Source organism: Manis javanica, chromosome 4 (genome assembly GCF_040802235.1).
Source record: "Manis javanica isolate MJ-LG chromosome 4, MJ_LKY, whole genome shotgun sequence".
NCBI lineage: Eukaryota > Metazoa > Chordata > Mammalia > Pholidota > Manidae > Manis > Manis javanica.
The window spans coordinates 24743255-24886450 of record NC_133159.1 but is presented as its reverse complement, the minus strand read 5'-3'; the positions used below and the strand labels follow the sequence as shown (position 1 = coordinate 24886450).

Here is a 143196-nt window from a genome sequence, read left to right as displayed (position 1 = left end):
GTTTCTGTACCAATATGTGCATGAGTCCAGGAGAATGGCCTAGAGGACCCCAGAGGACGTGTTAGGAACCACCTGGGGGCCCCTGTGTGAGGTCTTGCCAAGAATACTAGAGCAGAAGAGAGCAAACCTGAGATCTACTTTCAGCTCCCCATGGGCGTGAGTTTGCTGCCATTGTTCGGTCCAGTTATAATCACTGCCATATATAATACTTTACTGTTAATAGTATTTGATTAAATAGTACAGCAGATACAGATTAGGGGATGGGGCTGGTGCCACATGGCTCACAATGGTTCTCCTGAAGCTAACTCACTGTATCTGTGTTCCGTATGCCCCCAACCAACACACACCATTTGGAAAACGACTCCTCCTGTTCACATCTGCTCAGACTGCCATAATAGAACACCACAGACTGGGTGGCTTCAACAGCAGAAATTAATTTTCTCATGTTCTGGAGGTGAGAAGTCCAACGTCAAGGTGCCGGAAGGGTTGGTTTCTGTAAAGGACTCTCTCCTGAACTTGCAGACTGCACCTTCACTGTGTCTTCACATGGCCTTTTCTCTGGGCAAGGACATGGACACAGAGAGAAAATTCTGGTGTCTGTCTCTTCCTCTTCTTATAATGACACCAGTCCTATGGGATTAGGGCCCCATCCTTATGACCTTGTCTAATCTTAATTACTTTCTTAAAGGCCTCTCTCAAATACAATGATATTGGAGGTTAGAATTTCAACAGATCAAGTTAAGGGGGACACAATTTAGTTCCATGACACCTCCTTACATTCTGGCTGTATCTATCTATCTATCTATCTATCTATCTATCTATATATATATATATAAAATGACCCTGCCCTTCTGGCTGCATTGATTGGCTGAGGGACAAGCACCTGACCTAAGCTTAGCCAATCATATCCCTCACTCCCCTCAGCTATGAAGATTGGTTCAACCACAGGGCACATGCCTCATGTTGACTTTCCAAGGGAAGTCATTTTTCACTTAGAGTAGAGGTCCCAAACTTTTATTCTTAATAAAGGCTGGACAGTAAATATTTTCACTTTGGAGTGGAAAGGGGGTATGGTCTCCCTCACAAATATCAATTCTGTGCTAAACTCTGCCCTTGCAGTTTAAAGCAGCCAAAGATGATACATAAAGGAATGGTCCTGGCTGGATTTAGCCTGTGGCAGGCAGGATTTTGGTGAGCCTTGATCTACAGCATAGAATAATTGATAAAATGTAGGCTCTTAATGCAGCTCACCATTTAAATCCTGTTCTTATCACCTCTTAACTGTGCAATAAACTGTGTATTATTTAACATATTGGTGTCTCAGTCTCTGTAAAACATAGACAAAAAAGTAGTTTTGTATTAATTGGGCTAGACAATGCTTGCTGCTGTAATAAATCACCCCCCTATCTGAGTGGCTTAGCACAACAGTAAGTTATTTCTTATGGGTCACCATACTCCACTGCTGATGGTCAGAGGCAGGCACAGTTAGTCCCAGTTCTGTTCTGTGAAGCGTTCAGAGACCAACCCTCATTTTACCATATAGTTCCACCATCATTAATGCAGGGCTTCAAGGTTGCCCTGTCCTCAGCCCACTGGCAGGTTAAAAAAAGAGAGAGTGCTGAGAAAGAGTATTTACTCTTGACCACCTTGGACCACAGGTCACGTCTATTCACATTCCATTGGCAAGAACTAGTCATATGGCCCCACTTAGATGCAAGGGGACTGGAAAATGTAGTTCACTTGTTGGTCCAAGAAGAGGAGATGGATCTGATGAGCATCCAGCCAGTTCCTGCCATGAACTATACATTATCATGAGGACTGAGTTAGTGAATACTGTAAAGACTTAGGACATTGTCTGGATCTTCTAAGCCCTCAAAAAATGTTGCTATGATTATAACAGAAGCTGGAGGGGAAAAGGGAGAACGCTCTTTTCCTTTTTGGCAGTAGAGCTATAGTGATGCCCTCCCAGAGCAGCCTGCCACTATGGCTCCTATGAGTGGGGAAGGGTTAGCGTAAAGAAGAGATGCTAACTCACAAAAAGAGGAGAGTAGGGGAGAGACAGGCCAGAGAGAGAATCCTTCCTGATTGTTCTAAAGTACTTGCTGCGATCAAAACTGTCCTCTTTTCTTGGTAGGTCTGCAATTAATAACACCAATAATAGTAACATTTATTGAGGTCCTATTATGTGCCAGATGCTTTGCTGAGCCCTAATAGACATTAACAATTTTTAGACTCGAACCACAACCCTGGCAAGGTCATAAAATCATTTGAAGAAGTCGGTACCAATGTTTTTTAATAAACAAAATGGACTAGACTAAGCCAGAACTAGAACTAGACTAAACTACAACAGAAAATATCAGCATGTGTCACACATAGTAAAGGCAAATATTGCTTTATGGACTTTGTTTTATATTGTGTGTATGCAGGGTCATGATGTAAAGTAGCTTTCTTACTACTATGGGTTGTAGTCCCTGCCCTAATTCAGTGACCCTTCCCAGCAACCCAGTGAAGGAGGCATTATTATAAACTCTGTCCTACAAATGCGGAAATGGTGATCTCACTCGTCATAGGCTGTACAGTTAGGAAGGGACACAGTCAGCATCTGTACCCCCAAAGTTTGACTCCTGCGTCCCACTCTAAAATCTACCCTATTAGCCTCCTAATAAATCAGTAAATTCCCTTGTCACTTGATCTTCTTCAGGTTGGTTTCTGTGCTGTGCAAACCCAAAGTCCTACCCAAAGGGAGCACGGAGGAGAGCGCGGGGGCAGGGCATGGGCTGTGGAGCAAGGGGGTGAGGTCTTAGACGAGGCCCAGACTGGAGTTGCCCAGAGACCTTCAACAGAGCACCTCGCCTCCTGGGAATGAAGATGGCAACAATGTCTCCTTCAGAGACTTTTGCCAGGAAGAAGTGACATGACCTAGGGAAGCACCAATCCTGGGTCTCGCTGTAATGAGGGGTGTGCACAGGCAGACACAGCCCTGAGCAGAGCAGGGAGAGATGAAGCAGCCAGAGCCAGGGGAGCAGAGACCAGGCAGAGCAGGCGCCAAGGGCCTCCAAGGCCAGATGAAGAGTGTGGATGGGATCCATCAGCCAGGCAGAGTCCTGGGAGATTCCACAGGGGCCAAGTGGGAAGTTCCCTAGTGTCCTAAGACAGACACAGGCACTTCCTGTGAATTTAATTTGAAAAATACACAGCATGGTACCTCCATCACAGGTGGCTTAACAGAGGAAAATGGAGTCAAGTATCTCAAACCTGTGACTCAAGACTGGGAGGAAATGAGGAAGCCCAAATGTCTGACCTTGGCTGAGGCCTCCGCCTTTCCCAGGGCTGCACTGCAGGCTCCCTGCAGAGCAGGAAGCCAGGAGCCACTCCAGAGGGCAGGCAGCTGTGAGGCCTCCTCTGGGAAACCACCCTTTGATCTCCCCAGCAGCTGAGGGGTCCACTTCCTGCATCTCATAATGCCGCCCCGGAAGGAACCTCAGAGGTCAGGGAGCCCAACCCCATTGAACAGGCAGGGCCAGTGGAGTCCTGAGAGGTGCAGGCCTTGGTCAGGGTCACACAGGGAGCCAATGGGCAAGTGGGGAGCAGCATCCAGTCCAGCCACAGTGCTCACCCAGTGCTGTAGCAATGCTCTATGCACCTCCCGCTTCCTCTGCCTCTGTGGGAAGCATGCAGGAGGGCCTGCTCTTTCCGATCTCTCTGCTGTAGGGGGTCCATTTCCTGTCAAAGCCGAGTAAGTTCAAAGGCCCCTGGAGTGGTTGGGGAGGAGGGTCTGCACACACAGGGTAGGGAGTGGGTCTTTAAATCACAAAGACTACTTTGTCCTTTGAGATTTTAAGTGGACAGAAGCCAATTTCCTAACATCCTTTCTTCTGATGTGGCCCTTGGCAAAAATTATGACATGGGGCAGGAGTAAGGAAACTTAAGGTATTTGAGCCCCTACTATATGCTGGGCTCTGTGCCAGGCAAATCACTCATAGACATAACAATCTTCCGTGGTAGGGATTGGTTTCCTCATTTTACAGAGAGAACTGCAACTCAGTGAGGTGAAGTAACTTACTCGAGGTCACCCAGCTAGGATTTGAGCCAGAGCGTGTCTGATTCAAGAGCTTTCACAGTGTGTGGCTTCAGGCCACATCGATGCCCACGGGACTGTGTTCTGAGTAATCAGCGTTCCACCTCTGTATTAGTCAAGGTTCTGCAGAGGAACAGAAGTAATTTATTAGAAAGATAGATGATAGATGATAGATAGATAGATAGATAGATAGATAGATAGATAGATAGATAGATAGATAGATAGATAGATAGATAGAGATAGATAGATAGATAAGGTGGGTATTATAAGGAGTTGGCTCATAATGGGATTATGGAGGCTGAGAAGTGCCACAGTTTGCAGGAAAACAGGTGGTATAGTTCGAGTCCCAACCCAAAGGTCTGAAATCCAGGAGAGCCAATGTGTCAGTCCCAGTCTGAGGGCAGGAGACCAAGGTTCCAGTTTGAGCATTCAGATAGACAGCTAATTCACCTGGGGGGAAGGGGGCAACAACCTGCTTTACTCCGTCTGCAATTCAAATGCTCATCTCTTCCAGAACCACCCACACAGATACACCCAGAACAACCAGATATTTGGGCATCCTGTGGCCCAGACACAAAATTAACCATGACAACTGCTCCATTCATTTATTCAGCAAATACTTGCTGAATGTCTGGTAGGTGCCAACTGCTTTGAGTACAGAGATAATAAAAATAGACAAGACTATTGAATATTTGCAATGTGCCAGGCACTATTCTAAGTATTTTTCATGAATGAACACATTTAATCCCCGCAACAATCATGCAAGGTAGATTGTATTAAATATCGCCATCTTATGGGGAATGAAATTGAGGCAGAGAGAGAGGACAGATGTGCCATAGCCCCATAGATTGGCAGTGACGGAGCTGGCACTCAAACTCTGGTGCCAGAGCCCATGCCTTTAATCTTGCACCACATTGCCTTGTTAAACCTCCAGAAACTCACAGTGTCGTGGAAACACAGACATAACTCCAGGCAATTATAATAACCTGTGAGAAGGGTGTGCAGGGGAAGGGCAGACCAAAGCCAGCGTAGGTGATCAGTAAAGGCTTCTGAGAGGATGTGACAGCAGAGAGTGAAGAGTCAGTCAGAAAGGAAATAGCTTGTCCCAGGCAGAGGGTGCCACATGTGCAAAGGGCACAGGGCAACTAAAGGAAGCTCAGTATGACGAGAGCATGGAGTGAGGTGGGAAGCGTGGAATGATTAGATTGGAAGCTGAAGATATGGAAGGTCCCAAGCATCCCAAGGACACTGCATGCCATAGTAATAAGTTTGGGTTTTATTCTGTGGCCAGTGGAGAGCCTAGCCGTTTGGCCCTTGACAAGTCACTTTATCTGATTGCACTTCAATTTTCTTATCAGTAAACTGGGTGTAAAAGAACCTACTTTATATGCCTGTAGTTACTGAATGGAAGAAATGAGATAATTCCTTTGTAGCAGGAACCTCACAAATGTTAGTTTCCAGTCTCTCCTCACCCCCAAATAAGGATCAAAATGCACACATACGGCCGAATTACTAGACAAATACCACAGGACCAGGGGCTCCCTGCGTGCCAGGCTTTGAGCAGCAAGGAACAGAAGCTCCAACTAAATATGGTTTAAGTCATATAGGCATTCATTTTCTTACAGGACATGGGAGAGAGGTTCTAGAGTTTGAAAATTCAATGGCTCACTGATTTGTTCAAAGATATTGGCAGTGTCTTACCTCACAGTCACAAAATGGCTGCAGCAGTGCTTGTCATCATCCCCAGACATGACATGTTCAGTGAAGGAAGCATTTCCTCCTACACATCTTTAAAGGAAGAAATCTTTATTGGAAGCCTCCCCATCAGACTTCCCCTGAGGTCCCATTGTCCAGGATTACATCACATGATTTTTGATTAACCAATACTGGCAAGGAAATACAATCACCGTGATTGGCTTGGGTCTATCATGATTCATACCCAGGATTGAGGATGGGTTTATTCCCTGAGTGCTTGGCCTCAAAGTGGCAGGACTGAATAAAACAGGCCTTTCCAGCAAGTAAAAAGAGGAGATGGGTTTGGCCAAACCATTAACATTATCTGTGACTCCAAGGACCTGGGTCCAAGCTCTAGGCAATAAAGATAATTCCATTCCCTACCTGCTTGGGTCCAGGTGCTGAGATCATTCTGTGACCCCTGAGGTCAGGACTGGCTGAGTCCAGTGCTCTAAGTTTTAAAAACTACCTCAGTGGGGCTGAGGGAGCTGGGGTGTGTATACTGTGCCCCCTGAGTCTGGCTCAGTGCCTCTGGCAAAACCCATCATCCACTCACCAATCCATAAGTATGAACTGGGCACCTACTTTACGGTGGGGATGAACAAGGAGCAAAACTCAGTATGGGCCCTGCCTTTACAGAACTTACTCCTTAGCTAGAGGCATAATCAAATAACCACTCAAGTGTGTGTAAAGTGAGCACCATAATCAGCTGTGGACTGACAGGTACATTATGCTATGAGAAGAAATAATGGGAGGACCTAACCTGGGCAGGAAGTCAAGGGCTCTGGATTCAGCTGGTGTCATTTCACAAGCCCAGGCTCAGCCACCTACTGGCTGTGTGACTTTCAAAGGCAATTTGCTCAACATCTCTATGCCTTGGTCTTCACTGAGAAACAGCAAAAACAGTGGTAACTGTACCCTGGGAAAACTAAGTGACATTATGGGGCTTACTCAACCATCATGCAATAACCAAGAAACATCATATCAAAAGTCCAATGGTATAGCACATTGGTTGAGACTTCTGGCTTGAGCCAGATTGTTGTGTCTGAAGCCCAGCTCTGCCTCCTTCCAGCTCTGTGACATTGAGCAGTTGCCTTGGTTTACCCATCAGTAAAATGGAGCCAATAACAGAGTTGTTGAAAAGATTAACCAGATAACGTATATAAGGCTCTTAGCACAGGGCCTGACACACAGTGAGCTTAACAAATGTTAATGAAGGTTGTATATTATATGTTGTTGTTTTGAAATTATCATAAAAACAAATGGAGAAACATGGTTAGATTAGGGATTTTCAGACTGGGGATAGCAATCGTTTTTCTTGCTGATATTTTAATAATAAAGGTGTTTGTCATAGCAATATGGGTACAGCTATGAATGTTAAACATCCCTGAGCATCCCTGAGTTTGATTACATCTAGATTTTCCTCCAGAGCACTGGACTTCTTAATTCTGTCACCAGCAGGACCAGCAGTAACACATCTTGAGAAGCAACCATTGTTTGGATAAACAAAGCAAGACCCAACCAGCAGCCCAGGGAGCCCAGCTCCCAGCTGCTTGCAGCGTGCAGTGGCGTATAATCCATCGCAAGCTGCAGAATGCAAATTGTGTTCCCTAATTGATCCATCAAGCTCCACACTGTTCAGGTTATGAAAACTGGCACTGTGGGAGGAATGCCTGCGCATGCAAACACTTAGCACTCGGCCCCACAGAGTTTGGGGAAAACCAACTATTGTTTTTAATATCACGTATCCTCCAGATGGTGGGAGCATCGGACTCATGAAAGCTGGAGTGAGCCATCTCCAGCTCTGCTTTCTTTCCCTTTATAAAACCACGAGGACTCAGGTTTTTGTGTTAAGTTATAACCACACCTACTCCATAGGATGGTGGTGAGGATTACATGAATTAGCATATGCAACGTGTTTGGAATGGTGCCTGGTACAACCTAAGTACTCAGAAACCACAAGAGCAGCAACAGTAATAATAGTGAACACATTGAGCATTTACCAGGTTCATTTTCCAGATTTAATCCTTATACCCTACCAATAAGGTAGGTATTGATATCATTTCCATTTTACAGGTGAGGAAACTGAGTAATAGAAAGGCTGAATAACATTCTTGAAATTACACGGTGAATTTAATCATTAGCTGCTTTGCTTATAGGTTTTTTCAAAGTAGAACATTCCTCTGAAGAGTCAGTAGAAGAACAACTGCATGTAGAAAACATAACAGCCTGTGCATAGACAGGAGGACCTGGAGGAAAACGTTTCAAATGTAAACAGTGCTTATCTCTCGATGATAGTAGGAATATGGGGTGGGGTTTTTCTCCTCTTTTTCCATTGATCTGTGTCTTCTAAGTCTTCCATCAGCAATGTGTACTACTTTTATATTAGGGAAATCATAAAAATTAATGTTTTAAATGGCTTTGGTAAGAGCCTAGATGGATGGGGACAGCAGAGCGAGGGACACTGGCTAATAGACAAGGGCAAGAGTCAAGGGGAGAGAAGGTGAGGTCTGAACCCAGGCCTTAACCCAGGGATTGTAAAGGAGGTGATGGGTACAGGTGAGAACAGAAATGACTTTGTGACTCATTGGACAAAGGTGAGGGATCCGATCCTTCATTCCTCAGATAACTACTAAGGTGCCTACTAGTTTCTGGGAGCTGTTCTGGGAACCAGGGCTGCACAAGACAGATAAATTCCTAAGCTCATGGAGCTTCCATTCAACTGGGAGAAGACATAATAAACAAGTTAACACAGGAGGCGTCAGGTGTTGAGTGTTATGGAGAAACACAAAGCCAGGCGTGGGAACAAAGAGTGCCAGGGTGGGGCAGAGGGCAGCAAAGGGAGTCTTCTCTGGAAGGAAATGAGAAGAGGGGCTCTGTGTGCATCTTGAGGAAAACCATTTCTTACACTGGTACAGCACCCACAAAGGCTTTGTGACAAGAGCATCTTGGGTGTCATGGAAGATCAAGGAGGCCAGGGTGGCTGGGAAGAGGCATAGAAGGAAACAGCAGTGGGGGATGAGATGAGAGAGGCAGGGGTCCAGGTGAAGTAAGCCTTTGGACTCTTACTCTGTGCGAGACGGGGAGCCAATAGAGATTCCAAGCACGGGAGTGACAGGCTTCACCTTTGTTTTAAAAGGATTGCTGAGACTGTGTGTGGAAAACTGACCTGGGCAAAGCTGGAAGTTGGGGGTCAGTTAGGTCGACCTTTGCAATAACCCGAAAGAGAGATGGTGGCTTCAGGGTAGTAGAGTCTCACTGGATTCCAAATGTTGTTTGAATAGCGCCAACAGCAAGAGAAGTCAAGAGTAATTCCAAAACCTGTGGCCCATGCAGCTGAAGAAAGGAGTTGATATTTCCTGAGGAGGGGAAGGCTCCCTGAGAACCGATTTGTGAAGACAAACCAGGAGTTGGCGTTGGATATGCTGAGTTTGAGATGCCTTTCAAGTGCCATGTGGAGAAGTCAAGTAGACAGGTGGACATGCTGGAAAGAAGTTCAGAGGAGGGGTCGGGGCTGGAGACAAAAATTTAGGAGTTATCAATATGCAGATGATGATGATATTTAAAGCCCAAGCACTGCATGAGAAGGTCCAGGAGTGAGTACAGAAAGACAGTGATTCCTGGGTTTTCAGGCCTGGGTTCTGGGAAAGACAGACTTCCTTCTTCAGAGATGGAGCACACAAGTGTAGGAGCTGGTTTTGAAGGGAAGATGACGTGGTCACTCGTGGACACATTGAGTCTGAGGTGCTGTAGGACGTGACAGAGGGGCAGGAAGTGACCTGGAAGGCAGTTCAGTCTAGAAGCCATGAGCTCAGGAGAGAGAGCTGGGCAAGAGACAGAGACAGTGGGTAACTGAGGTCCCAGCAAATTTATGCAAGAGAAATGCAAATCTGTACAAACCTGAGCCCTTTTCCCAACTCCTAGAGTTGGGGCAAACAGGTGTCAGTACAGGTGTTCCAGGGATTAAAACAGGAATTTGAACCTGCAGGTGAAACCTGCAACCATACATCATGTGAGGGGCATGCCCTCAGAGAAGAACTGGGTGAGAGGAAAAGGAAGGCCCTGCCCTTCCTGGTTCTGAGCCCCTTCTGCCCCTCCAGCACACCGGAACGAGGGACTGGAGAGAGGGAGTCAGGTGAACAGAGTGGGCATCATAGAGCCGGGAGCAGGAAAATGACTCTGGTTATCTATTGCAGCATAACAACCATCCCAACTTGGTAGTATAAAAACACTTTTATTATGCTGACACATTCTGGGGTCAAGAATTTGGACAGGGCAGAGCAGGAATGGTTTATTCCTGCTCCATGATGTCTAGGGCCTTGACTGGGGACACCCCAGAGTCTGGGGACTGGAATCATCTGGTGGCTCCACTCATATCTGGCTCCTGGCTTAATTGGCTGAAAACTGGGTTTAACTGGGAATGTCACCTGGAGGGCTTACATAGGGCCTCTCAGTGTGACTTGGGCTTCTCACAGCATGGCAGTTGGGTTCTGAAAGGGAATGTCCCAAGAACCATTGTCTAGGGAAAAGCAGGCAGAATCTTCTAAAAGATGCAGCCTCAGAAGTTACATATTGTCCCTTCTGTCATACTCTACTTGTCAAAGCGGTCACAAACCCACTCAGATTCAAGGGGAGGGAACATAGACCCAGCTTCCCATAGGAGGACTTTTCAAATAATCTGCAGCCGATTTTTTTTTGTAACAGTTTTACTGTTTCACATATCATATGATTCACTCATTTAAAATGTAGTTTTTCGTATATTCACAGAGTTGTGCAACCATCACCACAATCAATTTTAGAACATTTTCATCACCTCAAAAAGAAGCCCCATACCCTTTAGTCATCACTGTCTGCCCAGCCCCTAACAAACACTGACCTTTCTGTCTCTATAGATTTGCTTTGCTTTTTCTAGACATTTCATATAAATGGAATCATGCATGTTTCTTTTGTGACTGGCTTCTTTTCTTTAACATATTGTTTTCCAGGATCATCCATATTGAAGCAAGTGTCAGAACTTCAGTCCTTTTTATGACCAAGTAATATTTTATTGTATGGGTATATCATAGTTTGTTTATCCATTCAATTGATGAGCATTTGGATTGCTTCTACCTTAAAAAGAAGTACAGAAAACGAAACCATCCCTCTTTTGCAAGATATTTTTATGTCTTCTCGTGCAACTGCTGACTGTGATAAAATGTGAAAGTGGAAAGCAAATTAATGTCAACATTGAGCTAACACTGGAGAAGCCTTGCCTCTGGATGACTTCTTATGCAGTATAATAAATACCCTTATTCTTTAAGACATTTGTAGTTGGGTTTCCTGTAACTTGCAACTGAAAACATCCATACTTAAACACAAACCAGTTTCTATCTATCTGTCTATCTCTCTCTCTCATCTACTTCCAGAGAGGTTTGGGCTTATCTTACAATAAAAGTCACAGGGGAAAATCAGAACAAGGGTAAACAAAGGAATTTATGAATGCAAGGAGACGTCTGCTTCTGACATCATGACATACTATATACCCCTAATGACCCTCCTGTTATAAACAGCTAGAATTATTTTAAATATATATTTTGAAATGAATCAGTTACAGTGATCAGTTTACATTTATTTATGTTAAGGGAGACAAAAAAATACAATTTTAAATAAATAAAGCATATACTATGTCAGAAAGTAATCATGTATAGAGAAAAATAATTCAGGGAAGAGGTATCAGGAGTAAGTGGATTAAGGTTTTAAATAAAATGTTTAAGATAGGCCTCATTGAAATGGTCATGTTTGAGGAAGTGATGAGGACAATAGGCATGAGGATATCTAAGAGGAAGATGAACCAAGTAGAGGAAACAGACAGCAAATGCTGTGAAGATAGTTGGAATATACAAAATAACAAAAAAGCCAGTATGACTGGGACTAAATAAGTGAAGGAAGAGAAGATGAGGTCATAGTAGTAATGGATACAGAATTCTAGATTGATAGCTTTTTTCTTTCAGCAATTTGAGATTATCATTCATTCCATTGTCTTTTGGTTTCCTTGGTTTCTGTGCAGAAGTCTGTTTCAGTCCTATCTTACATTGATTGAAGAGACTGTATCTTTTTTACATCTGGCTGCTTTTAATATTTCTCTTTGTTTTTGGTTTTCAGAAGTTTTGCTATTATGTGTCTGAATTCAGCTTTCTTTGTATTTATTCTATCTGGGGTTCATAGTATTCATGCCTCCTATGACTTGATGTCTTTCTTTGATTTGGAAATTCTCAACCATCATTTCTTCAAATATTTCATCTGTCCCATTTTCTCTTTCTTTTCACTCTGAAATTCCAATTACACATAATATAGATATTTTCACTGTGTTTCATGTGTCTTTTAAATTCTTTTCATACTTTTTCACTCTTTGGTCTCTCTTCACTTTGGTCTAGATGTTTTATTTTAGCCTATTTCCAGTCCACTAGTTCTCTCTTTAGCTGCATCTAATCTGGTGTGAAACCCACTTACTGAGTTCCCAATTTCAATTTTTCTACTTTTAAATTATAGAATTTATATTTAATAGTTGTAAGCTTTCAGTTCTTTGCTGAAATTCTCCATTTTTTTCATTTACTTTGTTGAGCACATCAATACTATTATTGAAGTCTGAAAATGCTAGTAGCTGGATCTCCTGTGGGTCTCTTTCTATTATATATGTTTTCTCTTGATTTTTTTCTTTTTTTTGATGAATTTATGTCTCTTTGTATGTTTGATAACTTTTGATTAAATTTTGACATTGTGTATTAAAATGTAGATAATTTGAAGCTCTGGGTCATGTTCTCTTCCTCAAGACAGGATATACTTTTACTACTTACAGGTAGTAGTGGCATATCACCTTAATGTACTCAGGGGGTTGAGCTGATCTAAAGCTGGTCTTCAGTGTGAATGATGGTTACTCTATTTCTGATTGACTCAAAATTATAAGCTGCAAAAAGCACTATGAAAGAGGTAAATAGAGTGACAGAAGAGAGTAATTTGGGATGGGAGTGAGAGGTAGATGCTGCCTGAGCTAGGACAGATGCAATTTTCAAAGAGATGACAGTTGAGGCCCAACCTGAATGAGAACCAAGAAGCCATGTGAATATGTAGATTCTTTCAGACAGAGGAAGCAGCAAATACAAGTGCCCTGAGATAGAAATAAGCTTGAAAGCTTTGCAGAATAGAAATAAGATAGGATGAGATCACAAGGTAGATAAGAATTAGATATTAGAAGCCCTGGCAAAGAGTAAGATTTCATTCCAAGTATACTGGAAAATTGTAGAAGAGTTTTATGCAAAAGAGTGACTTGATCTGGTTCACTTATTTGAAAGAATGTTCTGATTGTTATATGGAGAAATAATTATGGGGAGGACATAATTGAAGCAGAATGACCTTGATAACACTACTTGCAGTAATCCTGGTGAGAGATGATGATGTCTTGGACTGGGGTGGCAGCTCAAATGAGGACAAATAGATGAATTTGAGGCGTATTTTAGAGAATTTATAGGACTTGTTGCTGGTATTGGGGGGCAGGCATGGTTTGAGCAATTGGGTGGATGGTGGAGCTATATACCGAGATGGAGAAGTATGGGGAAGGCACAGGTTGGAGGATAAAAATTGAGTTCCATTTTGAAGCCATTTGCATGCTACGCAAGTAAAATTAATTCAATATCTTTTGGTTATAAGTATCAAAATGGTTTAAACAAAAATGGAAAATTGTTGCTAACTCTCTTGGGAAAGATAGCCTCAGGGATAGCTGGATCCAGGCCCTCTGTCATCAGAACACGCACACTGTCTCTCTTTCTTTCTGTCCTCCTCCCCACCTCTTTTTGTCCTCCCCCTCCCCCTCCCCCTCCTCCTCCCCCTTTGTGGGATGATTTAAGCCTGGAGGGACTGCAGCCATGTGCTTCTCACTGAGAAAACTGCCTACACAGGACAAAGCCAGCCAGCCATCCACAGCCAGTGCTCCTATCACTGCATTCTACTGTCCCATCACTGATGCTGTGGGAGATTACCTATTTATCCCTCTAAGAACAAACTGGACACCCCTTTAGGGTAAGGACCAGGTCTTAGTCCCTCTGAATCCTCAGCTTAGTGAAATGAAAAGTGAATCAGCTTTGGAGTCAGATACCTGAATTCCACTGGGCTCTGACATACAGTAGCTATGTGATCTTGGTCAAGTCACTTAACCTCTCTGAGACTTATTTTTCCTCATTTATAAACTAGTAACTAGAAATATATACTTGGGCACGTTATGAGGATTAAATAAGATCTTGAAGAAAAATGCTTTGTACAGTCAGGTACTCTGTGCTTTGATAAATGAGGATATAACAAAGGCTGTATCACCCCCTTGGGTTTGATCACAGAGAAATGGGTGGGGAGGTGTGAAGCTGGAATGGAGCCTGGCAGTAGGGAGGAAAGCCAACATGGAGCAGGGGGCAGGGATGCCTGATGCTCACTGAGCAGTTTCCTTGGCCAGCCCCACCCCAAACCTGGCCTCAGCCCAAGCCTGCATTGTGGAGGCCTTCCCCAGGTTCCCACCCACAGCCAGGACAGGCCCTGGCCTGTACCCCACTCCTCTGCCTGCGGCTGGGGTTTACTACAGCCACATACATTCCTGAGGGATTGATAACATTCCGGAAGCCTCACCCACCACCCACTGCCCACCATAGGCTAGAGAGGAGGGGAGCACCAGGCCACCCCTCTCCACACAGAAGGGGCTGACTGCCAGCAACCGCCCCCATGTTCACATGCCCTGTCCCTTTTCACAGAACCACAGACAGCACAGCATTAAGGATCCCGAAGAGCCTCCAGCACCCCCTTCAGCTGACCCTAGCCCTGCCAGTCCGGGAGTCCCCACCAAGCACCAACCAGCTTCATTCTTTTCCTCCCTGTGAAGCCCACATATTTAAAAAATGTGCTCAGCATCCTTTGACATTAGGGAAATTGTGCCTGGGGTGACCTAACAGTGGATGAATGTACCCATTGGCCTCTGGGCATCTTCACCTTGATTCTGGGTGCTGGGGACCCCAGGCAGCAAACCATTGGCCTTGGGTGCAGGACACAATCCACCATGACTGTTGGGGAAGCAGGGAGGGAGACAAGGAGGGGAGTCCTTAGCCTCTGGGGGCAAACAGGGCTTTTCCCTGACTTCTGAACTCCTCAGTGTGACCTGGAGCAAGTGGTTTAACCTCTCTGAGCTTCCATGACTTTGTCTGTAGAATGGAGATTAACAGTAAAGTAAGGGAGATTAAATAAAATAATGCTTGTGAAGAGTTTAGCAAGAGGTTGGGCATATAGCAAGCAATCTAAAAATGAAGCTCTTATCACCATGATCATTAATGTAAACAAAGGAATCAAATCTATAATCCTGCCTTAGCCCGGGATCAGATTGGTTATTGAAAAAAGCTCAGAAGCCCTTCCCCATTGTGGAATCCCAGGACCTCGATACTGCTCACCTCCCCACCCTCCCTCCCACTGAAGCCCACAACCCGGGGATCTGGCCCAGCCCTCTCCTTCTGCTCACTGCCCTCCCCACCTGCTGGCTCTGATGATTCATCCCACCTCCAGGCTATAGTCATGCCCATCAGAAACCCATTTTTCCAGTTTCTCTTCCTGAGCCAGGGCCTCTTGGGCTCTGCCTTGGTCCTGGCATAAGGAAGGGGTAGGGGACCCTGCATGGAAGAAATAGTCTCCCCCTTGATCCCTGCTCCAGACTTGGGACCTAGGGAGAGTTGGGGAAGCAAGGGAGGGAGACTGGGGAGGGAACAAGGAGGGGAACAACCCTCTCTCTCAGCCTGAGTCAGATCTAGAGCAACTCTGCTTCCTGGGTAGGGCTGGACTCCAATTCGAGGGGTGGGGTAGGGAGGATGGGGGAGGTCAGGCTCAGCCATGATTTCCCACTGCTGGATGGGTCCTGGAAGTCTGTCTAGAACCTCAAATATAGCACAGGGCATACAGAAACTCTCTGCTGTACTCCTCTGGCCAGCGGTCCATGCAGTTCCTCAGTCAGAAAACCTGGGAGCCCCTACTCCACCCCTCCTCCAGCCAGCGCACGTCACAGTCGCCAGCTGCTGGCCTTTTCTGCCCATCTCCCACTGCTCCCTCCTACCCACAAGCCTTTCTGCATGCCCTCTTGTGGGTCCTCATCAGCTCTCCTCCCCCTCAGTCTTTTCTCTTGCAATCCCCCTCCATACAGCCAGCCCAAGGGGAAGCTTCATTAGACACCAAAATGACCACACACAAAAAACGGGCTTGGAAAGGAGCAAGCCCAGCTGTGAGAACCAGGCCAATGCTTCTTTCTGGTCAGCCAATGAGTGAATGGAGACCAGGGGTTGGGGAATGGGCTGAGTGGGCCCCAGCACAGAGTTCACAGTCACTGAGCACCTACAGTGCCAGCCACACCATTTCTTCGTTCACTTCCCATGTGAAGGGGGTATCACTGGACCCATTTTTACAGATGAGGAAACTGAGAGGTAGGGAGGTCATGAAAACTGCACCCAACCTACAGCCAGGAGGTGACAGATTTGGACTTTGAACACCAGTCTCATTTCAGAACCCCATTCTCTTCACTGTTCAACTGTCTCTGGAGACCAGGTGAAAATAATTATGTGTTGGGAGCCCTCAGTGGACCAAGGGGTTCCTTAGATGCTCTCTTGAAGGATCTTTGTGGATGGGTGTGTGTCCAGCTCCTGGCAGGCCTGTGTCCTGCCAGAAGGTGAATCTTGCCCACTGCTGCCCTCCATTGACCAGAGACAGAACTGCTGCAATCTCTTGGGAATCTTGATTTCACAGGCGATCAAAACTGCCCAACTCCAGGGACCTTGAGAAATGAGGTGATCTGAAATTACATCTCTAATATACAAAGAGTTTTTAAAAAGCAATAAACTAATAAACATACCCAACAGAACAGTAGATGAGGGATATAAGCAGGCCATTTCACAAAAGAAAATACCCAAATAGCAGATCAACCTCACAAAAACCAAAAAAAAAAAAAAGAAAATATAAGCAATAAGATATGTTAACCCTTTAGATTAGAATTTTGTAATACCCTCTCCTAGAGATAGTGTTGAGAAATGGGTACTCATATCGTAGGTGAAAATAAGAACTGAAACTCACTTTTTAGAGAATAGTAGGGCAACGTACATGAAATATTTTAATATTCACATTTTTGGTCCAACGATTTCAAAATTCTGGAAATTTAATCCTAAAAATGAAGAAGGCTATATGTCCAAAAATGTTCATCACAGCAGTGTTTATGATTTATTCATTTATAGAGGAAAGTAAGGAACCACTAAAAACAGAGGTAACTAGGGTTTATACATTTATGTAAATAGTATATTTGTATGTGAATCCGTAAACAAAATAAATTTTTAAATGACAAAGTACATTTTTTTACATAAATATCCATGACATATCATTGAATGAGAAACTTATATTGCAACTCAATTATAATACTATGATCCCATTTACACAAAGTGTGGGAAGACCAGTGCCAAAATCTTAACAGAGGCTACCTTTCTATAATAGGATTGCACCTGAATTTTATTTTCTCCTTTATACTTCTCTTATGGTTTAACTTTTTAACAATGAGCCCATATTACTTTGATAACAAGAACAAAAAAGCTGTTTTCATTTTGAGGAAGAAAAGCAATCAGAGGGTCTTGCTTCCCCAAGTGGTGGAGCCCAGTGGGGGGCGGGGGGCGGATGGCTGGAGACCCTATCGGGAGGGTATGCTAGTGGGCTGGAGCATTAAGGCAGTCCCAGAGAGCTGGGCTGGGGCTGCTGGCCCATTGTGAAGTAGTCTGGAGCTAGTCTTGGGCGGCCAGAGGTGGGAGGGCTGCCCATTAAACACCCTCACTTTGAGGCAGGAGTGATGGGTTAGGTGGGGGGGGCCACGTCACCAAAGGCCTTGAATGACGGCAATGGGGAACCACAGAAAGCTTTTCCAAGAGGGTCACCACACAGTCAGAGGAGTGGTTTTGAAGCACCCCTTGAAGGCAGGGGAGAGAATGAGTTACTGAGGCAGTACTGGAGGCAGGGAGAGTGGTGAGGAGGCCACCCCCAAGCCCCTACAACTCGGCTTCCTTGTTGGCGCCAGTGATGGGCCCTTCAGGACAAAGATGGTCCCAGGGGGCTGTGACTCCCAAGCTCAGAGAGGAGGAGACTGAGCTGAGGAGAACTGTTCTCATAGCAAATTGGTGGCATCATCTTGTCTGTGGGAACATGTTTAAAAACGACCTAATGTCTGACCTTCAGATTCGTCTCATGAAGTGAAAACCCCGAGGAAAGAGCCCTGGCCTCGGGTCTGAAAGCCTGGGTTCTGGTGCCTGACTCAGTGTGGTCCCACTGTGGAACCCTGGCAGAGTCCTTTGCCCTCTGAGACACCATCTAATCCACCACTCCTGCCTCAAAGTGAGGGTGTCAGATAAGCAGTCCTCCCAACCTCCACTTGCAGGCTCCTGCCCATCCCCTCCAGCCCCTTCCCTGAGGTCACATCCTATGTACTGACTGCATGTCTTTTTGCCTCCCTGTACACTTGCTCACACAGCCTCTTCTAGCTATCACCACGGTCCTGCCTTCTCTGGGTAGACACCTTCTGCTCATTCTTAAAAACCACCTTAAATAAATGTCCCCTTCTCCAGGAAGCCTTCCATGACTCCCATAGGAATTTTTAAAGGGACTTGTTAAGATTATTCCTACCTGCTTTCCTGTGACTTCAATTACTACATACTTTATCTTTGCTTCATTTTTCTTATTTCACATCTTCTTTTGAACTGAGGTTTTAAAAGTCCCTCTTCTTTGTTCTCTCAGCTAGCTTGGAAGTTAAGTATATATAATGCACACTTAAGATCCAGAATTAAGTAAAAATCCCTCACCTTCTTTCTACCAATCAATTAAAAAATCAGGTGTTTTCCATCCATCTTATAATAAGTATCATTATTACTGTGAGTAACCACTATTTTTTTAGATTCACCAACACATTTGCCAGTTTCTTTGTTCACCATTTCCTCCTGCTTCCCAGACTTCTGGGGAAAATCCTTCTGGGGTTTTTTTCTAACAGCTTTATTGAGGTATAATCGGCATTATAAAAACTGCACATATTTAAAGTGAGCAGTTTGGGTAAGTTTTGACATATAGACACACCTGTGACATCATCACCACCAAGATAATGAACATCACCCCCAAAAGTTTCCTTGTGACTCACTGTAATTTCTCCTTCCCTCCACTGCCCGCTACCCCACCCCATCCTCAGGCAACCACGGACAACCTTCCTGTCACTATAGATTCGTTTGATTTTCTAGGATTTTATATGAATGGAAGCATACACTAGGGACTTTTTTCTGTCTTCTTTCACTCAGCATAATTATTACAAGATTCAGCTGTGTTGTTGGTATATAGAAATAGTTTACTCTTTTTGATATGCCACAATTTTGTTTATTCATTTACCTGTTGATTTGAGACACGAGTTATTTCCAGTTTGGACTGTTATAAATAAAGCAGCAATGAACATTTATTGCACAAATCTTTATATAGCAAATGCTTTCATTTCTCTTCAATACCTAGGGGTGGAATGGCTGGGTAGGTGTATGTTTAACTTTTTAAGAAATTGATAAATTGTTTTCCAAAATGTCAAACATTTGACATTTCCATAAGCAATATAGGAAAGGTTTAGTTGCTCCACATCCTCACCAACACTTTGTGTAGTCTTAGATGTTGTAATAGGTGCACAGTAATATCTTATTGAGGTGTTAATTTGCATCTTTATTAATGATGACTAGTAATGTCAAACATCTTTTTATGTACTTATTTGACATCCATATATATTCTTTGGTGAAGCGTGCAAATCTTTTGCCCATTTGCAGGGAGCTGTGTGTATTCTTATTATTGAGTTTTCAGAAATCTTTATATTCTGGATACAAGCTCTTTATTAGGTATGTGATTTGCAAATGTTTTCTCCCAGTCTGTGGCTTATCTTTTCATTTTTGTACGTTTCTGTCAAAAAATAGATTTTTCTTAATTTTGATGAAATCCAATTTATCAAATTTTCTTGTGTCCAATTTTTTATTTCACTGGTGTACCCAAGAAATCTTTGCCTAACCCAATGCCCACAAAGAATTTCTTCCATATTTTCTTCTAGAAGTTCTATAGCTTTATATTGTACATTTAAGTTCATGATTCATTTTGAGTCTTATTTCTGTTTTTGTTTTTTGCCTATGGACATATGACTGTTCCAGTACTATTTTTTGAAAAGATTATATTTCTCAATTGAACTGCTTTCACATCTTTCCAAAAATCAGTTGACTAAGTTCCGGACTAATTCACTGGAATCTCTATCTGTCCCATTGATCTATCTATCTTGAAACCACTACCACATTGTCTTGCTTGCTGTAGCTTTATAACAAGTCTTGAAGTCAGAAAGTCTAAGTCCTTCAACTTCCCTCTTCTTTTTCAAAGTTGTTTTTGCTATTTTAGGTCCTCAGTACTTTTGCACAAATTTTGAATTAGCTTGTCAGTTTCTACACACACATACAAAGCTGCTAGGATTTTCATTAGGATTCTGTTGAATCTATAGATGTATTTTTGGGAGAATTATCCTATCAATATCGAGTCCTCTAATCTAAGGACAGGGTTTATCTTCCCATTCATTTAGGTCTTCTTTAATGCCTCTTAGCTATGCTTTGTAGTGTTCAGAGTGCAGGTCTCACACATCTTTGGTCAGATCCATCCCTAAGTATCTCATCTATTTTATGCTATTGCAAATTATTTTTTATTTTAATTTCTGATTATGTGTTGGTAGTATATAGAAATACAATTGATTCTTGGCTATTAATCTTGTATCAAACCTTAATTCACTTATTAGTTCCAGGAGCACTGGCTCCAATACAATGTGGAATAAAGGGGCTGGGTGCATCCTGGCTTTGATTCTGACCTTAGGGGAAAGCATTCAGTCATTATCCATGAAGTATGATATAAATTGTAGGTTTTTCAAAAATGGCCTTTATCAAGTGGAGGCACTTCCCTACTATTCTTAGTGCATTAAGAGTTTTAATCAAGAATGGATGCCAGCTTTTGTGAATTGTTCCTTCTGCATATATTAATATGGTCATATGGCTTTTCTTTCTCAGTCTATTAATATGGTGAATTATACTGATTACATTCCTTGTGTATTATCCTTTTGACCATGATGTAGTATCCTTTTTATATGCTGCTGAATTCAACTTGCTGGCCTCATACAATGAATTGGGTAGTACCCCCTCCTCTTTGATTTTATGGAAGATTTTGTGTAGAAATTTGTATTATTTCTTCCTTATACCTTTGAAAGAGTTCCTCAGTGAAAACATCTGGTCCTAGAGCTTTCTTTGTGGAAAGAAACTACAAAAAAAAGAAACTTCTTCATAACTACAAATTGAGTTTATTTAATATCTATTGAGTTAATCAGGTATTTCTTCTTGAGTGAACTCTGATAGTTTGTATCTTTCAAGAAATTTGTCCATTTTATTTAAGTTATCAAATTTAGGTTGGCAAACTTTTCTTTCAGTACTTTAAGGATCTTTGAAGATCCACTGTTTTCTAACTTGCATGTTTTTAATACAAAATCTGCTGTCATCATTCTTTGTTCCTCTATGCAGTGTATCTTCCTCTGGCTGCTTTTAAGATTTTCTCTTTCTCACTTGTTTTAAGCACTTAGATTATGATGTGCCTTAGTATATTTTTCTTTATGTTTCTTACATTTGTGGTTTATTAAGTGTCTTGGATCTGTGAGTTTATAGTTTTCATCAGATTTGGAAATTTTCCAGACACTTCCTCAAATGTTTTTCTGTTCCTCCCTCCCACCTCTCCCTCAGGGACTCCACATACACATTAGGCTGCTTTAAGTTATCCCACACGTCACTTATCACAGTCTTTTTCCCTTCTATGTTTTATTTTGGATAGTTTCTACTGCTATATCTTCAAGTTCACCAATCTTTTCTTTTGCAACATCAAAACTGCCATTAATCCCATTCAGTATATTTTTCCATCTCAAACCACTGTAATTTGCATCTCTAAAAGTTTGATTTGTGTCTCTTTTATATCTTCCATGACTCTATTTAACATGCTTAATCTTTCTTCTAACTTCTTGAATATATGAAATTTGGTTATAATACCTGTTTTAATGTCTTTGTTTCCTAATTCTATCATGTGTTATTTGTGGGTCCATTCTGATTGCTTTTTCTCTTCCTTATATGTAGTATTTTCCTACTTCTTTACATGCCTGGTAATTGTTTACTGGATGACATATATTGTGAATTTTACCTTGTTGGGTGCTGGATAATTTTTTGTATTCCTATAAATATTCCTTAGTTTTGTTCTGGATATGGTTAAATTGCTTGAAAATAGTTTGATCCTTTCAGGTCTCACTTTTAAGCTTTTTTGGCAGGACCAGAGTAGCATCGATCTATAGATCACTTCCCTGTTATTGAGGCAAAACCCTTTTGAATACTCTACCCAATGCCCCAAGAATAATATTTTCCACTCTAGCTGGTTGGAATGGCACTCTTCCTGGAGATATATGTGAACTCTGGGAATTTGTCCATCTAATCCTCCTGGGAGAGTCTTTCCCCAGCCTTGGGTCATTTCCTCATATGCATGCATTGTTCTGGACTCAGTACTCTACAGTTCTCCCCTCTTGGGTACTTTGTCCTGCAAACTCTAGTTTCTTTGACCTCTTTGGACTCCCACCCTGTCACCTAATCTCAGACAGACCTTCATGGTCTGCCTTGGTTTCCCCGCCCTTCACTGTGGTCTGGAACTCTCTAGACAGTAGGCGAGCAATTGTTCATTTCCATTTTCTCACAGATCACTGCCCTTTATTGCCTGACATGCAATGCCTTGGAACCACTGTTTCATATATTTTGTCCAGTTTTTTAGTTCTTCCAGGTATAACAGGAGGGTAAGTCTGGTTCTCGTTATTCCATGTTGGCTGGAAAAGAAGTCGTTTCTTTCAGAGTTAAGTTTTCTTCTTGCTGAAATTCATCCTTCATAAATTCTTTGAATAGAATCTGAGATAAGATTGCCTTATCTCTGTATATATCTGAAATTTTCTTTATTTTGCATTCATCCTTAGATGCTGGCTGTCTGAATATAGGATTCTAATAGTTTTTCTGATCACTCGGAAGCTATTATTCCATTAGCATCTATTCTTACAGATGGAAATTGGCTTCAGGCAGAATGTCATTCATTTGTGGATAATCTGTTTCCTTTCTGGTAGCTTTTCAGATTTCCTTCTTTATTGTTTTTCAATTTCTCTTCAACATGTCTAGGAATGGACTTTTTAAATCTTACGCAGAACTAAGTGTTTTTCATTTTAGGGGCTCATTTTTCTTTATGTATGAAAAATTCTCTGCCATTATTTCTTCAAATACTGCCTCTTATCTACTTCCCCTTCTAGAACTACTATTAGATAAATGTTGGAACTTCTCATTTTCTCTACTACGACTCTTAATTTATCTTTCATATTTTCCATTTCTCTATACTATTAGCTAATAGGTACTGAGCACTTACTATGTGCTGTAAGAGATGTAACTCATTGATAAGAACTATAAACTCATTTAATCCTAATAGCAACACCATGAGGTAGGTACTAGTATATCTCCATTTTATAGATGAGAAAACTGAGCACAAAGAGCTTTAAAGATATTCCTGACACCTTATACTTAGTAAGTAGCAGAACTGAAATTTGATCCCAGGTTAGGTGGCTTCAGAGCCCATGCACTCCACTAATATTCCATACTGTTCCTCATAATTCATTTTTTTGTGCTGTTTAGTGTGCTGTATTCTAGCTGGTTTCTTCAGATCAATTTGAGTTTATTAATTCTCCAGCCTGTTTCCAGTCTACTTTTCAAAACATCTATTGAGTTTACTCTATTTCTGTTTGGTTCTTTTTTCTTAAGTTCCTCTTCTTGCCTTAAGCCTCCTAATTGTATCTCTTTTTAAAATTTCTTACATTAAAGTCATTTAGATTATTCTATTTTCCCAATTTTTGGTGTGCACTCCATGCGGATCTCGCTTCAATAAAAAAAAACAAAAAACGTCATTCAGCCACAAGGAGCGCAGTTAGCTGACAACCGCAAGCTGTTAGTGCCTTCAGGATCTGCCTCGGCTTTTGAGTTGAGCCCATGTTTGTCCTTGGCAGTCCCCCCCAAGCAATGACTGATTATGACTGAGGTACTAGAGTTTTGCCTTTTCCACTCAATGTGGAATTCTCTAAATGGGCACGATTTGCTCTGTAATTGCCCACTGGGTTAAGCAAGACTGTTAGGTCTGTGTCGCATCTGAGGCTCTCCCTGCCCAGTCTTGCTTCCTCGCCTTCTGTCCTTCACAGGCATCACTGCTGAATTAACCTTGCACTCTTAGCTCCACCCCTACATGTGTGTCCCTTCCACATGTAAAATCATCTGGGTTGTTCCATCTCCTCACTTTATCTCCTAGAAGTCTTTCTCTTCTCATACTTTGTAATGTTTTCCTAGCGGAAGCAGTTTTCTACAGAAACCCGATTTGCCCTAGTTTGGGGAGGAGCACCCTGGGTAGTTTCACAAGAAGTTCCATTATTTTAACCCATTCCAAGACTAATTTTATTTTCGTTTCTTGGCTAACGTTTCCCCCAACCACCACCACCATTGTATATTGTTAATACACACTCAATCCTCGCACCCACACTAATGTGGACTGTGGTTACAATTACTCCCAGGTGGCCCTTTTCCACCTACGGTTCTTGAGCTCAGCCCTGTATTTTAAAATACATTTGTTATACTTTATACATCATTTCTATTTACAGGAGGAGATGAAAGGGGCTTCTGTCCTCACTATAGTTCTCCATATGCCAAAAGAAAATCCAAGAACATTAAGTATACATATTCTGTTTACTGCGTTTCCATACGATTGGTTTCCTTGATCATCCAATGTTTTTAACTTCTTATTTTGAAGTAATTACAGATTCTCAGGAAGTTTCAGAGAAGTCTCATGTACCCTTCACACTTTCCACCAATCAGGAATCTGTGTTTTAAGCAAGTAATCAAATGACTCAGATGTGAATGCAGATTGTTCCCCACCCTTTCCTTGGACCTTTCCTGCCAAGTGCCAGCTGCTAGCGTCGGCCCCTAACCAACGACTCTCAGAGTTGGTTTATAGACACCCCAGCTCCCTCAGCCCTCACATGGGTTATTTGAGGCACATGTTTTGTACCACATCCTAGAGTTTCCCTGATGGATTAAGCCTTGATAACCAACTGTGGTGGCTGGATTAGAGAATCAACTCTTCTTGGCTGTCTTCCTTTCTTTTACTACTTTCCACTTCACCAGTGTAACTGATACTTTCCAAATAAGCTAATTTAACTCAAGTGTATGTCATGGGATCTCCCAAACTAAATCAGCTTGTACTAGAAGTGGTGTTAGGAACTAGATCGTTAGGATAGAGTCCTAGAACTGGATCACGTGCCAGTCAGTGGCAGCAAGATCCCATTGACGGTAGCCCCTGACAGGTGGTAGAAGCCCCATTATAAGAACTGCCACTCAGAGTGAATCGGGAGCTAGGCTACAAGTGTAAGGGGATCTAATGGTTTGTACTGTCTCTCCAGCATTTGAGAGATGTGATGTGGAGGCAGTGGTAATTAAAAGAACTGGTGGAGTTTGTTGGCTGTTGTTAAGGACCACTGATGTGATGAAAGAAGAAAATGATAGCCTTAAACCAGCCAATTACCAATCTAGGGCATGGCACAAAAGCCAGAAAATCTTTATGACAGAATTTTTAAATCTAATTTCCTGTGGCTGGAAGAAAGATAGGACTGAAAACCATCCCATGACCGAGTGATGAGAGTGACAGAAGCATTCCAGCTCCCTTTGCTAGAGGATGGCAGGCTGCTCCTTGCCTAGAGACCGTGCAGAGGCCTCACCTGTGGCAGGTACCTTGCAAGCGGACACTTGCCTTTTTCAACACCTGCTCCTTCTTCCTCTTGTATCTTGTAGGCCAATCACTAGGGTTAAGTCTCAGCATGGCACCATTGAGGAAGCACTGCCTTGGCTTAGACAAACAGAATTTTTATATGAAGAACTGCGAGATTTGGCTAATAGGCACCAGCAGAAATCTGGAGAACATGTGAATGGATTATGAGGGTGTTGAGTTGGGAGGGGAGGTGGAATTTAGGGCTAGATTAGGGAAGAGTTTGTTGATATGGAGACCCCCTCCTGGCCCTCTGGATTTCTTATTGTAACAAGGTGCTTGGAGCTGGGATGGCTCCTTAAAACTTGGGGGAAAAGAATGATCTGGGTCCAGTCAGGAGACAGACAGAAACCACAGCACTAATTTAAATAGAGAGATTCTCGTGTAAAGCATTAAGTAGGTATAATGTTATTAGCTAGACGACTGAAAAGGTAAAAAGAGAGAGCACTAAGTTACCACAAAGGGGGCAATTCCAGGAGCAGACGCCATGCCTGGGCTGGTGAAATAAAGTAAGAGGACGCAATTACCAAACTTGAAAAGCTTAGAGGAGAGACTCTAATAGACTGAAATTCAGACCTCTGAGGAGGGACCCCACAGTGCTGGAAACTGGTGCTACACTGCAAACTGGATTCAGCTGCTGCTACGGGAAGCACTGCTGATGCCAAGGTGAAGAAGCTTTGCTAGGGCGATGCTCCCAGGGACAAGAAGTCAATAGGGAGTGGCAAGTACCTCCTTCCTGCTCCAGCCTGGCCCACTCCCTCCTGCACTCCTCATTGGCAGGGCGTAACACAAAGCAACCGGCGATGCTGAAATGTGATTTTCTGTGTCCCGGCTCCAGCACTAAACAGCATGTTATAGAAGGGTGAGTTCAGTGCTCAGAGGCAGTAGTTTAACAACAACAAAAAGAACAGCTGCAATAAATGATGTACAAATGCATGAATTGCCAGAACTAGTAGTAGTCAAACAGTTCAGAGGGGTGGGCCCAAGAGAAGAAATGTATTAGCTAAAACCAGAAGACCCTCCAGCTGATACGTTCCCAGTATGTTCCTTCCACTGAAGCAATAAGAATGAGCTTGTGAAGGGGGTGCTGGCATCATGGGGCAGCTGGGTGGTCCTTTCTAAGGTAAGGGGGCAGTGGAGGAAGCTGCTGTGCAATGGGACCCCCTAGTGCTTGTTAATGGTGACAATAGGGTTTCAGCACAGCAGAGGCCAGGTGGATGGAGCATTTGCCAAGGGGCAGTGATCTGGGGAATAGCAAACAGACCTTGGAATTCCTAACGGCTAGATCAGTGGGTAACCAACAATGATATGACCTACCAATGTAACCAAAACATACCAGAGCATGTGATCTGAAGGCTGATGTGAGCTATCACAATGGAAAATTGCTATCCCTTACCCGTTTTCCACGCTTAAGCTAGTCCTTATGCCGAGAGTCCATGGTTCAAAGGAAGACTGGGACAGGACCACGTAATACCATGGTAAGTAAATGTAGGATTGAGTATCCCATTCTTTCCCCAAAGGGACCCATGGCCATTTAACCACAGTAACTGTACACTGGAGAGTGAAGACTATCCAAATGTTTCTCTGGTTTTTGGATACAGGGTCTGAGCTAACATTGGTAGTCGCGCATCCAAAATGCCACTGTCACCCTCCTGTTAAAACAGGAATATATGGGCAGGATGACAAATGGAGCCTTGAACAAAGCCCATCTCACAGTGTGTCCCCTGGGTCTGCAGACCCTCCTTTGATCATTTCCCCATCCCTGAATGCTTAATTAGGATGAATAAACAGCCGTTGGGAGAAACATCACATTGGCTTCTTAATCTGTACAGAAAAATCCATAATGGTAGGAAGGCCAGTGGAAGCATCTGAAATTACATACACACACCCCCAGACAAGATAGTTAATTAGAAGTACTTCCACCCTCTGTGGTGACTGGCAGAGATTAACACTGCCCTCACAGATTTAAAGATTTAAAGGATGCAGAAGAGGTTGTCCCCATGGTACTCCTATTTAATTCACCAGACTAACCACCGCAGAAATAAAAATCAAAGCAAAACAAACCAGACAGCTCATGGTTGGTGATGGGGTCCTACTACGGACTTAATTAAGCAGTAGCCCCGCCTGCAGTTTCTGAGCCAGATGTGGTGTCGTTACTAAAACAGACCAAGATAACCTCTGGCACGTGGTATGCAGCAGCTGTTCTGGCAAATGCGTTTTCCTTTTTTCCCCCCCAGTCATTTTCAGGAAGGAAGATGGGAAGGAATCACATTGACTTGGAGGGACAGCAGTATACATTCATGTTCTTGCCCCCGGGCTACCGCGACTTGCTCACTCTGTCACCAAGGAGTACCTCTCATCCCTCTGAACCTCTTACTGGTTTTGAAGGAACCAATTCTGAGGGGCACCATTATGATGGGATCTTGTCAATCAGACCCAGGAGGAAGGAAGTGCCAAGTGCTCTGGATGCCATGTCCTCTAGGACATATGCACAAGAGGCTGGGATCTGACACAATAGTGAAAGTTTTAGGAGTTTAGTGATCTAGGGCATGCAGAGACATCCCCTCCAAAGTAATGCACAAGTAATTATACCTTGTATCTCTTGGCCCCAAGAAAGAGTAAACCTCTGGAGTTTGGAGGCTGTGTATTTCTCATGTGGGAATACTGCTCCAATAAAAGTATTCATGGTAGTAAGGACACACATGGAGCCTTTTGTGAGCCCCAGTGGAAGGTTTCAGTGCAGACCCCTGGGAATCCAGAGTGAAGGTATGCTTTCTGCTGCAGGAAACTGTTCAATATTTGAAAACTAACACCTGTGCTCTGAGACTGAGCAACCAACCACAGGAGACCGTGTGGCCAGAGCTTCCTGTCAGACCCACCAAAGACAGAAAGGGGGCATTCGAGATCAGGCCTGCACAGGACCAGAGGTCCACAAATAAATTACACGAGCAGGTCAGACCCCATGTTATCAGCCCTATTTGCACTGGAGCCTCACCCTCTGCCTACACCCATTGACTCACAGAGGATTCCTATGACCAGCTGCAGAGGAGGAAAAGCTTAGGCCTGGTTTATATACAGGTTAGCACAATAGGTTGGTAGGAAACACACACATAAAATATGCTTTGTGGCACTACATCCCCATGGAGGGTATCCTGCAGGGTAATGGAAAGGGGAAATTCTCCCAGGAGGCAGAAGTGCATGTAGTACATTATGTCCTCAACTTGGTTGAGAAGGAGAAGTGGCCTGAGGAAAGGATTCCTGGGCAGTGGTGAATGGTTCGGCTGCTGAATCAGGACCCTGTAAAGGGCAAGGCTGGCAAACTGGAGTTAAGGAAGTCTGGGGAAGAAGCTGGTACATTGGCCTCTGAGGGAAGATACCAGATGTATGGATCTCTGTCTCATTGTGTTATCTACCAGAGTGCCATGGCAGAGAAGGCACTGAACACCAGGTAGATAAAATGATTCATTGAATTGAAATGAGCCATCCTCTCACCTCTGCCCCCTCAGTGGGCCATGAACCAAGCAGCCATGCTGGCAAGGATGGAGACCATGCATGGCCCAAGGCCAGGGCTCCCTCTCACCAAAGCTGATCTAGATATTATTACTCCTAAGTGTCCAGTCGGTCAGAGCAGACTCATGCCAAGCTCTTGATATGGTTCCAACCCTAAGAAGAACACCCAGCCACACTGGTGACAGGTTGATTACAGTGAACTCAACCATCCCAGAAGGGCCATGATTCTTCTATGACTTTGTGGATTGACATAGGTTTGCCTTCTCAATCCACAACATCTATCTTGGGGTCGAAGTGTCTAGTTTATCACTGTGGGATTCCCCCATAACATGATCATGGAGAAAATGGGCACAAGAGTGTATTATCCACTGATCCTACTACACACTGAGTCGATCAGAAGCTGCCATCCTGAGAAAATGTTGGAATAATCACTTACAAATATAACTAAGGTATCAGCTTGAAGATAGGGCTGAGATGCTGTCCTTAAGATGTATTTTTATACCTTGGCCCAATAGCTATGATATATGTGTTGCATCCCTGATCAGTAGAATATACAAGTCTGGGAACCAAGGAAGTGACCCATCTCACCTTTATTTTCAGTGACCTGCTTGGTAGATTTGTGCTTCCAAGCCCTAAACCCTTAGGCTCTATTAGACTAGAGATCCTGATTCCCACAGAGTAGAGGAAGAATACTTCTACCAGAAAACACAGTAATGGTTGTACTAAAACTAAAATTATATCTGGTCCTGGCAACTTGACCTCCTCATGAGAGTAGACCAGCAAGCTAAGAAAGGAGTTACTGAACTGACAGGGGCAAGTGACCCCCACTGGCCAGGAGAAGGGCTTCTAGAGCGGGTGGTAGAGAAGGAAGATGAGGAGCATCAGCTCGTCGCAGGACCAGCCACAGCGGTGGTGACTACAGCTTATTCCACCAGCTCCCCTATTTCCTCTTTTGTCATATTTTTTTAAATAAATTGTGACTGGCCGCCACCTCGAAATAGAAGTAGCAGGAGGTTAAACACTGTGGTGAGCAAGTTGATCTGAGCAAGGGTGGACTGTGCCTACGCTGTCCTTGCCCTGCCCTTAGCCCTCAAACCTGTCAGCCTGCACCGAGACTGTTCCAGCATCCGCATGATGGCCAGGGGATCCTCTTCCCAGAGCTGCATAAAGCTGATGGCACACATCGCAGGTCACAGTGCCAGGGAACAGCCTCAGTGCTCAAAGATGGGCTGTACATGCCCAGCTCCTTCACCCTTCAGGCAGGATCATTCTGAGGCATATGTTTCACACCATTTCCTAGAGTTTCCTGGCAGGAGAGAGCTTCTTTGCCCCATGTGCTCTGTACAGCCTTCTGGGGATGCCTCCCCTCCCATGTCTCACTTTCCCACTTCCTTAATAGTGTTACTTACACTTCCCAAATAAACTATTTTCACTCCAGTCCTTATCTCAAGGTCAGCTCTTAAAAGAACTCATGCTAAGACACATGTGGCTCAAGGACCATGCTTTAAGAAGCAATGATTTAAGGAGTGAACTCAGTTCTATTTTTAAAATGTCTCTTCCCTCTCCCTTGCCCTCTCCCTCTCCCTCTGCCTCTCTCCTACCTCCTCCTCTCCTTTGTGTGTGTGTGTGTGTGTGTGTGTGTGTGTGTGTGTGTGTGTGTGTGTATACACATGTGAATGTGCTCAAGCATATATAACAGGTGAAAAGGTCTGCAAGGATATAAACCAAGTATTAACAATAGTTCTTTGTGGGTGGTGTAATCATGAATAGTTCAAATTTCCTTTTAATTTTTCTCTGTATTTTGTTTTTCTGCAGCAGCAACTGTGTATTAGCAGCTATCTTTAATTGGCAATTAGGAGATGATTAGTGAGTTCAGTGGAGTGGTGGGGCACAGAGCCAGGCTGCCACAGTTGATGAATGGCAGGGAAGAGGGTGCAGACAATTCTTTCAGGAGGCTGGGCTAGAGCAAGGCAAGAAATGAGGTGGTAGCTAAAGGCGGGGGAGCTATAGAGTGCTGTTTTAAGAGAAACTTGAGCAAGTTTATAGGCTGAGGGAAAATAACCAATGCCCAGGAAGGAGACAAAAATACAGAGAGGAGAGGGGAAACCTGAAGGAGCTGGGTCCCAGGGGAGGCCTGGTGGGGATTAGACCAGGGCCCAGGTGGAGGAATTAGGTGTGAACAGAAGGCACACTTCATCCTCAGACTACAGGGAAGGAGGGAAGGATAAATGGAGGTATATATGCATCGACTTCATCCATTTGTTTATTTTATACTTTGCCTCATTTCACAAAGGACTTGAGGTATTTCCATAGCTAAGGTGAAGGGGACTGGAATTTGACAAGTTCCCCCAGAGGGAGCTTTACTCTCTCCATGGAGTGGGAGGCAAGGTCCCCACTGAGAAAGGAGCAGGGTTGTGTCCAAGTGACTTGAGGAGACAGGCAAAGGTTTGGAATGGTGGGGAAGGGACTGAGAAAGTGGGTGCAGACCATTGGATGGAGCTGAGGGTCCAGATTTGGCCCAGCTCCAAGCTGCTCAACTGTGGAATCTTCTCCAGCAGCTTGGGGTGGAGAAGCCTGTGCCTCTTAGTTGTTCTGGCTTTAGGCAAATCTCTTTACCCCTCTGATCTGAAGTTTCCTCAATGGCAAATGGGCAGAAAAAACTCAAGGCAGGAGGGCTATTGTGAGGATTAAATAAAACAAGGGGCATTATGCCTCTAGCACAATGCCTAGCACACAGGAGTGGCTCCATCGATGCTCATTCCCTGCCCCACCCCTCCTCCCCTTTGAGCAGGACTGAGCTGCACGACCTGGATGGAAGGATGTGGGTGTTTTATTGTGGATGCTGTTAACCACACAATTCTAAATACAGTCGACTTATTATTACACTAGTTGTGTTCTACAAAGTTGCTGCAAAGACTGAAATAGGGAATACTGAACCATTGCCCTCTGAGGACATACAGCGTTAGGTATCCTGCAAGCCTCTGGCCATGTTTTCATCAACCAGTCAATACATAACTTTCTTTTTTGCATGTTTCTGTTTAAATACAATTTATTTAATATAAGCTGTTGGTTCACTAACACTGAACTCACAGCTAACAGCACTCTCACACCTAACAAAGCTCGTTTAAGATATGTATCTTCTCCCTGAGGCCCATCACAGGCTTCCTGCACTTAGCAACACCAGCCAGCACTTCAGTGTTATGCGTGGTCAGGGGAGGGGGCACATTTAAACAGCAAAACCACCAACAGAAAGCACCAACAAGCAGGAGGGATCTCGCTCCCCCAACTTCAAGCTCTACTACAAAGCCACAGTAATCAAGACAATTTGGTACTGGCATAAGAACAGACCCACAGACCAGTGGAACAGGAGTCCAGATATTAACCCAAATATGTATAATCAATTAATATACAATAAAGGAGCCATGGATATACAATGGGGAAATGACAGCCTCTTCAACAGCTGGTGTTGGCAAAACTGGACAGCTACACGTAAGAGAATGAAACTGGATCACTGTCTAACCCCATACACAAAAGTAAATTCGAAATGGATCAAAGACCTGAATGTAAGTTATGAAACCATAAAACTCTCAGAAAAAAACATAGGCCAAAATCTCTTGGACATAAACATGAGCAACTTCTTCATGAACATATCTCCCCGGGCAAGGGAAACAAAAGCAAAAATGAACAAGTGGGACTATATCAAGCTGAAAGGCTTCTGTACAGCAAAGGACACCATCAATAGAACAAAAAGACATCCTACAGTATGTGATGACAGATCTGATAAAGGGTTAACATCCAAAATATATAAAGAGATCACACACCTCAACAAACAAAAAGCAAATAATCCAATTAAAAAATGGGCACAGAATCTGAACAGACACTTCTCCAAGAAGAAATTCAGTTGGCCAACAGACACATGAAAAGATGCTCCACATCCCTAATCATCAGAATGCAAATTAAAACCACAATGAGATATCACCTCACATCAGTTAGGATGGCCACCATCGAAAAGACAAGCAACAACAAATGTTGGCAAGGTTGTGGAGAAAGGGGAACCCTCCTACACTGCTGGTGGGAATGTAAATTAGTTCAACCATTGTGGAAAGCAGTATGGAGGTTCCTCAAAAAACTAAAAATAGAAATACCATTTGACCCAGGAATTCCACCCATAGGAATTTACCCTAAGAATGCAGCAGCCCAGTTTGAAAAAGACAGATGCACCCCTATGTTTATCACAGCACTATTTACAATAGCCAAGAAATGGAAGCAACCTAAGTGTCCATCAGTAGATGAATGGATAAAGAAGATGTGGTACATATACACAATGGAATATTATTCAGCCATAAGGAGAAAACAAATCCTACCATTCACGACAACATGGATGGAGCTAGAGGGTATTATGCTCAGTGAAGTAAGCCAGGAGGAAAAAGACAAGTATGAAATGATTTCACTCGTCTGTGGAGTATAAGAACAAAGAAAAAACTGAAGGAACAAAACAGCAGCAGACTCACAGAACCTAAGAATGGACTAACAGTTACCAAAGGGAAAGGGACTGGTGAGGATGGGTGGGAAGCAAGGGGTAAGGGGAAAAAAGGGGCATTACTATTAGCACACATAGTGGGGGGGGCATGGGGAGGGCTGTACAACACAAAGAAGACAAGTAGTGATTCTACAGCATCTTACTACGCTGATGGACAGTGATTGTAATGGGGTATGTGAGGGGGACTTGATGATGGGGGAGTCTAGTTAACATAATGTTGCTCATGTAATTGTAGATTAAAGATACCAAAATAAAAGAAAAAAGAAAAACAGAAAAAAGTTCCAGTAAAAAATTAAAAAATAAAATACACACACACACACACACACACACACACACACACAAAGCACCAACAAAAACATGGCCCCAAATAGACCACGAAAAGGACACTTGCTCACGGTATGAGAGATGAAACAAGAAAGCTGAGCGTTGCCTTGTTCAGCCTCAGCTGGGAACGTGCACCAGAGCAAAGGGAAATTTCCCCACTCTGTGCATGCATGTGTTCACAGATGACCTTGAGAGCACCTCAAGTATCGATTTGGGGGTTACAACTAAATTTTAGGAGTAGGCAGATTTGCAAATATGGAATCCATGAATAATGAGAACTGACTGTGTCTTTATTTTTTCTGATTATAAAATTAAATATTAAACAAATAAATAAGTAAAAACAGAGCTATACATACAATGAAAAAGTTAAAGCTACGCCCCCTAACCCCAATCCTAGCTCATAGATAAACACAGTTAGAATTGCTCTAGGGGGTCTAGAGATTTTTGCTATGCAAGTAATGTCTGTGCACAGATGCATGACTATGTGTGTCTGTGTCTGTATGTATTTTGTTTAGGTCTTCCTTTTTTTTCAATATCTCTTTAATAGATATCCCCCAAAAAAATACTGATGATATTTTTTACAGTATAAATGGAAGCAGATGGCATACACTGCAGTCAGGATCTCCAAACCTTAGGTCAAGACCTCTCAACCACATCAGGTTAGGGAAACAGATCCAGGAAGATGACTTGCCAAACTTAAATACAACCAACAGTCTGAGTGAGTGCAGGGCTCTGCATCTTAACTGAGATGGAGTAAGATCAGAAGAACAGCTCAAAGGGTAAAAACACTAAAGGCTAGAAAGGTCAAAGAGACTGAGACTCTCAGCCAGAGAAACCCATCTTCTTTATACTTGGGAAGATATTGGAGCAAGATAGTAAAAGGAACTTGGCTCCTGAAAGGATTCAGACAATAGCATAAAGCACTACCAGAGCCTCTTCTAAGACAGCGGTACAATGCATGGAGTAGGCTAAACTGCAGCAAGAAAGACACCCCAAAAACAACAGCTCTTAGAAAATGGAAATTTATTTCTCACTCTCTCGTCCACGTTGGTGGGTGGCTCCCCTCCAAGTAGTCTTTCCGGAACCAGTTTCCTTCCATATCTTTGCTCTGCTAGCCCCTTTGAAGGACTATTGAAGCTGAGGCCCAGCACGTCTATGTTCCAACTCAAAGCAGGAGGAAGTGGAACATGGAAGCACAAAAGCCCAATGCTTTAAGGATTATTTCTATTCCCATGCTTGGAAAGGACTTACTCACAAAGCACACTCGGCCGCAATAGCAGCTGAAAACTGCAGTCTCTACCACACCATTTCTCTGAGAACTGTATTGCCATAGAAAAGCAGGATGGGTTTTGGTGGACAACTAACAAATTCCATCACATCTCCTTTCTCTGAGCCTCAATATCTTCTTCTATAAAGTGGAGTAATAATATCTAGTAGTTAAGATTGCTATGAGGCTCAGACCTAACCAATTAAGTGAGAATGCTCAATAAAGTGAGAGAGTGCTCAGTAAACTGTGCTTGACTTATTTTGTTTTGTTTTGATTTTTCATTGTTTTCCTTCTGGACTGCATGCTCCTTAGTAGGAAGGGGCCATAGTTCATTCCATCCCTTAGCACAAGTCCTGCCCAGAGTCAATATCAGTAAATGCCTTAAGGACTATTTCTCATTTCATTTTCCTGCAAAGGACTTAGTTACAAAGCCACACTCAGCTGCAGGAGCAGCTGGGAAGTGCAGTCTCTAGCAGACCAGCCACTGTGTTGCTGTAGAAGAGGAGGGTTGATCACATGTTGAATAAATGAAGCCTATTTCTTCCATCATCAAGCTTTGTTTCATTGCACTACAAACACTTCAATAATTTAGATCCTGCCCTCTTTACAATATATATATATATAATATGGGGATGCATTTCATTTGGGATTCTTTTGGTTGCCAAGTGACAGCACACTGCTATTAAACTTGCTTAAGCAATAAGATGGACCATCTCATATAACCAAAAGCCTAGGCTCTGTGTCAGAGCACCAGCATTTTCCCCAGGATTCTAGGGGCTTCAATCATATGTTGGCTGCATCCTCAGGCTGGCAGCAAGATGGCTGTTGCAATTCCAAGCGTCACCACCAAATACATCCACTCTCAGCAAAGGCGGCAGACTGTTTTTTTAAAGGGGAGAGACCCTTTGGAAAAATCACTTCCCAATCATGGGCTTCCCCTTCTGGTTTTTCAGGCCAGACCTGCATCACATGTCTGAGCCCAACCCATCACTGGCAAAAGAAACACAACCGCCATGATGGACTTGGATCAAACGGGACTTAATTCTGGAGATGGGCTGGGGTCAGCCTTCCCTTGGTTACACAGGTAAGGGGGCCACCTGAACAAATCAGGCCTCTCACTGCAAAGGAAAAGTTAGGACTGGTTGTTGCATAAGCTACCAACTTGTTTCTGTCAGTGATGGAAACACAGGACCAGGTGATGATGATACAATGAAGGACAAGTAGCAGAGGAGTAAACTTTGTTTCATAAATCGCACCTCAATAAACTTTAACACCAGTGAAGACATTTCTGGAGGAGGCAGAAATTGGGAGCCATGCTCAATGCCTCTTTCTCTCTCAACATCATATCCAATCCATTACAAATTCCAGAGTGTCTATACTTTCAATACCCTGGCCTTCTCTCCTTACCCACTGTCATGGCCCCAGTTTAGGTCTCCTGCAGGCACTGTGACAACAGTGACGTAGCTGGTGCCCAGTCTCTCTTCCTGCAATCCATATCTTTGCTGCTGTTACTCACCTTTACTGTGTGCCGAGCCATGCACATATGCAGGCACATCAGAACGGGTCCCTACCTTCACTTTGCTCATGGTATAGTGAGCATTTACTTGACTCCTTATAACCCACATCACCCCAGGTCATTCCCTTGCTTGAAAGCCCCAGGCCTTCAGGAAATCCTTTGCCATGACCCTCAACACCCTCCTCTACTTGCCTTCCCCACTACACCCCAACAGTACAGAACTACTTGCACTTCCCCCAAATGCATCCTCCCATTTCACGCCTCTATGCTTTTGCACAGGCTTGCTGTCTCCTCTGCCTAGAAATCCCTTATTCCCTCTCCATCTGGCATACAAGACAAGGTGTCCTTTACTTTCTCCCTGTCTCTGGTTCCCCTCTCCTCCCACCCACAGAAATAAATACAGCACTCCACAAATGTTTGCAGAATGGAAGCAACTTCTTGGGTCAGACATTAGCCAGGCCAGGGCTTTCCAGAGTTTTTCCCCAAGTATTAAGAAAGTGAAGAGGAAATGGGACTCTAGAACTTGGAGGTGTGACAGTCTTGAACTTGCTCTAAGCAAGCAGGACATTTCTCGAGTTTTATTTTTACATCTTATTCAAAAGTTTATTCTATGTAGATTATATGACATATCCTTGTTTTCATAAAAAATACAATTTTTCCCAAATCTTCAAACTGATGATAAAGATGCTCCTTGTTTTTTCGTTATCCTCTTAAATGAACTGTTCCCCGCCCCGCTTCAGGGACCCTAAGCGAGACCTGGATGTTGTTCCATGTGCAGATCCTGAAGGAACAGCTGGGTTTTTCTCCCCAGGGATGAGAATGGTGGGGCGGGGAGGGGTCCGCCGGCTGGAGGTCTGGCCACGCCCCTCCTCTCCCCCGCCCGCCGCGGGGGCGGAGTCGCTTGGGCCCCGCCCGCGGGGGCGGGGAGGGAGCCAAGGCCGCCGGCCGCTCGCGCTCGGCTGGTTCCGGGTTGAGAAGCGGCGCTCGGACTGGAGCAGTGGCTGCTGAAACAGCGCGGGTAAGGGCCACGCCGGACCGAGTGTTGGGGCAGGGACCCGGCAGCGGAGCGTGCTTACACCCCTCCTCTTTTCTGCCAGGCACAGCCGTGATACGGCGCCTCCTGACTTCCCCCTCCCTCAGAATTCCCCATCCCCAGCTTCTCCCCCTCCCCCCATTGCACCCATCCCGGGATTTTGGCCCCCCTAAGGCCTCCACATCCCCACCCGGATCCCCTTCTTCTAGGACCCATCCCTTCACACTGCCCCTTCTCTACAGCCTCCTTGCCTGGAGCGCCTTTCCTCAGACACCCGCGGCCCCTCCCTCCAGCACCCATCGCTCCGGATCACCCCACTACCTCGAGACCACCTTCCTGGGCTCGCATCCTGAGTAGTCTCTACCTCGCACCCTCTCCTCGCGTTGCCTCCTCCAGGAGAGCCCCCCTTCCCTCTCCTGAAGTTCCTACTCCAACCTCTCCCGGCCTGATTGCCGCACCCACCCCTCGGTGCTGCTCCCGACAGCGCCGCGCTCTCAGCCGCCCCCCGCCCCCTGCATCTCAAGCCCCACTCTCCGCTGCCCCCGGCTCCATGGCGTGCAGCCTCAAGGACGAGCTGCTCTGTTCCATCTGCCTGAGCATCTACCAGGACCCGGTGAGCCTGGGCTGCGAGCACTACTTCTGCCGCCGCTGCATCACCGAGCACTGGGTGCGGCAGGAGGCGCAGGGCGCCCGCGACTGCCCAGAGTGCCGGCGCACGTTCGCCGAGCCCGCGCTAGCGCCCAGCCTCAAGCTGGCCAACATCGTGGAGCGCTACAGCGCCTTCCCGCTGGATGCCATCCTCAACGCGCGCCGCGCCGCGCGACCCTGCCAGGCACACGACAAGGTCAAGCTCTTCTGCCTCACGGACCGCGCGCTGCTGTGCTTCTTCTGCGATGAGCCCGCGCTGCACGAGCAGCATCAGGTCACCGGCATCGACGATGCCTTCGAGGAGTTGCAGGTGAGCCGCCGGACCGGCCGGGGGCGGCCCCGGGGGCGGGGCCAGGTTTGGACCGTGGGCAGGGCCCGGTCAGGATTGTCACCGGGCGGGGGCGTTAGGAGGGTCAGGGCCCTATCAGAATTAGGATGGGGCGGGGATGGGGCGGGGTCTCGGCCAGGATGTCGGGGTGGAGTGTTGGGGGCGGAGCGTTGGGCCGTGTAACCGCCGGGGTCTGAGACCTGAACGTGGGCTGGGGTGATCACCACTGGAGTGGGACGGTGAGGACAAATGAAATAAGAGCTGGCCAGGTACCGACCGGGGGAGGGTTGGGGATGCGGCTGAGTCAGAGTTGGGCAAGAGCAGGGCCACTCTTAGGGGTCGTGGGGCCTAGGCCTGGAGACAAGCCCCACATAAGAATGGTTCAGGACAGAGTTGGGCACAAAGACACAGATGCGGATAGGAACACAGTCAAGGCTAGACAGGGGGCGGGGCCGCCCCCCGAGGATGGGTCTGCACTGTAAGAGTACCTGAGGGTGCACGATGGGGCGGGGCTCAATCAGGTGTACATCAGGGCTTAGTAGGCAGGACTAGGGCTAGATAGCACTGAGTAGATTAGGGTTAAAACTAAGAAAGGGTCTAAATTAAGGTCAACAAACTGCTGAGAGGGTGGGTTTAGGTGCCAAGGGCTAGGCAAAAGAGTGTAAGGGATTTATAGTTGGGATCAGGTCCAGATACTATAAGAACCATTTTGTTGACCCAGAGTAGAGGCCAGGTTGAGAGTAGCAACAGGACTTCAAGACTCAAGATTTGGAGAATAAGGTCCTGCTTTGAGAAAGGGTAGGGAGTGCACCTCTAGGAGTCTCCAGGGGCCTTTGATGACCTCCTTGGCTCTGTCACCCACAGCAGGACCTTTGAGGACTAAGTGAAAGAGTACACACAGGGTAACCTGAGCATAGTCAGCTATGGACTATAATTGGTCTCCCTTAAACGTTCTCATCTCCACTGACCAACTCCTATTCAACTCTCAAAGCCCTGCTCAAATGTCTTTTCCATGTAAGCCTTCCCCAAACTCCACTAGCCAAAAAAATAGCATTAGAGCTGCATTTTGCCAAATGTTCTCTGTTAATAAGTATGATGTTTTAAAAAATAGTGTTGCAAGATTAGCTATATTTGAGAAATACAATGTATTCTCTATACCCTCCTTGGAAGATTCTTGGTGTACATTGGCATATTAAAGGCTTAGAGAAGAAACCTTGTAGCAAAGAAACCCATTTTGCTGTGATTAATAAAATGGTTCCCAAGCTTATTTGAGCCTGGAATCTTTTCCTCAAGCTACACCATTTAAATCCAGCAGTTCTGGGATACCAGTCTAGCTCACAGTTCCCCAATAGTAGGAACAATCTTTTATTCATCATATTTATAATTCCAGAGCCCAACACAAGGCTTGACCCAGAGTACAAATCAGCAAAGGTTGAATGAATAACCTACGCTGACCATGGGCTGGCCCAGAGTGTGGAGCTTTTGGAAGCAGAGGTGTTGACTCAAACATTTTATGAAAAATGCTGTGGGCTAATTTGGAAGGTAGTGAGCTCTCTGGCCCTCAAGATGCTTAAACAGGAGCTAAATAACTACTTTCCATTATGTAGGGGGTTACCCCCTCCTTATACACAGTCTTGATGAGTCCGCCTGCACCTTGCAGATGTCCATGGAGGTGAGCATTGGCCTCAGGAGAAATGGTCTTATGTTTACCATCACCCCCTCCCTCTCCCTTTCATCCCTAAACCATGACTGACTCCCCTTCTGGTCTGGCTTGTTGAGGATGGAGAGCAAGGGTTGAGGGTACTGGGAGCTTGCACAAGGCTGGCATTGGCCCTCCACACCCAGAGCCCCTTGTGCCAAGCACTGATATCCCCATCTCCCTGTTTATTAAGTCACATAAACAGGGAGGACAGAACCTTTGACTGGGCTCAAGTTGTGAGAGTTTAAAGGGACTCTCTGCAACCATGTGCCCAACCTCTTTGTTATACAGATGTGGACACTGAGGCCCAGAGAGGTGGTGTGACTTACCCTCTGCCAGACAATGAGAGCCGGGCTAGAAAGCACAGCCTGACCCCGGCCAGATCCCTCCTCCCTTTCCGCTCACCCCCTCCTCTCCCTGTCTGACTTTATAGATAGAGAGGCCTCTGCCTTCTGAGCCTTGGTTCCCTTATCTGCAATCAGATATTATTGGAAATCAGGATTATTTTGCAGTCTATTCCATGTCCTGGAGAATGCAGGAGAAATTGAAGATACACGTTTTCCAAACATTATTGAAACACTTTCATTCTTGGGTGAAAAGAATAACAGGACTGCCACTTACTCTCTAGTATGCGGTCCTGAACTGACACACTTGGGTTCCAAACCTTCTTTCAGCCCTGTCTGTGTAACTCAGCAAGTCACTTCATATAAGCCTTTATGCTGTCTTCTGTAAACTGGGGTCAGAATGATTCTTTCCCACCAGGATTTTCTTGAGGCTGACCTGAGATGAACCTGCTATGAGAGATGCCTGGCACATGGTAGGGGCTGGGTGAGCATGCACGGCCATCCTTTCTCCTTCTACGGGTGAGATCTGATGTGCCCAGCTAAGTGAATGCCCAGACCCACCTTTCTTGCCTAAGAAGCAGTCCTGGCTTGAGTGCCTCCTTTGGTCTTGGCAAGAAGGTGGCAGAGAAACATGCCTCCCCACTGGAGAGGTAAGCTCCTGGGTAAAGTTCAAGCCACTCCCACCTCTATGTGGCTCTCTCTCTCCTTGGGGGGAAGCAGGGCTCATTAGCTATTTATGTACTGGGAATGAAGCTGAACCTGCCTGTCACACCTTCTCCCCTCCCAGCTGCTGGTGGTTCAGTCCCTAGGGCCCTGGGAGCCTGGGCTTGGGCCCTCTTCTGGAGAATAACAGACTCAGAGTTGGCAGGGCCTTGGAGATCTGGTGCAACCTTCGCTTGACAGATGGGGAAATGGCAGAGGTGGAGGGAGAGGGCCTTACCAAAGGCATCAAGGCCAGAGGGGGTTATGCCTGGACCCAGCTGGGTAGTCTCCTAGCCTAGCAGGTGACCTGGAGTTTTTACACATTACAAATCCTAAAGTCAGCAGAGCAGAAACGTTAAGAGCCCTGGCTTTGTATTCAGGCAGCTCCAGTCCTAGCTCTACCATTTTCTGGCTGTGTGACCTTAGGAAAGTCACTTACCATCTCTGAGCCCCAGTCTCTCATAGACAGCATGGGAGTAACAGGGTTGGGGTAAATAAGATGGCATTTACAAGAACTTAGTACTGCACCTGGCACATAGTAAGCCCTCAATAAATGACAGCTCTTGTATGTTACATCATATTTTGCACTATTGACATTTGGGGCCAAATAAGTCTTTGTTGTGCCAGGCCATCTGTACTTGTAAAATGTTTAGCAGCATTTCTGGCCTCTACCCACTAGATGCCAGTACCACCACCACCACCACCCAAGCTATGACAACCAAAAATGTCTCTAGACTTCATCAAATGTCCCCTGGGATGAAAATCACCCCCCTGTTGAGAATGCTAGCCTAGAGAAAGAAGTCCTACTCAGTCTTCCAGTCTCAACTCAAATATCACCTCCTCCATGAAGCTCTACCTGACCTGCCAAGCAGAATTGCATTGTACTCCAGGTTCCAGTACTGGCGTCAGATCCCGGCATCATCATGGATGAGCTGTGTGTCCTTGGTCAGGTCATTTCACTTCTCTAAGCCTCCACCTGCTCATCTATAACATAGGGATAATATGACCTTCCTGGTAAGGATGTTATAAGGGTTAGAGGTGCTATGTCTAAAGTATCTGGTATGATGCCTGGCCCAGTCGTATACCACAATTTTTAAATATCTTTAGTTTTTCTGACTGTAAAATTAACATAATAAAAAGAGCTATATAATGTAAAAGTTAAAGTTCCCCCAGAATTCCACTCCATAGAAAACCATGGTTAGGATTGTTTTTTAGTTATACGGAATTTTTGTTGTGTAAATAGCATGTGAGCATGTGTGTATGCACATGCCTTCCCTTTTTTTCATTGCTGAGCACTGGACCACAGAGCAAAGTTCAGGGAGGGAGCCCCATCTCAGAAGCTTTGGGGTTTCTCGGCCAATACTTATTGAGCCGCACTAAGCACTTTTCCTGTGTGACTTCATTCAATCTTCAGAACAGCCTGCCAGGTGGGTACCATGATTCACTCCTTTTACAGATAAGGAAATAGAGGCTCAGAGGAATTCAGTGACTTGTTCGGTCACCCAGCTAGCTGGCAAATGGTAGGGACAGGATTATAAACTAGTCTGCATGGGCCACTTATAGCCTCCAAGCTGCTCCCAAAGGCGGGTCATTATCTCCCCTCACCCTGCCTGTCTTTGTATTTCAAGTACTCAGGACAGGGTCAGGCTAAGGACACAGTCTGTCTGTGCCAGCTGATGCACCAAGGGCAGGTGGCTAGATGTCATCTTGGTCAGGCATGGCATTTGGCTCTCTGGCCATCTCAACTTCCTAATCTCCAGAGAAGGGATCGGATTCAGTCCCAGCCACCCTCTCCAGGCCTCATGTGACCACTGGAGCCTTTCCCAAGTCCTCCTTCATGCCAAGGGAGATAGCAGCGGATCAGTCTTGGATGAGAGCCCTGACAAGCAGGGCACAGTGATCCAGAGATGCTGACACAGTCACACAGGACAAGAGCAGGGTTAGGGGACTGGGTTTGAATCCTGCCTCTTGCTTTTTCCAGCTTTGCCTTCTCTGCATCCTTTCCCAATCTGTGAAATGGGAGTAAGAATGAGACTGTTCACTTAATGTGTGAAGGAGAGAGTGTTGCTGCCTATTCATAGAGCCACTTTATTTTATATAGTGGACAGGGAGGCAGCTAGGTTGTCTGTGTCCCAGGGAAGTAGCCTCTGCTGTTACTTCTTCCAGGAGAAGACAGGATATATGTGCAAACAGCAGCCTCCATGGGGGCAAGGCTGGTCATGAGTCAAACCCACACAGCTGGGTGTTGGCATCTCCACTTCCCTCTTCACAGGTGTCTGCAGACAGCCAGGAATGCCCTGTTCATCTAGGACACCTTGGCTATGTACAGACCACAGTGTAGAAATTAAGAACTGAAGGTGGGGACCCCAGGACACTTTACATAAAGAAAAGGATCAGGTAGAGAGTGACAAGAGTAGACATAATAAATCCAAAAACACACTAGCCCAAGTTTTGGGGGCACTAGCTGTGTGCCAGGTGCAGTCACAGGCACTGAGTCCTCACCACGGCCCTTTTCCCTTTGCCTACTCCTTGAGCTAGGTTCAGCGCCATTCACAGATGAAGGCACTGAGGCTGGGAGGTTCAGTAGCTCGCCTGAGATCGTACTGTAAGTAGAAGGCAGAGCTAAGATTCAGACTGAGGTCCATCTGGCTGGGAACTCACCCTCCTTACCAATACCCTAACTGCCTCGGGGAGTATCTGAATAGGGCGGGGCCTCAGAAACCACATGGTCTCACTTTATAGGTGGGGAAACTGACTTGCCCAAGGCTGATCAAGGGCCCAGCTCCGCAGACCCTTAGTCCAATGGTCTTTTTACCGTATCATTTACCTTCTGGATCAAGAGCTCTGCTTGGATCCTTTGGGTGGGTGTGGAGGTTTAGAGGTGGGTTCCATCTTGGATTCAGGGATTCATTTGGTAATTTCTTCAGTCGATATTTGTGCCGCGGCTGCTGAGGGCCAGACCCTGTGGTAGGCCCAGGAAAGAGCCCATTGAGCCCTGGCCCTGCTGTGGTTCTGGAAGACAGGTGTGTCCCAGGTTCCTCTGCTGTAACTGAGAATCGCCCAGGCCTCCCTGAGCTGACTGTTGAGCTGGGTCCCGAGGGCAGACAGAGGGCATTATGGACAGAGGGAGAAACACATCCACAGCCGCCGCTGTCTCTTGGGCGTAGAGTGCCAGGGGCCGGGGTTAGTGCTTCGGCCAGCACTCTCTCACTTATGACCTCACAGCAGCCCTATGAAGTGGGTCCCATTGACCTATTTTACAAATGAGGAAACTGAGGTTCAGACACTGTGTCTAAGGCCACACAACCAACAAGTGTCACCAAAGCTGGAATGCAGACTCAGTTTGTGGGAGTCTGATCCGGGGACCAGCATGGAGGTGAGCAGGTGGTTTGTTCTTGTGGCTGGAGGGGAGGGTGTACAGGAAGAGGCGAGAATAGGAGGGCGAGGCTCAACCAGCACAGAGGGGCCTTGAATACACCACCCCCCACCCCAAGAAGCTTGGACTTGATCCTGAAGATGCTGGGGAGCCAGGAACAAGTTTGAGCAGGCCAGCAGCGCCCAGCCAGGTCTGCGTTAAGGGGCAGAACACAGGTTGGAGGGTGGGGAAAGCCTGGACAGGGGGGTTCAGCCAGGAGATGTTGCCAAAGACTGAGGCTCAGAGTGGACAGGAAGAGGCAGGGCTCAAAGAGAAGCTACAGAACAGCATCAGGTCTGCTGGGAGGAGCCGGAGCATCAGGGTTCTAGGTGTGAAGAGGGACCGGGGGAAAGGGGAAAGGAGAGGCAGTTGGCCATGTGAAGATTCTGGTGTCCTTGGGTCAGAGAGAGAAGAGTGAGCCGTAGCAGCACAGAGAAGCAGGAGGGCCTGAGCACCTGCTATGTGCCAGCAGCACCATGCTGCACCCTGTCATTGATGTCATCTCATTCAATCTTGCCACAGCCCCAGGAGTGGCTCTGCATCCCTGATTTACAAAAAAGGCTCTGAGAGAAGAAGTGGTCTGCCCAAGGTCATGCAGCTGAGATTGCAGCGCAGGTTTTCCTGATGCCAGAGTCCATGCTGCCTCCTCCACTGGGCAGCACAGCTTGGCGAGAGCAGTGAGAAGGGTCCCTCCCCAAAGCCAGGGGGGAATGGCGTAGGGCAACAGCTTTGTCCTCAGGGCTGGGAGAGGGGTGGCCTTGCAGGACAGGAGGTCTGGCTGTGGGAGCATGTGAGCCCTGGCTGGCTGTCCTGCCCCCAGCTCCTGCCCCATTCCTGGCCTCTCCAAACCTGTGGGAGCCCAGAGCCTCTCAGCTGACACATTTTCATAATTGTGTGCTCAGCTTTTTGCCCCAGCCCTGACTCTGCCCCTCCCCAGAGGAAGGGGCACAGAGCTGTGGCTCTGCCCTCTCAGGTGCCTTCCTGGTCCCCTCTTCCTGCCCTGCCCCAATTCTGATGGCACCTACAGAGTCCAGACCCCCAGGCTGACCTTCAAGGACTCCTCCATCCCCTACCCTCACTCCAGCTAGCCCCACTGGCCTTTCCAGCTTGTGACTCCACCCACCTGACACATACCTGACTCCCACCATCCCCAACTGCCCCCCACTTCCTGCACACACCAGGTGTGCCCCTGCCCACGGCCAACTAGTCTCTCCACCTGGAAGGCTCTGGCCACACCCCGGAGACTTGAAGGAGCCCCACCCACCTACCCATCTTCCCTGTCCTTCCATCAGAAATGAACCCTCTCCTGGAAGCGTCCCCACCTCTGCGTCCCTATTTCACATATAATTGTACTTATTATGATGATAATGACAACAACTAAGAGTGAGCACATCCCCGTGCATCCTGTCAGGCTGCACATTAAGTGATCTAATTGTCACAGCAACTGCGGAGCAGGTGCTGTCATTAGCTGCACTTTACAAATTTGGAAGCTGAGGTAGAGGGAGGGTGTCACAAACACAGCCAGGTGGAGGTGGCCGGATTGGCCCCCAGGCAGTCCCTCCACATTTATCCTGCTCTCCTGTGCAGTCTGCCTATTCACATTTCTGCCTTCACGACTAACTGAACTCCTTAAGGGCAACTGTGCAGCCCCAAAGGGGCCGACACCGGTGGCTGTGGGGACCCAGACACAACTGCTGTATTGAATGGAGTGGGACCAGAGTAGCCAAGTGGTTTCCATCACGGCTTTGGAGCCCCACCTCTGCCTCTCGCCAGCAAGCTGCCTCTCCTCTCTGGGCCTCTGTTTCCCTCACAGTGAGCTGCAGGTGATCATGAGGTTATTGTGAGCTTGGGCGACATGACCCTGTGAAATTCAGTCCCAAACCACACCACCTCCAGACCTCCTGGTTCTGAGCCTCCGTCATCACCAGTTCCCTTCCTCGTGATTAGCTCTATCACTTAGGAGTTTATCAGCTTCCTATTTCCTGTCTGACCTCTGCTGGAAGTAAATTTCCTGATTAGTTCTCCTCTGTCAAGTTGTGTGGTCCTGGACCAGTCAGTCCCTTTTGTTAGACCCCATTTTCCTGTTCTAGAAATCCAGAAGGTTGGACCAGATGGTCCTCAGGGCCACTTCCTGCTCTGGCATATTAGGCAGAAGGGAGGGGCCTGGCCACAGTGAAGAGTGTGGACACAGGGTAGTGACTGAGAGCCTCATGTAGAACCTGGTAATGGCTCCGTCTCCGGACCTCCCAGTGAATGCCCATCTCTCCCCTATGAGGCTAAGTACTCTGTATCTCCCGATGCTCGTGGTATTATTATCCCCGTTTCACAGATGAGGGACTGGGCACAGACATGTTTGGGCACATGCCCAGTGTCGCACCGCTAGTGGGCGGCAGAGCCAGCCTCCTAACCTAGGTTTGGTCCCAGGCCTGGCAGGGGACCCCGTGGCATGGGGAGACAGCGCTGTGCGGAGCCCACGGGGCAGGAGTAGGAGGCAGCCTGAGCTCTGCCTCCCCTTCCCTGTGGGCTCCTGTGTTTGGTTTTCGTAAGTTAGTTGTTCCCTCCGGCTCTGGAGCCTGCCTGGGGAGAGCTGCTTGCCTGCAGCCCCCTTTTCTCCTCCCACCCTTTCAGAAGTGAGCTCTGACCCAGCCTCTTCCCTGGGCAGATGCGTTCTGCCAACTCTTAGCGAGATCCCTGTGTGCCCAGCCCTGACCTGACTACTGAGAGTCTGAAAATCTATCAGGCACAGCCCCTGCCCTAAAAGCCCATGACCTCATGGGGACGAATGATAAGTAATCTTGAAATTAAAATGCGGTGTGTGCCATAATGGTGTGAGCAAAGGGCATTGAACAGAGAGTCTGAGGACGGTATGGAGGACTTGGGATATGGATTTTCAGTGGAGATGACCTTTGATTTAGGTCTTAAGAGATGAGTGTGAGTCTAATAAGTGGAGAAAAACGAGGGTGAGCGTTCCAGACAGAAGGAATAGCGTGTGCGAGGGCCCGGAGGGGAGCGCTGCAAGACGGTCAGTGTGTCTAGAGCAGCACTGTCCAGTAGAACCTTCTGGGATGGTGGAAGTGACCCACATCTGCAGTGTCCGACAGTAGCCACTGGTCACATGTGGCTATGGAGAACTTGAAAAGCGCAAGCCAGTTCAATTGGTGCAACTGAGGAACTGAATTGCCATTGTATTTAATTTTAATTCATTTTAATTTAAAGAGTGGCTAGTGGCTACCCTGGTGAACAGTACAGGTCTAGACCAAGAGATGAGGCTAGGGAAGAAGTCTGGGGCCAGGAGTGAAGGGCCTCGAATGCCATGCTCAGGCTTTGTGCCTTTCTTCCCAGACACGGAAATCCTGCAGATCCTTTCCACAGGATCTGTCCTGTAGCACAATCACTCCAGCTGCTCTGAAGGGGACTTGGAGAATACAGGAGCAGGGAGGAACCTGGGGTCACAGTCCAGAAAAGAAGTGACAAAAACTGAATGAATTGGGGCAGTAGGTGTACAGAAAGGAGAACAAATTCCAGGGCAAATTTGATTGGATTGATGGCAGTGTCAGGGATGACTCCCAGATTTCTGGCTTGGATGGCAGTAGGAGGTGGGGGTACCCTTCACTGAGATAGGGAACATGGGAGGAGGAACAGGTTGGGGGTCCCCTAACACTATTCCAGCATTCACTGTGATGTTCATGTTCATGTCCTTGCCTTTCCCCCAATTCGTCTGCACCTCCTGAGGCATCATGGGGGGGCACTTGTCCCTCAGCCCTCTCCCTGTTGCTGACCCAGCACCACTGGGACCAAGGAAGCCTCAGCACATGTTTTTGGGATGGGTAAATGAGTGGCTGTTGCTCCTGGGGCCCAGGAGGAAGGGGCATGCCTGCTCTCCCTGTTCCCTAGCCTTGAAAGAGGGAAGGAATTTGTCCCAGTCCCTCGGGTGCCCTCAGCAATGTGAAGAACGTGGCCTGCAGGGCAGTTTTCTCAGGGAATCTAAAGAGCCGCCCCAGGGGTTGGGTCTTATGTGGACCCTGAGAACCACCAAGGGGGAGGATTGCAGTCCTCAGCCCATCTTCTCAAACATCTGCTTCTCAGCTGGACTATGTCCCAAGCTGGACAAACTCAAGGCCATCAGGGAGGCCCAAGGTGCAGCCATTCTGCACTTGGGGGAATGAGAAATGCCTGCCCCAGCAACTCAGATACACATGAATCCATTAGGGATGACTTCTAGCTGTTAGTAATAGAGACCTGATGAAAGGAGCTGAAATTAGATGGGGGTATATTTCTCTCTCATGTACAAGTCCATAGGAGAGGACCTGGGCAGTGGTGTGCTAGAGCCAGCTTGCACCAGTTCTTGAGAGCTGATTGTGCAGCAAATCTCTCCCCAGCTTCATGTCCAGTGACCTCATGCTGATAGCTTGAAATCAGCTTTAGAGGAAGCATTTACACCAGGGAAATTGGCAAACACTATAAACTGGGGCCTTTTTTTTTGGAGGGCCAGCTTCCTAGGACATCACTGAGTGCTGTGATGGTGTGATGGCGTGGCTCCCCCTCCAGTCATCAGGCATCCAGGAGCCGTCTTCCTCCTACTCTCTGGTTTCAGCTTGTGACTTCCCTCTTTACAACTGACAGTGGTCTGAGATGTCTCCAGAGTTCCAACCACTGTGTGTGTATCAGCTATTGGCTCCCACAATGCAGGCTGTTCCCATTCTCCTATCTGACTCTTATTTTCATGGCTGGCTCCTCCTTATCCTTCAGCTGTCATCTCAGGTGTTACCTCCTCAGAGAAGCCTTCCCTGATCACCCTACTTAAACTTACCCTCTATTTCACACTGCTTTATTTTCTCAAAGCACAGGCCATAATCGGTGATTATCTGGCTCTTTTTTTATTTCCCTTGTTTGTTATCTATTTTTCCCACCAGACTAGAAGATCCCTGTGGGCATGGACTGGGTCTGCCTTGTCCTCTGCTATATATCCCCAGTGTCTCAGTAGTGCCTGGTACATAGTGGTTGTTCAATAAATATTTGTGAAATGAATAAGGGATAGTAATAAAAGATAATTTTGTCTTCAGCATTCTTCCCTTAGCATATCATCAAGACCATTTTTCCATGTTACTAGCTAGTCTGTGAGATTAGCTGGACTTGACGTTTAGTGAGGGCCCTCCCTGTTCTGACAAAATGAATGAGTGTGTAGGAGGTGAGAGTGAACAGGAAGTCAGCTCCCTGGCATCACTCACAGCCCAGACTGAGTGGGGAACCCAGGTCCTGCTCAGAGGCTGTTGCCATGGAAATTCATTCACAAAGCAAACGTCCTTGTGCCCCATCTCAGTGCCAGGCTGTTGATGTTTGTAGGGGACATAGGGCACATCCTGGAGAACTCGTGGGCTAGGGTGGGGATGGAGGAGAGGCAGACAGGAGAACAACTAGCGATGAGACAGGCACTGAGCTAAATGCCCAGTAAGCAAAGACAGGTGGACTCTGTGCTGGGGGGTGTCTGCCTGCACAGTGCATTTATTCATTTGACAAAGAATCATCAAGACCCTACTGTGTGCTCGGCACTCTTCTAAGCACTGAGTTCAGAACAGCAAAGAAGCCAGATAGGATTCCTGTCCTCTTGATGCTCACGTTCTAGTGGAGGAGACGAGCAATAAACACACAGTCAAATAAATGAGCAAGATCATCTGAAACAGCCGATGGTGCAGGAAGACTGTGAAACAGGATGTGTGACAGAGTGTAAGGGATGGTACTGTACAAGCAAGACCTGTCTGAGGAGCCAGCGTCTGAGTTGATACATTTATGACACAAAGGAATCATGGGGAGACAGTGAAGTGGACCAGCCAGAGGAAGCAGCAAGTGCAAAGTGGTGAGGCTGAAAGGAGCTCAGAGCGATGGGGGAACAGAAGGCTGGATGGACCTGGGGTGAGAAGGATGGTGGAGACAGGGTGGGGCAAGGGTCTGGTGCAAAATTGAAACATGTGCCTAAAAACTTAGTAATCAAGATGAATAAAATTTGACGCAATTTTTTAAAATAAAAATTCATGCTAACTGTCTATGATGAACAAAATATTAAATTTTTAAACAAAGCAAGATCGCTAGCAGTGTTAGACTATGCCATGCTGGTACCTGAGGCAAAGGGAAAATCAGTACTACTGATCCTGTCCTTATTTAAAATTGTAATATCAGGCTTGAGATGGATTAATGATTGTACATTGAGCATTGACCCCCCTATACTGAATTTTATTGTTGTTAACAACCATTTGATCAATAAATATGAGAGATGCCCTCTCAAAAAAAAAATTGTAATATCTACCATGGATTTCTGTTGTTGTTCATGGGTATCATGGGTTCATGGGTGTCCTCTGGTGTTAAGGTCACGGTCACCAGAACCAGACTGCCTGAGTTCCAGTTCTGACTTTATCCACATTTGCTTAACTGTATGCTTTTGGTCCAGTTTTTCAAGCTCCCTGTACCAATTTCTCATATCAGAAAATGGGGGTCATAACAGTGCTTACCTTGGGGTTATTAAGAGGACTAAATGACTTAATATAAGCAAAGGGCTAAAAACAGTGTGCCTAGCTCCCTGGAAGCACCCAGAGAATGTTGGCAGTGAACAGTGGTACAGCCTTGGTTCCGCTGGGAGGATTCTAAACAAGGAGTCCCGACTGGCAAATCAGGTTGGGGTGGGACGTATGTGGAGGTGGACTGGAGACAGGGAGATGGGAGCTCCTAGGACTGCCAGAGAGGAGGCTGTTGAAAAACTCCAGGTGAAAGATGGAAAAATGGTAACAGACTCTGAGATATTTAGGCTCTTGGTTGTTGAACCGCAACGGGTGGAGGGTGCTGGGCAAGATGGGGGCAGCGCTAGCATTTGTCAGGCCTGGTCCCTGCATCACCGAGGACCACCTAGGCTGGGTCTGGCCCGTCTCACCGTCCCGGCCTTGTGTGCTTTCAGAGGGAGCTGAAGGAGCAGCTTCAGGCCCTTCAGGACAGCGAGCGGGAGCACTCGGAGGCGCTGCAGCTGCTCAACCGACAGCTAGCAGAGACCAAGGTGAGCCTGGCAGGAGGCGGAGCTTAGATGGGCGGGGGCCTCGTGGGGCAAGGGGTGGGGCCTCAGTCCTGCTGTTGGGGCGGGTCTTCGAGGGGCCAAACGTGAGGTAGGAGAAGCTGGGCTGTCGGGGTAGAGCCCAGACTGGGGCTTCTGAGAAGGTAAACGGGGCGGGATCCTCTACGAAGTGACTGAGGGCAAGGATTTGAGCTGGTGCCTGGGTTAAGGGTGGAGCCCTTTCTCCCTCCTTTGGACGGAAGTTGAGGTGGAACTAGGGACCTTTGGGGAAACCTGGGGTGCTGTGGGGCTAGGAGAATGTACCTGCCCTCTGTTTCCTCTCTCATTATTAAACACCCCCATTGCCAGAGGAGCCAATCCTCACCGTGTTCCCTGGAAGCCCTCCTGATTTGTGGCCCAGCCCTGGTGTTCTTTCCCCTCTTAAACTCAGACCGTAGGGATATGGACTCAGAAAAGTAGAGCCAAACCCTGTAGTCTTTGGCTACAGTAGTTTGAAAAGAAAAGACCTTTTTCATGACCTATGAGGAAAACTGTAGATTCTGATCAAGCCAGTAAATTGCATACTTTTCTGGGCCACCAATCTTCCCATCTGTCCAATGGGGACTCTGCCAGGCTCCTTCCAGCCCTGACGTTCTGCATCCTAGCACACTTCCAAGGGGCTCCCTCCAAGTTCCCTCCGTAGAGGACCCAAGCCCAGCTGCCAAGCTATAGGGTGATTTCAGTCGGGCTCCACTCATTAGCAGGGGTGCCACAGCCAGCAGCAGCTGGAGCAGAGCCTTCAGAATGCTCTGGGCCTTCAGAGGTTGCCCTGCGGCTGGGAGAGTCCATGGAGATCCATATCTGTGCCCCACAGCCTGGCCACCAACCCGTGTGGGGTCTCAGGGATGTCATGACAAACATTCGTTCAGAGAACATTCTAGAGTGCCTCTGGCAGGACCCTCAGCAGGCAACAAATGAGAAACAGTCACGGGACTCTGGCCTATTTGCCCCCCACAGCCTCAGTCTCCCCATCTGTCTGGTCCTTCTGCACCTCTCAGGTGAATAGAATCAAATGAAAGCCTCTATCTGGATCAGAAGGGAATATTATGGTCTGTTTCTTCCTCAGCATTCTCTTCTTCTCTCCACCCCATTGTTTTTCTCCGCTGATCTCTTCCTCCCCTGCTTTCCTGTCCATCTGTCTACCTCTGCGGGGTCCTGTGGGGCCACCTCCCCCTCCAGTTCCCTCAGCCCTGCTTCCTGTCTGGACTGGGGTGTTTATACAAGAAATGCCTATGCAGGCTTTGGAGGTCATATTTCACCTGGTGCCTGGCTCACTTTCCTACAGCGCCTGCCCCTCCAATGGCCCGGCCTGAGGGCCTGTCTGATCTCCCTCCCCAGAACTCCGTGTTTTCCTTGGTCGGCCCTGACCAAGTGACATATTCTTGGCAGGGTTTTTCTGAAATGGCCCAGCTTCTCTGAGTGCTAGTGTATTGCCAGGGATGTGGTGGGCTGGGGTAGGGGCTGCTGTCCCAGCCACAGCACCAAAGGGATTGGAGTGGGGTGGGGGTGGCACTGCCATGGAAGTAACTAGAGTAAACAGGACATGCCAGTTGAGCTGAACCTTTCTCTGCACTGGAAACTGCTATTCATTGTCTCCCAAATCCACAGTGTCACCTCCCTGACAGCTGGACTCCCCAGAGCCTAGCACAGTGCCTCCCACCCAATAAATAGCTGAAGAACAAATGAGTTGGGAGAAAACAGCTTTTGAGGTAGGAACTGTTATTTCCATTTTATCAGCAAGGAAACTGAAGCACAGAGAGGCTGAGGGACCACCCTGAGGCCCCACAGCTAGTAGGAGGCTAACTGGGAGCTTACTGTCCAATTCTGTCAGAGCCTAGTTAGTGCACAGCCCAGGCTCTCATTGGCACGTCCTCAGCAAGATCTATAACTCTGTGGTCAGCAAGCCAGATAGGATCCATCAGGAGGGGTCATACTCAGAGCATCTGGGATGACTGTAATTCTGATGTCCCACTTTGAGCTCCCTGCCTCTTCCGCTTCTCCTACCCACCCACCCTAGAAAAGAGATAAGTGTCTGCACCCACCTCTGCAGGACAGCTCCAGTCAAGACCCTCCTTAACCTCCTTCACCTCTTACATGGGTCCTGGCTGCCAGTCTTGTGCCTGGCCCTGCATGGGCACAGGGAGTGCAGGCTGAGGAAAATGTCATTAACACCCAGGTGGGGTTCATCCACTAGCCTGGAGCCACGTAAAATGTGGGACAGTGAGTTAAAAGTAGTTACAAAATTCTCTGGAAGCTACTTAACTGCCTGAAAAAGTTAGGGAAAGTGTCGCAGAAGAGGTAGCTTTCAAACTGGGTCTTGCAGGATAAGTAGGAGTTTGCCAGTTGAATAAAGGTTTTATCAGGGGCAGGGTCTGTTCTAGGCAGGTGGAATTACAATGCAACGGCACTGAAGGGGTGAGCTGGGATGAGAATTTTGCATTTTACTAGACATCAAGGAACCAAGAAAGGTTTGTGGGCAAGGGATCGGCTCTGACCCTGTTTGCACATTAGAAGAGTCACTCTGGCGGTGAGTTTGTTTGCAAAGACACAGACTTGACGTGTGGACCCAGTGAGTTGGAGCCTATGGCATCCCAGGGGTATGTGTGGAAGAGACAGGTAGAAAGATGAATGTCGCACTTGGGACATGCAAGATCATCGATAAGGACTTGTGAGCCAGACTCAAAGCAATAGGAGTCAAAGAGGAGGGAGGACACATAGAGTGTGGAAGAAGCGGCCTGGACAAGCCCTGAGGAACATCGGTGGCAGAGAGGGAGCAGCTGTAGAGCTGGGAGGCAAACCAGAACCGTCAGTTAGCAGAGGTGGCCAGGGGACCAAGCGCTGCTGCAGAGTGGTGGGGAGGAGCCAGAGGGGGGGTGGCCCTGGGATATGGGGGGGTCTTAGGAAGGCAGGGAAGACCATCTTCCCACCTGTGACCTGTTGCTGCAGGAGCCTCAGCCCACCCTGGGTGAGGAGCTCCCAGAGGCCACAGGCAACCTGCTGTTCATCCCCAGCCTCTCTCCCACCCTCTTTGTCTGCCTGGCGCTCTGGGTGGGCATGCGCAGGGAGCTTGGTCGGCTGCCAGCAGCTCTTCCTGCAGGCCAGCAGCCCAGCCGCTGAAGGGGGGGCGGGGGACCGGCCCTAATTGAGCCTTTGTTGAGCCTCCCACAGAGTCCTGGGCACTGAACACAGCGGGGTCTCTGACTCTGTGAACCCCCAGCCAGAATCCCACAAAGTAAAATTGCAGAGGCAGGCTCCACACATGGATGGGGCCTGGCTGCACTTCCACACCCCATGTTGTCCTGACTCCCTATTCCCGGGCTTGTTCCCTGTGCCCCCAGTGGACATCCTGCCCATTCTTCAGGCCCCAATCCAGAAGCCATCTCTCAATGAAGACTTCTAGGACAAGCCTGTTAGAATTGATCCCTTTTAATAGCCAGGCTCTTTCTCTGCACCTGGAATAACACCATGCACTTTGTGAAATTTGCCCATTCAATCTTCACCATAACCCTTAATGTAGTTGTGTTACCTATGCACAGATAAAAAGACTAAGGTTCAGAGATACTAAGCAGCTTGAGGCTGTCCCAGCTAGAGACTCAGAGCTATAGGATTCTTACCCAGGCTGTTGGGCACTGAAGCCTATGCCTTTCACCACTCAGCCCCCTCTTGGGTCTGGCAGTGCCCACAGGAGCAGAGAGAACCCTGCAAGACGACACTTCCCTTCTGTGATAATGGCTTTAGCCTCCAGCTCTTGTTCCTTGGCCAGGGGGTTTCAGGGCTGGCAAGACAGGGTGAGTGACTGCTAAGGTTTGCCCCACACACTGCAGTTTATAAAGCTGCCTGACATCTCCTTGTGATCTTTGTCTGAGCCCATGAGTGATGTCTTTTTAAATAAAGACTTCACTGTATCCCAGACTGAACTCAGCAACTGCTCTCTGCTTGCCACCTCCCCCAGCTTCCCCAACCCTCCCACCCCCAAGGCAGAATCTGGGATCACCCTCATATCTTTCTCCCCTGTGCCCCTATACCCAGCCCATCACCAGGGCTAAAGAGGCTCCCTCCATGTGTCTTTCAAGCCATGTCCCTCTGCTGCTTCTCTAGTTCACGCGTCATTGTCTCGCCTGACCATTTCATTATATTCCTAACAGGCACACAGAATTATTTGCTGTCCCTGGCCATGCCCGTCCTCTCATACCATCTTGCTTTTGCATGTGACATACCCCCACGAAGTGGGCCCTTTCCCTCCCCTCCCTCTGGGCAAGGCTCTAGATTTCCTCCTCTGCCCAGGGACATAAGCCCTGATGACTGTCCCCACAGTCTTCCACCAAAAGCCTGCGGACCACCATCGGCGAAGCCTTCGAGCGTCTGCACCGGCTTCTGCGAGAGCGGCAGAAAGCCATGCTGGAGGAGCTGGAGGCGGACACCGCCCGCACACTGACCGACATCGAGCAGAAAGTGCAGCGCTACAGCCAGCAGCTGCGCAAGGTGCAGGAGGGGACCCAGATCCTGCAGGAGCGGCTGGCCGAAACTGACCGGCACTCCTTCCTGGCTGGGGTGGCCTCGCTGTCTGAGCGGTAAGTGCCTGCCTGCTGGAGGCCCTCCTCAGCCCATGCACAGTGGCGGGAATAGAGGCAGACATGGTGGTTTACAGAGAACTCTTTCGTTCACATCTTCATCAAACATTTACAGGACATCTGCTGTGTGCCACAGCCTGGGCTAAAGGCTTTATGTATTTATATTATTATATATATAATACTTGCAATTATATATTATTTGTGTTAAATCATTATATTACAAATACATCTTATTTATAATAACATTAATATTACATATAATAAATAGTAGTTATTATATTATAACCCTACTAAGCCCCTTGGATAATTACCACTGCCATCCCCATTTCACAAATGTAGAAACTGAGGCCCAGAAAAGCTAGGTCAATTGGCCAAGACTGCTCAGCCAGGATTCAAGCATGGGTCTCTCTGGTCCCACAGTACCTTTAATAATAGTAATGCTTAATTATTGATTTGTTGATGATCATTACTGATAGCCATTATGAGGTATTTGGTGTTTACCATAAGCCAAACACTGTGCTAAGCATTTTCCATATGTTATGCCATGTAATCCTCACAGCAAGCCTGGAAGACAGGTGCTGTCATAGAATCCATTATAAAGATGAGGAAACTGAAGCCAGTAGCTAAAGGGGTAGGCAGTGGCACAAGCAGGCATTTGAACTGGGCCCAGCAGACTTGACACACATGACCTTGCCCTGAAGGTGGCTGTAGGGCCCCCAGCATTGGGACAGAAATCCAGCCCCGAAGCAGCCTGCTCCTCTGTCTCCTTCCAGGCTCAAAGGGAAAATCCATGAGACCAATCTGACCTATGAAGACTTCCCGACCTCCAAGTACACAGGCCCCCTGCAGTACACCATCTGGAAGTCCCTGTTCCAAGACATCCACCCAGGTAAGCCCTTTCCTGACGCTCACTAACAGGGCCCAGGAAGAGGCAAGGGTCATTACGGGCAGGAGCTGGGGACACATATCCCAGCCCAGCCCCCTGCCCTACACACAGCCTGGGGGCCAAACGAAGGGATGGGAAGGGTGCCTTGCTAAGCACCTGCTGTGTTTCAGGACCTGTGCTAGGCATCTGTACAATCACTCAGCTCAGAGTGTCCTCATACAGCCATGAGGGGGGTTCTGTTAGTATACGCATTGTCTAGATGAAGACAGAGGCGCTGGATCATTCATTCATCCACTCTTCGCATACGGTACATATCAAACACCTACCACATATCAGGCTCTATTCTAGGTGCTGGAAACACAACAGAAACAAAATAGGCAAAAATCCTGCCCTCATGGAGCTTACATCCTAGGGTGCAAGAGAGAAAGCAAACAAGAGTAAACAAGTAAAACCCAGAGTTTCTTAGACAATGATAATAGGGAAGGGGGCTGGGTAAACTGAGGTAGGATGGAGATTTTAGATAGGGGATCCAGTCAGAAGACCTCACTGAGAAGGAGACAGGGGAGTAAAGGCCTAAAGGAAGGAGAGTGAGCCATATTGATATCTGGGGAAGAAACATTCCTGGCAGCGGGAATGGCAAGTGCAAAGGCCCTGCAGCAGGAGCAAGCCTGGCATGTTCAGGAACAGGAAGGAGTCTAGTGAGGCTGGAGTGGAATAAGAGGGAGAGTAGAGGTGAGGCGGTCAGGAGCAGCAGTGGCCAGACCGTGAGAGCCTGGAGGCCAGTGTGAGAACTTTACATTTCGTGCTGAGGAAGATGGGAGCTGCGGGAGGGCTTGGAGCAGTGCAGTGACATGAGCCTAAATTTGTAAAGCGTCCCTATGGCTGCTGGGCTGAGAACAGAATGATGTGGGTGAAAGGTAGGAGGCCACTGCAGCAATCCAGCTGAGAGATGATGCTGGCTTGGAGCAGGGCCTTGGCAGAAGAGGTGGTGAGAAGCGATCAGATTGAGGATGGACTTTGAAGGGAGAGTAAACAGGATTTGCTGAGGAATTGGATCTCAGGAAGGAGAAAGAAAACAGGGAAGACAACACTGATTTTGGCCAAGGTGACTGGAAGATGGAGTCATACGCGCACAGGGTTCACAGTGCTGAGTAGATGTCCAAGAGCTGACGTAGAGAAGGCAGTTGGAGCGACAAGTCTGCACTGCTGGAGAATGGTCAGGGCTGGCCACATCAACGTGTGGATGGGATTTAATGAGCCTGGATGAGATGGCCAGGGAAGTGAGGGTAGACAGAGAGAGAGAGAGAGGGAGGGCTACACTAATATTCGGAGCCCTGGGGCCTTCCCGGAAGTTAGGGACAGGATGGAGACCCAGCCAAGGAGATAGAGGAGGAGCAGCCAGAGGCATGTGAGGGAGGTGGGTATGTCCTGGCAGCCAAGGGCGAAGAGTGCTTCCAAGAGGAGAGAGTGAGGAATGGTGGCAACGGCTGCTTAGCCGAGTGGACGGCGACCCAGAACTGATGGTTCTGCAGGCCCAGCAACAGGTCTCTGGCAGCCCTGACAGGAGCTGCTTTTGTGGAGCAATAAGGCTACAGCCCCACTAGAGGAGAGAATGGGAGGAGAGGAAGTGGAGACAATGCTTTCAAGGAGTTTTACTTAAGAGAAAGAGGGAGATTGAGGCAGCAGCCATCTGTTTAAGACAATAACAGCACTTCTGTGGGGGGATGGGAAAGACCAGCAGAAGAGGGCAGCACTAAGGATGGAGGAGGAGAGAGTTGCTAGCAGGACAGCCAGGAGCAGCATCTGCTTCTCTCTCTGCTGGGAGCCCAGACGCCCCATCTTCGGGACCCAGAGAAGGCAGAATAAATGGGCCCTGTGAGGAGGGGCAGTGGTGGGAGCTCTTGGGAATTCTCTTCTGATGGCCTTACCTTTCCCAGTAAGAGGAAGCAAGGTCATTGGCTGGGGTGAGAGGTGAGTGGAGGTAATAGGAGGTTTGCCAAGAGAGGGGACAGTCTGAACAGGTTTCTAGGTGAGTTAGTAAAGCCTGGGACTGGGAAACCAATGCCTTCCTGAAGTCACACAACCCACATGGGCATCAGATTTAAGCCTGCTTTGTCTGGCAGGAAGCCTGTGTGCTCCTAAGTCAGGCATAATGTCCTTTAGAGGTGAGAGAGGATATGGAAGGGAATTCTTCCCAAGAGGTAGGCCCTATTATTAGCATCATTTTTTCAAATGAGGAGCCTGAGGTACAAAGTTGATAGGATCTTGACCATGGTCACAAGCTGTAAATGGCACAGCCATGATTTAAACCAGGTCTGTCAGACCCCAAAGCCTATGCCCTTACCTACTAAGCTACCCAGGCATTCTCTAGCCTCATACCAACCCAGGAAGCCTTCTGGGGAGACTGAGGCTCACTGATTTCCCAGGGTCAGTAGTCAGAGCTCTTTCCACCTGTCCAGATTCAGTCTTACCATCTTACCAAACATTGGAAGTCCCTCAGGGTACTTTCAGGGGTCAGGAGAGACAGACTGGCAAACAGACCCCATGAGGCAAAGGCTATGACAAGGGACTTACACAGCACTGTGGGGGCCCTGAGGGGCCCAGAGAAGCACCGAACAGGCAATGTTTGAATGAAGCAGGCTCTCCACTCAGGGAAGGGTAGGTGCCTGGAGGTGCCTCTGGACATCCCCAGTTTTGGGACCTGCATAGGCAAAGGCAGTGGGGAGGGGAGGGCATGAATGATCCCGGATGTTCAGGATTGGGCCTTCTGGCAGGGATGGATTGGGGCTGAGGACCATCGCTGCGGTGTGAATGCTGGACAGAGATGGGGCTCCCCTGTAGGTGACTGAAGCCTCATTTGATATATCATTACTGATTGCAAGAAGTGAAGGGACACTTCCTGGTACTCTTAAACCTGGATCTGTGCCCTTGCTGACAAAGGGGGCAGTAGCTGGGGAAGGGCCAATTTTCCAGCAGACTGGGTGGGGCTCTGGGCTGTCCTTCTGGGGCGGAGGCCTCTGTGTGCTCCCAGCCTTGGAGGGACCTCCACACTGGGACCCAGGAGGGTGAGAGTCACGTGTGGGTGAAGCAGCATAACTCAAGGAGACAGGAAGCACGTCCAAGGGTCCTGCTCCCCCCTCAGCCGCTGATCCAGGGAAGCCTCTCAGGCAGAGGGTCTCAGGAACTCTATTTGTCTCAGCTGCCACCTGCTGCATCCCTGTCACAGCTCAGAGAGGCAACCCAAGCATGTCAGCCTGACAGTCAAGGCCCTATCTGGCCTTGCCATTCTCCCCTCCACATCACACTCAGCCACACTGAACCATCTTCAGGTTTTAAGTGAGCCATATTCTCCCTCCTGTACTTTTATACATGCTATCCCTTTGCCTAGAGTCCTCTACACAAACTTCAATCTTTGATGACTAACTCCTACTTTCCTTCACATCTTAAACACCTCCTCTGGGAAGCCTTCCTGGATTTCCCAGGTAGTCTTGGCTTTCCTGGTCTCACTGTTTTGTCAGTGTGTGTGTGGTTGTCTCACTAAACCGTGAGTTCTGAGGGGCCAGGGGTGCAGTGTGATTCATATATCCCCAGCAGTCAGGACAGTAAATGTTTGTTGATGAATGACCCCTAGTTTCAGTTCTGCTATCACAATAGTGCCATGAAGTAAGTGTTCAATAAATATTTTTGAATGAAGGAACTTGCCATGCATCCTTGGACAAAGCACATCTTCTGAGCCTCAGTTTCCTCCTCTGTAAAACAGGGATGCTGGTGTTCCCTTCTTGATTCCCTCACAAGTGATCAAGTGAATGTGGGACCTTGCTGACTGCCCTGAAGCAGTGTTTCTCAACCTCAGCACTATTGACATTGGGGCTAGATAATTCCTTGTTGTGCAGGGCTGTCCTGCATATGGTAGATGTTTAGCAGCATTCCTGGTCTCTACCCAGCTAGATGCCACACACACCCCCGACCTCAGTTGTGACAACCAAAAATGTCTCCAGATGTTGCCCAATGTCCCCTGTGGGGCAAGTCACCCCAGTTGAGAACCACTGCCCCAGAGAAAGCTGCCTGTGAGAGAGGGGCTGATGGAGCATTAGTGTGTGCCCTGAACATCCCGCCAAGGACAGGGCCCTGGGAGTTCAGAGAACAGTGACCTAGTTACCAAGCCGCTGCCTTTGTCTGTGGGGCCTGTGAAGTCACTCTGGCCCTTCTGCCAGCACCAAGGCCCTTCACGTCCAGATAGGAGGGGCAGGTGCCCCTAAGGACCTATCCCATGAATTCTAGCAGCTTCCTACTTGCCCCCTTTCTGGCTCAGGCTTCCTATTATGTCACTTGAGAACTCCATCCAGCACCTGTCACTCCCCTGCTCTGGAACCTCCACTCTCCACTCTGCCCTGCCCCCTGTCCTCCTCTTCAGCTGACACTGAAAACCTTCCTCCAACTGCCTGACCTGATTGTCCCAGCTCCCAGGCGCAAACTCCCTCCCCAGCCAGGTGGCCATTGTCTTGAGGTCACCAGACACTGCTTCCCTTGCTCCTGCCACCTCCCTTTTCTGGGCTGCCCTCTCCTCCCTGCTGCTTACCTGAATTCAATCATTTGGGGTTCCAGCGTGTTCACTGCCTAGCTGTGTAACTCAGGGCAAATTGCTGCCCTCTATGAGCCTGTTTCCTCATCTGTAAAACAGGGATGGGGAAAGTGAGTAGGTGTAAGAATTAAGTGAAACCACTTATTTGTAATAATAATCCTGGAACTTAGTAAGTTCTTGATACCTGTTTGTTATTATCATGATTCATCAAATGGTTCCTTAGTCTTGCAGAACAGGCTTTCTGGGGCCACTTAGAGGATAGAACATGATGTGAAAAGACCTTATTTCAAGTTCCACCTCTACTTCCACCTCAAGTGGAAACTTGGGCAAGCCCCTTAACTCAGAGAAGTCTTCTTGGAGCCTCAGTTTCCTATTCTGAAAAATGGGTACCATAATTTGTGCTTCTGGGCTTCTGTGGTGTTCCCGTGAGCTACCTGTGAACATGTTTTTCAAATACCAACACTGTGCCGCTGATGGCCTAAGTAAGTGGGAGGCCTGAAGGACCAGATTTTTTAAAGGCTTGGCCAGAGGAAATTGCTGATGGTATCTCCTGTTCTAGAAGGCCCCTGAATGCTGGAAGCAACTGTTCTTGAAAACAAAAAAGCGTAAGCCACTCACCGCCAGGTGATGGCACTGGGCAGCGCGGTTTCTCTGCTATTTGGGCCACTATAGTGTGTGGTTGATGATGGTCAGGAGACATTTCCTAGGGCCTCCATAGTCCCTGATCATTCCTGAATGCTTTTTGATCTTGGGTCTCAGAGAGGTTCAAATGGGCAGAGAACACGCTTGGGGCCTCAGCACCTGCTTTTTGTTTTTATAAAACAATGTCACAAGTCCCAGAAAAGAGCTCTGGCCTGTAAAATAGTGAACTCCCAGGTACTGGATTTGTTTCTCTGGGTCTGTCACCTTTCCTGAGACTAAAGGATGGGTGGAGGGATTTCCAGCCCCTACACAGGACTGGCTTCTTACAGAGGGAAAAAGTTGCCATTCCCCCTTCTGGGTCTTTCTCTGGTCTGAATGCTGTTAATCCTACCAGCCTGCGCCTCAGCGAGGGCATAAGGGAGCCTAGAAGATAGGTGCTGGATGGAGTTCTCAGGTGACTCTGTTTATAAGGTGGTGAGGGCTTGGAAACGGACCTCTGCCCCTTGGGGTGTAAAAGCCGTGTATAGGTCAGACCACGCCCTCGGCCTAATATGAGCGAACTCTGCCTGCCAATCAGTCCTGCCTCCTGTTACCAGGCCCCGCCCCCCAGTCCCGCCTCTACTTCCACCACTGCCCAGTGTGAGCTGCAGGTCCCTCTCCTAGGCCTAGGCGGGCCTTGCACTCAACGGGTCTGTTGGCCTTCAAGCTCTAGCGTCCAGGCCCCGGAGCTGGCTCTCAGTGCTGCCGGCTCATGCAGCTTGTCTCTGTGGCCCAATCCCAGAACCACTGAGAGCCCCCTTGGCTGCCTCCTAAGATAGCCACCCCACTCCAGAGGGGCACCGAAAGTGGCCCAAATTATACTAGATACGTTTAAATCTGGGGCTGATAACCTCCTGCCTGTGTGCCAGTCTCTCTCCCGTCCTTCTGTCCTGAGCTGCAGTTTCTGCCTGTTCTCATCTCCTCAAACCATCCTGGGCACCTCAGATATAAAGCCCAGATTCCCACATGGCCTTCAGAACTGCTGCTGCCCACTCCTCAGCATTGTACCTGCTCTGCCCCTCTGCTACAGACGTCCAAGGGTGTCCCACATTATATGGCCTGTAGGAGTGGTCCCATCTGTGTCTGATTAGATTCTTCTCTCCCTAGCTTCCCTACTACACACACTTCCTACTACATTAGGGTAGTTCAGAGACTGGCTTTTCCCTGTGGGGGCAGGTGCCATCATTGAGACATTTTATTTCTGTGTGTGTACGCAGCCCACAGAGGTGACTGAAGTAAGGGTAATGCGCCTGACAAGTGTAATCACACCCCTCCTCCACCAGATAAGGAACGCAGCAGAAAGCCGGACAAAGAAGTCCTTCCTTTGCCCTGAGGATCCTTGGCAGGACTCCTTGTCCCCACCTTTCCTAACTCCATCTGTTCTGGCCTAGAAATGGCCTTGCAGGCTAAGGAGGGCCACTTCCAAGTTCCACCTACTCTGCCTGGGCATCAACTCCCTCAAGGAGGAAAGAGTAAACAGAGGGTTTGACAAGAGTTTATGAGACTCCGAGAGCCCGACCTGCTAAGCTAGTGTAGCCAGTCCAGAGCCAGATGACCCAGCCAGTGATGCCTGCCCCCAAGAACAGTACAAGCAAGGTCGGTTTGATTTGGTGAGCCTTTCTGGGAAATTTCCCATGCCACGTTCTGCACTGGGCACTGGGTATACATAACCTCAAGTACATATATAGACACATATACACACACATATACTCTGACTTTAATATGAAGGAAAATATTTATAATAAAATATTATGTATGTCATATGCAGATGTTCACTCACAACTACACTGGAAAATACACTGGAAGTAGTTAGGTGCTCACACCATAGGTAAAAATCCCATTGTGTCTGCAGTACCATCCAAAACAGGCAGGTTATATGGGTCAGTGCAATTGTTCTTAGGAGAAGCATTTCCCAAAACGTGAACCATTCTCAGTGGAGTTTCAATCAAAACAAATTCAGTCTTCTCTTAATTTACACAGCATCCCAAAATACTCAAAGGTATATAAAACTACACAAAAATTAGTTCATGTTTATATAGTAAATGGGGTTAAGTTGTAGTTTCAGATCATTACAAAAAAGATTTTTCATCCACATGAATGCCCAATGGAACATATGAGAATTATTGGTGGGACAGCCCTGTGCATTTAATTCAGGGCATTTAGCATCCCTGGACCCCCATCTACTGAGAAAACCAAAACACCCCTATAGATTTCCAAGTCACCCCCTAGGGTGATTACCAGCAACTGGATAATCTTCAAGCTCCCTCCTAGCCCTGAAATTCCCTAATTCTGGACCTCATTCTGGTTTATTCAAGAACTCTTGTTGAGCACCCACTATATGCCTTGCCCCAGGCAGTTAGCAAGCAGTCATAGCTCCTGCTCCTCTGCAAATAAATGTAAGTCTGAAAGAACCTTAGCCATCACCCTGCCATTTTACAGAGGAGGAAGCTGAGGCCCAGACAGGACAGGCTTGTATTCAGCATCACACAGCTTCTTGGGGACCAACCAGAACCTGGCCTTCAGGGAGGCACCGCAGAGTGCAGTCTTCTCTCCACTCATCCTCCCTCCTTCCTCCATCCCCTGCAGTGCCAGCCGCCCTGACCCTGGACCCAGGCACTGCCCATCAGCGCCTGATCCTGTCTGACGACTGCACCATCGTGGCCTATGGCAACCTGCACCCACAGCCTCTGCAGGACTCGCCCAAGCGCTTCGACGTGGAGGTGTCAGTGCTGGGCTCCGAGGCCTTCAGCAGCGGCGTCCACTACTGGGAGGTGGTGGTGGCCGAGAAGACCCAGTGGGTGATCGGGCTGGCACACGAGGCCGCAAGCCGCAAAGGCAGCATCCAGATCCAACCCAGCCGCGGCTTTTACTGTATCGTGATGCATGACGGCAACCAGTACAGCGCCTGCACCGAGCCCTGGACGCGGCTCAACGTCCGCGGCAAGCTTGACAAGGTGGGCGTCTTCCTGGACTACGACCAAGGCCTGCTCATCTTCTATAACGCCGACGACATGTCCTGGCTCTATACCTTCCGCGAGAAGTTCCCCGACAGGCTGTGCTCCTACTTCAGCCCCGGGCAGAGCCATGCCAACGGCAAGAACGTGCAGCCCTTGCGGATCAACACCGTCCGCATTTAGCGCGGCGGCGGAGGGAGACAGCAGGCGCTGGGCCACGGCCACCAGCAAGATCCCTGCCCTGGGGAAGGGAGGCGGGGCTCCGGCCCAGCTTGGCAGCTATGGGGTGCCGGGCGGTTGTTTACCCTGCAGCCTCCATTTTCGTCAGTAAAATGGAGGCTGTGCTCCATGATTCCTAAACTCTCTAACAGCATTGATGTTCTGTAACTCTGACCTTGACGGGGGTGCAGCTTTGGTCCAAGGATGTGACACAGCTTCTCCTCAGGGCAGCCCCTGCCCAACCCTTATCCCCATCCTCTCAGGGACAGGGGACTTCCTCCCTTTGTCTCCCTCCTGCCCGGACGCCCGATCTCAGGATGTGTCAGAGTGTTGCCAGCAGGTGGCAGCAGCGAAGATACACAGAACTCATGCTCCCAGGCCTGATGCCCTGACCCAGCTAGTGATGGGCCCTTTTACCCTTGACCCCAGCCCACATGGACACAGGCAGTAGCTGGTCCTAGGGTTGCCGAAGAACCACCCTCCTCTTCTACCTCCGACCCAAGAGCTTAACAGTTCCTGCTCTTCCCACTTACCTGCAGGCAGAGATGGTGCTATGGCCTGCGGAAAGCACCCAGTAATTGAGCCCACGTTAGTCCCTGAGCCACCACCTTCCTGCCCACAGGTCTAATGACAGGATGATGGCACTCACCGAGCCCACTAGCCTAAAGGCAGCTGCGGGACAGCATCGCTGGATGATGGAGGTTCCCTGCAGCTTGGGAAGGGGCCAGCCAGGCCTGTGACCAGGCTAGGCTGTGAGGAGCCACTGTTTTAGCCCTAAGGACCTGAGCGGTGGGACATGCTGTTGGCTGGCACCTCTCATCAGGCTTGGCATTCATCTCAGGATCATGTTGCAGAAAAGAAGAGCTGCTTTTAGCTAGTTTAATTAGATAAGATTTATTACTAGGCCCCCGATGGCTTTATAAAACCACTGGAAGGGCTGGAGATGCAGACTATTCGCTGAAATTTCCAGGAACACCTCCCAGACAACAGATTCATATGGTCTCTCCTGCCCAGGAATGCTTTGAGAAGCCACTGAATCAGGCAGCCACTGACGACTGTCTCTTGTGCTACCATCCAAGTCAGCAAATGGACGTCCCTAGACCTGCCTCTCTCCCACTCAGTTCAGTTCCCAAATCCAAATCACTATAAGGGATTTTTTTGGGGGAAACTTAGATGAGATCCAGAACCTTGGTTACAAGAGGGCCTGGGAAATGTAGTTTTCTCTGTAGCCTCAGTCACATCAAAAGGCCAACCAGAAGGAAGAAAGAATGGATGTTGAACATCCATCCATGGTTTTTACCACAAGTCTTTGGCTTTGAAGCAGCAGAACCTCCGTGGCTGTGTGCCTGCCCAGGGGCCAGAGCCAATGGGTAGGCCTGCAGGACCAAGCAAAAATGTCTCTCCAGCCATAGCTTTTCTTTCTAGTCCTGGGTCCTAGATCCTGAACTTGGGGTCTCTGCCCATACCCATCCCAAAGGAGCCAGACTAATTTAACTCAGCAGCTCCCACCTCACAACTGCTACATACAGGGCCTCCCTTGGGCAGGGGAAATCCTCAGCAGTCACCCCACCCATTCATCTACCAGAATCTGGGCCACTCCAACAGTATTTTTTTTTTAAATATTGCCCATTTTGTGAGTTATGATGAATTTGTATTAAATTAAAGTTACAGGGTGTCAGTGGTCAGTTCCATTCATTTTGACAAACAAAAAGGCCCATCTATTCTGTCCAAGGCAATGTACATACATTAGCATGGCTAATCCACAAAGCAACCCTAATAGGTAGATAGTATTCTGTCCATTTTACATAGGTAGAAAAATGAGGTTCAGAGAAAGGACATGACTTGCCTACAGTCCCGTATCCCAAAGTGATAAGTGATGGGGCTTGGATTAGAATAAAGCCAGCACTCACATCCCAACTTATTAGCCTGTAAGACTCAGTCTTTGCTTGGAGGAGGGGGTGGTGGTAGCCTTAGGAGCAGAGAGCTCATGAGACATTGGCAAGAGTCTGGTCTCTTGTATTTCACAGAACTGGCTTGAATCCAGGCTCCATCACCACATGACTTTATAAAGAGATGACTTAACCTCTCTGGTTGTGTTTTCCTACATGGAAAGTAGGGATAATAACACCATTCTAATGATTTATTGCTAAGCTACAAAGTACAGTGCACTTGGGGAGGCCCTGCCTCTCACTCCAGCTGCCTCTCAGAGTCAGTGCCTGGAACTGTGTGTTTTCTGAACGTCTGGGCTGGCTCTGACCACAGGAGGTCTATCTTCCTCCTTATGCCTTGTGTGGGGTATGGGACCACCTAGGCCAGGTAAGTCCCCAGGTCTGCTGTGTAGAACTAGGTCCAGCCCACCACTGAATGATGGGGAAGCAGCCTGGAGTCAGGCGGGGCCCTGCATATGGACACACAGGTTGTCACAGTGTCAGTGGGAAGACCACAGGGGCCCCTGCAGTAGTGCAGTGCAGCAGCCTGTGAAACAGGAGTCTTGGGCCTAATCTTAGTTCCGTGCTGACCCACTTTGTCTGAAGATCCTTTCCTCAGTCTCCTTACCTGCAGAGTGAGGGAGGTTAGACTGGATACTCTTTGGGGCCCTAGATGGATCTTCATCTGTATATACCTGGAGGTGGGAAGAGAAGAGGGAATCATCCCAGTCACTGACCTGTTTGGGGTTCTAGGAAGAGAGACATGAACAAGGATTGGGAGGGCTGTTGGCAGGGGCAAAAGAAAGGTCTCTGATTGGATGATAGAGAGCACCCCAGTTTCTAAAGTTAGGGAGAAATGATTCTGAGACTTGAGTATCCCCAAACCCTCCTACCCCACCCCATGCTCTCAGATCCCTGTGGCTCCCCCAAAGCCACTTGCCTCCATCTTTGCTCAGTGGATCTGTCCTCTCGGGGAGAAGCACCCCTTCCAAGGTCCTTCCTGCCCTTCCTCCATTTAGCCTTGGTCCATGCTGGCCACTTCCCAGTCGTCACTCAGTTTCCAAGTGCCTGGGAATAACAGTAGATGCCTAATTTGCACATTCAACTAGGGAATCTGGGAAATCAGGGCACCTCTGAGAGGTATGAAATATCCAGAGAACTCTTGAATAAATGAATCTGGGCTTGTCAGGTTCATACCAGGAACCCCACATTTAACACAGGTAAGCAGAGGGGAAGCAAAGGTAGCCCATCCTTGGGAGGAAGGAGGGATAAGCAAAGATCTTACTCAGGGCAGAAAAGAACTGATAGAACAACAGTAACCCTATTCAGATCCCTGTGTGTGGCCAGCAGGCAAAGTGCTGGTACTTTTTGCACATTATCGACATCAAGACAAGCCCATGAGGTTGGTATCATTATCTCAGCTTTTGCGCAGAGAAACATCGTGTCCCAGGGGAACTGCTTCCCACAGCCATTACTCAGTAGAGCTGGAAATAGGACTCTGGCCCATCCAAAGGTAAGGTCAAACTGTAAATGCTTTTCAACTTTGAGGACGGCGTCAGTGACAGGCAACAGCCACCGGAACTGTGATCCATCTGGGATTCAAAGCAGGAGCTTAACCCAGGCTCCATACCATCGTGGAATTGTGCAATTGTGAGTCAAGCCTCAACTGTGAGCTGAGTCTCATGTGTCACCCAGGGTTGGGGTGGACTCAAGAAAGTACTATGTGGCCCTAAGCAGGTCCCTTTCTCTCCCTGGGCCTCAGTTTTCCCATTTCTCTATTGGGGAGGGGTTAGGGATCTAGTTAATTGACTGCCAAGATCCTGGCTCTGATAGTCCAGGATGCTGTAAGCCTAATGTCGGTCCCAGGACTTGGCCTGCTCAGCACCTAACAAGGCGATTAGCTCCAGGTCTTTCTCTCTAGGGAGGCAACAGGGACAGAAAACAACAGAGATAAGGTCTCTTGGCAGCACAGAGCTCAGCTCAGGAGCTCTGGGGATGGACCTTCCCTCCTGCAGAGAGGCTATTCCAGGAGGCTGACTGCTCACACCTGGGTGGCATTTTCAGCCTCCTCCCCTCCTGCCTGGGTGCTGGCTCAGTGCACCATCCCCAAACACTCCACCAGGAGGTCAGTTGCAAAGAGTCTTGTCACAGGCTTAAATAAAGGGGGCTTGGAGAGGTGGGTTGGGGGTGGGGTGGGGTGCTGGCCAAGGTGCTGAATTGTTGCCCACCAGCATGGTTATTTCTCCTTACTCTGAGACATCCACAATACTACTCAGTCTCCCTGGAATCCTGAACCATATATGGGAAGAAGGAATAATAGGAACAGAGCAGGAACTCAGAGAAAGAATGAAAGATGTATCAGGAGGCCTCCAAAAATAGCAAGAGGGGTGAGGACTTTTATTTTGACATGTGCTCATTTTGCTTTTATTTGAATGAAATTATGTGGCCCCTCACCCTACTTATACAGAATAGAACAGTCTTCTATCTTCTTTAAATTTTTGACAGTTCTATCATATTTCTATTATCAAATGCGCCCCATTCACCCTAGGAATTTGAAGTACAGCGAAATTGACGCTTTGTCCCAGAGGGTTCCTACTCTGATGTCATGACAAGGGAGGGCCTTTCAAAAGGCTGGAACTAGAGGCACAAAACCTCCCCAAAGCTCCCTTGCTGTGAGCTCCCCAAAGCTGTGGGCCTGGATGTGATGAAGTCTGAATGCTGGAGGAGCCTGGGGTTTCCTAGCATAATCCTGAGGCCCAGAGAGGGTTCGTTTCTAGCTCAAGGTCACAAAGCACATGGCAGAGCCAAGACCAGAACCCAGGTGTCCTGGTTCCCAGTTAGTACACAGGGGAGGGAGAATGGCCAGCTGAGAGGGCCTCTGCCCAAGTCAAGAAACAGTACAAAAAGGGGGCAGGGCAAAAACAAGAAAAAAGGTGGGGGCAGGGCAGGGCTGAGGAGGGAGTTGCTCAGAGGAGGAGGCCCACATGTCTAAGAATGTCAACAGGGGGGTGTGTGCCCTCAGAGGTGTGGACTCAGCTCCTTAGAGAGGAGGAGAGAACAAAAGGGTCCCAGAGTCGGGAAGCCCTCTGTGGAGCAGAGACAGCCTGACCAAGCATGCCAGTCAGCATCACATGGCAGCTGCTGAGAGCACGGATCTCAACCCCATCATTTCACAGATAAGAAAATTGAGACCCAAATGGGAAGCCACCAGCCTTCGGGCTTATCCAGGCCCAACCCACATCTCCCAGCCTTTGGCCCTTTTCATGCAAATGTTAATCTCCCCCCACCCCCACCCACCCCCTGGATGCTGGTGCCTCCTCCCACCCCCAGGAACCGGGGCCTGAGCAGAAGGGGAGTGGCCAGGGCCCCCAGAACCAGGCACCAAGCGCTGGATGCCTTTCTCTGTCCTCCTCCCCAAGGAGAAAGGAAAATTGGCCTGGACCCTAACCACTCCTCCTCCAAGGGCAGAGCCAGCTGGTGCCTTCCCACACCTGGTACCTCCTTTGCTGGCAACAGAGCCCAGAGCCAGCATCAGCCACAGCAGGGACAAAGCTGCCCACAGATGCTGGAGCCACCAGATACCCCAGGCAAGTGAGGGTATCAGAAGTGACAGCCCAGGGGGGTTCCCTGATTCCACAGCACTAGACTCAGCCTCTGGGCCTCAAGTGGTTTGGGGGTTTTGGAATCTTTCTTCCTAGAGAAGCGGCTTTTGCCCCCCACGCCCTGTAGTCTGGACTCCTGGACCTGCTTCCTTTGCCCACAGCAAACCCCAGACTGAACCCCCTACCTCATCAAACTTCCAAGTCTACAAACGAGGAACGGGGGCTAAGCAGCTTTGTTCCTACTACTGGGAGGAGATGCAGGTAAGGCACCCCCAGAAGGTCCCCAAAAAGAAACAAAGATCAGCTGGAGGGGTGTGTGTATCCCCACAAGTGTGGGGCTGTAGGTCTGAGACTTGGACGAACTTTGCTAAACATGGATTGGGCCCCAGCTCCATCCCTGATTCTCCAGTGACCCTGGACAGCTCCCTTCGTTGCCACCTTCAGGGTGTCCATTTCTCATTGGAGCACAAGAGAGATGGGTGGCCCTGGGTGATGCGGCAACCCCCGGTTCTAAGGTTGTAACTCGAGGCAGCCTCGTGGAGTTTGCCCAGCAGTGCCCATCCCCTTCACCTCCTCCTTCCTCTGCCACACTCCTGAAACACCTCCTCTGTCCCTTTCCTTTCTCCATCAAAATTTAGCCTCCCCGTGTGCCTCAGAATAACAGGTTTATGGTTTGAGATGCTGCCCCCTCCCTGACCTAGGCACATTTCTAACAGGAACCGAACCATGCTCAGAGCAGCTAATGGTGGGATTTCAGGCACCACACCAAGCGGGGAACTTTAGGGGGGCTGGGAGAGGAGCTGGGTCTTCCTGTGACTCTGCATGGGCAGCAACATGGGGCCATTGCTGTGTGGGCATAGATCCGTAGACATGACAGCAGCTCCCGTATGCCAAGCCAAGCCAAGTCCTCCTCTTGGCCCAGCTTTCAGCTCTCACTCCCCCTCTCCCACACCCTGACATCAACAGTGACACAACACATTTTTTCTGTTTCCAGGGGCTTCCTTTTAATGTTTATATAATGTTAGTTGAGCACACTCAGAACACTAGGACACCAAATGGACAGCGTTAGCATATGTGGGTCCTTAAAACCACCGTGCCCCTGCCTAGAATGCCCTTGCCTGCCTCTTTCTTCCTGTTGAAATCTTACTCATCCTTTACATCCCACTCAAGATGAAGCTGTCCCAGCAGAACTCAGTGCTGTGGGCACCAGCCACATTCCGGGTCTCCTGCTACCACTAGACCACAAGCATCTCAAGGCAGGGATCACATTGTTCTGCCTGCTGGGTGCAAAGAGGGTCTCGGGAAATGGTTGCTGGCTGGAACTGGCTAGTGTCAAAGCTGGAATCAGGAAATCAAGTTGGGGGGTATCATAGAGACCAGAGGTAGCTCCTCCCAAAACACACCTGGATAGAAACTGAGCCCCCAGGGCGAGCCCCACTGACCACTCCCAGCCAGATTCTGCACAGGGAAAACCAAGGAGAGCTAGCAAAGACTAGCAACATGGTCTGATTGCTTGCCTTTTTAAAAAATTATGAAATAACTTATTTTTATCATATAAAAATTCAAATAAATATAAGACCATAAAGCAAAAATTCCCCTCATCTGGCTCCCAGCAGCTGACAGCTATTAACACTTTGGTGTAAGTCCTTCCAGACAGTTTTGCTTATGCATAAATAAACTAGAATTTTCTCTTTCAAAAATATGATCATGCTTCATCTTTCTATGTGTTCTGTGGAGTAAATTCCTACAAATGGAATTGCTGGTCAAAGCTTTGTTCATGTCTATAGCATCTTACTACACTGACAGACAGTGATTGCAATGGGGCAGATGAGGACTTAATAATATGGGTGAATGTTGAAACCACAATGTTGTTCATGTGAAACCCTCATAAGATTGTATATCAATGGTACTTTAATTTAAAAAATGTATTCCTAAAAAGAAAAGTCTTGCTCATTTAAAATGTGTTCTTTTCCTAAGTAAAATTATTTTTTCTTCTTATAATATGCTCATTGTAGAAAATTTGGAAAATACAGTCAAGACTCACAAAGTAAAAATTGCCCATCAGCCACTGTTCACAGGTAACCACTGATAGTGTTTTGGTGATAACATTTAGTCCTTTTTTACATGTGAGTATGTTTATTTACAAAAATGGGAACATACACTCATATTGTTCCATAGCCTGTTTTTTCTCCCCCACTTAATAACAGATTGTATATCTTCTTCCATATCATTAAGTAGTCTTCTTAAACAGTTTAAACAGCATCAGTTTAAACAGAACGTTTGATCTCAAGCCTCCCCTAGAAGCTGTTTCTCCTGACCTGCATTCTGAGTAGAGAGCCTGCTGCATCAGTTGGCTGGAACGAGATTGCCTCCTGGTATAACCTTGATCTGTCACCCTCCTTTCAGGAAGGCAATGACCTGGAAGACCTTGAGCACTTGCCACCTCCATCCCTCCTGAGCTGAGGCCCTGACACCCCACTGATGGGCACGGACACCCCCTGCAACTTCTCCACTGCTGCCCACCACTGCAGTAAGTAGATGTCTACCCCTTTCCTCGGCCACTTTCCTGGACCCTGGCCACGAGGCAGAAAAGGCCCCTGCACTCAGCTGGTGGAGTGGAGAAGTGCCACTTGCCCTTGTACTTCAGCCCGTTCTTGAGCCAGCTTTCCCTCGTGTTGATGGGACTGGGGAAAGAACAAGGGAAAGGAGACACCGGGAGCAGGGTCTGCGGAGGGGCCGAGTCACTTGAAAGTCTCTGGTTCCCAAAGCAAATACCGAACCTCCCAGCCTAAGCCTATGCTCTGCCCCAGAAGTTTACTAGCCAGATAGTGTGGAATTAAGTGTGATCTTGGACAAGACATTTCTCCTCTCTGGGGAGATCTCAGTCTCCTCACCAATACAGCATGTGTTTCCTAAGGCACCTTTCTCGCTCTGGAATTCCCACATTTCCAAATGCTCCTTTTTCTCTCCTGTCCCTGCACACCTTATAAGCTGTTGAATCTAATTATGCACCAGGCTTTGCTTGAGGCATCATTAACATAATAATTACTATTAGCTGTCACCTCATATCATCCTCACAAGCCTGAGAAGAGGTACCACTTTTATCCCCATTTTACAGATGAGAAACTAAGTCTGGAGAGTTAAGATAACTTTTCAGTAAAGTGGCAGAGTTCACATTTGAACCCAGAGCTGTGTGACTCCCACACCTGTATTTCTTATTATCCTTGCATCCTCCTACAACTTTGTGCTGTGTATAGGGATCATTCTTTCCCTGCTATAGTTGAGGAAACTGACATCAGGGAGGAGAAGTGAATTCCTCAAGGTCACACAGCAAGTTTGTGAGAGGGCTGTGTGGGCTTTGTGCCTCCCAGCTCACTGTCACCTCCTGCCCAGCACTAGCTAGTGTTCCAAGAGGGAAGCTGATGACCCAGAAGCAGCCCTTGGGCTGGAGTCAGATGCCCAGAACTGAGCAGGGCTGGGGCGGTCACGTGGGGAAGGCTCTGTTTGTCCAGCCCAGCCTGGTCCACCTTCCCCCAGCTCAACCCAGAGGAGTGCTGACTTTGGGCAAGCCCCGAAGGAGGAAAAGGTGACATTACTTGTGGGCTTGGGGAAGGCTGAACCCTCACCTTCTCTAGTCTCCTCCAAGACAGCCCTGCTGTGCTTTCCACTCCCTCATTCAATGACTCACCCAACAAATCCCTATTGAGCGCCTACTAGGTGCTAGCACCAAGAGAAGCAACACAGAGGTCCCTCTCAAAGAGTGGACAGTGACCGAGGCCGGGCTAGGAGAAGGAGGACTCACGGGAACTCAGAGAAGAGGAGCCTGATGGGGAGGTGCTGCTGAAGCTGAGGCCTGCAGGACAAGTGAGAGTTGGGCAAGGTGTGCTGAGGAGAGGGAACAGCATGTGTGAGGCATAAGAGGCCAGAAATGAGATTATATGTCTGAGGGGCATTGTGAATGTGAGGCAAAGGGGCAAGGTGATGAAGCTGGAGAGGAAAGCAGGGCCAGGTCGTGCCATGCTGTGACCCATGTGAAGGCAATGGGGAGCTATGACAGGTTTTAAGCAAAAAAGGAGTAAGATCATATTTGTATAGGATGGGGCAAAGCTAAGGCATTGGGTTGGGTGAAAAAAAAAGTGAAAGCTGGAAGCAGTGAGTGTTCTCCTGGGAGTACGAGGGCCTGCTTCAGAGCTAAATGACTCAGCCTCACTCCCCTATCTCAAGGGCCCCAGAGAGGACAGTCACAGCAAGCTGGCAGTTCTGTGGAACAGGATCTAGAGCCCATACATTTTTTCTAGCACCAGCAGAGCCCTTAGAATTTGATTCTTGAGGTTTCCCAAACCACAGTATCCCTGGACAAAGGTGTCTGGGGACAGGGAGCTCACTAGCCCATTCCCCTACTGGACAATAATGATTAGGAGGTCTTTTCTTACTTGGGTCCCCTTGTGTCTCCCCTGGTCCTAGCTCTGTGCTCTAGGCCCCCCAGACAAGACTGGGCTCCTTTCCGTAGGACAGCCCTCTAAAAACCCTTGTGTTTACTCCTTTCCCACAACACCTTCCTGTTCTTCAGCTAAGGAAACTGAGGCAGTAGTACTGGATTGCTCTGCTACCTTAGCTGACATGGATAAAGGGGAGTCAACCTGGGTTTGAATCTTGACCTTGCCCCTTCATGGAGACACTTCACCTCACTAGCCTCAGTTTTCCCATCTGGAAAATAGGAATAATAATATGTACACTTGCAGAGTTGCTGTGAGGACTAAATGAGTCAAACTAATATTAGTGCCTAATGAGAGTTAGAATTTATTGAGGAACTATCATAAGCCAGGTGTTGTCTTGCTGGGCTGGGCCACATGCCTGGCCCACAGTGAGTGTTCAATACATGCTTACTGGAAAGCACACAGATCGCATGAAGGTGTGGTGGCAGCATGCAGACCTGTGTTCAAGTCCTCCTTCTGCCCCTTATTAACTTTTTAACCTCAGACAAGCCAGTCTCTGCCTCTCAACTTTCCCGTCTGGTAAATGGGAACTTGTCAGGTTGGATAAAACAAGACATATAAAACACCAGGTGTTATTGGCATCAATTCTCTCCCTTCTAGTCCACAAATGTGTACGAAGCACTTTCTAATTGCCAAACACTGGCGGGAAACAACTATTGGTCACCTGCCCAACATCACTCAGTCTTTGCCTCCAAGCCTGTTCTTGTCCTGTACCATGCCTCCTCTAGACCTGGGACCCCAATATTGTGTGGCCTCAGTTACTAAGGGCAGGGGCACAGCCTGCACTCAAGGAACAGTCTGCCACCCCTGCCTGACGCCTTCACCTCCTTGGCCAGTTGTGGGTGGCTTGCCGACTGCAGCAGTCATCGTCCCGGTCCTGCTCTCCTCATCCACTCTGCTGGTCATCAGCTACATCTTGTGGAAGACATGCCGCCAGTGGTCTCAGGCTATCCATCCCAGCCTGCTGTTCCCATGAGGTAAGTCACACAGGGACCCCAAGGACAGGGAGCTTCCATTTCTTTTTTATTCTTAGTCTCCTTGAGCACAATACTCAGAAAAATCCTATAAGTCTGTATTGCTCAAAGGTGTGACATGTGATCCTTAAATCAAAAGGAGAAACTCTCCTTACTCTCTTGAGGCAACAAGATGTGCTGAGCTGGATAAAAGCTCATAGAGGCTACAAACATCCAGGTGAGGCTTGGATGGCATGACAACTGCCAGGGCCCTGAATCCCTGCTCAGCCTAGAGCCACCCCTCTCCCTTATCTACTGACTGAGCTCTGGGATTCTGAGGGACAACAAACTGAGGAAGTGGGTCCCATGTAGCTAATACACAAAAGCCCAGGATTCTCACTGCTGCCTTAAGATCTCAGGACATCTGCTCTGTCTTCCAGCCACGGTTCATGGCTTCTCCCACTCATCCAATAACCCAGGTGTGTACCATGTACCAGGCATGCTGGGTGCTGGGTTTATAACAACAGATGAGACGCAGACTAGTAATATAGTGGTTTGAATAGAACAATGCCAACAGAGTAGGAGAAGCACTTGGATGGAATTCAAGAGTCTGTGGGAGCATAGAGCAGAGGCCACTAACCAGCCAGGGGAAGAGGGTTAAGGAAAGCTTCCAAGAAAAGACATCTAAACCTAGACCTGAAGGATGACTAGGGGCTTGCTGGAAAGAAGGTAGGACAGGACAGTCCAGGCAGAGGGAACAGAAAGTACAACATAGGGGCTGGCAAACTTTGGCCCACTTCCTGGTTTTATAAATAAAGTTTTATTGAAACATAGTTATGTCCATTCACTTATGTATTATCTCTGCTTTTGCTCTACCCAGCATAGTAGAATAGTTCTGACAGAGACACTATGGCTTGCAAAGCACAAAATATTTACTATCTGGCCCTTGACGGAAAAAGTTTTCTGACTCCTACAGGTTAGAAAACTCATGCTGCTTTGTAGCAACATAGTGACTAGGGGATGAATTAGAAATGTGCAGTAGATAGCTTACGATGAGTTCTTCTTCCCTTAGCCATAGTGGATTGATCCAGGAATAGACACATCTGATTTAAGCTTATCTAATCAGATTCTCTCTCTAAGAATTTGAAATGTGGAATATAAGACTGGAGAATGGAGACAAGCTGAGGCCCCCAGAGTGATTAGTCAACAGTTCCTTTGATTCAGAAAGCCCTTGCAATCAATCCCTCAAACTTTTAATTTTCATTTCCTTTCAAGTCAGTTTCTGTTACTCTTAATGAAAAAAATTTCACTAAAATTAAGAGAGTGGAGAAAGATGAAGCTGGCAGGGAATACAGGTTTAGTCAACATGGTCCAATATAAGTATAATATGAGTCACATTTGTAATTTTACATTTTTTAGTAGCCACATTTTAAAAAGTAAAAAGAAATCAGTAAAATTTATTTTAATGCATTTTATTTCACCCAATATATACAAATACTATCATTTCAGTATGTAGTCAATATGTATGTAACAATTTTTAAATTGTTAATGAGATAGTTTAAATTTTCTTTTGACTATGCCTGTGAAATCTGGGGTGTATTTCACACTTACAGTATATCTCAAATCATACTAGCCACATTTCAAGTGCTCCACAGCACATGAGGCTGGTGGCTAACATAATGAACAGCACAGATTTAGACTCTCAGGGCCGTGGGGGACTGCTAAAGAGTCCTGACTTCATTTTGAAAGCAGCGAGCATCCCCTGAAGAGATTCAAGCCAGGAAGTAACATGATAAAAGTTTTCATTTGAGGAGGATCACTCTGACTTCCACTTAAAGAATGGATTGATCAAGAATTGATGCTGCAGCTGGGGAGATCAGCTGGGAGGAGCTGAAACAATCCAAAGGAGAGATGAGAGATCATGACAGATTTTGGCAGCAGCAGCTGGGATGGTGAGACACAGTTGAATTCAAGAGATGCTAAGGAGGCAGAAGCAACATGCCGCCACATCACCACTGCTGCCCGCCCAACACACGCATCCAAAAGCTATTTCCCACTTGCAAACCTTTGTGTATGTCCTCCTGGATCACCCCACCCCAATATCTCCCCTTTTCTCTCTGGCAACCAAAGAAACAAATCCTCCCCAATCTTTAAGGCATAGTTCAGTAGTTCACACATGCAAAGTGGTCCACACTAGAAGGTCAATAAACAAATGTTTCTGTCCTCCCTCAAGAAAGTCTTCTCTGAATGCTGCTGCCCATATCTAACCCCCAATTCTGAACTATGAAAGCCAGGAATATAAGTGCCCCCCCAATCTAAGGTAGGCTGGATGTCCTGTCCTTGGAACTTGTTGGTAAATCTGAGAAGAGCAGTTTCAGCTGGGTAGGTGAAGGTGGAGAGTTGTATTTAACTAGGGTTGTGGTTTTGCTGAAAGAATACAACAAATCGAAGAGAGGCAAGGGAGTTGAAGATGAAGGGAATGTTATAAAGATTGACCATGGAATTTAAGCTGCTGTGGGGATCTCTTAGTACTATTCATAAATATTCCAGTTTTCCAACCCCACCACTCCACCTCACTTCTGGACATTAGCTATAAAAGCACTTCCCTGTTCACTTGAGGTTGGGTATGGCCACGTGGCTAGTTCTGGCCAACTAGGTAACAGATCTTAGCTGGAACATTCAATTGCCAACAAAACCCTCCAGTGTTCTCTTTTCCCTTAGGCATAGCAACCAGAATTATTTGAGAGAGTGGCTTTTCCATCAGTCTGGGTTTCTGACTACAATAAGCAGAGCCCCTGTCAACTCACAATGTACAAGTTGTGTGAGCAAAAAAATTAATCATCATGGTGTTAAAGCTTAAAATGTAAGCCTGAAATTTTGGAATTATTTGTTGCTGCAGTACCACCTAGACAATCCTGACTGATGTAGCTGGAAGAAAGGGCATTACCAGAGAGAGAGAGAATGCAAAATGTAGGATTAATAGGTTTCAGTTCCTGGCACAGAAGGAATGAAGGAGTCAGAATAGGAGGGAGAATAACTGGAAAGACATAAGGTGTTGCCAGGAGAATTAAATTCATGACAAAGTCTAGAGTATGACCATGGGAGTACCTGGCTGACGTGGAGAGAAGACAAGATCTTTGAAGTAAGAAATGAGAGGACACAGTGTTGGAAGGATGATCTCTGTATGTACTGAAATCATCAAAGATTAAGACAGGCAATATAAAGAAAGTGAGAGCTAGAAGCTAAAAATCTTACTGTTTTTCTGCCCACAACCAAGATATGAATGCCATGAAAGAAGGAAAGAACATTGTGCTCAGTTTTGTGTCCCCAGTGCCTGGAACACAGTCTGGCACAGAGAATGTACTTAGCAAATATTTAGTGAATCAATGACTGAATGAAAAGGAGAGTAATACACCACAAACTTTGACAAGTAAACCTAACTCAAAGTACAGAGTTAGATCTAGTTCTTAATTCTTCAATTCTATTTTTCTGTAATATTTCTTCCCAGACCACAGTGGCCGTTTCATCTTTGTCTGACCTAGAGTCTACCTGTTGATTTAGTTGTCACCAGAAATCTTAAGGAGCTACTTTTTAAACTCATCCCCAGTGGCCTGCATGCTGGCAACTCTAGCTAATACCATTCCCCACATACAAACACTGGTGGTGTTCTCTCTTCTGCCTTCTCCCTTATTCCCACAAACAACTCCATTGCCAAATGTCCTCCTTTTTTACCCAAATATATCTCAAAATTTTCCCCTGCTCTTGACCCCCTCAGCCACTGCTCCAATTCAGATTCTCATCCTCTCTTCCCTGTGCTACTATAGTCTCTTCCTCATATGTTTTCTCTCATTGGTTTTAATCTTCTACATCACTAGTTTACTGTTGCTGCATACAAATTACTTTAAAGTTTTGTTAAAACTTCAAGCCACAAACATTTATTATCTCACAGTTTCTGTGGGTCAGGAATCTGGGCATGGCTTAGCTGGGTCCCTCTGGCTCAAGGTCTCTCACACGGCTGCCATCAGGAGTTGACCAGGGCCATAGTCATCTCAAGGCTCACCTGGGGGAGGATCCACCTCCAAGCCCGCTCATGTGGCTATTGGAAGTCTTCAGGTCCTTGCTGACTCAGGTCCTTGGTCAGAGACATCAGTTCTTTGACACGTAGATCTCTCCATAGGGCAGCTCACAATATGGCAGATATCTTCCATTAGAGCAAGTGAGCAAAAAAAAGAGAGGGTACCCAAGACAGATGCCACAATCTTTTTGTAATTTAAACTCAGAAATGATAATCCACTACTTCTAACATATTCTATTCATTAGAATGGGATCAATAAGCCCCAGTCCAGATGCAAAAATACTCAACAAAATATTAGCAAACCGAATTCAAAAATACATCAAGAGGATCACACACCATGACCAAGTGGGATTCATCCCAGGGATGCAAGGATGGTACAACATTCAAAAATCCATCAACATCATCCACCACATCAACAAAAAGGACAAAAACCACATGATCATCTCCACAGATGCTGAAAAAGCATTCGACAAAATTCAACATCCGTTCATAATAAAAACTCTCAACAAAATGGGCACAGAGGGGAAGTACCTCAACATAATAAAGGCCATATATGATAAACCTATAGCTAACATCATACTGAACAGCGAGAGGCTGAAAGCTTTTCCTCTGAGATCGGGAACAAGACAGGGATGCCCACTCTACCCACTGTTATTCAACGTAGTACTGGAGGTCCTAGCCACGGCAATCAGACAAAACAAAGAAATACAACCAATCCAGATTGGTAAAGAAGAAGTCAAACTGTCACTATTTGCAGATGACATGATATTGTACCCTAAGGACTCCACTGCAAAACTACTAAAACTAATATCGGAATTCAGCAAAGTTGCAGGATACAAAATTAACACACAGAAATCTGTAGCTTTCCTATATACTAACAATGAACTAATAGAGAAATCAGGAAAACAATTCCATTCACAATAGCATCAAAAAGAATAAAATACCTAGGAATACACCTAACCAAGGAAGTGAAAGACCTATACCCTGAAAACTACAAGACACTCTTAAGAGAAATTAAAGAGGACACTAACAAATGGAAACTCATCCCATGCTCCTGGCTAGGAAGAATTAATATTGTCAAAATGGCCAACCTGCCCAAAGCAATATACAGATTCGATGCAATCCCTATCAAATTACCAACAGCATTCTTCAATGAACTGGAACAAATAGTTCAAAAATTCATATGGAACCACCAAAGACCCCGAATAGCCAAAGCAATCCTGAGAAGGAAGAATAAAGTGGGGGGGGATCTTGCTCCCCAACTTCAAGCTCTACTACAAAGCCACAGTAATCAAGACAATTTGGTACTGGCACAAGAACAGAGCCACAGACCAGTGGAACAGAATAGAGACTCCAGACATTAACCCAAACATATATGGCCAATATATGATAAAGGAGCCATGGACATACAATGGGGAAATGACAGTCTCTTCAACAGATGGTGCTGGCAAAACTGGACAGCTATATGTAAGAGAATGAAACTGGATCAATGTCTAACCCCATACACAAAAGTAAATTCCAAATGGATCAAAGACCTGAATGTAAGTCATTAAACCATAAAACTTTTAGAAAAAAACATAGGCAAAAATCTCATGGACATAAACATGAGTGACTTCTTCATGAATATATCTCCCCGGGCAAGGTAAAACAAAGGCAAAAATGAACAAGTGGGACTATATCAAGCTAAAAAGCTTCTGTACAGCAAAGGACACCATCAATAGAACAAAAATGTATCCTACAGTATGGGAGAACATATTCATAAATGACAGATCCAAAAAAGGATTGACATCCAAAATATATAAAGAGCTCACATGCCTCAACAAACAAAAAACAAATAATCCAATTAAAAAATGGGCAGAAGAGATGAATAGACAGTTCTCTAAAGAAGAAATCCAGATGGCCAACAGACACTTGAAAAGATGCTCCTCATCACTTGTCATCAGAGAAATGCAAATTAAAACCACAATGAGATATCACCTCACACCAGTAAGGATCGCCATCATCGAAAAGACAAACAACAAATGTTGGCAAGGTTGTGGAGAAAGGGGAATCCTCCTACACTGCTGGTGGGAATGTAAATTAGTTCAACCATTGTGGAAAGCAGTATGAAGGTTCCTCAGAATGCTCAAAATAGAAATACCATTTGACCCAGGAATTCCACTTCTAGGAATTTACCCTAAGAATGCAGCACTCCAGTTTGAAAAAGACAGATGCACCCCTATGTTTATCGCTGCACTATTTACAATAGCCAAGATACAGAAGCAACCTAAATGTCCTTCAGTAGATGAATGGATAAAGAAGATGTGGTACATATACACAATGGAATACTCTTCAGCCATAAGAAGAAAACAAATCCTACCATTAGCAACAACAATGGATGGAGCTAGAGGGTATTATGCTCAGTGAAATAAGCCAAGCAGAGAAAGATAAGTACCAAATGATTTCACTCATATGTGGAGTGTAAGAACAAAGGAAAACTGAAGGAACAAAAACAGCAGCAGAATCACAGAACCCAAGAATGGACTAACAGGTACCAAAGGGAAAGGGACTGGGGAGGATGGGTGGAAAGGGAGGGATAAGGGTGGGGAAAAAGAAAGGGGGCATTACGATTAGCATGTATAGTGCATGGGGGGCACTGGGCGGGCTGTGCAACACAGAGAAGACAAGTAATGATTTTACAGCATCTTACTATGCCGATGGACAGTGACTGTGAAGGGGTATGTGGGGGGGACTTGGTGAAGGGGGGAGCCTAGTAAACATAATGTTCTTCATGTAATTGTAGATTAATGATATCAAAGTAAATTTAAAAAATAAGCCCCAGTCCATACCCAAGAGGAATCATACCAGGGTGTGAATACTGGGGTTCAGGATCACTGGGGACATCTTAGACACAGCCTTGACCCCTTTTCTCCCCTGCTCAGGAACTTCTGTTGACTTGCTGATCCTTCCAGGACATCCTTTCATAACATGCCCCAATGTCCACTTCATTCTCATTTTCCACACTCCAGTTCCCAAAAAAGGACTGAATTATCACACCACTAGTCCCTTGTATACACCATTCCCTTGTCTGGAATGCTCCCCTCAACCTCCCCAGACTTTTCTACCTGGACACCTCTCATTCATCCATTAAGACCCACTGCCTCTGCCAAGTCTGTCCTAACCCTTGCAGGCAGTTACTATGATCCCTAATCAGACCTCCCTTGGCCCCCTGTGCTGTCCACTAACACAGCACTTACACACCAAAATCATAATTGTCTCCACTTGGATATATCACAAGGTCTCAAATTTAACATTCGGAAGTTCATTTGTGCTGATTTTTGTATCAATGGGATTTAGCAGATGGATCTTGGAGCCACACCATCTTGGTTGCTGATGTTTAGAACAAGTTATAGAGCCTTACCATCTTAACTGGCATTACTAAAATGCCCAGAGGGAAGCCATTTGGTCAAAGAACCCTAAATAAAATAAACACATATGCTGCCATAAAGACAATCATGGTCCCCACAGGCTTCCATTGAAGAGGCTGAGTGAGTATGAGAAGTTCCTCCAGAGCGAACAGAGATGCTTCCCAACATGCCTCCATTAGTTAACCATCTGTTGTGGGCAAGTTATTTCTAAGCCTCAGTTTCCTAATTGGTAAAGATAAATAACTTAAATGGTTTCTATGGTTACCACAGGCCTAGTGCTATTCTAAACGCTTTAAATACGTTTATTTAACCCTTAGAACAATGGTATGAGGTAAGTACTATTATTCTATTTTACAGATGCAGAGGCTGGGTCAGAGGGAGTAACGCGCCAGGAAACACATGTAGTAACTGACATTACCAGGATTCAACAATAGGCAGTGAGGGGTGGGAGTCTGTCACAATATCACTTCACAGGCTTGTGCGGATTAAATGACAATGCGAGCGAACGGCGAGGGTAGGGCAACGCATACAGTTAAGTACTCTTTTTTTTTTAAGTCTCTCCCCTCTGAGAGAGGGAGCAAGCGAATTCAAGTATTATTTATTATACATTTGTGCATCCATTGACACCAAATCACATTTGAGCACCACTATAGGTAGACCAGTTAAGTACTCTTTAGTATTTTAAAATGCAAAACTCCTTGGCCTCCAGGTCAATAATTCGTTCAAAGCGCCTGATTTTTTCCGTGAAATCCGCGGGCAGTCTCCTCACCGATGTGAAAAAAAGATGGGTGGGAAAGACACCAGAGACAAGCCCCCCATGATCCATACAGCTCTCTGGTCATTTTACTCTAGGACCCTCCTCCTTTGTAAGTGGAAGCAGAGGTCGCTGGTGGACCGGAAGCCCACTTCCGGACTTACTTCGGGCCCTTCTAGCCGGGTACAAAGCTGACCACCCCTCCCTACGGCCCATTCTCCCGGGCCTGACCCCTTGGCCGTGGCTCCGCCCCCTGCCCCCGCCCTCGGCCAAAATTCAGTTTTCCATTGGTGAAAGCGGGGAGCGGCGTTATTCGTCTTTCAACCAATGGACTGCTGACTCTTCTGTTAGGTGAAGTCAGTCCCTCCGCCGGGCCAGCAGAGGACGTAAGAGTCTGTGGCTCGAAATCTGCGAGGCTCTCTGACACGGACGTGACGCCATAACACCGGAAATCCGAGGCCTCCGAGACTAAGGGGGTGTGGCGTGAAGTTCGGCGACGGAAGGAAATGCGGTCGAAGTTTCGCAAGGTGATAGTAAAGGGTGTGTTTTCCACTTTTGAGTCTCGGATGTTCAGATGAGAAAACTGAGCTGCTAGAGGGGGGCCGTGCACATATTCACTCAGCGAGACCCTCTCCCGTGACCGGCGCGCTTCCCATACAATTCCGGAGCGGAGGGATGCCCCGTGTGGGGTTTGACTCCGGCTGAGGGAGGATTCCCTGAGGCAAGTCTCAGGGAAACAGCACCATTCCACAAATGGGGAAAACGAAACCCAGAGACGGGGACTTCCGGGGGGAGATTGCCAGGTTTAATAAATAAGAGGCAGGACGCCAGTTAAAGTTGAGTTTCAGGTAAACAGGTAAACAACAAATGTTTCAGTATAAGAATATCCCAAATAATGCACGGAATATATGTTTACTAAAAGTTTATCTGTTTATCTGAATCCAGATTTAACTGGGCATCCTGTATTTTTTTCCGGCAGCCTTAGGCAGGGTGTGACCCAGCTGAGTGGAAGAACAGAAAGAGTTTTTAGGCATCTTTATATGCCTCCCGCCAAAGGCTCACTATTGTGTCGACCTGCGCTGCTCCTAAGTGTAACCCTGAGGTGGCCTGCAGGGCCCCAAGCCTGCATCAGTCAGTGGTCGGACTTCTGCAGGATCTAGGCTGCCGTTAGGAGCTGAGAAGGGACCAAATATCATCCCCCTCCATGGGATGCAGGTGTACCCGGCCCCACAGACCAGTTTATTCAAACGACACTAGGCACCTATTCTGTGCCAAACATAAACTCAGGCTCTAGATGCCATTAGCAGTTCAGAGAAACACTCGCCTTTGTGGGACAAACATATTTGCAGAAAACAAGTAGAAAAATTACAATACCTTGTGATCAACAGTTCTTTAATACAGGTAAATACAGGATACTGTGAAAGCTCAGAGAACAATACTTAACCAAGGCACAGAGTAAGAAAAAAGGGAGTGATACCCAAGCTGAGACCTGAAAGACTGTTTCATTCAACAGTTATTTGTTGAACATCTACGTACAGGGCAATGTTCTAGGCACTGGGGACACAGCAGTGAACAAAATTAATCTGTCCTGAATCTAAATAAAATGTATGTCAGTTGGGGAACTATGAGAGGGAAAAGTAAGGCTACCAAAAGATATGGAATACTGGGGTGAGAATGTTAGAGTTTTAAAGAGGGTGGTCAGGAAGGCTTCACTGAGAAGGTGACATTTGAGCAAAGACCTCATCTGAATAAACTGGTACTGGGGCCGGGTACACCTGAATCCCATGGAGGTGGGTGGTATTTGGCCCCTTCTCCTTGAACGGGTAAGAAAAAGAGATGATGGAGCTATTTGGTATTTTAAGAAAATGTGTCTGGCATGTTAAAGGAACAGAAAGAAGGGAATGATGCACTTTCTCCAGTATGATCACTTTCTAAGGGATTTTCAATCTTGACTGTGTTTCTTGCCTTAAATGTTGTCTTCAATTCTTGTAAAATTCAACCATGAATTTTACAGGGGGCAGGGAGGGGAACGGTGCTGAGTAGGGTATTTAGAAAAGGCCTTCTTGACAAGAACATATAAGGTAAGCCCTTTAAAATGATGGAGTCAGCCCTGGAAAAGCTGGAAGAAGCTGGCAGAGAGCAAAGCAAGGGTGAAAAAGACCTGAAGGCAGGAGAGAACTCAGTAAGTGTGAGGAACTGGTTAAGAGTTCAGTAGGCCTGAGGTGAGATTGGAGAGGTGGGCAAAAGTCTCAGGCATCTTAGCTTTATTGGCATCACATGAGAATCAACTGAAAGTTTTCAGCAGAGGACTGACAAGATCAGATTCATGTTTCAGAAAGATCCCTCTGACTGCTTGGAAGCTATATCGGATAATTTTTCTGGTTAAATTTATGCAGGTTTGGCTGCTCATCCCAGAGGTGCAAGGAAGATGGTTTAAAATGGAGCAAAGTGGGAACTCCCATCCTGTTTCCTCCCCCATCTCTTTACAGCTGGAATGAGCTGGCTGGGGCAGGTGGTCATCTCCCCCATGAGCACAGGTGGACAGAGGTGACACCTTGTGTCCCTCGGACCCGTCAGACTCCATGGCTGGGTCTACCTTAACCAACCCATCAGGCCCCCTCCCTCTGCACCCTTTGAATATACTACGTTAAATAATCTTCTCAAAGGTTCTGTCATGCTTCTCCTCCAGAAGCAGAAAGGGCTCCTCCTGCCTGCAAAAATAAGATTGGACTCCTTGCTTTGTTGTCCAGGACACGCTATGACCGCACCGCACTGTGATTTCCTTGAGGACTCATCTTTGCATCACCAGGGTCTACCACACATGGCCACAGTAAGTGCTCAATAAATGCTCAAAAAATTACCTTTCAATATCCATTTATTGAGTACCTGATGATGTGCTAGGCTCTAGGCTGAGTGATATATGCCATTTTCAGATTTAATCCTCACAATACCCCTCTGAGGGTGTATATTCAGCAGCCACATTTCACAAATGAGTAAATGGATTCAGACAAGTTACGTGCTAGGTTTATTCATTTGTCCATTTTACATACACTTTTTTGAGCACCTATGTTGTAGGTGATAAGGTCATAGCAGTGAAAAAACTAAAGGTTCCTGCCGCCAAGAAGCTCATATTCTAGAGGATGCTACACAAATGTTATAATGTATGTCGAGTGGTGGTAGGTGCTGTGAAGAAAAAAAGACCAATTAAGAGAGAGGAGACTGGAAAATGCTGTTTTCTAAAGGGTGATCAGAGAAGTCCTTGCTGGAAGAAAACATTTGAGTGGAACCTGAATGGGATGAGTAAGCCCCACAGATAACCTGGGGAGATCATTCCATAGGAAGGGGACAGTAAATGCAACCCAGCAGGTATATGGAGTGTAATGCATAAATACATGTGCCAAAGCAGGCCCAGTATAGAGTATCTGAGGAACAGAGTCCAGTGTGGCTGGGGAGTGGTAAGTGGGGAGAGAGGGATTCACAGGTAGTTACATCAGGACAAACTTTATTCTTGGTGAAATGCGAATCACTGGAGTGACAGGATCTGGCTGCTGAGTGGAGTGGACTGTAAAGAGGAAGGTGGGAGCCAATCCTAGGGTGACAGAGGATGGCGGCTTGGTCTAGGGCAGTAGCAGGTCTGTTAACCTCCCAGAGTGAGTGAGTGAGTGAGTGAGTGAGTGAGTGAGTGAGCTCACAGGAGGGGCTTCAGAAGGGCACAGGTGGGTTGGAGGTATTGAGAGCAGACTGTCCCTCAAGTGAGGTCCCAGGGCAGAATGGGTGGGTCTATGGGGGCCAACAAGAAAAATGACTTCTGGGACTCCAGAATGGTTCTCCAGAACGGCACGAGGGTTCTCTGCCAGTGCATTGCTTAGGGAGGTGCTCAAAGGAGGCAAGTGCCTGTGCAGTCCAGGCACCAGAAGACCTCTGTCAGATTCCCCTGTACAGGCCTGGAGGTCTCAACATTCTCCCCATGTTTAATGCCTTTTTCTTCTTTCTCTTCAGAAAAAGATGGATATAACAACAAAAGCAAATAACTGAAAAGAAATAACTTGATTGTTCTCACGTAAATCACATCAAGTTCTGTGTGTATCTTTCTCAGAAAAGTAAATTACATTCTTGCAGCAAATGGAACGTTTCTCCAGTGAGAAACCTGTTCAAGTTCTGTGCCAGCTGCTGTCACTGTAATAGCCACATCGGGCTCTCCCCAGTGAAACCTGCCTCAGACAAGGTAACGAGTTACTCCTGGATGTCACTGCAGCCCCCTGTTTCAGCAGGGTGCCTGCTGCCTTTGAAAGCAGATGCCAGGTTCCAGCAGAAGACCCTGTTTCCCCATCAGCACCCCAAAAAAAGCATGAGTGAGTCCATATCTGCTTGGGCATTGAAATGGAAGAAGTCTCAGAAATAGTATCATAGACAGCCTGGTAATATGTAAAACATGGATCAATGGATAACAAGGGGCAATAGTGTAATCCTTTCTGATTGCTTTTTGAGTTTCTTGGTGTCCTGAGCTTTCAGCCTGTTTATTGTCAAAGTATCAAAATCTAGGCCCCACCTGGAAAGGAGAAGACACTTCTGTTTTTGGCAAACACCTAGTTCATTCAGAGCATATTGCCTCATTAGATTACCTCAAAGTTACTTGTAGGATCCAGGCAGGACTGGCAGACTGAAACAACATGGCCAAATGTGATATTGTAACTTATAATAAATATATATTTGGTCTTCCATTTTCATTCCTGACACAGAACTCCTAAAATCCTTGGAATTTCCTAAGTACTGAGAGTGCTAAAGGTGTCTTTTGTTATGTCTCACCTACACCCCAAACCCTGCCCCACCCAACCAACCTTCTGGGAGGGGAGAGAGTTGGAGATTGAGGCCAGTTACCAATGGCCAGTGATTAATCAAGTGTGCCTGTATAATGAAGCCTCCATAAAACCCCAAAGGGACAGGGGTCAAAGAGCTTCCAGGTTGGTGAACACACAGAGGTGCTGGAGAGAGGTGCACTAGCTTCCGTGCCCTTTCTCCACACCTTACCCTGCGCATCTCTTCCTTCTAGCTACTCCAGATTTAGGCCTTTTATAGTAAACCTGTAATATAGTAAGTAAAATGTTTCTCTTGAGTTCTGTGAGCCATGATAGCAAATTAATTGAACCCAAGGAAGGGGTTATTCGAACCTGCAATCTATAGTTGGTCAGTCAAAGCACAGGTAACAACCTTAACTTAGTGGTTAGTGTCTGAAGTTGGGGTGGTAGAGGCGGGGCTTAACCTATGGAATCAGCTGCTATCTCCAGGTAGACAGTGTCAATTGCCTTGAATTATAAGACACCTGGTTTTGGTACTGGAGAATTGCTTGGTGTTATGGGGAAAGAAACACATGCTGTACCAGGTTTACCCAGAGAGGAGCTCCAGTGAAGGCATAAAAACAGTTGCAGTGCAATATCCAGAAGAGGCAAATCCTTAGAGATGGAAAGTAGATGAGTGGTTTCCAGGCCCTGGGGGACGGGGAATATGAGGAGTGGCTGCTAATGGGTATAGGGTTTCTTTTTGAGGCAATGAACATGTTCTAGAATTAGATAGTGGTAATAGTTGTCCAAACTCTGTGAATACACTAAAAACCACTGAATTCTATACTTTGAAAGGGTGAATTTTAAGGAATGTGAGTTGTATCTCAATTTTTTTTTAATTGCAGAAGAAAAAGCTTACGGGTCTCTGGTAGCCACTGGAGAGCTCTAACGTCTGAACTCCTTTGCTAAGCAGCCCCCTCACACTGAAGTGGATATAGCCTGGGACCTGAGCAGTGTGAAGGAGCCTTTGTCCCGGTGGAGAACTTCCAGTCTGAGGACATGTAAATATCAGGGCCCATGGCAATACTCTGTGGCCAACCCAGTCCAAATAGTGATTGCCTGAATAAGCAAAGCCAACCACCACATACTTGCTTTGCTCTTACTGCCTTGAAGGCCTGCAAGGAGAGTTAAGATGTAGGTTCTTCTCAAAACCTATCAGACACCTGTCTCTTTGCCCTTTATCTTTGGAGTGAATTCCAAATCTGCAGTTGTCCCCCCTTTGGGTCAGGCCTTAGGCTGAGTGTTGGGTTCAGACAGAGGCCTCTCACCAGTTGTGAGCTGTAGCTCCAGGAAGGGAGGCAAACTCTGACCCCCACCTCACCTCATACAGCTCACCCTTCTTTATGACCAGGCATGGGGGCCTGTGGAGCTGAGACAGATGAATTAGAGAAGCTGGGTGCCAGTGGGAGATGCCCACATTGTAGCCAAGTCAGAACTGAAGCAGAGGGCATGGGATCATCAGTGTAAGGTGGGGAAGTTTTGTCCCCTGGCCTAGCCCAGGCTGCTTTGTGAATCGAACTACCAGATTCCACTAGAGTATTAAAAAAACAAACACTAAATGTTTATTTGCTTCATATTTACAAAGGTGAGAGGAGACCAAGGAATACCCCGCGAACACCCCACACCTGGCTGACCAGGTCCCTTGCACTGCAGAGGAGGCAGACACGGCTGGAAGGGACAGGATTTATGTTGCATACTTGAACTACAGCGAGTGTAAGACTGGTCCTATTTACAGGGCAGAAACACTACAGGGGAAGCATGGGCGGCAGCACAGCAAGCACCAGAGTCCTGGCCAGAGGGTACCCCTGCGTGCTGCCTTCCCCACCTCTCCCAGAGGCATCTCTATGGCCCCGCTGGGGTTCTCTGGCAGGGGAAACGGGGCCTGCTTACATGATGCTCGCTGGGGTGAAGACAGGGCCCACACACAAGGTGTCAGTGATCTCCCAGCCACAGGACAGGGGCTTGCACATGCCCTCAGCATCCTTATCCTGTTCTGCAGGCAGTAGCTGCCCTTGAAGTGCTTCCCTGTAGGCAAGAGGGGTACTGGAGCAGCCAGCATGGGGCCCGAAGGCCAGGGGCTCCTGATCGCCCCTGCATCAGAAGATCTGGCCCCATCAGGCACAGGGTTCTCACCTGAGCCCCAAAGCCCAGTCTAGGACAGGAGCAGGCATGGCCTGCTGACCCATCCTCCCCCACTGCACTCTTCTCCCCTGTAGTCCACCCACAGCAGGGGAAGGGAACCCTCATTTACTGAGCACTTACTGCATGCCGGACATCGTGCCCGGCACTGTATTTACATTATCTGATTGTATCCTCCCCAAAACCCTGTAAAGGCAGCATTATCATCCCCATTTTACTGATAGGAAATTGAGACTCAGAAGTAACCTGCCAAATGTCACATACCTAGAAGGTGGCAGAACAAGGATTCAACTGGATTAACTCCAAAGCCCACATTGTTTATACCTCAAACTTAGTACTTAAAAAAGTAATCATCTCTTGCCCCTTCAGAAAATATTACAAACTCCTTCTCCTCCTGTCTACCTGTATTGGTAAAGGGCTCCACTATCCCATCAATTGCTCTAGCCACATTGTGAATCATTTTCCCACTGCCACTGCTGTCTCTAACTGGAACGGCACAGTCACTTTGATCTGCTCTTGAGTTCCCAGCAGCTTCCCTCTGCTCTCAGGCCCTGCCCATTCCAGTCCCCTATCTGTCTGAAGGCCTCCCTCTTTGCTGAGGTGTGCAATTCATCAGCAAGTCAGTAGTTGGTATCTGTACAGAGCCTGGCCAGGCTCTTCCCTTCCAGGTGGGAAGCTCTCTGAGCTAAGCACCCTCTAGCTCTTTATCTTTCAAAATACATTGATTCAGTTTCTTAAGATCCCTCAAAGCTCCCTACTACCCTCAAAATAAGTCCAGTCTGGGCCTCCGGGCCCTTCTTGATCCAGTCTTCCCCTGTGCTACTCCATCCAAACGGAGCTACTTGAAGTCCTTTGAATGAACTGGACTCAAACCCTCACACCGCTCAGCCCAGACCAGTGTCCTATCAGCTTATCTGTCCCTGGCTAACTCCTTACCCATCAGGTGGGGCCTCCTGAGGAGCACTCCTGACCACCCCTCCTCAGCCTCCTTCCAACAGCTTCCACCCTCTGAAGCTACTCTCCAACCCCAAATGGGGAACTCTTCACAGCTAACTGGATGGGTGACCTCAAGCAAGTGGCCTGATAACTGATTCCACAGAGTTGTGTGTGAGTGAAAGGAAGTCCTGCCTAACATAAGGCCTAACAACGGTTCAACAAACATGACTTTCTGTCTTGTGCACTGCTGGCCTTGCTGGATTCCAACACTGGCCTGGTAAGGCAAGCAGGGCAAGTGTGATGCTCATTTTCTAGATGGAAAGATGGAAGCTCACGAGTAAGCAAGTCTTTCCCAGTTCACAGAGCAGTCACCCAACCGGTCAGCTCCATCCATATCTACCCTTGTCCTCCCTCAATCCACACAATAACTAGAGTGATCTTTCTAAAATCCAAATCAGACCATGTCACTCCCCTGCTTCAAATCAATCCATGCTTCCCATTGCTCAAAGCCCTTTACTGTCCTTCAAGGCCTTTCCCAGATCCGGCCCTACTCCCTCCCAAGGTACACGTGTAGTTTCTTGAATGGAGCATGCTTGCCCTGGGTTCCTTCTACCTGGAACTCCCCCCTCTTGCTGGCTAACTCCCACCCATCTACTAGGCTTTGACTTCCTCATTCCTTCCTCAGGAAAGTAAGTCAGCTTCAGGGAGAGCTCTAAGCTTCTGCAGCCCACCCCCACCACCCAGTATTACCAGGAGTATCTGTCTGCTTCTCTGTGTCTCCCAGAGGGCTCTAAGCAACTCAGGGAAGCTCAGTCTCATTCATGGCCAGAGCCAGGTGCCTTGCACAGGCCTCACTAGGAGTAAGCAGCTAAGTGTGACTTGTCAAATTGGATTACACAGAAACAGGGTTTCCAGGTTTCCCTCATTGCTCTGCCCTGCCTGCCCCCCTTCTCCCAACTCCATTCCCCAGCAAGACCCCCTTACCAGGCCACTCGGGACATGGCATAGGTGATGCGGCAGGTCTGGGTCCCTCTGAGGAAGGAACCCATGCCCACGGTGTAGGCGCCCATGTTCTCAAAGACCAGCCAGTCCCCTGTGTGTAGTTGTGGCAGCCACAGACCCTCAGCTATACAGTCACAGCCATCAGCTACTGGGCCCCACAGGCTGCTGCTGTACAGGGGCCGCTCCATGGATGGTTTCTGCAGGAGAGAGGAATGGCCACATTCAGCTTTTTGGGGCATAGTGTGCACAGCCTTAGCAGTCCCTCAAAAGCCTTCCATGGCTCCCATAGCCAATAGAACAAAGACTGAATGGGATCCTAGCTTGGCATTTAAGGCATTCCCACTTCTCTGCATTCATATTATCTCATACTTTAAAGCCACAGTGCCTGGTCTTAAATCACGGCTTAAACTGGCTTGCTTTGTGACCTTGGACAAGATGATTAATCCCTCGGGGCCTCAATTTGCTCATTTGTAAAATGGGAATAATTATAGGCCCTACCCCATAAGTAGGTACTATATGGGGGTGAGCCATCCTGTTGACCCCCATCTCTCCCATGCCTAGCAGTCTGGCATACAGTAGGTACTTTTTTGAGTAATATCTTTTAAATGAATGAATGAATGGGAAATATGTGAGGAGAAAGAGCAAGAAAGAAAGAAAAGCCATCCAAAGGCCTAGAAGGATGCAGTGGAGACAGTAGGGGGGTTAGAACAGTGTGTGGCATGTGGCAAGAGCCAGTAAGTTAATCCTGTCATGATTGTTGTGGCTGTCACCTCTGCTTTGATCTTTACTTTGATATCTGCCACTTTGTAGTCCCTGGCTGCAACCACACCTCTGCAGCTTCCTTAGATCCATCTTGTCTCTGGGCCCAGCCCCAGGGGTCCCTCCTCTATGAAGGTCTCCCAGATTTCCTCATTCCTTGCCAGGACAAGTCACAGCAACCAGAAGTACACAGGTAAGTTATACCCACCCTCCCTCAGGCTCTCAGTCTGATGAGGAAGATGGGCATTGTGGGGAAAATGGAACTTCCCATGGCCAGGATCCTCACTTGACCCTAAATTGCTTGATGATGTAAGTAGCCTACTGCTAGGCTACCACTTCCACACCCTAGGCAATAAGCTGTTACTAACTGAGTCACTGTATAAAGAGCTCTGCCCAGTACTCTGGGTAGAGGCAGAGATGGGGGTGGATCACTGTCCTGCAGACTGCTGGATGTAGATGTGATTCTAGTGTTCAACCTACCACCGTGAGAATGAAGCCAGGTGTAAATCCTTTTACCCCAAAAACGTTCCATTGTCATTTCTCAGTCTCACCAAATCCATAGTGAACTTGGCCTAGGCTGAAACCCTCAGGCAAGACAGGCTTCCAACAGGTTATCACAGGGCGATCTGTTAGAGGTCACAGGACCCCACGAAGTAGATATTATTCTTCCCATTTCAGGGAAAACTGAGTCTGAGAAGTGACGTGACTTGCCCAAAGCACAACTACCAATTACATAAAATTTTAAAAAAATTTTAAATCATTTCCAAATCCAGAAAAATAATCCGTAATGCAGTCCATTTACAGACAACCAAAACACCAATTCATTTTGTCACAGTGTAAGGATCCAGCCAAACAGGTCCCAGAGACGGAGTCATGACTGAAAGATGGACATGAGCAAGTCCTTACGGAGCCCAAGGAGGCCCCTCACTGCATCTTCCACCGTGCTCCCTGTGTTCCAGTTACTGCAGGTGCTGTGGGATACCCAGGTAAACCCTACTTACCTCCCCAACCCCAGCCTTCCTCACACTGTTCCCTGAGACCCCAGACCTACCAACTCCTAACTTCCCTTTGGATTTCAGCTAAAATGGTCTTGTGAAAGCTTTTCCTAAAGCTCCATGCTCTCCCAAGATTGGCTTTCATAGTATTTACCATAGTTTACAATTATATATTTGTGAAATATATCTACGCAGGCCTGTCTTCCTGTCAGACTATCAATGCCATGAGCCCAGATACCATGACTGTACAGTTCACCCCTATCTCTCCCATGCCTAGCAGTCTGGCATACAGTAGGTGCTTTTTTGAGTAATAGTTAAGTGAATAAATGAATGAATGGGAATTGTGTAAGTGATGAGAAAGAGCAAGAAAGAAAAAAGAAGATATGAATTAATACAAGCCATCCAAAGGCCTAAAAGGATGCAGTAAAGACCAATAAAAGAAAAAAGAAAAGTTGTTTTAAATACCTTAGCCAGCAGAAGTGAGTAAAATTGAGAAAGAAAAACCAGTTTCCATAAGCAGAAGTAATTTATATGTTTGACAAAAAGTTAAGCCATTAGTCTCCTTAATAAAGAAAAACATGTACATGTTATTAAAATCAAGAGTTCAGCCTATCCCACGTTTGTTCATGTAACAAATACTTATAGAGCATCAGCTGTGTGCTAGGCTCTGAGGATGAACTGGGGATACAGCAGTGAACACAAAATGAAGTTCCTGTGCTTATGAAGCTTACATTCTAGGAAGGGGAGACAAACAAATGTGTCTTTGTTCATATAACTTAACATTCCTGTACAAACTTACTGTTAATGAGTAAAAGTAATTTCATGTGTTCTGAATTATTTCCCTGAGCTCCATTTGCTAAAAAATATTAAGCTAACTTTAAAGATTGGTGGTGGGGAGATGCCATATAAATGCATCCACAGAATCCTTCAGAAAATAGGTTTGAAACATTCTTCCACTATAAAATAAAAAGAAAAGATACCTTTGAGTTATAATAAGATAGTTATCTCACCTCTTATTGTATAAATAAAAAGTTGGTGTAAAAACATTTTAAAACACAGGAAATAATGCAAAACTTTTGCTATTTAAAGCCTTTTTTTTTAAGAAACAAAAATGGAATCTGCAAAATAAATACTCCAATAGCCTGAGACCTATAGACGTACAGCTTACAGGTCTCAGCTGTGTATGCATCTGAAAACTGGAATGAACAAGCACCTGTAAAAATGTAAGATGCCCAGCCTCCCCTCTGAGAGAGAACAGGGGGTTCCCAGCTTACAAAGCACTCCAACCACTACTTCACACCTCATCTGAGAGGCAGCTCAGTTCCCATTGTATAGATGAGAAAACTCAGAGAGGAAGCAACCTGCTCCAGGCTCTGGAGGGAGTATCAGATGAGTAGTCCCAGACAAGGGACCTCCTAGCTGCCCTGACTGGCTGCCTTCCTCAGAGAGGCCCAATATGCTAGTGGATCCATGGAAGAAGCAAGGTCAAACACTTAGGACGGCCTGTAGCCCTATTTGAGTCCATAAATAATTCCCCAACTTGTAATGAATAACCCAGTATTTCCTATACTACATAAAGTATACAAAAATGTTTTTTAAAGGCAAAAATGGAAGAAACAAGGGCAGCATACAAAAAGGCAAAAAAGACACAAATGAAAAACCAAAAAAAAGGCCAAAATTTCACTTGTGAACATACAGGCAAATATCCAAAATGAAACCCTGACTAACCGTAGCCACACTCCTATTCAAAGAACCACCTTCAAGGATCAGATAATTTGTCTCTCAGTGGGAGGCAGGACTGATGTGAGTAGGTCAATCACTTGATCACTGGCTTCATCATAATTTAGCAAATATAGATCTATAATCCAAATTGAATTTTCCCAATACATGTCAACATGGCATTCAGTGGCCTGTAGCATGTATTCTTGATTAAAACTACAGACAAAACCCCACAAGGAAGAGAGACTATTAAAATAAGGAGGCAACTCTAACTTAATGGAGATACACTAGAATGACCTCATTTCAGAACCAGAAGCAACCTTAGCACTTAAAGGTCAGCCCCCTTATTTTCCAGATGAATAAACAGAAAAAAGGCTCAGAGAGATTAAATAACTTGCCTAATATTACTCAGCTAGTATAATGGCAGAGCCAGGACTTGAACCCATGTTTTCTGACTCTTAAGTCTGAAGCTTTCTGTCATCATGCCTTTTATATATCATGAGAAATGCTGGCATTAACTATTAGTGGGGAGAAAAGAAACAAGAAAGGTATAGTATATAGAAAATGAAGAAAGAAAATATCACATTTCAGATAACAAGTTTGCCCACCAGGAAAATCCAAAGGGGAAGGGGTTGCTACCAGGAAATCAGTGAGTTTTCAGTGTGCAAGTCAGCGTCTCAGCTCAAAGACATGGGAGCATTTCACTCAACAGTAATGAAAGTATTAAGTTATCAAGTTCTTGGACGTACTTGGGCCACAATAATGCTTACTCAAAGAAAGTAATAAAACTTTAATGGGAAAAATAAAGTATAAGAATTCTATCCTCTTCTAGCTGGAAAGCTTAATAAAGCAAAAAGAATTTTTCCTAATTTAACAAATAGATTAAATAAATTGCTAGTTAAATAGATTAAATAAATTACTACTAATTAAAGTCCCTGAGCTACTTTTCTAAATGTTAAAACAATATGATAAAAGAATAAATGTGAGTCTATCAAAGAACATTAACAATGACAGACTCAATTTTTTGTTAAATATTTAATTCATACAAAAGAATATTTTTATTGTATGTAAAAAAGAAAACAATAAAATGAATATCTGTGTATCCAGCTCAAGAAATATAAAATTTCCAGTACCTCTGAAACCCGCTGTGTGTCCCACCCCAATGACATCCCCCATCCCTGACCCTTCCAGGGATAACCACTATCTTGAGTTTTGTTTTCCTTATTCTCTTGCTTTTCCTTGTTTTTCATGAACATATCTAAACAATATACTGTTTAGTTTTGTGCACTTTGAAATTTATGTAAATGGAATTATAAAGTATATAAGCTCTGCAATGTGCTATTTTTGTTGTTGCAATTTACATTCTCAAGATTCATCCAACCCATGCATATAACCACAATTCACAGTATGCTGCACAGAACTCAGTGTATGGATATACTGTTACTTATCTGTTACATTACCAACAAACAGTAAGGTTGTTTCCAATGTTTTACATTATAAAAATTGTTCTTGTGAATATTCTTATATATGTCCTCAAACACATGCCAGGAGTTTCTTCAAAGTATATACCTAGAAACTTGCTGGAAGGTAGGGTATACACATGTCTACCTTAACTGAATGTCAGCTTGCTTCCCAAAGAAATACCAAGTCCCACCTAGCAGCCTAAGAGATCCAACTACTTTATAGTCTTACCAAAATTGATACTATCATGCTTTAAATTTTTTTCTAATCTAGTTGGTAGAAAATGATGTCTTGTTTTCATTTTAATTTGCATTTCCTCAGTTACCAATGAGGTTGAGTACTTTCATTTTCTATTTGGTTTCCCTCTTCTGTGAACTGCCTATTAAAAAGTTTTTGCCCATATTTCTGTTGCTTTCTGTTTCATGTTGCCCTTTTTCTTTTTTTCTCAAGATCTATATCCATCTCTATTTCTTATCTAAGGATCCTTAATATATTCTGTACTAATCCCTTGACAGTTCTATATATGTGTTTCAGTATTTTCTCCCAGTTTGTGATAGCCTCTTTCCTTTTCCTAACAGATGAAATGTAGACAAACTTCAGTCTTTTCCTTTGTTGGTCTTTAAGATATTCTTCACAGTTCTCTGTTTTGATGTCAAACAGATATTCTCTCATATTTGTTTCTGGAATTTATGTTCATGTGTGGTGGGAGATATGGATCCAGTTTCATTCTTTGCATGGACAATCAAGTGTCCTAGCATCATGTAGTTAAACAATACCCAATGATCTGTTTTGCAAGCCCTGTCAAAAATCAAGTTTCCAGATATGTATGGATCTTTCTGTACTCTCAGCTATGTTTTAATGATCTATTTTTTTTATGCTGTGGTCCAAATAAAACTATTTTAATTACTTTTAATGTTAGAAATTATCTATTTGTATTATTTTAGTAGTTACTCTAGGCATTTACATTTTTACATGCATGCCGAACTTAACATCTAACATTAGTATATTTACCTTCCTCTCAAACAATTCAAAACCTTAGAACACCAGCTTGGTCACTTCACCTCTGTACTTTGTTGCTATCCAGTGTTTTATGTAATCTTATTGGTGGCAGAGGCTGCTAGTTGCCTGCCCCAGCAATTCCAACCCTCAGTTTTTGCTGGGCACATGATCATCTAGAATAGAGACTGTATTTCCAAACTTCCCTTGCAGGTAGTTACAGCCATGGGACTATTTCACTAATATCTTAGTCTGAATGAAATATCTTGTTCAAGTCATAATTTGGGATCTGCTACTCAACAGCTGAACCTAATCCTGAAATGTTAAACCTGTCTTTTAACCCCCCAGTTAAATGTTACTGATGTTGATGATAATCAGTGATTCTTTGGATTCACCCATAATTTTACCTATCATTGTTCACCATTCCTTCTTACAACTCAGACCATCCATCTGGAATCATTTTCTTTATGCCCAAAATATATCCTTTGGAACTCTTTTAGTGAAGATCTGTCTCTCAGTATTTGCTTGTCTGAAAATGCCTATATTTCATACTCATTCTTGAAAAACATTTGCTGGATATAAAATTCTAGGTTGATATATTAAAGCAGCTATGCCACTCTCTTCTACTTTCCATTGTTTTGGGCAAAAAATAAGCTGTAAGTCTAATTACCACTCTTTTACAGGTATTCTTCTCCCTGTCTCATTTCTCTCACTAGTTTTAAGATCTTCTCTTTGTCTTTGGTATTCAGTTTTACTATGCTGCCCAAGTGTGGGATTCATTGGATTTCCTGGTGTTTCTCTCCCATCCTATTAACTCTCTCCCAGTTACTAATTTTTTTACCTCTCAGCCCCAATCTGCCCCTCTTTGCCTTGCCTTGTGATGCTGGAGTTGGGACCCTATAGACATTTATTCTTTGCCAGCTAGCTTGGTGTTAGACTCTGTTGATTGAGGTTGCTAGAAAGGGCACTTTCCCTCTTACAGCAGGCTGTTTTTTGTGTTGCCACCTATGGCTCAGCATAGCATTCACCTCAGTGGACCTTCACAGTTCAGCCTTGACCCACACCTTCTGGCAAGCCTCCCTCCACTCAGCAGCAGGCTGCTCCTATGATTCAGTTGTGGTGGGCACCCTCTGACAAATTTCTTTGGCACTAGTAGTCTGCATGTCCCTGTGACAGTCACAGCCTCTCCTCCAAGATTTCAATCTCCACATTGGAGGGAGGAACCCTCCTCTAACTTGCTTCCTTGTCCACTCTCCAGCAGTTACTTACCAGGGGCAGTAACTACTTTTATCCCTTTTAGTAACTGATCATTTTTAAAGTTGAGAAATCTTTATATTAAAATTTCCCTGTTCAATTACTGGTGTGGTTTCTCTACCTGATACACTCTCTTCATGAAACTATGATTAGACATTTTGTCTTCTCACTCCCCCACTTCCTTTACCTTTCTTATTTGCTATCTGTCTCTTTGTGCTATATTTGCATAGTTTCTCCAGCACTATCTTCCATTCTCTAATGCCTTCTTCAACTATCTCTAATATACTGCTTTCCCTGTGCATAATTTCCATTTTCATATTTTTCTCTTCTAGAAGTTCTATTTAGTCCTTTTAAAAATCTGCTAGATCATATTTTTATGTTGCTTAGTCTCTGGTTGTATTTTCAATTTCTTATTTCTTTAAACACTGTAAAGATTATTTTATTTTTAGCATCTGATAATTCCAATATATGAAGTAATTGTAGGTCTGATTTTGCTGTCTGTTGCTTCTGTTGGTTCCCCATCACGGCAGTCTGTTTCTTTTATTTTTGTGATTTTTGACTGTGAGGTCATGTACCTTGGAACTTGATTCGTAAGAATTCTTAATAGCCTAGGTTGAAGATTCCTACTCCAGAGAGAATTTGTGTTTCCTCTACAAGATAAATAAATTCTAACTTTGAGGTTTTTTCAAAGCACATAATTAATGTGAATTTGGGCAACAAACCCAAGAAAAAACAGCTTATAGATGCAAATTCTCAATTTTTTGCCCTCTTCCAACCACTACCAAGATCAAAAAGACAGATTTTCTTGCAGTCCTCCTCTACGAGAAAGGATTTTTTCTAGTTAACACTTACATTAATGATGATGTGCTTTGGGGGGGGGGTCCCTAGCTTTATGTGAAAGATCCTGTCAGGTTCTCCACATTGACTGAGTCCTCAGGAACCCAGAGAGCTATCAGAGCTAGGGGTCAATGCTACAGAGATTCAGTATTCACTCCCAGAGAGAAAGCCAGTTTCAGAGTTAGGTTTTCTCTCTGGGTTAAAATTCATTTAACACATATTAGAATAGTTACTGTTTAATGTGCTGGACACACTAATGAACAAAATAGACAAAGATCCTTATCCTCATGGGGTTGACAGTCCAGCAGGGGGTCGACAAACAGCAAAATAAGTTAGGTGATATGTTAGGAGATAGTAAGTGCTACAGAATTTTAAAAAAATAGATCAGGAGGAGGATTAGGTTGTCATATTAAATATAGTATAAGGTGTCAGGGTAGGCCTCACTGAGAGGATGAAGATGTAAAGGAAGTAAAGGAGTGTGTGAACCAGTGTGACACCTGGAAGAAAAGTGACCCAGGCAGAGAGAAAAGCTGGTGCAAAGGTGCTAAGGTAGGAACATGCCTGGGAGAGTTTAAGGAACTGCAAGGCAGCTAGTGTGACTGCAGTGGGTGAGCAAAAGGAAGAATGGTAAGGGAGGAGGTCAGAGAAGAGACAGCGACAAATCACAGAGGGCCTCGGAAGCCACTGTGAAGACTCTGGTGTTAATTTGAAGTGAGACAAGAACCAGAGCAGCATTTTAGGTAAAAGAGATGATTTGATGTACATTTCAAAAGGATTCCTCTGCCTGGTGGGGAATAAACTGGCTTTTACTCTAAATGAAGTAGGGATTCCTATTGTCACTTAATTTTTGACCTCTAAAGATTCCCTACTTCCTTTTAAGTTGGGATACAATTTTCTTAGTTGTCAGTGGGTAGACTTCAGAGTAAACTCCCACATTGCTAGAAATAGAAGTCACCCTACTAGGTCTCCAAGCAGCACAAAGCTGTTGTCAAAACAGTGTGGATAGGCTGAACAAAGAAAAACTAAAAGAACAGGATAAAGACTAGAGATAGTTGAAATAAAAACTGATGTGCAGCATAGCAAAGCAGAAATCAAAAAAGGGTTAGAAATCACTACTTAAGAATCTTGAAGACAAGAACCATCCAGAGTCACATACTTGGCAAATGCTATTGCAATACATTCCAGACAGAGGTGCACTTTTTTAACCATAAGTAACTAGAATAAAATACAATGACAAGAAAGCCCGATCTCAGCAGAAGAGGGATGGTTTCTCCATACAGAGGGGGATGACTGAACCTTGTCCCCTGAATTTTGTTTCCTAAGATTCTCAGAAATCTTCCACGGTACTTGCCCTCTCCTTCGCTCTCCCCACACCAAACTATACCTGGCATTTATGAAGTGCTAATACACATGTATTATGTGTATTACACCGTAAATATATATCATTTTAGACCACTCAGTGAACACTTAAGATGTTTATACATTAAAAAGTCCACCAAACATAGCAGTATTTTTAAAAAACCATGTCTCACAATATGTTTTTTAAATAACAATGTTCACTATGACACTAAAGTACGGTATCAAAATAAAATTATAACAATAGTCACCTTTGAATGGTGGGATTAGCTTTTGCTAAATTTTGTCCAATGAACATTTTATTTCTATAATTGAAAAAATACATGTAAAGTAAAGGTAATCCCCAATCCTCAGCACACGAAAAGCAGAAAGGGACAAATTTCCTTACCATTAATCACACACTTAGCCAAGATAGATAACAGTATGTTGAAACTTCTATGAAAGAATAATAAAGATCACTAAACTAGAATAATAAACCAACAGAGTGAGAAAAATATGTATTTGTACCAATATTACATGAAATACACACATGCACATGCAAGCTCATCCTCATCTATAGGAAAAAACATCAAGACCTTTCAAATCAGGTGAATGGAGGATACAAAAAGACATCGACATCAAAGGGAAAAGAAAAAAAAAAGCTTTATCCTTGCCAAAGAAACAGAAATGGAAGAAATGCTGAGCTACACCATTTCAGATAAATTCTCCAACAAGAGAAAACTTCCGGCATGTGATGCAAGTAAACCTATTACAAGACGAGCGCAACTGGTAACAGTACGTGTTGGTCCAAGCTTTGAGGAAAGCAATCTGGCAATATGTATCAGGAGGCCTAAAAATGCTCGTAACTTTGTACCTGATAATACTATTCTAGGAACTCACCATAAGAAAATATGTTTTTAAAGAGAATGCATTTTAAGCATGTAAATGGAGCCAGGTATGTAAAGAGACTAGCAAAGAGCCTTGTAGGCAGAAGGAATACTCATGAAAGCATTAGTAAGAAAAACCAAGAATTAGCAATACCCAATGATGGAGAGACATTTTATAAGAGGGCAATCATTTTATAGGAAAGTAGTTAAGAGTTTGTTCTCTGACAATACACAGGCAAAGATGACTAAGACATGAACCCTACCGTAAGGGGGTTCACAATCTGCAGTTTAAAAATCCTACCCTTTATTAACTGTGTGACTTCAAGCAAGTTGCTTCACCTCCCTAAGCCTCAGTTTTCTTGTAAAATTGGGCTGATAATAGCATATATCTTACAGGATTAATATGAAGATGAAAAAAACAAATGCCATGTAAAGTGCTTAGTACGGCATCTGCTACAATAAGTGCACAATGACTTTAGCTGTCAAAAGTGCATGTATGTGAAGTTTGCACCACTGCAATTGTATTGTGAAAGAGGGAGCAACATTATGGACAAGTGAGCAGAGTTGTATTAGGGTAGAGGACTGCAGAGGGGTTATTTTCTTCAAATTTTAGTTTGCTTACATAATTTTTAAAAAATTGATTCAGTTCCAACACATACAAGCACCTACTATGTGCCAGGTCCTATACTGGAAATAGAAATGAATAGTTTCTGCCTTAAAGGGACTCATAATATGTGGGCAAGCCATTCATGCATGATTCATTCAACAAATATTCATTGAGTATCTACCATATACCAGGAACAGTGCCAGGTGCTGGGAATTTATAGGGAACAAACTGGACAAGGTGGCTACCCTCATACAGCCTACATGCTAGCAGGGAAGACAGACTATAAGCACATAAACAAAGCAAACAGGATAATTACAGATTCTGACAAGTACGAAGATAATAAGCAGGGTTACAAAACTGTCTGATGCTGAGAGGCAAGCCCACTTCAGACAGTGTAGTCAGGAAAGGTTTCCCTGAAGAGGTGACATTTGAGCTGAGATAGCAGCAGAGAATAGGCAGTCATCTCAGGAGCAGGTGGAAGAGCATTTGGGCAGAGCGAATACAAAGGTCCCTAGGTATGAAAGAACTCAAGTATTCCAGGAACAGAAAGGAGGCCGTGGGACTGGAGCAGGTGAGTGAGGGGTTTACTGGGGAGATATGTGACTGAAGAGATGGTTGGGAGCTTTGCTTAGCTATGGTGAAGAGCCTGGATTCTATCCTGAGAGTAAAAGGAAGCCACAGGTTTGAGGAGAGGAGGGATATGATCTTTGGGGGTTTTTTAAATCACTTTTTCTTCAGTGTGGAAAATAGACAATTAGGAAGGCAGGAGTGGAGGCCAGAAGACCAGTTAGTGATTACTACAGAAGACTAGTTAGTGATTACTACAGAAGACCAGAAGGGGTGATGGTAGCTTGCATTAGGGTGGTGGCAGAGAAGAAATTAGATGGATTCCAAATGCTTTTTGGAATTAGACTCAAGAATTGCAGGTAGACTACATGTAGGAAGAGAAGAAAAGCAAGAATCAAGAATAATGCCAAAGTTTCTTAGCTTGAACAGTTGGCTGGCTGGCCATGCTATTTACTCAGAGAAGACTCAGAGAAGGAAGAAATTTTCAGTTGGGAATTAACAGTTCAGTTCTGAACAAGTTAATTTGAGAGCCTGTGAGACACCCAACATAAATATCAAGTGAATCTGGAGCTCAAAGGTACAGCCCAGGTTAGAGAAATTTGGGAATGAACAGAGTGTAGAAGATATTCAAAGGCTCAGTCTGGAAGAGTTTACCTAGGAAATACATGTAGACAGAGAAGAGCATCAAGGAGAGAGACCTAAAACAGTCAACATTTAGAGGAGGAGGAGGAAGAAAAGTGCCAGAGAAACAAGGTGGGCATAGCAGAGGAACAGGGAAAGCCTGTGACAGTGATGTCACAGACGCCAAGAGCATGAAGTCGGATGAATTTCCTCTGCTGCTCGAGACAGAAAGCCACTATTGGCCTAGCAACATGGAAGTGATTTTCAAGAGCGTCTTCTGTGGCATCATGGAACAGATGCTACACTACTGGAGAGGTTGGAAGAGTGGGTAGAAGAGGAGGAGTAAGACCATTGAATGCAGACCACTTGGTGGAGAAGTTCAGACATGAAGAGCAGTAGCTGAGGGAAGGTTACAAAATCTCTAAAAGAAGAGAACATATGTACGTCCAATAAAAATACAAAGAGATATCCATCCAACTCCTTAGTGATTAGGAAAATGCCAATCAAGACATGAGATACCATTTATATCCATTCAACTGGGAAAATTCTTAAAGTCTGACAACACCAAGTGTTGGGGGAAAATGGAGGTCCACCCCGTCTCATAGGCTGCTGGATTGCCAACTGGTACAACCACTTTGGAAAACAGTTTGGCACTATCTCATGAAGCTGAACATTCACATGCCCCATGCTCAGTGATTCCACTCCTTGCTCATGTTATCATGAGACATGAACAAGAATATTCATAATGGCAGTGTTCACAGTAGCAAAAAACTAGAAACAACCCAAATGCCTTGAGAGGGGAATAAACAAACTGCAACATACTCAGTGGCAGAGGGTTATACAGTAGTCGAATGAATGAACTGTAGAGGTATACAGCAGTACTGATGAATCAGACTATGATGTTAAGTTTTCAAGCCCCAAAAAAGATTACATAATGACAACAATCTTTTTGTAAAGTAAAATAAATTATAAGTATATTTTAGGATTAGATTTAGATGTAATAACACTGTATGAAGACATACAAGTGGTCAACACGTGTATGAAAAGATGTCCAACATCATTAATCATAAGAGAAAGGAAATCAAAATCACAGTGAGATCACCTCACACCTGTTGGACTATTATCAAACATACAAAAGACAACAAGTGTTGGCAAAGTTGTGGAGAAATTAGGACCCTTGTGCACTGTTGGTGAGAATACAGTATGGTGCAGCCACAATGGAAAACAGTAAGGAAGTTCCTCAAAAAATTAAAAATAGAACTACCATATATGATCTAGCAGTCTCACTTCTGGGTATTTATCCAAAAGAACTGAAATCAGGATCTCTAAGACATATTAATGTCCCATGTGTTCATTGCAGCACTCCTCACAACTGCCAAGAGGTAGGAACAACCTATATGTCCATTGATGAATGAATGGATGATAAAAAAACTGCTACGTACATACAAAGGAATACTATTCAGCCTTATCAAAGAAGGAAATCCTGCCATATGCAACAATATGGATGAACACTGACTAGATAATGGGGGAGATCATGGAATTACTCACTTTTTGGTTTGATGATGGTTTTCTTAAGTCCTTATCTTTTAGCAATATATACTAAAATATTTTTGAAAAAATTCTAGTAACATTTGGTCTGTAGTTTTTGTACTTTTTTCATGACACTGCTGTAGGGTATATACTACACACATTTCTATCCAGCAGGATTGTACTTCTAAGGCACAGACAATTCCTGCTCACCTGCTATCCTTGACAGGGCTCAGCACAATGCTTTGCTGAGTATTTGTTGAACTTTAAAAAAAGAAAAGAAACAAACCAAAAAGGGCCAAGCATGCTCCAGTGATGAGAACTATACCTTGAATCAAGGATTATGATTAATACAACTTCTATATTTGAGGTCCAAAATCAAAGTCCCGGGGAGAAAAGAGCAGGCAGGGGTGCAAAGCTGCCACACTAACTAATGGGGCAGAAGCTGCAGGTATCCCAGGTAGGCTGGGTCCCTCTGACACACTCTCAGCACAGTTGTGGCTAACTTCTGTGTAATCATCTACACAATGTCTCCACCACCAGGTTGTGGGCCCCACCCTGGATCTAGTGACATGGCCAGACTCGGATGTCAAGTGGTTGACAGCTCAAAGGAAGAAACCACAGGAAAGACCACAAGGATGGTCAGTAAGGATGGTGCCTAAGTCAGGAATACCACCAGGAGATTAATCAGAGACCCTGGAGCCGGGTGTGGCAGTGGGCTGGGACCCCAACCCTGCTCATCTGAGGAGCCGATGAAGGGAATGGGGAGTGAGCCAGCGATGGCTGGTCCTTTCTCGGTGCAGTTGGAAGTGGTATACCACAAGAATGCAGGCAATGCTCATGCATCCCAGGAGAAAACTGAATTCCTGAACACATCAGGGAGGCTTACTCTGACAAGCAGAGGAAATCACACTGAACCACACGACTTGTGGAATGAAGACCCGTCAAGTCATGGGTGTGGGTGTCTGGGGGAGGAAGGAGGAGCTCCCTCTGGCTGCAGTAGATATGGGGCGGGAAGAGCTACATAGAGGAGCTGATATCAGGTTGGGTTTAAATAAATAGGTGAGATGGAAAGGGAGAGAAAAAACCAAAACAGATTGAAAGCTCATGATTGTCTAGGTGCTGGTTAGGCACTTGAGTATCCTTCCAGGAGAGGGGCCTCACAACAAAGGCCTGGAGGTGTGAAAATATGACAGTGTGCCTGATTTTCCTTCCCCTCTTACAGATGCCCATTAAAGCATGGAGACCCTGGGCTGGATTCTGCAGGCTAGGAGGAATGTTTTGTCTTCTCCTATTCCCTTGTTAATCTGAAAAAACCCACTGAAGATGAACTGTTTCTTTTGACTTATAGGAATCCACCCCAGAGCAGTGATCAGAGACTGGATGTCCAGATATACTCACATTGCTCAAAAACAGGAAACCAAATGGCCAAACGCTAGAGTTAGATTGGTTAAAATACTATGCAGTCATCAAAAAGCATGTTGTCAAAGATTAGTTACGGTATGGAAAGAGCTATAACCCATATTAAGTGGAAAAAAAACCAGCTTACAAAACAATACAATCCCAACTTTATGGGGAAAAAAAGTATACTACATTTTTTGAAAGACTGAAAAGAAATCTGATGTTCAAAGAGCCTATGTCTATGTGGTGGGTTTTCTTCATGTCTATGGATGATAATTTTCTTCATCTTTGTTGTCTATTTTCTACAATGAATATGTTTTGCCTTTTAAAAATTAGATTAGAACACAAACAATGTTAAAAGCACACAATTGATAACAGGCACACATGGGCTAGCTCACCTTCTGCAGGATTGGGGTAGGGCAGGTGCTGTCAAACAGGACTGAGTTGAAGATTCCATACACTCCCTCATCAAGGTGGTACACGATGGTCTTGGGGACAGAACCATTTTCCTCTGCAGGGAAGGGAGGGGTCAGGAGCAGCACAAACAGTGTAGGGGAGTAGGAGCAGGGAACTGGCTCAGTGGTGGGCTCAGCCATGACAGGTTACTGAAGCCAAAGGGCTAATCCCTCCTCAACCATGGGTGAGATCCTGCCTCCTCCCATGACATGAGGTTCACTGCCATGTTATACACACCCTTGCAGCTGAGCAACACAGGACACATTCATTGCCTATATCTGAGCCCTCTGATACCCCAGCAAGGGTAGAGAAGCAGCCCACCCAAACTCAACACCTAATAAGGCTAATTAGGCCACTTGCTCAGAGGCCCAAGATGTGGCAATGTATGGACTGGACTAGTTAGGACAATCCCCAGATTTATAAAGAAGGCCACAGGAATGCCATCCCCCCCAACACACAATACATTCTACATGGAGCCAACTGTCCCTCCATATGGATTCTCGCTGGGGAAAAGCACACAGACCTCAGGCTCTACTGCCTGGGGATCCTGGAGCAGAGGGCAGAGCCCCAAGATCAGAGTCCCTGGCACGCCTCACTCAAGGGGCTGCTGAGAGGACTGATCTATCTGGAAGGGCAGGGAAGAGCACTGATATTGGCAGTGTGGGCAGAGGAACTTGAGTCAGCCCCGCCTGATCTCGAATCCTGGCACTGCCCCTTAGATGTGTGACCTTGGGCTAGTGATTCAACCTCTCCCTACCTACATTCTGTTATCTGTAAAGTAGACTTGCAAATATAAGTTTCATTAATTATTTTCACTATGTTATGAGCAGTAGTGTAAGAGCCTGTGCTTTGGAGATGAGACAAACATAGGATCAAATGCAGGCTTTACCTCTTAACTAGCCACTAGCAATTCACTTGTATTCTCTTTCTTTCTCAATTTTCTCATCTGTACAATGGAGTTAATAAAGTTACCTATTCTCCCTAAGGTTATTTTGATCTCAATCTTCATAAAACGCGAACATGCATAGGAAAAAAAATAAGTGTTTTGGCAGTGAAGGAACCCAATAGTAAGTTTCCCTAAAGCAAGGACCCATTCTCTGGATTCCCCCATACCCTAAAATCAGACCCTGCTCAGCCAGCCACTGTCCCTAGCTTTAGGAAAAAATGGGGCCCTGCTGCCCACCTGCTACCTACCCTCCCTGCCAGGCTGGTCCAGAAGAACCTCCTTCTTGGCAATGATGCTGACTGCCAAGGTCAAGGCTGAGGTCACATAGTAACGCCCCAGTTTAGCAAGGATTTCCACACCACAGCCCTCTGGGAAGTAGAGGTCCAAGGATGAGTTGACCACAGAAGCAATCTGGTGGTAGGGAGGTGGGAAGACAATTACATGTTTGAAATGTGCAGTTCATGCTGAAGACTTGCTACAGTTGCAAGTCTATTTATTGAAAACCTTAATTTCAGAAAGGAAAACTTGGCAGCTGCTAATGCCCCAGCTGGTAATTGCAGACAGCTGGCCAACAAGGTAAGTAGGAGCGAGCTGGGTCAAATCCTTGTGCTTGTGTAAATCACCCTCCTCAATGTCCCCACAATGGAAAGAACACTGTCAACATAACACTTGGTACTCAGATTCTAGAAGCCCAGATGTGGATCTTTCATAAACAACCAAACCAATCTGTTAAATGGTACATTTTTTACAGAAAATTCAGAAAACAGAGAAGGAAAAATATCAAAATCACTCTTAATTCTGTCATCCAGATTAGAGCAATCATCATTAGCTTTTAGGAGTAGTTCCTTTAATTCTTTTTTATACACTTTTTATTACAAACATTATACAGCTGTATAAGTTTTTATAACCTGTTCTACTCAATAGACTAAATGACCTCTCCAAGTGGGTGCGTTTATTTTAAGAACATACCATAATTTAACCAATCCCCGAGTATTAGACAGACCAGGGAAGTCCTCTGGACCTGTGTTACAAACAATGCTGCAATGCTCATTTTTGAGGCTAATTCTCTGTGTCTGCGGGCATTATTTTCTTAGGGTCAATTCTTTGATGTGGATGATCCAGGATGAGGCTCTTACCAAGGAGAAGGCGACCCCTGGTGGTTTGAGTGGGGATTTTGATGACACATTTTTCTTGATTTCTTCCCTCATCACAGGAGACGGATGGACTGGGAGTGAACAAAAGTTTGCTTTTCCCTTCCCTACTCTCCCTATTTGATTCACCCGTCTGAGGGTGAATAGCGCATACCCAAACTTTCCAAAACCTTTGACTTACTGCAAATATGACCTGGTTCAGCCTTGAATGTGTGCACAGGCTAGAGTCAGGCAGAGCTGGGTTGCAGCCCACTGCTATAGACTCAGAACAGATGTAACTTCCATGAGCCTCAGTTTTCTCAGCTGTAACCAGGGCTAATAACCAGATAATCAGGATGAAGCACTATGCCCAGCATGCAGCACACAGGACCCGCTCACAGGGGCCTTCCTAAGATCATTACAACCCACCCTGCCCCCACCCCCAACGAGCAACACTTCTCACCCCAGAATTACCTCTTCGAATCTCACTTTGGCCCCTTCCACTCCAGGAAAGCCGCCACCAAGGTCCAGGATGTGCATCCTGTGGCCCAGCTCAGCGCCCATTTCAAACACAAGCCGGGCATCTGCGATGGACTGAGCGTAGACCTGAAGGTCAGGACAGCCGCTGCCAACATGAAAACTGGGAAAGGAGGAAGAGCCCCAGCTCACATGCAGAACCCCAGTGCCAGCCCCTCTGCTCCAAGCAGGAGCTACCTTGGAAAGCACACTGGACACTGTGCCCATTTTACAAACATAATGCCTGAGGGCCTGAAAGGTTACATGGGTTGCTAAGGGCCATGTGGCGAGGGAGGAGAGGACAGCAGACTAGATCCAAGGTCCTTGGCACTTGGTGACCCTCGCATCCCTCCATGCTGGCCCTGGAGGAGGACGCCTTCTGGGACAAGGGCCAGGGCCCCAGAGTTAACCAGATCTGGACGTACCTCTCAGTCAGCAGTGTGGCCTACCTGTGCTTTCACTTCCCCATCTAAAAGGCTGTGGGATAATGTATGTGAAGCACACAGCACAGTGCCCAGCATATCCTAAGCATAACTGGGAGCTATAGGGTTATGTTATTATTATTACTTCTTCCATATCCTAGCCCTGCAGCAAAAGAGGGAGAGCAAAGGTTTGGTAAGAGCCGGGTCCCTCCTGGAACCTCCTGAGACAAGGCCTTCTGGGGTCTGTGGCGGTGGGGTAGCGGGGCATTCCAAACCTTCCTTCTAAAGAGAGGGAACTCTCAAATGGCAGAACTCCAGGTGGAGGGACAGGTGCTCCTTGGAAGCCGAGGAAGGTCTCCTACAGAATTCATTGCTGGGAAAGAGGCGATGGGCCTGGCATGGGTGGGGATGGTAGGGCCTCCAGGCACTCACCTCACACCCACCACCTCCATGCAGCTCTTCTTGGCATTTTCAAGCAGGTGTCTGCAGGATTTCAGTGATGCTCCAAACCTGAGGCTCAGGCGGCTCAGGGAGTGGGAGTCATTGGCGGCAATGCATAAAACCATCCTGCGGAAACACACAGCATGCTTTGCCAGGGAGACTCTGCCTCCCCTACCTCAACCCCATATTCTCTGAGTCAAGGGGTGCGAACCCGCATGGCTCAGAGCCACCCAACCCCATAGTCCCCCTGATCTCTTCCTCACCCTCCACAGCCAGTCGGCCTCCATATCCTGTCTTGTCCATTCCCTACATGTCCCTGGGCCCAGCCCATGGCCTCTGCCCTGTTCTTGACCTCACCAGTTCTCCCCCAAGGCAGCTCCACTTCCTCCAAGTCAGGTGCTACACCAGCCAGACTTTTCCACCTTTTCTTGTATGAGGGGAACCATTTCTCAAACACAGTCCAATACCATGTAAAAAAGTGCAAGCTGCTTCAGGTGAACCAAAGTGGCCAGCAGCTGGCCTGTCCCACTGAGAAGCCCCTCCCTGGCATCCCCAGGCTGTCACGTGGCCATGTGAGAGCCACGACCTGACCAAAATGCCTAGCGTGGACCCCTCCTGAGGCCCATTTGCATCAGGTCCCTGCCCTGTGAACAGGGTCATCCTCCGTCTCCCTCACCCCCGCACATGGGGTGTTCCCATCACACCAAATTTCTCTTTAGGCAGCACATGCCCCCTGTGCCTTTCCCGACCTCGATGCATTTGCCAATGCTGTTCTCTCTGATACACTGTTCATGCCCTCCCAAAATTCTGTTCAGTTCTCAGGGCCCACCCCGAGTGCCACCTCCTTGGTGAAGCTTTCCTGAACCCCACCCCCCACCCCCACCCCCACACTCTCTCTCTCTGTCTCTCAGCTGGCAATTTTGACCATGGGCTTTGCTCTGCCTGCTGTAATCCATTATTTCTGCCTTTTTGCTGGTCAGGCCCTGGCATCCTGGGTCCAGTCCAGGAGTGCCTGCCTCACCTTCCTGTGGCTGTGGCCTAGTCTAGGTCCTCTGCTCTAAGTCTACACCTCCCACCCACTCCAGCCTCCCCACACAAGTGGTTCTCAGCTTACTTGGCACTCGGGTGGCTCTTTGCCACCTTTGCCAGCTCCATCTCGTTGTCAAAGCTCAGTAGCTGGACCCCATGCTTGGCAGCATACTTGATCTGTGCAATTTGCTTACAGGGGTTGGCGTAGATGATCTTACTGGCTGGGACACCAATACGCTGGACCAACTCCATCTCTGCCTGTAGGGTCCCAAAGGTGGTAGTGAGGAGGCACCAGGGCCTGCTGGGCCCACAGAGGCCAGGGAAGCACAAATGACGGGCTGTCATAGCTATGCATGGGGAGGTCCATGAGAAGTGGGCCTTGCTTTTAGGCAACAGATATACAAAAATCAGAACCCACGTCAGTTTACCATTCTTTGGCAGGCAGGGCTGCTGCATACAGATGTGCAGGTGGTACACTGCACAATCAGGGGTGGGAGTGTCCCATTCACAAATAATACATGGTAGATTTGTATATTGATTACAACTTCCTGGCAGTAAAGCATTTCATTCTAACAAAATCAGTGTATTTATTATAATAATGAAGTGTCTTAAGGAAGGGGTATGTTTTCTAATTCACACAAAGATAATGTATGGTCTCATGGCGGTGGCTTTGCCAACAGGCATCTGACACATTTTCCTGGCAGATTTAACTGTTTAGAGAATAGTACTTGATGTACTTGAAAGTTCACCAAACCCAGAGTCTTTTTAACATAGGTCATCCAATATCCAGAGGCCTGCTGTGTGCATGGCACTGTACTGACTCCAGCAAGCCCCCTCCCCATAGGGCCTCCTCTTCCTCCTGTTTAGAATGCTGTTCCCCCTGATCACTGCACTAATGATACAGATGATGATGATCAGGGTGAGAGCCAACATGGCCATTAAGCACCCACCACAAGTAGGCACCAAATGAGATGCTTTACAGCAGGTGTTGGCAAACCTTCTCTACAAAGGGCCAGAGAGTAAACAGTTCAGGTTTGGTGGGCCATATATTTCAGTCACAACTACTCAACTGCCTTTGTAGTGCCAGAGCAGCCACAGACATGATGTAAGTGAATGAGCATGACTGTGATCCAATAAAACTTTACAAAATAAGGCAGTGACCTGAATTTGGCCCACCATCCATCCAAATCTAGTGACCTGGATTTGCCAACTCTTGCTTTCAATTATCTAAGTTACTCCTTACAATAGCCCCATCAGATGGGTAGTGGCTCCGCACTTCAGAGAAGGAAACCTGTGCTCAGAGAGGTCAGGTAGCCAAGTAGGAGGCAGCACTAGCTTTCATGCTCATGTCTGACTCTCCGTGATTAAGGGACGAAAGTCAAGAGGGAGCCAGTTTTGAAACACTGTAGGAGACACAGGACCATTTTAGCCATCCTGAGTTTATAATAAGACTAATTTTAATTTAGTAGCTTTTCAGCATGAGGTACTTATGTGCACTATCTCAGGCAATGTCTCCAACAATCCTCAGAAATACTACCGGCCACTTTTTACAGAGGACAAAACTGAGTTCAGAGAAGTCCACCTGCCTATAGTGACACAGCCAATAAATAGCCGAATGGGGCACAAATGTCCAACTCCAGAGCCAGAACAACTGCCATCACAGCTGGCTTCTAAAGATCTGAGTGTGAGTGGACATGAAAAATGCGTTTTTGCTCACTATGTCACCTCATGCAATGAGGAGAAGAAGCAATGGTAGCACTTTGGGGAGCTGTGGTTTAGCTTTGATTATAAATATTTATATAATAACTTGTTATTCATTAAGGATCACCATTTTCCAGTTATTGCATTAAGTATTTTTATATACATTCTCATTTAATCCTTATCATAGTCTCAGGATATAAGAAACAGAGGCCCAGAGAGGTTAAGTGACTTGTCTAAAGTTGCACAGCTTCTGAGCTGCACAGCTGGAATTTTAATCCAGACTGTCAGGCTTTAACACACCAGCTCTCAACCACAGTACTATAATGGAGAATTGAAAATTGATTCTTAGTTGACGAGTATTTCTTGACCACCTATTGAGATGCCAGGCTCCTTAACCATGGCTAATAAAAACAAATGGGAAGTAAAGCAGACAGGGTCTCATCCTATGGAGCTTTCAGGCTCATGGGGCAGACAGACAGAAACAAATGAACACTGAATAATGATAGAATTACAAATGGATAAGAACCGAGAATTAAAAAATACAGGATATTAGAGAATGTGGGATGGGGACACCTGGGTGGGAAGGATGAAGGACAGCCTTTCTGAGGCTCAGGAATTTAATCTGAGCCCCAAAGAGGCCTCAGCCAGGCCCAGAGGGAAGGCAAGAATGGTTCTCATCGAGGAAGCAGACTGTGCAGAGTTTTTGAGGCAAGAGTGTGCTTTGCCTGATCAAGAAACAGAGAATGCTGGCATGGCCAGGCAGGTTGAGCACAGTAGGGGAAGACGTTGGAGGAAGTGGGCAGAGCCAGTGGGGAAACCAAGAAGGCTGCTGTGGACTTATTTATATTTTCACCTAAGGGATGGGAAATGGTCTGGAGGGTTTCAAAAAGGGAAATGAAATGGTCAGATTTGTATTTTAAAAGCAAATTTAAAGGCATATCACTCTGGCTACCATGTGAAATTGGTCTGAGGAAGGACCCGAGAGGATTCTGGGAGACTGGTTACAGTCACCCTGGGGGAGCCGAGAGGCTGCACTAGAAAGTGGGGGAGATGTGTTTTGGAGCAGTGCTGGCAAGCTCCTGATGGATTGCACGTGGGGATGAGGGATGTCAGGGAGATTCCACGCCCAGCAGGCCAAGGGGCCCTTCTCAAAGGGAAAACCGTAAGTGCTTTTGAACACGTGGAGTTCCAGGCATCCTGTGGTATCAAGTCAGCAGCTGGGTATATAGGTCTGGATTGGAAATAAAAATGGGGGAGGTGATGGCATATTGACAGTATTTAAGGCCATGGGAGGAGATAAAGTTCCCTAAGAAGAGGGAGTGTTCACAAGAGAAGGAAGCCTGAGACAGAATCCAGAGGAACTCTAACCATAGCAAACAGGAAGAGCCAGCGCATGTTTGCTGGACCCGTGGACAGGGAAGAAGAGGTAGGACAATACATGCATTACAATGCCGTTCCTATCAAAGCAAACCTGGTCTTGGAACTTGTGTCTGTGTGGAAGGAGGTGTCTCAACTGCCAGGGGCCCCCCGTGAGGGGGAGGCAGGCACAGAGCAGCATGTGCTTTCATCTGATATACTTCTGAACCTTTCAAAACTAGGAGTGTATGTTATTATTGACTATTCTTAAAAAGAATATATCAAAAATGGGGAGTTGCTTTTCAATGGGCATAGAACTTCAGTTCTGCAAGACTAGGTAAGTTCTAGAGAGCTGCTGTACAACACTGTAACTTGATTAACAGTAATGGATTGTGTGATTAAAAATCTGTTAAGAGGGTAGCTCTCATGTTAAGTGTTCTTAGCACACACACACACACACACACACACATACAAAGCCGCTGTGTGGAATGTTGAGAAGCCAGATACTAAGAGGACCAAGGAGTGTCCCCAACAAGGTTTCAATGCATCAACATGGATAGATCTCCAAACCCTGCTGAACTGAAAGCTGTTGTCTGCAGTACCTACCACATGACTGTCTTTTTTATCTCTGGAGACATAAAGCTGATGTCCTTTTTGTGTGTGTGAATGAATCAATGTATTATTTGAATAATTCAAGATGAACATTGAAGGTAAAGTGCTCACTGGATCCTGGGGGTAAGAGGAAAGTTCCTGGAGCAGTGAGAATGGAGGTCGGGAAGCAATGGCTTAGGAGTGGGGGCCGAGAGGAAGGGACAGCGAGTGCAGACAGGCGATTATAGACACCTTGGTCTGGCCACGAAGAAAGAGCAAGAGATTGGCTTGGGGGGTGACGTGGTACCCAGGGAAGGCTTTTTAAAATGGGAGGACACTGAAAGAGCATGAAAAGATGGTGGCAGGCAAGATGAATAAGGTCCTTGGGAAAGATGGCTGGGTGGGCCAGAGCCCCATGCAGCACATGCCTGTGCCCTTGACTCTGTCTGATGTGTGTCTGCATACCCAGCCCCAACCTAGCCCTAAATCAGTGTCCACTGAGGAAGGCATGGGGATGGTACATATGGCCACCAGCTATAGCCGACCAGGAAAGGGCAGCCTCCACCTTCCAAGAAAAGCTGTGTGCACAGAGCCACCTCTCAGCAAATGCACCCAAAGGCTTGATCCCACCTGCGGTCAGTGGCCTTTGGCCTCCCCCAGCCTTGGTGGTTAGCCAAGGGCAATCAGCAGCAGCCGAGTCCCAGCGCTGCCATCCCCTCCCAGAGGACCTTGGAAAAGACTGTTGCAATGAAGTCAGGGACCTCACTGCCATACTCGAGGCCACTCCCCAGTGCGTTGCTCAACCTGTCTCCTTTCCTTATACATAAATGCTGCTTCACAGGGCTGCTGTCAGAATCACGGTAATAATAATTACCTCACAGAGTGTTTGCGAGAATAAAGTGAGATCATGTACGGAAAACACCTGGCGACGTGCCTGGTAAGACAGAAGCACTCAGCAAACGGCGAATGCTTCCAATGTCCCCACGGACCTCAAGGTCTTTCTAAGCCGTAACACCCCTCAACTCTGCCCCCCAAGGCTAGAGATTGGCAGTGTCCCATCTCTGGGTTTCAGAAGCAGAGGACTCCAGTCAGTGGGGTTTGGTCCCTCTCTTCACCTCTACTAGGGGCCTGGAAAAGGATCTCCTTCTTTCTCACCCAGTGTGCTGCAAGGGGAAGGCCTGGCTCCATGGCAATCTCTCTCCCTGTGTGCCTCACAGGGCTTTATATGAGACCCGCATGCAACCAGGTGTGCAAAGCAAGAGCTAATACAAAGGGGCTTTATGGATGTCAGGAGGGAGAGATTCATCTATCACCAAGGGCAGGGACATCTGTCTCTGATCAAGGCTAACTTGCTTGCTCTGACCATCCTACATGGTACACACCTCTCCCACCTGGAATCCATCCAGCGCTGTCATCCTGTTCAGCCTAGCCCTTCTTCTCTCTCCTCCAGGATCCCTTTCTAGAATCCTCCTCACAACAGCCAGCCATATTGCTAACCAGGATTTAAGAGGGGTTCCCCTCAAAACAGTCATTATTAACCATTAGAAAAGTAATAGTAATGACTATCACAAACCAATGCCCTCAGGCTTGCTCCCACCCCAGGGCCTTTGCACTTGCTGTTCTCACTGTCTTCAATGCTCTTACCCTAGTTACCCACCTGGCTTGACCCTTTACTTCCTTCAGGTCAGTATTCAAATTTCAGTGAGGCCTTCCCTAGCCAAACTATCTAAAAATAGGATCCTCTCTATCAACTCTACTTCCCTTTCCCACTTTAATTCTCTCCACAGCACTTAACATCTCAAATACTATATATTTTCATTGTTTAACTTGCTTATTGTTTAGAAAGCCAGTTCCATGAAGGAAGGGCCTGTTTTTGTTTCATTTGTTTTGTTGACTTGCTAAGTCCCCACCTAGAATGATACGTGGTCCCACAGTAGATGCTCAATAAATGTTTGCTGAATGAATAAATGTCTCCAAAGCTGTATTCTGTGGAAACTTAATAGCTTAAAGGCTTTTATCAAGTAAGAATAGAATGAAAATAGCAATTACCAGGTAAATTACCCTAAGCATTCAACACAAGGACAATAGAGTCTATCTTATTCAACCCCACTTAGCACAGTGACTAGCACCTTAAAGGAGTTCAATGAATAGAGACTGACAGTAAATAAGCAAAGTAAATCTAAGGAGAGCAGGAGGGAATTAAGATAACAGCAGTAATCAAATTAGAAAGGGAATTAAGACAACATCATTAATTAAATTAGACAGTAACAAAACCCTAAAGGACTAGTTTAGAAAATGTACTGTCACACATTAAGATTATAAAAGAAAAAAATAAAACCAACAATAAGAAGATATTTTTATTCTGTTTTGCTTTAATTAGAAGAATAGCTCTATGCCAAGAAGTTTGAAAATTTCCATTAAAAACATAACCCACCTACCAAGGGACACACAGGGTTCCAATTTGGAACTGCAAGACTGGCAAATTTCATGCTTGTTTTTCCCTCCCTCATCCCGCAAGCCCTCCCTGCAAACGGGTGGCCCTTCCCAAAGGGCAGGGGCCAAGTGCAGGTCACTCCTACCTCCCCAGGGCCCACCCACAGCAGCCCGGACCCCTGTGTGCTGAGTACGCAGCGAGGGCCAGTGAGCCAGGAGGGGGCAGGGGCTCACCTTGTTGGCGCAGCTGAAGCCCAGCCCCAGCTCGGCCAGGACCTTCAGCACGCCCAGGCTACTGTTGCATTTGACAGCGTAAAAGGGCCTGACGCGCGGCAGGCACTTCAGAAAGCACAAGTGCTTCCTCACGATGGCCCCCAGGTCAGCCACGAAGAGGGCACTGACCTCACCCTGCACAACAAGAAGGGTGAATGTGAGACCCCACCCAGCCCCCTCCTTGTGTGTGCCGGCTGTGGTCCTCCTAAGAACCTGCCCCAAGCTCAGCTCTGACAGTGAAGCAGCCCTGCCCTAAAATTCTCTGGCGCTCCCAAGCCTCCAGAACAGAAGGCAAACTTTCCAGCTGCAGACAGATCATTTTCCCACCTCCAAGCCTTTGTTCCCACCATGGTCTCCACACAGAATACCCTTCCCTGATTCATGCATGGCAAATTCCTAAAGTACCTTCAATTTCAGCTCAAATGCCACCTTCCCCAAAGCAATAAGGCAACTCCGCCCTTAGGGCTCCCACTGCATTTTGCACATGCTGATACTCTGGAAAAGTATCAGAACTGTGTATACATCTGTCTTCTCCAGAAAAGTTAAACTCCTTGAAGGCCAAGGCTATTGCCTACATCCTAAAGCCCTGAGGTGGTCCCACTGCCACTGCAACCCATGCCTGTGGACAAATGGTCGTCACAGATACGCTGAGAGCCAATATGTATGAGGCTATGCGTGAGACCACATTACGTAAACCTTCCCTGGAACTCAACTTCCTTTTTATTCAACGCTTTTTTACTAATGCTCACTTGGCGTCTGACATTATGCTAAGGGACAAGAGATAAACTGACAGGGCTCTAGCCCTGAAGAGGCTTGGTCACGGCAGAGAACAAACCCCTCAAGCAATTACCAGCCATTCAATAAATACTAGATGGGAGTTCCTACAAAATGTAGTGGGGGACAAAGAGAAAGAAAATACAAAATCTGCATGGGGCAACTAAGATGACATTGATGAGTAATAAGGAATGGCTAGAAATAGGTAAGAGGGAGGCTGGGAGAAGGGGTTCCAGACAGAGAGGGAACAGCCTGGGCAAGGCATGATAAAATGATAAAAGAGCACATGGCATCATTGGGAAATAGAAGTAATTCAGCTCTGATGGAGCATAATGTGTTGTGGGGAAAACCGGAAATGGGGCTATAAAGGCTGAGCGGTTCTGCCTTGAGACTGTGCAGTGCAGTACTGACAGGGAATTGTGATTTTGAGCAGGGGTATGATAAAGTTGGAGGGGGCGGGGTGAGGCAGGGAAGAGGTTAAGGGGCCTTTGGAGAGATGAGGCCTGAACCATGAAGGTCCCAGAAGGGCACACTGGAGGGTGATTTAAGGAGGCTGAATGTACAGAGCTTGGCAAAGCCTAGATGAGGGTAGCAGAGTAAACTCCCAGGTTTCTGACTGAGAGGGCTGCTGGATGATGGTGGTGCTGTTCATTAAGGCAGGGAACACAAGCACCAAGAATCTGCGATAAAATGAGCCGTCTCTTGCAAATAGCAAGGACTGAATACCAAGTACGTGACAAGCTGAGGGTCCTTGGGGCCCTTTCCGAGCAGGCAGCTGGGCCTGCACAGGGACCAGGCACCCACCCCCACTCCCAGCCAGCCCCTCACCTTGGTGGCCTGTGAGGCCTCCAGAGTGAGCTCCTCCAGCAGGTCTCGGGTGCTGAAGCCCTTCTCCACCATCACAAAGTCGGATTCACTCAGGTAGCCAGCCATGCTGAGGAGGAGCCAGAGGGCTGGATGGAGCCTCTGGGGCCGCTGCCTCCGCCTTAGAAAGTATGCAACACACTATGTCGGGAAAGTGAGGGGCCGCTGTTGGGTGGCCTCCGCTGCCCCCCTCACCAACTCAGGCCGGGGTGCCCAGTCCTGCCACTCCCACCCCCCGCACAAGCCTGGGGAGCTTAGATTAATTGGGAAGGGTGGGGATGATCAGGAACCCTAACTGCAACAAGGCACTCTATGCTCTCGGAGACTCAGTTTCCCCATCTGTAAAGTCGATGGATTATTCTGGAGATCCCTTCCAGTTCTGAAATTCAGGTTTTAGTAAAGAGGGAAAGAATGGGAGAGAAGGAGCAGGAATGCTGAGAAACCCAGGTGGATAAGTTCTCAGAACGCCCCCAGTCCTGGCCACGCCCACGTAAAGAGGCTGCCAGTGGCCAGTCCAAGGAATCTCCACCCGAGAGCTGGAGCTTCGGCTCAAGTCCGCTCTCTGCGGCGTGACCTTGGGGACGCCCGTCCTCCTTCGGAGCCTCAGTTTAACCTTCTGTAAATGGGGGCTGGACTGGTCCTGACATGCTAGGATTCTAAGCATGCAAGCGGTGCCACAGGATGGGTGGGGGCCGCGGGGTCTCAGAAGAGAACTGAAGGCTGAGGTTCTGTCGGGGTGAGCCCTCCCGAGTGTAGGGCCGAGGTCCCGCCCCCCACGCTCCCTTACCAAGCCCTTCAGGGGGCCAGAGCCAGGCCGCTGCTAGGGGGAGTCTCCGATGACCTCGAAACTTGTGCAACACCCCTGAGGAGTGGCAGTCGCGGGGCCGAGGCCCCTGCTGAGAGGAGGCAAGAAGGACGGGGGGGGAAGATAGGTCAGCATTGGAACCGAGGGCACCCCCCCGAGGCTCTCTGAGCCACTCCCCGCACTCGCCTTAAAAACCATTTACACGACTTCGGTCCATAGGTCTCCCCAGCGAGTGAATCGGATCCTCCGCGCCTCGGCTCGCTCGCTGGCTCCTACCGGCTCGGGCCTCGCGGCCTGTGCCCCGCCCGCCCAGCGGCCACCAGCCCCCACGCCCCGCCTGCCGCCAGCCGCCAACTTATATGAGCCCCGCCCAGTCCCCGCCTCCGGCTCCAGGGCCCGCCTCCGCTCGGCCGCCCTCCGTAGCCCTGGCAACTGGGTGCCGCCATCCCATTGGTCGATTCTGACATAAAGCGTTCAGTTTCTGCCCGCCCGCGCCGCAAACCTGAGCCGCGATGCTCCCAGGTGAGCTCCCTTCGCGGCCACTTCTTGCAGGGAAATCGGATCCGCTGGGCCGCCGCCTCGGAATCCCGAGCGTCTACGCGATGGGACGCTTAGATCCTGGATATTGGAGCTTAGAGAGTGAGTAGGAAGCCAGGAGGTTTCTACTTGCTCTGGGAATCTTCTGTGACCACCTCAACTCGGTGGGGCGTCTCTCCTCTCTGGTGAAACTGCTCACTCATCCCCTCAAAGCCCAGGTCAGTGCCATCACCTTGTATTACTTTTCTTATAGAATATTTTTTATTTAATTACCTCTTCTAGCATCTTTTCTGATTTCCTTCAACTCAAAACCCAGCTAGAATGTCTTCAGAGAGACTTGTGGCTTCCCTGGCTCAAGGTAATCTCTCCCGTCATCCGTGGGGCAAACTCCTCCTCCTCACTTCGCAGGGGAAATGCGTCTCCTCCACGAAATGTTCTCTGACTTCCTCAACTCAATGCATTTCTTCCCTACCTGACAAACTCATCATCCATCAAAGTCCAGTACAATGTCACCTCCCCTGTTAACCCCCCCATGATTTTCCTAGACTGGAGGAAAAATGGAACTCACAGCATTTATACGGATTCCTCACTCACTTGGTTCTTGTTACCCAGTGTGAGCTTTCTGTTGTTGCTTTATACTTCTTGTTCGGTTATACTTCCCAGCTAGTTTGAGAGCTCCCAAGGGCAGAAACTGAGTGCTGACTCCTCAGAGTACCCAGTGCCCGGCGTAAAAACGAGGGCTCAAGAAGATTCATATCTATGGCACTCAAAATATAATTCGAAGGTTCATCTGGAGTGATAATTTTACAAGAACAGCCAAGATGTTCTTAAAAAAGAAGGAGGACTTCTATCAGCTATAAAAATATAAAGCCAGAGTCTTTAAAACAGAATGGTGCCAGTGCAGAAAGAGACAGTAGTAGAACAGAACAGTCTAGAACAGTCTCGTGCATACTGGATAATTCTGTTCACAATGAAGGCAGAATTTCAAATCAGTGGGGCCAAAGGACTTTTGGTCTAACATACATCTTCATGTTCATTGTCAGGCTGTAGGCTGCCGGAAGCCATGCTACTCAAGCTGTGTAGCAAAGCTCAGGCTGGAGCAAGACCCCCACAAATCAGTGGCCTTCGCAGCTGGCTCCCTCTATTACCCACCTTGATTTTGTTATTTTCCATTATACTATTGGCTTTGTTTTTACTTGCATTGTTGCCAAAGACTAAGCTAACGTTTGCTAAGCAGCATGGAAAAGATGAGAACATACACTTCCCAAAAGCTTTTCAGGACAGTGCTCCTGAAGAATGGAACATGCAGGGGCCAAATGGCGATCTTACCATAAAGTACCAAAACCTGCTGTTAGTCAAACATTGACCACCCCATTTCCACTGAGAATGCCCCCCTTGTTTACAATGCTAGTGAAACTAGTGATGGAAAGTTTTATAGAAATAGAGTCATGAGAAAATGTTGAATAGAATAACCCTGTTGACACTTAATTAATCATCTCATGTTTTCTTCCCTCTACTACTTCTATAGTTTGTTTTTCTTCTTTCCTAATTATGGTCCTTTACTAGAATTTGTGCCTCAGACGTGAAATTACCAAGTACCATAATTTTCCAGGAAGTAAAGATACCTCAAAACAAGTGCTGGGCATAAAAGCCATGGAGCATAAATCTGCAAAGAAGTGAAAAACTAACCTTTTCAAAGAATATTACTTCTCTCTCACTTACCAGCTTTACATCTCCCTGTATGGCCCCATAAGATGGCTGGTTAGCCAGAGACGGGTAAGTTTCCTCAAGGGAGGAACAACCTAAGACAGGCACAGTCGCAGGGGGGCCATCAGGTGAGAAAAAGAGGGCCAACAGAGGTGAGGCTTAGAACCTCACCCCCCCAGTTTTGAGAGAAATCTTCTACACCTGTGGATGTCTTGCTGCCCTTGTTCAGCTTGGATTAAGACCTGGTCTGTAGGCACAAACCTGATCATCTACACCTGCCTTCTTACAGTTCTAAATCATGCTTTCTATCTATATCTTGCATTTACCTACTACATTAACATTTTTATTAGATTCACATATAAAGTATAAAAATCAAATGAATAATCATACATTATATTTGATGTGATTGTTTATAGTTCAAGGTTTGTAGTTAAAACAGAAACAGTTTCTATGATATGAATGCCCTTGCACTGTTCACCATGTAAGAACTTGTTTAGTCCCTGCAGTAGTGGAGTCTTGGAGACCTGTACAGCATATGTCAAAGAGATTTTGGTATCCACATAGAAGAAAGAGAAATGTAGATAAAAAGGGGAAATTTAGTTTGCTGCCTACTGTGCCCTATAAAGGAGTATAAGATGAAGATATGAGTGTATGATTTTAGATTGGTTATAAATTTATTAAAGCCTCTAAGAATATTTTTGTGGGAAAGAATCCTAGCTAACTGTGGCACTAGGTGACCTGTATTTCACCCTGAGCTGATAGACTCCATAGTCGCTGCTACATACTGCACGCTCCTACGGTCACATGCACTACTTAGAAACTGCATTGCATAGAAACGTAAAACACAATAGAGTACATGTTAATAAGAAAAGTTTCAGTCAAAGAACAGAAAAACAATCACCTGTCTATCGCTTGACCAACCATGAATAGATTAGACAGGAAAAGAAAAAAGCTTGCCTATACTTATTAACCAAGTGCCTATACTAATGAATCATCAGAACAATAAAAAATAATCATATCCTTGCAAAATGGTATAAATAAAGCTGTCATCGACACTTTGTCGAGAGACCACCTCCATGTGACTCCGTGTCCTGTCTCTCCATACGCCGACTCCGTCCTGCACCTTCGGGCATCCCACCCCTAGGCTGGAGCTGGACTCCGGCAGTAGGCTTCTTAAAAACCAAAGGCACTTCTTGTGCTGCTTCATTGTCTCCCCAGGACACCCTGCACAACCTAATCCAAATTACACAGCACTAAACGCTCAGCACACAGCTATAGAACAGTAACCATGGAGTCCGGAAGAGCCATTTTCTGCTCTCCACCCAGCCTGGCCACATGACGGCTGAATATTCTTGGTTGGGTCATCCTGCTTAGACCAGGATCACTTCTATCTGGTTTGATTTCCCCCTGTGAATGGGAAGGGTTCAGACTGAATGATTTCTCTGGGCCCTTCTTTGTGGAACATTCTTGCTTTCTATGCATAGCACCAGCCTGTCTGGAGGCAGTCAGCTTTACAGGAGAGTCATTTGCAGATCCATGCTTTGAGAGATTTGCAGTCATTTGCACCGTAATGTGGAATGGTGACTGAGGTCCCCTGGAAAACAAACATATACTGACTGGGAGGGGGTAGACCAGAACAACCGTGGCAGGACCTCAAAGGAAGCCCTCAAGGAAAGATGACAGTAAGAGGGGCAAGGGGCACCCAAACAAACTTTGGCTCAAATTTTTTTTAATTACTCTTTGAGCTGCCTGTATTTGAATGCCATGGTCTCAGTCTGCCTCACTTGCTCTTTTCATTACCTGGTATATATGCTTACTGAATGAATCAATCAATCAGAAGGAATGAACCAGAATCTAATCTATCTGCTTGTCATCTGCCAAGAGTTAGTAGTCAAAGAAGAAAAATCTAGACTGGATACAGATAAGCTGTGGATTTATTTTTTTTCCCTACTGAGTATGTGATGTCACTGAATCTCCATGACAACCCTGTCATAGGGGCTATAACTATTCCCATTTTACAAATGAGGAATCTGAGACTCAGAGTTCAGTAACTTGCACAGTCACACTGCAAGTAAGGGTGGAGCCCAGATTTAGACCCATCTGTCCTGACTCTTAACCTACCAACCAGTGTCTGAGCATTCCGGCCCCAGCTCAACAAAAGTCACCTGGGCTGCTGGCATCCAGCCCAAAGCCTGGTGGCTCCTCTCCTGTCAGTCTCACATGCCACTCTTATCCATGGATGCTCTGGAGAGCCCTCAAGAATATGCTGCTAAAACAGGACAAAGAGCCTCCAATCTCTAGCCAGGATCAGACAGTCAATTTCAAACTATTCTTCCTGAACCAATCATAATCTTAGTTAGGAATACTGCAGTAATAAAAATGCCTTGTGTGGGCACAGAGCTGGAGAGTTTGAAAAGTGCTTTCCTTGTTCATCATTTCATTCAGGCTTCCCAATACTTCATGGAATGGATATCAGTTAAATTTAGGTTTGGCTGAAGAAAACAGAAAAGTAAAAAATAACAGAGCTATGAACAGAAGTTTATTCTACTATGCATGTAGTATAACACTGGAGGTGGGCAGTCCAAGTCTGGTGTGGCAGCTCCACAAAGTCATCAGGAACCAGGGTGCCACCTCTCTTTCAACTCTTCAGCTCCAGGCTTCTATAGCCTCATGGTCCAAAATAGTTGCTGGAGCTCCAGCCACATTCTCAGGGCTAATATTTAACCAGTATGTATGAGTGTTACCAAATTGTTCATGGTCATTGTCCTTTCTGGTCAGCGTTCATCTCAATACTGACAGTTAAGTGTTTTGGGCACCAACCCTGCACATTCCAGGGGGCAGGAAGTCTCCTTTTAAGCAACCATCCCCAAATTCCATAAGTGTTAATTTCCTAAGACTGCTGTAACAAAATACCAAAAACTAGGTGGCTTAAAACAACAAATATTTATTGTCTCACAGATCTGGAGGCTAGAAGTCTAAAATCAAAGTGTCATCAGTGCCATGTTCTCTCTGATGTTTCTAGGGGAGAATCCTTCCTTGCTCCCTGTAGCTTCTGATGCTCCCTGGAAATCCTCGGTGTTTCTTGGTTTCTAGATGCATCACTCTAGTCACAGGGCTGCCTTCTCCCTTATGTCTAAACGTCATCTTCCTTGTGCATGTGTCCCTTTCTGTGTCCAAAATTGTATTACGGCCACCTGAATGACCTCACTGTAACTTGATTACTTGTGTAAAGACCCTGTTTCCAAATAAGGTCACATTCTATAGTACTGGGGGCTAGAACTTTAACGTATCTTTTTGGGAGACACAATTCAACCCGTAACACCATCCAAAATGTACTTTCATATCATTGGCCAAAATACAGATACACAGTGCTAACTATCTGCAAGGGAGACGAGAGGTGTAGTTGGGTACATTGTTGTTTCCTCCCACCCCTAATAAAGATAGGGTGATACTAAATAAGGAAGGGAAACTGGATATTGTATGGAGACTGGCAGTCTCTGTCACAAGTAGGAAAGGTTATTTCCCCTTCCACAAATCAGTATACCAGTGCAGAACGATTAGGTTGTTTACTCCATAGGGAGAGGTAGACAGAGAAGTAAGAAACATTTATTGAGCACCTACTGTGTGACAGCAGCCATGCTGAATGTTTATAAACACATGATGGCACTTACTCTTTAGATAACCCTAAGAGATAGGAATTATTAGCCCCATTTTAGAGATGAGAAAATATGGGTTAAATCCTTTGCCTAAGGGTACACAGCTAGAGGTCACAGAGCTGGAACTTACCTCTGACTTGACTGAGTTTATGAGAAAGGCCCCAGAAATGGGGCAGGAAGCCAGAACAGAGAATGCTAAGACCAGGCCAGGAGCAAATATCTGGGGACCTGAGAGAGGCTGGAACTCAGAGTCAGATACAAGACAAACTGGCAGAAAGGGCACCAAACAGAAGTCAGTGCTACAAACTCCCTGAAGGCATCAGTGAGATGGAGACTGAAATAACCAAGAACCAGAAGCTGAAAGCAGCCTTAGGCATTGTAAGGTCAGGGCTGTCTTCAAATTAGGGATGGAAACCTCTAACAGTAACCATCGTTTACTGAGCATCTCCCAGGCTCCAGGCACTGTATCATATGCTTAATAACAATAATACATCGCATTGCCAGAGTACTGACTATCATGCAACTGTGTTGTAAGATATATATATATATATATATATATATAGCTTTAACATCACAACTACCCTATCAGGCTTGTGCTATTAAGATTATAGTGGAGGAAAACAAGCTAGAAAGGCTAATTAACCTGCTCAAGTCACACAGCTAGTGAGTGGCTCCACTACACTACAAGCATTTCCTCCATCCTCACAAGTCTGTGGAGTAGGAGTTACTACTCTCATTTCACGATGGAGGAATCTGAGGCCCAGAGAGGCCAAGTGACCTGCCTGAGATCACACAGCTGGTACATAGCAGAGCCTGGACTCAAAATTAAGGCTATGCACAGGCGAGGCACTTAAATTGGTGCAGCCCAGGTCATGGTGGAGCAGTCCCTGGACCCCAACCCTTGGGACCCTGAATTCTAGTTATGAGTGAGGTGTCTGTGTCCCCTGACACAGAGGCAGGCAGCCCAGGGGCCTGGTCTGTGCCTCAGAACCGAGCACAAGAATGGGCACCAAGGAAGCAAAGCTCAAATCTGTTGACTGAATGTGAAATTGTAGTTACAACCCTTCCCTAGACAGACAAGATGCTAAGATGCTGAATTTGGTAGTTGGTTTCTTTACTCTCTTTTATGGTATTTTCACTCTCTTTTATGAGAGCTAAATAAAAATGTGACAAATAGTAACAGTGTATTACAATTAAGGAATTCACACACCTTCTCTCAAGCCAGACCTGAGTCATTTCTGACAAATGTAATGAGAAAACAACAACCACCAAAAAAAAATTATAATGCTCAGTTGAAAATTCTTACTTTCTCCAGCTGCTGTCTCCAGAGCCACCTGGGAATGGAAGTGAAAAAGCTGTTGATGTTTCTGCTTTCTCCAACGGTTCTCAGAAGGGTGCGCATCAGAATCACCTGGAGACTAATTAAAACAGAGTTCCAGACCCACCCCCAGAGTTTCTGATGCAGTAAGGCTGGCATGGGCCTGAGAAAATGCATTTCTGACAAATTTCTAGGTGACGCCGATGCTGCTGGCCCAGGAACCATGCTCGGAGGATCCCTGGCCTAAATGAACTCGAGTCCCAGTTGGCAAAAAGGTCAAGGCTGTGTATCCTTGAAGAGGGTATCAAGATTTTACCATGTCCCCTCTCTGGCAGAGCGGTAGGGTGGTACAAAAACCAACCTGGGCTGAATGGCAGTACTGTCTCTAGATAATAAGTGAACAAACTTTGGGGGTATCTAAGCTACAATCCATTTCCTGGAGCAACCCTCACCAGCTGGAGGACCTTGGTAAAATTACTCACTTTATGTAAGCCTCGCTTCAGTCATCTATGAAATGGGCATACTAAGAGTGCCTACTTCCTAGAATTGGTATAAGGAGTTCACGAGCATTAAAAGCTTTTGCCTAGTGTTTGGCACATACATTAGCAAATGCCTTCTAGGTAATAGCTATTAGTATTGTTACGCTGAGCCAGGGGATAGAAATCCAGAAATGTGTCAGAGGGATAGTGCTGGTGCAGGAGGAGGGAAGCAGCCCCACAGGAGGTTTCAGAACCTAAGCTGAGGACCACCCAGCAGGGGTCAGAGGCTCAGGAAGAGGGTCAGCACAGTGTGAGGAGGTGAGTGGTGGAATTCCATTCCATTGCCCTGTAGGATTTCACAAGGCAGAGGGCCGGTGTGCTGAGCACTGAGTCATGCAGGCCTGACCCAAGCAGGGCCTCTTTCTAAATTGTTGCAGTAACCACGTTCTCCTAAAAAACTGCTCACTCACCCCAACGAAGAATGGAGCCAGACAGACACATCTGGCCCTCTGCAACCCTGCCCCACTGCTGCCTGAACTCACTTCATCCATATGCCTCCTGTTAACTGACCAATCCAGAACACAGAGACTGTGGGTAGGTGAGGGGCCAGAGCCAGGCTCAGTGGAATCCACTCCAGAGGAAACCAGAGAATGTTTGCCTCTGTCTCTGAGGCATCCGGCCACCCCTCATGTCTGTGAGAGACCCTGGGTCCTTTGGGTAAGCCCCTTCACAGAGGCCACATAGCCAGTCCAAAAACATGGACACCAGACTTCCTGCCTTTGAAGGGCACAGCATCACTTCCTCTGTATTCTGTTGGTTAAAGTGGGTCCCAGAGCTCTCCCAGATTCAATGTGGGATGACACTACACAACAGCATTAGTAGTGGGATGCATGGTTCACTGGGGGCCATCTCTGGAAACTAGCTGTCCCAGAATCCACTGAATCTCTACATGTCAGCTGTCCCTCTGTCTCAGTCAGGGTCATCATCTTTAGCCTGGAGGTCTGCAATAATTTCCTAAATTATCTCCTTACACTAGTCTTATCTCCTGCCAGTCCAGCCCCACACTGCCACCAGTGTCATTAAAATGCAAATATCTCAAAATGCAAATTGTCGATCCCTATTTACAACCCTGCAATGACTTCCCTTTGCTCCTGGGATAAAGTCCCAGATCCTTAACAAAACCTGTGAGGCTCCTGGGCAGGGGACCCACCTCCAGTCCCGACCATGCCTGGCTCCTCACTTTCCCTGCCGCCACCTTCCAGGCCTTCCTGCAGCTCCTTGAACCTGCCGTGCTCTTTCCTTTCCGGGAGCCTTCACATTTGCTGTCCCTTTGCCTGGAACATCTTCCCTGCCTCTTCACCAGACCAACTGCTGCTCACCCTTCAGGTCTCTGCTTAAACATCCTTTCCTCAGACAGGCTGTCCCCGATGCTTTGAATCAGTCAACACATGTTTTTGTTCCAAGTAGGAGAAAATCCCCTTCAAACTGGTTCAAGCAGTTTGAATAAAAAGGGAGTTTATTGCCTCATGTAACTAAGACATTGGAGAATAAAAGCTCACACACAGACTTTGCTTCACGTCTCAGCTCTGCTGCCTTGGGGCTGGCTTTGTCCTCAGACGGACTCCCACCCCACTGCCAGCCCTGGCCCCCAGGACTGTGTTTCCCTGTCCTTTGAGGTGCGCATCTCTGACTGATCAGGCCTGGGTCTCAAGCCACCCCCACCCCTAACAGGATGACGGAATCAGTATGGAAGGCGAGTCGGGAAGGGTTGTTTCCCCAAATGAGAAACGGAGCATTGTTACCTGAAGAAGGGGGACGCATTCCAGGCAGGTAAAATAAACACCAATGTATTCCTTTTATGCCTTTGCTGGCACCTGAATGTGTCCTTTACACACCCAGGTGCCCTCTTGCCTCAGGAGCTTTGCTTTTATTTTAAAATCACCTAAAATCCTTTTTCAAAAAGTATTTTATTTTGAAATTTCATACAGAAAAATTTTTCAAATAATACATACCCTTAACCCAAATTCCCTAAACGTTAACATTTTAACATTCTTTGCCTTTACATTTTTTTCTTTCTACACATGTGTATTTATATATGTGTGCATACACATACATATTGTATATGCACCTAGATAATCTATTTTTTTTCTGAACTGTTTGAGAGTAAGTTACAGGCATAATCCCCTTAGCATTAATACATCAGTGTGCATTTTGCCTGGAATGTGTATCCTCCAGAGACCCATGCGGCTCACTGGGATATGTGGCACAGCCTCGCCACCTTCAAGTTCTTGCTCAAAGGAAACCTTGTCAAGGAGGCCTGTCAGAGCCCACCACTCCATACACACGGCTTCCCTTCTCAGACTTCTTACCCCTCTTTACCTTTTCTTCTTTTATAGCACCTTTCATTTTCTAGGATACTTTAGAATTTATGTGTTAAGTCTGTGTATTTTAAGCTTCATAAAGACCCGGCTCTCGTGTTCACTGAAATATCCCAAGCTCCCCAAACAGTATTTAGCACATAGCAGATGGTCAATATATGCTTATTGAATGAAGGAAGGAAGGAATGGGGCAACCCAAGGTCTTGGCCACTGAGCCACAGGGTGCTTTTCATCAGGCCATGCCGAGGGCCGGACTGGTTTGGGAGCTTTTCTATGATGTCCTCTGCTGTTGCCCAGACTCTCCATGGACCATATGTGACACTGATTTATGTGACCTTTGTGCTTGTTGGGATGAACCATGGTAACACTGTGAGATCTAAGTGTTATTGTTACCTTTGCCTTCCTTTTGTCTCTCCTTCCCCTGCCCCAAAGCCACCCTTTACCCTAATGTGCTTCTCCCACAAGGCAACCATTCCCCTCCTGTGTGGCAGAGGCAGGGCCGTGTGGTACAGGGGCAGGAGCCCTTGGAAAACTGCCCCCAGTTCTCTCCTCGGTGACTTCCATGACCTCTGAGACTCTTGGTGGCTCAGCTATCACCCGCCAGCCTCCTAATATCCTCACCTAGGGAATCTGGGTTGAGATTGTGGCCTTTTCTAGGACGAAAGAATGTGCGGTTTGCTCTCACAGGAAAGAGATGATGAGAAAAGTACTTTCAGGTCTGGGGTAGCTGCTTCCTGCCTCTCAGTTTGCGAACTAAACAAATCTGAATGTAAATCTAAAGCTGCCACACCCCAGTACTTCTATGACCCTGGCAATTTGCTTCAGTGTCTGAGTCTTAGTGTTTTCCACTGTAAAATAGGTATGGTAATATTTTCTTCAGAAGGTTTTTGGGAGGGATAAATTAAAAGATACATGCAAAGCACTTTGCATACCACCTGACACATAGAAAGTGTTCCAGAAATAGTAACCAGTATTGGCTTCTGGGCTCTGAATGGACTCCTGCAGGCACACATGGGCAGGGGTGGGAGGGGGTGCACTCCTGGAGTCCTGTTTGCACACCAGTTGTGGGCCTGGGTGCTGTGTGTGACTGCTGCCAGGATGGCTCCCTGGGCCAAGGTTGTGGCTGTTTTGGAGACACCGGTTCCTGATGTCCAGCCCCTCATCCCTCCATCTCAGAGCTGAGCCCAGAAGTCTGAGTCAAAGAAAGCACTTGAGGTTCCTGGGAAAGCTATCTGGCCCAGGAGCACTTATCAGATGTTTCCCCCTACATGGTTAGTTTATTGAAATATTGTATTCCTCACTGACAGCTGCAAAACAAATAACTCCCAAAACTGAATGGCTTAAAACGAACCTTAATTATCTCACACAGTTTCTGAGGGTCAGAAATCAGGAAGTGGCTTAGCTCTGTGAGCTGGTTCGGGGTCTCTCATGAGTTTGTGGTCAAGCAGTCAGCCAAGGCTGCATTCAGTGGAAGCCATTCCCTGGGACTGAAGCATCCACTTGCTGTAAGCCCACTCAGAGCTGCTGGCAGGAGGCTTCAGCTCCTTGCCATGTACATCCATAAAGTCACTCAGTGCATGCCTCTTCCAAAGCAGGTGATCTGAGAAAAAAGAGTGAGAGAAACCAAGGTGACACAGTGGTGTGTCTTACAGCCTTATCGGCACTGACACACCATCCCTTCTGCCATGTCCTACTGGCCACCCAGACCAACCTGATGCAACATGGAGGGCAGGGATCAAACGAGGGCACTCACCCCAGGAGGCAGGGGTCATTGGGGGCTATTTTGAACACTCCCATCATAGGCATAATTTACATATGATGAAATTCATAGATCATCGGCATACAGTTTTATCAGTTTTAACAACTGAACATATTCACGTGACCCACACTCCTATCAAGGTTAAAACATTTTCAACACCTCAGAAGAGTCCTCATTCTCAGGACATCCATCACCTCAGGCCACTTCCCAGTCAAGCCTCCCTCACCCCAAACAACTACTCATCTGATATCTATCCACATATAATCCACAGTTTTGTCTGGTCTAGAACTTCATGAAAAAGGACCCATTCTGTCTGTACTGGGTCTGGCTTCTTTTGCTCTGCATGATGCCTTTGAGACTCAGACCCACTGTTGCGTGTATCGATGGTTCCTCCCACTTTATTGTTGAGTTAGATGCTCTCTCCTTTGCGTGATTCTCACACTTACTCAATGTAACATCCAGCAGTTACCTCCTCATATTTGTTCTTTTCCTAGGCTGTGATCTGCCCGAGGACAGAGGCTATAGCTCATCTATTTCTGAGTTCAGTGCCTGGCAGGCAGGAGGTGCTGGGAACTGTCACATCCTGGGTCTTGGAAGTGCAGCATAACGGGAAGTAGGGGCTGGCAGGCAGAGGTGGCAGGGCAGGCCAGACACTGACAGGAGACTGCTCACTGGGGCCTGAAATCACTCCAAGATCCACCATCCACAGGCCCCAGGAGCACAGAAGGCTCTCCAATCAGACATTCCAAGACAGAGAGGTTTCAGTCCCAACAAACACAGGGGGGCAGTGAGTCCAGGGCTGTCATCCTCTGGATAATGGAGTCATAATTCCCAGCTAGCAGGGTGAGTACAGGACTGGCCAAGGCGAAGTGCTAGGTGCACTGGCTGACAGAGAAAAGGTAGTGTGACTTGGCGGCTTGAGGTACCAGCCGGGACCTTCCCTGTTTACTAAGAAAAGTGGAATTAGCACCGGAATCTAAGCTGGAAACAAAAGGCATGAAGTATCTACCTTCCAAGCTCAGCAGATGGCTGGCTCCCCTTAGGGCTTGCTGGAAAGGGCCATTTCAGCAGAACCAGCACTACTGTCAGGGTTCTTCACTAGTGAAAGAAGCCCCCTGACCCTCTCTCCCTGAGAAGCAGAGCAGGGAGCAATGGATCGATTCCTGGCCCTGAGGCTGGCTCCATGTGTCCAACTGTATTTTGCAAAGATGGCCACCATAATGTCTCCCACCCCGCTGGCTTTTCCGCAACGTGACCTTACCAGTCTTGCAGCAAGAGAACCAGTCAGATCCCCTCCCCTGGAATCTGGGCTGGACTCACCTGGAACAATAGAATGTGGTAGAAATTACCCTGTATGAGGTCCGGAGCAAAGCTGAAAGGAATCTTGCAACATTTTCCTTGTTCTCTTGGAAAGTTCACTCTACAGACACTCCCCCAAGACATTCCCTCTTGGAACCCAGTTCCTATGCTGCAAGAAGCCACACCACGTGAACAGGCCACGTATAGTCCCTCCAGGGGACAGTGCCAGCTGAGCCTTCAAGGCGTCCCAGCTCAGGCACCAGTCACCCAAATGAAGCAGCCTCCAGGTGATTCCAGCCTCCGACCATTGAAGTCTTCCCAGCTAAGGGCCCAGACATCCTAGAGCAGTGTATTAGTTATCTACTGCTGAGTGAGAAATCACCCCACATCTAACCCTTAAAATCACACACTTTTATCGATATGACAAAGTTTCTGACAATCAGGAATTCCAGAGAGGAAGATCTGGGTCGTTCTAAGTCAGGGTCTCTGCGAGCTGCGGTCAAGCTGTTGGCCAAGGCCTGCCTTCATCTAAGATTTCTTCAGGGGCAGGAGGCCCCACTTCCAAGCTCATTCGCTGGCCATTGGCAGGAGGCCTCTCTGGATGGGCCTCTCCATATGTGTAATCTTACAGTATGGCAGCTGGCTTGTCCCAGAATGAGAGATCCAAAAGACAAGGCAGAAACCGCAATAGCTTGTATAACCTAGACTCATAGTGAAAACTATTTGGTCTATTCTATTGGCCACATGGGCCAACCCTGAGACAAAGTGGGATGGGATTACCCAAGGGCATGAATACCGGGAGGCAGGGGTCATTGGGCACCACCTTGGAGGCTACCTGCCGCAAGCAGAGCCCAGCCACCCCCCTTCCCCTGTGCCCTGTCAAATTCCTGACCCAAGGAATCCATGGGCGTGATTAAAATGGTGGCTGTTTATGCCATGACATTTGGGGTGGTCTGTTGCACAGCAGTAGATGGCTGGAACAGAGCCAAGAGAATTTGCTGATACAGTTTGGGGTGCCACCAGAGGGCGTCTGACCTCCCATTCCCCGTGGTTGTCAGCTGAGCTGCTGACACTGAAATAGGGAAAGGGCATTAGAGAGCAAAGGAAAGGTGTGACCAGGTGACCTGGCCAGGAAGAGGAAGAAACATGGATTCTGCCCATGTCTGCGGGCTCCAGGAGTGGGGCTGCAGAGGGAACATGTGATGAGGGCAGCAGGCCAGCTGGGGCAAAAAGGTGAGCCTTGAAGGGCAGACCTGGGGCCACCAGCAGGGAAGAGCTATTTGGCTCAGAGCCCTTTATCACCGTGGCCGGTTGGGGGAACAATGTCCATAGATAATGAGCTGAGCTGTGATGACAGGAACGCAGCCACCTCGGAAGCAGTAAAAAAGGGGTCAGTCAAGGGCCAGAAGGGGTCACCTAAAGCAACAAGACTTTTTTTCCTTCTTGTGCTTCCCCAGAAGAGGGTGAGGAAGGAAGAGCAGACCATACCCACCTCCTCTCCCACCACAAGTCCTGCTTGCTGGGACTCTGAATTCAATATGACCTTTGACAATGGAAAGATAAGAAAGGAAGGAAGGAAGAGGGAAGGAAAGTGGGGGGCAGGGAGAGTGGGAGGGAGGAAGGAAGAATTTGGAAAGACCAGGTTAATTCCTGAAACAAGAGACTGCATTAATAACTAAAAATGGAGATGTAGCCCCTGCCACCTCCACCAGCCTAGTTTCTCAGCTGATCTCTTCCCCCTTCGAAGTTTAAATTCTATGCTTTAGTTATACCAAACTACTTGTACCCCCTCTTGCACTAAACTGATTCATGCCTCCAGGCCTTTGCTCAAACTGTTCCCCCTGCCTGGAATGCCCTTCCTGCTTCTTTGCTGCCTCCATCCTGCTCATCCCTCAGGACTCAGTTCTGGAGTCATGTCCTTTATAAAGTTATCCCAGAATCCTTTCCCCTACCCCAGATTAGGTTATTTGCCCCTGCTAAATCTTCCCTTAGAGCTTTGTGTCTATTACTCTCATGTTTGTTAGACTATAAGCTCCAGGAGAGCAATGACAGTCCCTGTCTTATTTACACTAAATGCCCACACCCTAGCATATCAGGATTGCTCAGTAATTGTGCATCAGATGAATGAATGACTAAATTAATCCACCAACCTTGCTTATTGCATCATATTATTACTCTCCGCTCACTCACTTGTCCATCATCATCTGAGCTCCCCAACGCAAGGACCACAGAGTGCTGACTGTCAGGCGTAATAGGTGCTCAATAAATGTTCTTCTAGGAGCACTCCCAGGCCAGTGCCCACTGCTCTGCATCACCATTTTCCAACAGAACTTCTGGTTCATTCCACAAGGGTTTCTGATTCATTCGACAAGAGTTTCCTCATAGGCAGTGTCCAAAGTGCAGCATTTCCCAAGAAAGTATGTATCTGTTGCTGTTAACATTGTAAGACTTTTCTCGCAATGCTGACAGACTTTACAGAAATCAGCATTTGGCCACAGTGACCTCAAAATCATAGCTGAAAGGGTGTGGTTGTCCAGGCAGCTTGGGTTTAGCCAGTTCTTTAGAAAACCACATCTCAGTGTTGTGGTTTGGGTGGCAAAGGGACCAGCGCATGTTACAGAAATCGAGAAGTGGGTACCAGGCCAGGTGAGATCATAAAGCCCAAGAAAGGCACAGAAGAAGGAGTGTCTTCTGGCAGCTGGGAGAGGGTTGGTCTGTGTAGGTAACTGGGACTCAAGAGTCCATGGTAAGTGGTCTTGGCCCACTTAGCAAGAGTCTCCTGTCCAGCCTCTCTATTCTGACCCCATAAAGGATAGATCAGTTAGGATGGGCTAGGTTTTGCTATAGTAAGAAATAACTGGGAAAATCTCAGTTATCTTAAAACAACAAAATTAATCCCTTGCTCATTTGAATCAGCTAGGGGTCTCTGCTCAAATAGGCCCTGGACCATTGGAGGCTCCATCTCAACGCAGGCTTCCATGACTACAGAGGCAGGGAAAAGAGAATATATGAACCCTGCTCTGGCTCTCAAAAGCTTTGGCCCCGATGTGGCATGCGTGTCACCTCTGCTCACATTTCACTGGCCCCAGCAAATCTTCTGCTCTTGCCTAAGGTCAACAGGGCAGGGATTGGTAAGAGACAGACATTAAATATTTGTGAGCAATATTAATCTACCACAAAAGAAAATGCTACGTGGTGCGAGCTTCCACTAGCTGTATGATGTCAAGCAAGCCAATTAACCATGCTGGGACTCAGTTTTCCCAACCACAAAATAGGGATATTAATAGTTCTGACATAGCAAGACTATTGTGATGATCAGAGAGATTATATGCAGAGAACTGGACACAGGGCCTGGTATAAATACTTGCTCAATAAATGGTAATTTTTTATATTAAATTATGGGGAGCCTTGACTACCAAAAGGTAAGAGGGAAATGGAAGCCCTCATGGCCACTCCCTTCACTGAGGCTAGAACAGCAAGAACCCTGGAGCTACCATTTCCCTCCCTTGATTTTTCCCTCATACATGCAGCAGCTGGGAGTCAGAGCTGCTGCCTTGGCCTGAGAAGACTTGGGATTGCCTTTGGCCTTTGTGGGCACAAATAGGCAGAGCTGGCCAATGGCCCATTTGGGTTCTTAACAGCCAGTGCCACTGTTGCCTATGAGGCAGGGCCGTGAATGGGCCAGCAAGGCTCTCTAGAGGTCAGTACAGGATTTTGAGGTTTCAGGGAGCACTCTGAGGCCAACTGAAGCCTGGTCCCTGTATGCCTAAGAAATTAATTCTAGTACATGTGTTTTGTACCAGTTACTCTACGTACCTGACAAGCAATCAGGCACATAACCAGCCCCTGCCTGAGAAATCAGGAGGAGCCAGCACTCCCGAGAACGAGAAGTGGGAGCTTCTCACACAAGCAGAACCCTCCTTCCGTGGGGCGGCAGGTCTTACGTCTCAGTGTGGAGCTTTGGAAGGCCTGAGCCACCTGTTCCTCCAGGTGGGAGCATGCACACTGCCTCTTGCTTAGTGGACTCCAAAGGATAACTTTCCATACCAGGGCCATTAAAGAGAGTTGACATTCTTTAATTCTGTGGGTATTTTTCAGTTAATCACATCACTATCCAATGGGACACCCAAGCCAGGCCAGAAGATTGTCTTCTGGAGCAATGTCCCTGGGGGCAGCATGGAGGAGAAACTGCAGGCTGCCGGAGATCAGGAGGCGTCAGCCATAATGCCAGGGAGAGGGTGTAACTCCCCGGGAAAACCCCGGGGCAAAATGCCTTTGAAACGGAAATCAGTCAAAGGGAGAAATGAAGTGGGAGAAGCCAGTTTACTGCTTACAAGCAGTCGTCTACTTCTGCTCACCAGTGTCTGCCACAACCTGGCTACAGAAGAATAGGCTTCACCCAACCTCTCTGGTCTAGATATTCCTTGTTTGCCCTTGTAATTGCCTGTTGATGTGGAGACGAACTACTTCTCTCCACCCCTTGGTAACACCTATTTATATGGAGATGCATTAAGACCAGGTGAGAGAGTCTAGAAATATTGCAATTTTACCTACAGAGGGGAAGGTGACCTGAGCCACTGGGTAGCAGGAGGGATGCATGGAAGGTAACAGGATGGGTGGCCACTTGGATCTGGGGGAGAACAAGAGAAAAGGAAGAAGTCATGCTGGCTCCCAGCACTGATCTAGTAAAGCTTTTTAAAATTTGGCACCAAAAGTAACTTGACAACAACATCTGACCTGGACAACATTCTGATTTGAAAGATAGGAGATTCTATAATCTTTATGTGTCCCATACATATTACTGCAGAAATATTACTATATTTCATTACATGGGGCTTCCCCGGGACCATACTAAGCAGTGTTACACAGCACACTGTATACGTCCCATACCACCTTGTCCAAAGTCCAAAAGAATTCCATATTTTGAATTACGTCTGGTTTGGATGAGGGATGGACAGCAGGCCTGTAACAACAGCTGCACTAACCACTGTGCTGGGCTCCTCCCAGGGGCTGTGCAAGTACGGCCTTGTCCCCATTTGATTTCCAGTCCTCAGTCCACAGAGGTCCCTGCTCTGAGAGCCTTGTGCCTCCTCAAGGCCTCTTCCAGTTCACTGGTCACGGTGCCCACTGCCAACCTACAATGAGCAGCAACACATTCTGCTGCCCCCTGCAGCACCCTGGGTCATGAGGGGCCCCGTGGGGGTGTCTCAGGTCCTTGCTCTGCACAGTGGGGCAAGGGTAGGGCCGGGAGAACTCGTGCTCTCTTGGGCCAGCTCCCAGAAAATGATAGATCCCTTTCTGCCCTAGGATTGCCCCTGCCTGGCTGGGAGTCCCATCATTGCCCCTCCCCACACCACCCACCCTCAGGGCAGCACCCCCTTCTCAGGGACCCAGCTCAGCACTTGCTTTTCCCCGACTCTCTTCTTCCCTCTAAGCAAAGGTGTCTAGCTTTCAGCAGTGAGGAACTGACTGTGTCTTTGTCTTGTTTTGTTTTTTCCCCCTAGGTCAGGACCTCAACTTTTAGGATTTTCAAACTAGATTCTTTCTCTTCTGTTCTTTGTCTTCTCTGGCATCACCCCTGGCATGAATGTGGAAAAATCGAGGTTGGTAATACTAAAAATCACATTTGGGCCCACTGATAAACCCACTGCCTGTTTCTTGAAGGCACCATGCCTTCCACTTGGTCACCCACTCATGTTACCAGCTTGCCTGTCTCCTTCCTTTCCCCAGACAGCCTCCAGAATAAGGGATCTCAACCCCATGTCACTCATCTCATTCCAATGCCCACCCCAACCTACAACTGAAACTGCTCCCTTGTTAAAGGTCATGGGCAAACTCCCTGAGGCCAGTTCCAAGGGGTTTTCTCAGTTCTTATATTGGACTCCTTCACAAAGGCAGATTGTATTATTGTACAGGAATATTTGCTGTCCCTTCTACTGGACCTCTCCCTGTGGGAGAAGGATATTCCTGATCCCAGTGGTTGCAGCTTGACCATGAGACCAGCTTTGGCAGTAAAATGTGAGCGCATGTGACCTGTGGTACCTCTGTGACCTGTGCCATTTCTGGGCAGAAGCTCTAAGGGCTACCATCATTGTCTTTTTCTGGTGCTGTACTGGTAAATGTTTAACAACAGGTTCTCTAGTGGGGAAAAAAGTACTTGGTGATTTCCATAATAGGAATACTCCTACCATGACTGATTTCAAGCTGCCAACATGCTGTCATAGCACAGAGTTTGGATGAGATACACACTGTCCACTCTGCCTAGCACGAGGCAACTCCAGCACACCGTGTATCCTTTCCCTTTCCCCTAGGAACAGCAGTGTTCTAGAGAGCGGCTGCCCCTTCAGCCAGCATCCCAGATGTAGAACAGAACCATAGCTGACCTGAAGCTGACATGTAACCTTTCCTGCAAGCTGATATTTTGGGGTTATTTGTCACTGCAGCATAGCTTAGCTGAAGCTGACTAATGTGTTTCCTGAAACTCTTTCTTTGGCTTTCATAACACTCCTTCTAATCATTTCAATCAACAAATATTTATCAGTGCCCATGACATGTGAGAGACAATGGAGCATAGTAGTTAACAGTCAGACTAAAGAGCCAGACCACCTGAGTCTGTAGTCCAGCTCTGTAATTTACAAGCCCCAACTCTGGGCAAATTACTTAACCTCTCAATTCTTACATCTCTTCATCTATAAAATGGAACTAATAATAGCACCTACTTCATAAAGTTGTCATGAGGATTAAATGATTTACTCTATGTAAAGCACTTAGCACAGCACCCAGCACAGGGCAATCAATCATCAAACATAAGCTTTTGTTATTACCACTAGTTGCCAAGCCCCATGCTAGGTAGGGGCAGGAGATCCGATCAGGGCACCCCTGCTCTTAGGGAGTTCATTCACAATCTGGGGCAGGTGACAGCTATAAAAGCAGAAAATCACAATAAATCATGACATGTGCAAGAAAAGAAGGGTATGCTGCAGGATCCAGAGCATCAGGACAACTAATGATATGTAAGGCTGTGTGTCAGGTGCCCAGTAAGGCTTCATGGGGAAGGGGATGTTTCAGCTGACTTCACAGGATGAGTAGGAGTTTTCCAGATGAAAAAGGGTGTGTTGGGTAGAATGAAATT

At 46.6% G+C, this 143196-nt stretch overlaps 2 protein-coding genes and 3 long non-coding RNA genes across 20 annotated transcripts in view; 3 read left to right on the top strand and 2 right to left on the bottom strand.

Annotated features, from left to right (window-relative positions):
* Positions 1-5893, bottom strand: part of LOC140848663 (uncharacterized) — an 8360-nt gene extending 2467 nt beyond the window's left edge. The window contains exons 1-2 of the long non-coding RNA XR_012129758.1: positions 5780-5893; positions 4064-4201 (exon numbers count right to left, since the gene is read on the bottom strand). This is a non-coding gene — a long non-coding RNA (uncharacterized lncRNA). The remainder of the gene's footprint in view (positions 1-4063; positions 4202-5779) is intronic.
* A 31817-nt stretch (positions 5894-37710) lies between these two features.
* On the top strand, positions 37711-67779 carry TRIM62 (tripartite motif containing 62). Of its 10 annotated transcripts, none has more exons than XM_073233594.1 (7): positions 37711-37961; positions 38219-38934; positions 52056-52151; positions 55862-55993; positions 56520-56776; positions 57550-57665; positions 65512-67779. In XM_073233594.1, exons 2-7 carry the CDS (start codon positions 38527-38529, stop codon positions 66060-66062), a joined length of 1560 nt encoding a protein of 519 aa, XP_073089695.1. In that variant the 5' UTR covers positions 37711-37961; positions 38219-38526; the 3' UTR covers positions 66063-67779. The 10 variants fall into 10 exon arrangements, with proteins under 10 accessions (XP_073089695.1, XP_073089694.1, XP_073089693.1 ...); XM_073233593.1 differs by having other exon boundaries at positions 38041-38934; XM_073233592.1 differs by having other exon boundaries at positions 37711-38934.
* A 1281-nt stretch (positions 67780-69060) lies between these two features.
* AZIN2 (antizyme inhibitor 2) lies at positions 69061-123270 on the bottom strand. 6 transcript variants are annotated; one of them, XM_037010404.2, is made up of 11 exons: positions 123118-123270; positions 122914-123022; positions 122091-122247; positions 120450-120623; positions 114220-114392; positions 113097-113231; positions 112201-112366; positions 110845-111007; positions 109593-109705; positions 94211-94425; positions 69061-69094 (listed from the first exon to the last, which is right to left on the bottom strand). In XM_037010404.2, the coding sequence occupies exons 3-11, from the start codon at positions 122193-122195 to the stop codon at positions 69076-69078; spliced, it is 1263 nt and encodes a 420-aa protein (XP_036866299.1). In that variant the 5' UTR covers positions 122196-122247; positions 122914-123022; positions 123118-123270; the 3' UTR covers positions 69061-69075. The 6 variants fall into 6 exon arrangements, with proteins under 6 accessions (XP_036866299.1, XP_036866300.1, XP_017523477.2 ...); XM_037010405.2 differs by lacking the exon at positions 69061-69094 and adding an exon at positions 88729-89306; XM_017667988.3 differs by lacking the exon at positions 69061-69094 and adding an exon at positions 91691-92176.
* LOC108401817 (uncharacterized) lies at positions 71387-91844 on the top strand. Of its 2 annotated transcripts, XR_005059129.2 has the most exons (8): positions 71387-71889; positions 74035-74158; positions 76961-77101; positions 85665-85853; positions 87710-88143; positions 89313-89538; positions 90997-91152; positions 91737-91844. It is a non-coding gene; the product is annotated as an uncharacterized lncRNA (long non-coding RNA). The 2 variants fall into 2 exon arrangements; XR_012130107.1 differs by lacking the exons at positions 71387-71889; positions 74035-74158; positions 76961-77101; positions 90997-91152; positions 91737-91844 and adding an exon at positions 80830-83682 and having other exon boundaries at positions 84917-85853; positions 89313-90990.
* Positions 123271-123415: 145 nt separating the features above from the next.
* Positions 123416-133926, top strand: LOC108401811 (uncharacterized). Its single transcript, XR_001854272.3, has 3 exons — positions 123416-123686; positions 130147-130225; positions 130344-133926. It is a non-coding gene; the product is annotated as an uncharacterized lncRNA (long non-coding RNA).
* The last annotated feature ends 9270 nt before the right edge of the window (positions 133927-143196 follow it).

Bases quoted from the DNA above. Each gene is read 5' to 3' on its own strand.
- TRIM62 (XM_073233594.1), top strand. From the start codon at position 38,527: ATGGCGTGCAGCCTCAAGGACGAGCTGCTCTGTTCCATCTGCCTGAGC. The intron at 38,935-52,055 runs GTGAGCCGCCGG...GTGTGCTTTCAG, and splicing joins ATGCCTTCGAGGAGTTGCAG to AGGGAGCTGAAGGAGCAGCT. The intron at 56,777-57,549 runs GTAAGTGCCTGC...GTCTCCTTCCAG, and splicing joins GTGGCCTCGCTGTCTGAGCG to GCTCAAAGGGAAAATCCATG.
- AZIN2 (XM_017667988.3), bottom strand. From the start codon at position 122,195: ATGGCTGGCTACCTGAGTGAATCCGACTTTGTGATGGTGGAGAAGGGC. The intron at 113,232-114,219 runs GTAAGCTGAGAA...GTGTTTCCGCAG, and splicing joins AAGAGCCACCCGAGTGCCAA to GATGGTTTTATGCATTGCCG. The intron at 94,426-109,592 runs GTGAGCTAGCCC...TCTCTCCTGCAG, and splicing joins CTACCCCAATCCTGCAGAAG to AAACCATCCATGGAGCGGCC.